The 102,961-nt window shown below is 45.3% G+C and overlaps 2 protein-coding genes, 1 long non-coding RNA gene and 1 other non-coding gene across 8 annotated transcripts in view; 2 read left to right on the top strand and 2 right to left on the bottom strand.

The window, feature by feature from the left end:
- Fam83a (family with sequence similarity 83 member A) overlaps nt 1-5,493 on the bottom strand; it is a 26,433-nt gene extending 20,940 nt beyond the window's left edge. For both annotated transcript variants that reach the window (XM_052747844.1, XM_052747845.1), the window contains exon 1: nt 5,014-5,493. In XM_052747844.1, coding sequence (XP_052603804.1) covers nt 5,014-5,493 — 480 coding nt within the window. The remainder of the gene's footprint in view (nt 1-5,013) is intronic.
- A 22,369-nt stretch (nt 5,494-27,862) lies between these two features.
- Nucleotides 27,863-29,659, top strand: LOC128116230 (uncharacterized). Of its 2 annotated transcripts, none has more exons than XR_008220415.1 (3): nt 27,863-27,969; nt 28,071-28,935; nt 29,264-29,659. It is a non-coding gene; the product is annotated as an uncharacterized LOC128116230 (long non-coding RNA). The 2 variants fall into 2 exon arrangements; XR_008220414.1 differs by having other exon boundaries at nt 29,064-29,659.
- Nucleotides 28,264-28,336, top strand: Trnam-cau (transfer RNA methionine (anticodon CAU)). The gene has a single exon. It is a non-coding gene; the product is annotated as a tRNA-Met (tRNA).
- Nucleotides 29,660-35,199: 5,540 nt separating the features above from the next.
- On the bottom strand, nt 35,200-101,063 carry Tbc1d31 (TBC1 domain family member 31). Of its 3 annotated transcripts, XM_052747838.1 has the most exons (22): nt 99,058-101,063; nt 93,519-93,665; nt 90,713-90,828; nt 86,763-86,941; nt 78,178-78,329; nt 74,751-74,910; nt 72,948-73,148; nt 69,950-70,126; nt 67,481-67,560; nt 67,250-67,396; nt 58,992-59,125; nt 56,961-57,094; nt 56,052-56,231; nt 54,907-55,139; nt 53,730-53,882; nt 50,427-50,562; nt 46,983-47,075; nt 44,519-44,659; nt 43,205-43,399; nt 41,394-41,532; nt 36,902-37,012; nt 35,200-35,544 (listed from the first exon to the last, which is right to left on the bottom strand). In XM_052747838.1, exons 1-22 carry the CDS (start codon nt 99,132-99,134, stop codon nt 35,411-35,413), a joined length of 3,219 nt encoding a protein of 1,072 aa, XP_052603798.1. In that variant the 5' UTR covers nt 99,135-101,063; the 3' UTR covers nt 35,200-35,410. The 3 variants fall into 3 exon arrangements, with proteins under 3 accessions (XP_052603798.1, XP_052603799.1, XP_052603800.1); XM_052747839.1 differs by lacking the exons at nt 72,948-73,148; nt 74,751-74,910; nt 86,763-86,941; ... (1 more) ...; nt 93,519-93,665; nt 99,058-101,063 and having other exon boundaries at nt 78,178-78,290; XM_052747840.1 differs by lacking the exons at nt 72,948-73,148; nt 74,751-74,910; nt 78,178-78,329; ... (2 more) ...; nt 93,519-93,665; nt 99,058-101,063 and having other exon boundaries at nt 67,250-67,409; nt 69,950-70,063.
- Nucleotides 101,064-102,961: the final 1,898 nt, after the last annotated feature.

The raw sequence follows: 102,961 nt of genomic DNA, 5'->3' as shown, positions 1-102,961 counted from the left end.
ATTTCCCTTACCTCCAGCAAAAGGGACTATGGCTCTCCAATTAACGTATGCCTCCTGGTACTTACTGTATATCAAGTCCGCCGCTAGCCTCCAGGCTCCCTCAGTCCCTACTCACATGTACTTGCTATTCATTTAAAAGGCCCCTCACCAGTCTCCTGGCCCTTCTCTCTCCCAAGCTACTCATCCTTCTTAATCCCAGCTTCTCTCACTGTGGACAGCTCCCGATCTTGCTAGTCCCACTACGCTCCCTCTGTTCTCTATGGCCCTGCTAGTCTCCTCTGTCCATGTCCAGTCATGGCCGTGTTCAGTCTACTTTCTCCCTCTGCTCTGGATTCTTCTGGATGCCTCTGGCCGTTCTCCTTCTCGCTTCTATGATAAAATCTCCCCATACCACGGAGGGGTCGTATCATCATATACACAGCCTGAACAAGCCACTCAGTCTTTCTGGACCTCAGTTCTTTACCCACAAAACACAGCTCAATCAAGAAAAGTAGTTACTATGCAAGGTGGGTCTAACAAGCCCAGTAATGAAGATCCCAGCAGTAGCAAGGAGAAAGATGGGTATTTTAACATGAGGCTAAATTAAAGCATCATTCTTCTTTCCTACGTACAGTTGGCAAGGAGGTATAGGTGATGCTAGAAAAGCCTCATGCAAGAATGCTGCTTTAATCCAGGTTAGAAAAGAGGATTAAAACCCATGCCCGCTCATCTATGGCATAAGCCATAGGAACAGGAACAGGTGGGCTGTGTTCCGGTTGGGGCCAACCAGATGGACCACTATGGTGACGAGAGGTGAGCAGAAGAGAGAAGGAAGCCCCCTTGGGTAGCCCCGTGCTGAAGAAGGAAGGTATTTTTGCAAGCAAAGCCTTGCTGCAGGCTGGCTCCAGAAACCTGCAGCTTTGAAGACGTGGAAGGGATGTGAGTCAGATGGGGCAGCGCCTGCTCCTGCAACATGTCGTGTGGACCCCAAATCCTGGCCCTTGGGAGGCCCTCAGGCCAGAAACCCTTCACCTGTGGAAGGGCAGGGGGTGACAGGGGACTGAGATGAGGTGATGGGGTCAGAGCTGGTGCTACAGTTAGGCGCCGGGGACCCTCAGCACCGCCGACCCTCAGCACCGCCCTGGCTTTTCTCTGTCTTCTGTGTCCCAGGCTCTTTTTGTGATCATGCCTTTGACAGATCAGTCACGCAAAGGTTCGCTGAGCATATACTATTAGCCACAAGTTTGTCTCATGGGACTTCCTCAACACCAGTCTCCCAGCTTCCCAGGGAGGAACCAGGGGTGCAGAGAGCTTTTCACAGCCACAGGGCTGGGATGTGGTCAGAGCCTCCCACACCCCATCCCGGAAACCCATGTCCTCATCATTCTGCTCCACACCCGCAAGGATGCGGATTACCCTTTTGTCCGGCTGTCTGTCCTGTGTACATCAGCGACAGCCTGAGGGAAGGAGGGTAAGGAAGGAATATTCTAGAATTAAAAGTAACATTCCAGTTCTGTCTTCCTCTCAGGAATACAACCCTACTTTATCTCTGCCTCAGTTTACCTACTGGCCCTAAACTTACCCAGAGCATCTTCTTGCACTCTTAACAATGATTAATGATCTTCAAGAACTTTTGCTTATGTGTATCACACCTATTGAGATGAGAAACTAAACCTGAAAAAGTTGCTTCGGCTATTTTAAAGTATCAGCCATCAGACCCACTATAAAATACATAAAAGGTTTCAGAAATAACTGTTTTCGAAAGCTGTGGTGAGCAGCATGACCTTGCTCCTCATATGTTGTATGTTTGTGCACGGTGCTGGGGACGAAAGCCAGGACTTCGCATGTGTGTAACAGACCCCAGCCCTGATGCTTTACGTTTCGGCTAACCTATGATTGTAGCTTCTCCTAACCCCTGCCTCAGCCTGCTGGTGTCACTGTGAGTGGAAAATAATCTTTTTTTGGGGGGGGGAGACTAAGTTATAGCTCCATGGGTAGAGTGATTGCTTAGCATGCATGAAGCTCCATGTTCAGTTCCTAGCAGTGCATAGACTGGGTGTGGTGGTGCATGCCTGCAATCCCAGTGCTTGGGAGGTGGAGACAGGACCATCAGAAGCTACATCAGATCTACAGGGGGAAAATTAAATATTTTTTTTTTCATGCGGATAAGTACTTAGAAAGAACAGAGCATCAGAGAACCACGGCCAAGTCCTCAGGGATCCTCAGGGTCTTGTGACCCAACTTGGGAAGTGCTGTTCTCACTCTTCTGCCCAACAAGGCACACCACAGTTGCTGGCCTTGCAGCCTCCATCCCATCCCATCCCGACTCCTTGGGGTCCGACTGTGTAGATGGTAGTATCTCGCCACCTCCAGGACCCGCCCCCCCCCCTCGACACGACCCTTCTGACCTTTGCACCTGACTTCTCTCTACCTGGAATTCTCCCTTCCTTCTCTGCCTGGAAAACTCTTACTCAGCCTTTGACTCTCAGAGGCCACCTCTTCTCAGCACCCTGCCTTAGTCACCGTCTCCGGGTGCTGAGCTTTGCCCCGCCTGCAGCGTGACCCATGGCATGGCATCCTCCAGTCCTCTCTCACAGGGGGAGACAGCTGACAGGGGCTTCCCCAAGGCAGGGAGACCGCAGTTTTGCTTTGCTGCTCTGGGCCGGGTGGAGTGAAGAAATTCGGCTTGAAGGGAGGGAAGGAGGGCGGATCCTGATTCTTAGGGTGGGGGAATTCTCTAGAGTGGACAGTCAGGCTGTGCCTCAGCCTGACTCCATTTCCTCTCAGGGGCTGCAGTTACAAGAGATGGGGAGCTCAAGCCCAACTTCCTTCCCTCTTCTTATCATCTGCTTCTATGATAGCCTATCTATCACCTATCCATCTCTGCCACTGTCTCTGTGGGAATAGACCACCCCTGAGCCTTTGTGCGTGCGTGCATGCGTGTGTGTGTGTGTGTGTGTGTGTGTGGTGTGTGTGTGTATGTGTGTATGTGTGTGTATGTGTGTGCATGTGTGCGTGTATGTGTGTGTGTGCGCGCATGTGTGCGTGTATCTGTCTCTCTCTGTGTCTCTGTGTCTCTCTCTGTGTGTCTCTGTGTCTCTGTGTCTCTCTCTCTGTATTGGAATGTGAGGCACTCATATGAGCTTTGCATGTGTGCGTGTTGTGACCTCAACGTCAGCCCTGCAGGTGTCAGGCAGGCAGTAAAAGTGATTGAAGCCTCAGGACATTTAGGGAACTGTGGCAGAGGGGAACCCAGCCAAAGAGGTCATCGCAACTCATTCCAGAGGATCCAGGTCTTCCTACCTGCTAAGTGGACCTGGAAGTCCACCCTTCTGGATGAACTCTTCTGATGAAAATGTGTCCTAAGATCCATACCATGCTGTGTCATACAAAGAACATGAGTGGGGCTTGGGCCTCAGAGGGCAGATACTCTGCCAGGAGGTGGGGGAGAAGGAAAGCTGGGAGACTCAGAGAACCGGGTTTCACAGCCAGCCTCGGCTTCTCTCCAGGGTGTTGCACTGTCCCTAAAGCTGGTGCTGTGGCCGAGGATTCATTCTCTGCACACAAGTCCCACCCTTAGGAGAGCACCAGCAGTCACCCAAGAAACCAGAGCCAGCACACTCAGCAACAGGCCAAAAGGAATCTCAGCCCAGCATGGCAGCTGAGCCTCCAGAGGTCAAGACACTTGTCCGAGGTGTCACAGGGCAGTCCCAGGCCTCCCAGGCTCCTGACAGCCTGCCTGGGCCCATCTGTCCACTGCTGATGCCACCATGTCACGAAATACAGTTCCTAAGCAGCTCTGCCACACAGCGGCCCCACCCACTGACACCTTCTATTTAGTTTTCTAGAACTCTGCTCCCTCACAACCCCCCAGGCCCCCAGCCTTGGTGGCTTTCCCCAGAACTTTAAGATTTCACACAATGTTGACCCTGGGAGGGGATCCTGGCATGAGCCCAGGATCATAGACACAAATATATGTCAGTGTATGCTTTATGAGACAGAGACCAACACGGGGGAGGGAGAGGGGGGGAGGGAGGGAGGGAGGGAGGGGATGAGAGAGAGAAGGAATATTTTCTAGGTTACTCCTCCCCACACACACCAGTGGTACTAGGGATGATTGAACTCAGGGCCTCCTATTCACTAAACAAGCACTCTACCACAGAGCCACACCCCCAACACCCGATGACAGATTTTCTGCCCTGCAGCTTCAGGAAGGAGGGATGGGCACCCACAACCCCGTGGGAAAGAAGAGGTATCAGAAAGTGAGCCCCTCTACCCAGCCCCCAGCTGACAGGCCTGAGTACCAGAGGGCACTGGGAACTCCTACCCCGGCTGCCACAGTGCCTGAGGTCCTCTCCGCTGGGTCTTTGTTCTGAAGGAATTTTCAGAGTCTGCCTCACTGGCTTATTAAAGCAACAGCACTCTGGCAAAAGGGAACTTTCTTTGCCCCCCCCCCACCCATCACCACACCATTTTATTATTTTATTTTATTTTGGTGCTTAGAGTTGCCTGGTACAGGGGCCACGGGGCCACAGAGAAACCCTGTCTCAAAAAAACACCACAAAGCAAAACAAAAGAAAAAAGCAGGGGTCTCAGGGTCACTTGTGGGCAGCCAGGTCTAAACAGGGGCCGAGAGGACAAGTGTATCCCCTAATGAAGTACCTCCAACCCTTCATTTGGAAATAAAGTGCAGCATGAACCAAATGAGAAGTGGGGAGATTGAGGGGCCAGGCAGAGTGTACAAAGCCCTGAAGCCAGGGGCCAGGGACAGGAGAATCTGCAGGGGACTCAGGGTTGAGCGGCAGACAATGGGACAGGGGCTGGAGAACACGCAAAGAAACGTATTCTTCCCACACAGGGGATTGTGGTGCCAGGGATGGGTGTCCGTGGCCTAGGATCCAGGTTGTAACGGGCATCCAGGGGTCTGTGCTCCAGGGCAAACCTGTGAGAACAGGATGCAGCCCCTCGCTCGCCCTGTTCTACCAGCCCAGCTCCCTGCCTGCAGCCAAGCAGACACCAGCTCTGTGTGGGTACCTGGCTGGCCCGGGAGATGCAGCGTCGGACCAAATCTCTGATGTTGTTGTGCTTGTCCATCTGGAAGTACACAGTGGCGCTGGACTTCTCCTTCAGGTAGGGCTTCTCAGCCAAGGTCCAGTTGTGCAGCAGAGCTGGTTCGCTGCCTTCCGAAGCCGCAGGGAAGTAGGTACCCGACTGTAGAGAGCATGAATCGAGTCCTCTGGACCCTGCCTCGGCCCCTCCTGCAGGATCTGGGGCACTGGGGGGCTCCTTGGCCTGAGCCTGGATGTACTGGGCCTCCACTGAGGACAGGAAGTCTACCTCTCCTTCCTGGCTGAGAGCGTGCCAATAAGCCTCAGGACCCCCATCCAAGAGGGCATCTGTGGCCAGCCGGGCACTCTCATTGTCACTAAAGTCAGCTCTGGCTGGCCGGATCCACTGGTTCTTAACATCTTCCAGACGTTTCCGGATCTTGCCCACATGCCTTGACCGGCTCATGCTGCGTGTCCCTCAGTCGTTGAGGGGGAGGCCAACCCTGGAGCTCTTCCAGACGTAGGGAGAAGGCAGATAATACCAGGGAGGGGCTCCAGGTATTCCTAGGAAGCTATGGGCTTCTCATACTGGCCTGTGGAGTTCTTTCCTCTCCTCTCGACTATTTGGAGAAAAGATTCCCACTGCCCCAACAATGCTTCTCAGGGATCCTCACCTGCAGCCCAGGGATTGGCTTATCTCTGCCGGTCACCACCCTGCCCGCAGGCTAGATCAGTCACCGCCCTGGCACAGTCAACCCTGGGATGTTTCCTCTGCTTCAGCCGCAGGCTGAACAGGCTTTCCCACTTAGTTGCACAACACTGAGGGCCTCGAGCCCCTGGGGTCTTTGTTACAGTGAGGAGGCTCCCCCCTCCCCCAACACCACCAGCCCAAGGGATAGACAGGACCAAGGACGACTGTACTCTGGTCCTCTCTGTGCTCCTTGGCTCAAACTGATGGGTTCATAAGAGGCTAACAAAAAATTCTCCCAAGAACCCCTCCTTTCCACGCTCGCTCCCTCCTTGTCTCTGTCTACTATTTGCCATTGTCTTGTTTTCTCAGTCTACAAAGAGTTTCCAGGTCCGGGGCTCAAGCCGGCCTTTGGGAAGTATGGTTGCTGGTCAGGCTACTATTGCCTAGCCTGGGGACCCATGGGATCCATCTGGGGGCTGGAGGAGGGGCACCACTTGCGAATGAACTCTGTGACCTCTTTGGAAGTAACCTGTGCTTTCTCTCCAGACCAGATCCAGGCCAGCTGCGGGATGGAACATCTGGAAGACTGACTGGCTTGGATTCTACAGGAAATAGGCTGCGATGAGGGCTTGAGCACAGGTGTCTTGGAAGGGGAGCAAATGTCGGGAGGGACATGGGGAGCTGAACAGCAGGGAAGGACACTTGTCTTGGGCAGGCTAACTTGTCGGCCACTGTAGTGGCCAGCTGGGGTTTGAGGACACGACGGAACACATCAGGGGCTCAGTTCTCTCTGTGTGAAGATTGGATCACACCTCAGCTTTCCTACCTGGAGGCTGAGAGCTCTGAGGTGTTTTACCAGCCAGCCCATCATCTAGCAGTGATGGAGGGCCCCTCATGCCGGGGTTTACCACAGCGCCTGGCCTGTCTGAGAGCGCACGCAGGGCAGCCCCGTGGTGACAAAGTGACAGGTGTGTCACAGGAAAATGTAACTGTGGGAGGGTGGCACTGAAGGACTAGAGCCAGGCTCTGGCAATGCCTGCTCAGGACCTGTGCCAGGAAACTGCAACCGTGCGTTTAGTCGAGGAGCCAGAACCTGGGAAGAGTTGATACCTCTGGGGCATTGCCACTCTCAGGGGGAAGACAGACCCAGGCTTCCAGGCTCTGAGAAAAGTGACCCAGGTGGCCTGGTCCAGCAGGACAGTCACATGTTTAAAGTCCGATCCAAAGACAAGAGAAGCGATTTTTAAAAGGGATTTCTTCCCTCTTAGGACAGACAACGAAAGAATCCAGTTCACAGTTTTCAGACAAGTCTCCCTTTGTCTCATCTTCCCTCCTCCCGAAGTCCCTGTCCCCCGCAGGACAAAGCCACTAATCCCTCCTTGGCTTTCTGCCCCTCTCCCTTCCTGCTCCTGGAAGTGGACTGCTTCCTGCTCCCACAGCCTCCTCCCTCTTCCTGGTTCCCTGGGTCCCACTTCTGCCCTCTCCCCCGCCATTATCTGACTCCCTGCCTTACCCAAGTCCAGTCCCCCTTCTAGTGAGACAGACCCAGGGCAGAGGGCATAAGCCCTTGGAATTTGTCATTCATGCCAAGGGGTATTATGTGCACCCCTTCAACTGGAGACTGTCTAAAATGACCCCTTGTGACCTCTTCCACCCTTGACAATCACGGGAATACTTAGGCAAACCCGCTCTCTAATGTTAAGGGCAGGACAAGTGGCTGGGCTTCAGGACACAGAAGAGGAAAACCAAGGACCAGAAAGACTGAGTAGTTGGCCCAAGATTGTGCAGCTAAGAGGTGGCAGAGCCCAGTGAAGAGCTGGCAGAGCCAAGGCACTTGGGATTTCTCTGTGAACCCCACTCTTGGTGTTTCTCCCTTTCTACTTTCAAGCTCTGCAGATTCATCATCCCCAGAGGGCAAGAAGGGCAGAAAGAAGTGTGTTGTTGTAGAATATTAGTTTAAGGTGTGTTCCTTTTGTTTATGTTGTGGAACATTTGTTTAACGATGCGAAGATGTGTTGCATTTGTTTATGTCGTGTTTGTTTAACTCTGTGAAGCTGCGTTACTGTGCTTGTCTAAAACACCTGCTTGGTCTAATAAAGAGCTGAATGGCCAATAGCAAGGCAGGAGAAAGAGCAAGAAAAGGAGGAGAGGGGGACAATAGGGGCCAGACACCCAGACACCCAGCCACGCAGCCAGCCACAGAGTAAGAAAGAAAGTAAGATATACAGAAGTAAGAAAAGGAAAAGGCCCCAGAGGCAAAAGGGTAGACAGGCTAAATCAAGTTAAGAAGAGCTGGCTAGAAACAAACCAAGCTAAGGCTGGGCCTTCATAAGTAGTAATAAGCCTCCATGCCATGATTTACTTGGGATCTGGGTGGTGGGTGCCCCCAAAAGATCAAAGGCAAAAACAACCAACAACAGTATGTGGGTGTCCTCTCATCTGGACTCAACTCTGTGTTAGCTTGATAAACGATTGAGTGCCTCCCTTGAGAGAGATCTTTGTGACCTATAGGCACCATTTTTTTTCCTGTTTTCCCACAAAGCAGCTCTTAAAAAAATGATGAGAAGAATCTTTGAGTGGAACCTAACCTCTTCAGAGGCCCTTCTCCTGTCCCCAGCTCCTGATCTTCACAGATCCCAGAGATTCTAGTGAAATCCATTAGAAGAGTCAGCAGACATGAATGTTGGTACCCATCACTCACCCCCCCCCCCAATCCCTGTACCCTTGGCAGACATCACTAGTTGATCACAGAGCTCTTTCTGATTGAGCTGGGAACTAATTTCCCAGTGTAGTTCATAGGGGACCAGGGAATTCATGGGGAAACATCAAGACAGACTCCTCCCTCCCGGCCACAAAAATATGAGTTAATCTACATGACAACTGGATAACAGGACAGTAGCCAAAAATGTTTTCCGAGAGAAAGAAACTGAGAAACCGAGGCAAGGGGAGATTAAGTTCCTCAAGCCCCAGTAGCAGAGTCCAGACTGTGATTTCTCTCTGAAGCTCTCGTTCCTCCCTGAGACCAGATTCCTGTAATTGCTAGATTGTGTGTGTGTGTGTGTGTGTGTGTGTGTGTGTGTGTGTGTGTGTGTGTGTGTGTGTGTTTGAGACAAGGTCTCACTCTCTAGTCCAGGCTGCCTGGAACTCAGGATGTAGTTCATGCTGGTTTAAACCCCGTAGTGACCCTCCTGTGACAGCTGCCGGAATGCTGAGGTTACAGGCATAATCTTAACCACACCTGGTTTTGTAATTAACAGTTCAAGTGAGAATCCTCCCCTGGGAGCCTGAGAAATTTGTGGTGGCAGTGGGGGCAGGCAGGGCATGTCTTGGCTTCTTGGCAACCCCTACCGGTTAGGGATTAGCACAAAAGTAGGCATTAAGTCTATTGGAACAGTAAATGGTTAAGAGACCCCGATTGAGAAGGTGGCTGGTGTGGATAGGGTCTCCTGGGGTCCAGGGCTTGCTTGTGTACCCGATGGGAAGATCTAGAGGCTGGGGCTGGGCCCTGGGGGAGCAGTACCTTCCCTGCCACTTCTCATCAAGGTCTGCAGCCGTGAGAGAATCATACAGTCTTGTTACCCAGTGACCCGCGATGTGCAATTAAATTGAAAATTAGTTGGCGTATTAATTAGACAGGCAAATCGTTCCCTGTCAACACCAATCAATGCTTTCTGCATAAAATCAGATCAGTGAAGGCATGGCAGGGTGAGGTGTTCTCCAAGCTGTGTCTGCTGGAGGCCAAGGCAGTGGGTGGGGAGGAGAAGTGTCTCAGGGGGTGGGGTGGGTCCTGCCAGGGGCCCCAAACCCCAATGACCCACAGAACCTTCTCCATTTGCTCTTCAGGGAGACCTCCCTCCAGCTTGGTCCCCACTGGCCCCCTCTTTAGCACCTTACAAAATCCCAGAGCCATTTCCAGAATCCCCACTGCAAGGGGAGTGGCTCTTTTGTCTCCTACCTTTGACTTCAGATCCATTGCTTGAGATTTCTGACATGACTAAAGACCACAGAAGCTCCTACTTTTCCTTAGTAAATACCAAGGAGCTTTTTAAGAACTAAGCTATCACTTACATGCACTAATATGCATCTTCGTGAATGTGCCGCTCTGAGTTCTGAGACCCACGGCCACGTAACCACCACCATAACCAAACAACATTCTCATCACCACTAAAACCTCTGGGTGTCCTTCCAACATCAGTGCTGACCCTCCCCTCAGCCCTGGGAAACCACCAATCAGGGATCTGTCCCTAAAACACTTTTCCTTGAATGTCTCATAAATGGAAGCACCCAGGCTTAGACTTCTGAATCTGGCTTCTGGCTTCTCTTTTCTTGCTTAGCAAAATGCACTGTGTCCTGTGCATCAGTAACTAGCTAATTTTTATTGCTGTATAGTATTTCATTGCATAGATATACCATAGTTTGTTAATCCACTTCCTAGTGAAAGGACATTGGGTTATTTGTCTTGAGAAGTGTTTAAGAATAAAGCTGCTGCTGGGTGGTGGTGGTGCACGCCTTTAATCCCAGCACTCGGGAGGCAGAGCCAGGTGGATCTCTGTGAGTTTGAGGCCAGCGGTGGGCTACCAAGTGAGTTCCAGGACAGGAACCAAAGCTACACAGAGAAACCCTGTCTCGAAAAACCAAAAAAAAAAAAAAAAAAAAAGAAAAAAAAGAAAAGAAAAGAAAGAAAGAATAAAGCTGCTATAAATAATCATAAGCAGAATTTCATATAAACGAAGCTTATATAAATCAGGGTAACCTATCTAGGACAATATTTCTAAGTTCCCCGGTAGATATTCTTATAACTTTGTAAGAAACTGCTTGTACTGACTTATAAAGTCTGAACTATTCTGTATGCCCATCAGCAATGAATGAGACTTTGGTTGCACCTTGTGCATCAACTTGTGTGTGTGTGTGTGTATGTGTGTGTGCAGATATTCAAGTCTGTGCACACCTGCTGAGTGTGTGGAGGCCAGAAATTAATGGCAGGATATTTTCCTCAATTTCTTCTCCAACCTTTCTTCAAGGTCTCCTTGAGCTTGGAACTCTGATTCAGCTATCCTGGTTGGCCATCTAGCCCCTGAGATCTGCCCGCCTCGACTCCCCCGGTGCAGGGCCTATAGATGCATGACGCCACAACTGGCTTTTTACATGACTCTGGAGGTCCAAACTTGGGTCCTCAAGCATACACAGAAAACATTTCACCCGGTGAGTCACCTCCCCCTGTTCCAGTGTATACATTTTAAGAATAGCATTTTGTGTTGCTGGTGAGCACAGTTACACAATTTGCAGACACAACAAAATACAAGCATGGATTCCTTTGTCCGCAACAGAAGGAAAGAAAATACCATTGAAGATACTGAGCTGGTGGCCCTTGCCATTCTTCTGTGGTCTTTCTCTTCGCCCCTCATGGGTTGTTTGTTTTGCTTTTTAAATGTGCTCTTTGATGTTTTACTGTGTTCCGTGGCGTGTTTGTGTGTGTGCTGAGCAGAAATAAAGATCTAGTTAGCAGTAGGAATTACAGGCTCAGGGTTGCAAGCATCATCTCAATCATTCCACGAACGCCTGCTGCAGGTGTGGGGATGCCGGGTGTGCTGTGTCTCTGGGAAAGCCAAAGGAGAACAAACGTCCGCTGGGTCCCTGACCTTCTAGTAAGAGGCACTCTGTAAATAGACTTTCTCTCTGACTGTTGAGTTAATGGAAGTTAATGGAAGGCCGCTAAGCCAGAGGAGGCAACTCTGTCAAGGATAGTTGTGCAATTCAGGCACGGCATTACGTTTGAAGGAAAGTCGGGGAGCCGATTTCACTGATTAGAATGAAAAGGAACGGGGCTTGGGCAGCCCAGCCTTGTGAGCTGGCATGTCAAAGCCGCACACCCATTAGCTCTGGGAACCTGGGGCCCGTGGCTCTGTGCGCTAGCACTGCCCATAGTGACAGGAGACACTGCCCTCTGCAACTGCTGTTATATGGGCTGGAACTGGAACAAAACTCCTACCTTGTTCTGGGTCTGAATTTGGAAGGAGCAGGCTCAGCTTTGGGCCGCAGGGCTGCTACACCCACACCCACCACCACCTGTCTCACCTGGCAGTGGGTGTGGAGTGGGAGGGTCCTGCCAGGTGAGCCTGTAACCCTTTCTTCTCTGGCTAGGAGTTCTTACTGTCCTGCCCATCCAGTACATGGAGAATAGATAGGAGTTATGAATCTGCTCCTGGATAATTAGTGGAAAGGGCCATTGGGATAAAAAGTCCCAGGGTGCAACCTTGTACATCTTCAATCACATGAACTTGTAGGCAGGGAAATGAACAGGCCCTGTCTTCCAGGGAAGGCCTGTCTCTGCAGCAGGGAATGTCTCTTGCAGTTAATCCTCAACCCCTCAAGGCTTCCCAGTCCCCACAGAGGCATAGCATGCCCCACCGCCAGCAAAGACGGCAGTGAAGAAACCATGAAGAGCTGGGTGGCAGTGGTGGTATGTGCCTTTAATTCCAGCACCTGAGAGGCAGAGGCAGGCAGATCTCTGTGAGTTCGAGGGCAGCCTGGTCTACAAAGGGAGTTCCAGGACAACCAAGGCTACACAGAGAAACCCTGTCTTGAGAAGAAAACAAACAAACAAACAAACAAAAAACCAACCAACAAACAAAACCAAACAAACAAAAAACAAAACAAAAAAAAAAAGAAAGAAAACATGAAGCCAGGCAGCAGGATGGATCAGCCATATGGTAAAAGGCAATTGCCACAAAGCTGGATGACCTGAGTTCATCGCCTGGATTCTCAAGGTGGAAGAAGTGTGACTTCACACACACACACACACACACACACACACACACACACACACACACACACACAGAGAGAGAGAGAGAGAGAGGAGAGAGAGAGAGAGAGAGAGAGGCAGAGAAAGAGAGACAGAGACAGAGAGAGACAGACACAGAGAGAGACAGACACAGAGAGAGAGACAGACAGACAGAGAGAGAGACAGACAGACAGACAGACAGAGAGAGACAGAGAGAGATAGAGATAGAGACAGACAGAGAGAGAGACAGACAGAGGCAGAGAGACAGAGAGAGAGAGAGAGAGAGAGAGAGAGAGAGAGAGAGAGAGAGAGAGATAGATATAAAAGAACGTAAGAAAGGAAAGGAATCATTGTAGCCAAGCCTAGAGGCCTGAAAGTCAGGGTGAATGTCAAGGTCAGGGAAGGACAGGGACTATGAGAACACAGCACAGAATGACTCCACCTAGCTCAAGGGCAGAAACCTCAGGAGTGGCCAGTGGGGATAAGGGAGGATGTCTGGCTGTGGGGTGAGGTAAGATGAGCCATGGAGGGCAGACCTGAGGTCCATGAGCATGTGGCTCCACCCATGGGTGGTGGAGCCCTGAGGCTTTGGCAGGACATGGTCAAAGTCAATGGAGCATTAGCAATGGCTACTCTAGCCATGTGGAGCCTGTGGAGCGCCTTCGGGGACATCTGGCTGACAGCAGGGGTGAGGCTGCCTCTTCCTCTGTCAGGCTGACGGCTGTTGGACACTGCCGGTAACAGCATGCTGCCTCCCGCCTGGCTGTCCATTCATCAAGCGGAACCCGGGACTGGGAGGACTCTGACCTTCTGATGCCCTGGACACATGGCAGAGGAACTGCTGGCTGTTTCCCACAGCACGTATCCGAGCAGCCTGCCTCCTCACGGCCTTGTCTCCAAGCCTCTGCTCCTATTACTTGCATACATGGCTGTCCCCTTCCCTCGGCCAGAACAATAAGATGAGAGAGACTCATGGGAGCCTACCCAAGGCTAGCCAGGCAGGTTGCAACCCTAGCTGTAAGACACTGACCTTGGGACCTTTATGTATCTTAGAGGACCATAGCACAATTTCAGCCCCTTCCTCCATTCTCAGCTCTCTGTTTAGTCTTAGATTAAACAGAGGTCACTGGGAAAGAGGTGGGAGTCCTAGTGAGCCGAGGGTGGGAGCCAAATCCCCTGTCCTTGCTCCAGCCGAGCAGTTGCTACAGGGAACTGTATGAGGAAAGACCAAGGCTAGGCTAGAGGCGGCTCTTAAGCTAGTCACGATCCCCATCAAATAGCTGGAGACAATGAGCTCTGGGTGGGACAGAGGTACAGAGAGAGGTGAGGGGGTTAAATGTCTCAATGGCTCATACCATCGGAGCTCCTGGTCTCAGCCTTTGAGTAGATGAAAAATCCTCCTGGGGTGAGAGGATAGGAAAGAACCAATTTTTATTTTAATCTGCCCACACGTTCTTCCACTATCCAGCACATCAATATTTCTGGTCCAAGAGCATCCATACTTCTGCTGTGTTTGTTGCTAATGAAAATGAGATCTTCTGGAATTAGAAGACCTTCCTGTGGCACCTAGAGCCACCATCACAAAGGCCCCCAGAGAGGGTAGCATGAACAACTGAAGCTTATTCTCTCACTGAGTTGGAGGCTGAATGGCCCAGATTAGAGTAAAGTATCTTTGGAGCTTGTTTCTTCCTGGGTTCCTCTTATTGGATGTGGACAGATGGCTGTTTTCCTCCTCCTGCATCCTCATTGGGTCCTTCCTCTGTGTATGCCCAGGTCGTCCTGGTCTCTCATAGACACTCCCGGCAATTACAAAGATCAATGTGAGAGCTTCGTGTGCTACCAGGTGTGCTGGCTGTTCTTGGTTGTCAACTTGACTACATCTGGAATTAACAAAAACCCAAGCAGCTGGGTGCACCTGTGGGATTGTTTCCTAATTAAATCATTGGAAGTCAGAAGACACACCTTTAATCCAGATCTTTTGAGGTGGGAAAATACACCTTTCATCTGGGCCCCACATTTTGCTTCTAGCAGCCTATATAAAAGGCATGGAAGGAGGGAGCTTTCACTCTTTTGCCTGCTTGCTCTCAGTTTCACTGCCAAGCCCATTCCTTCACTGGCATTAGAGCCTACTTCTTTGGGATTCCAGCATGTACTGAAGACCAGCTGAGACATTCAGCCTCATAGACTGAACTACTGGATTCTTGGATCTTCCATTGATAGACAGCCTTCATTGGATTAGCTGGACCACAGCCTGTAAGCCACTCTAATAAATCCCCTTTATCCTCTAGAGATCCCTGACTAAGACACCAAGGAAAGAGTCCTAGCTTATTGTTAAGTGGAAATAAGAATAGTACAATCCCAGTTATGCACCTAAACCCCAGGTGTTAATTTCCACTTTTGTGGGAGGACTCTGCTTCCTAGCATTAAGGATGAGGCTGGGCGGAGGGAACTATTCACTCACATATGCATGTGCAGGTTAGGTTACCCTGCTATTCTCATGTCCTTCCTCTTTCTCTTGTCTTGGAACTCTGGCTCCCCCCTCCTCTCTCTCTCTCTCTCTCTCTCTCTCTCTCTCTCTCTCTCTCTCTCTCTCTCTCTCTCTCTCTCTCTCTCTCTGTCTTTCTCTCTCAGGTTGAATGTATTTCCCTGACTCAATGACTTTGAACTTGGTCATGTGATTTGCTTGAACCCAGGACCTCATTCATATTCAGTAGACAGGTAGATGCTCTACCACTGAGTTATATTCCCAGCCTTCATTATACTTTCTATTTTGAGACAGGGCTCACTAAATTACCCAAGATAACCTTTGACTCACTTTGTAAACCAGACAGGCCTTGAATTTGTGACCTTCCTCCTTCAGTCTCCTACATAGCTGAGACTTATAGGTCTGTTCCACCAGGCTCCACTAGGCCAGTGGAATTTTACTGGACAGGCTAAGAGCACAGGCTTTCTTTGCACTTACTTGGCATGATATGGTCTCTTGGGCTCCTGCTACTCTTTAAGAAGAATATGCCCTGTTGTGGGATTATTTGTACACTGTGAAAATACATTGCTATGATTGGTTTAATAAAGAGCTGAATGGCCAATAGCTAGGCAGGAAGTATAGGTGGGACTTTCAGGCAGAAAGAGGAAGTAGGGGGAGATAATCGAGATGCAGAGGAGATGCTATGGAACAAGTCAGATGCACAGAATGAGAGAGAGGTAACAGCCATGTGATAGAATGTAGATTAATAAAAATATGGGCTAATTTAAGTTATAAGAGCTAGTGGGACAAGCCTAAGCTAAGGCTGAGCTTTCATAATTAATAAGAAGTCTCAGGCCGGGTGGTAGTGGCCCATGACTTTAATCCTAGCACTCGGGAGGCAGAGGCAGGCAGATCTCTGTGGGTTCGAGGCCAGCCTGGGCTACAGAGCAAGAGCTAGAACAGGCTCCAAAGCTACACAGAGAAACCCTGTCTCAAAAAAAAAAAGTCTCTATGTCATTATTTGTGAACTGGCGGCCCAAAGAGAAATCCGACTACAGTGCCCTGCAGTCATATCCATCCTTTTGACTTTGGGACACTGTGTTGTCATCTACAAAGTTCACATTTGAGAACTACACAACTAAGTTACAAGGGAAAAAAATGCACAGGCGTCTCATGCTTTAAGTAAGTTTACAAATTTGTGTTGGGCCGCTTGCACAGCGGTCCTTGCCTCGTGAAGCCAGGGGCCATGGGTTGGACACACCTGCTTAGAAAACAACTGGCCCATGGACACAAGACAGGAGAGACCCAACCTCAGCCTGGAGCTGGGTGGCACCACAGACCTGTAAGCAAGAAAAGACAAGCTTGCCTGCTGGTGTTCCGTGACTAAATCAGGCACGGGACACCTACCACCTGTCTCTGCCTACCAAAGACCCAGGTGAATTCATAGAGGTAGAAAGGACATTAGGGACTGAAAAGCGGGAATGGGGAGATATTGCTTAAAGGACAGGGCTTCTGTTTGAGATGATGGAAGTTTTGGAAACACAGGGACTGACCGGGGACATACCTAAGTTGGTAGAGCACCTGCCTGACATACTCAAAGCCCTAGGTTTGATCTGAGGCACCACATAAAATGGGGCACATTGTTACAGGCCTGTAATCCCAGTAGTTGGGGGTGGAGGCAGGGGGATCAGAAATTCAAGGTCATCCTTGGCTACTTAGCAAATTTAAGGCCAGCCTGGGCTACATGACACTTTGCCTCAAAACGAACAAAAACAGCAATGTTGGTTTCACATTGTGAAGGTACTTCATGCTACTGAATTTTACATGTGAAGTGGTTAAGATGGTAAATCTTGTGACGTGGATTTGTGACACATAATATGTAATGTAAGAGATGGGGACATAGCTTCACTCTGCCACCCCTGGCCTGAGAAGTCCCCTTCCTCCTTAGAGATCTGGACTTGGGGAAAATCAGTACTCTTGGTTTCACAGCAAAAGGTAATTTCAGGGAAAGCAGTATAAAGCAGAGTTGGAATTTTTTAAATGATATTTTAACTTAAGGAAAGAGAAGACATACCCACACGAGGGCATGGGCTTCGGAGGGACAGTCACTCCTGGGATTGGCTTTACAATGGCCGTCTATGTGATCCTGGGGCTTTTTTTTTTTTTAATTCTTTTTTTTTTTAAAATTTATTTATTTATTATGTATACAGTGTTCTGCCTGCAGGCCAGAAGAGGGCGCCAGATCTCATTACAGATGGTTGTGAGCCACCATGTGGTTGCTGGGAACTGAACTCAGGACCTCTGGAAGAACAGCCAGTGCTCTTAACCTCTGAGCCAACCCTCCAGCCCCTCCTGTGGCTTTTTAAATGACATTGTTAACGGGGTGAAATTGACATCAAGGTTTAAAACTGTAAGAACTTCCTTTGGTAAACGAAACTATGAGGTATATTTATGAGAGGCATTGTGTAGATTAGGAGTGGAGGGGCTTAAGACTCAAGGTCATAGATCGTTTGGGCAGAAGGAAGCGCATACCTGTCTGACGTCCCGGAGGCATCTTGCACTGTCTCTATGGGAAGTTTTGGTTTTAGCAGTGGCGTCTGAAGACTCCTGGCTCTGTGAGCAGGAAAGGCAGGTCAGATTCCATGCTTTTCACTCTATGTATCCATCCTCTCCTGTCTTTTTATCTCGACTGTGCAACACTCTGAACTGTATACTTTAGGTGAATTGTGTGTGGAAACTGTATCTCAGTGCAACTGTTTTTAGAAAACGGAACATCAAGCTTGCCGAAGTTGGGGTGACTCATTAAGTGGCAGTGTGTGGTCACAGCTGACTCATACAGTTTGTATGTATGTATCTATTTCATAATTAGTACTTTTTTTTTCCGAGACAAGGTTTCTCTGTGTAGCTTTGGAGCCTGTCCTAGAACTGGCTTTGTAGATCAGGCTGGCCTCGAACTCACAGAAATCTGCCTGCCTCTGCCTTCCCAGTGATGGGATTAAAGGCGTGCGCCACCGCCTGGCCTTTTTTTTTTTTTTCTGTTTTTTAAATGCCCCACACCTTTATAATTTTTATTTTATGTGCATTCGTGTTTTGTCTACATGTATTTCAAATCTTGGAATTACAGACAGCTGTGAGCTGCCATGTGGGTGCCGGGAACTGAACCCAGGTCCTCTAGAAGAGTTGTCAGTGCTCTTAACCACTGAGCCATCTCTCCAGTCCCTTATAACTAGTACATTTCATCTGTGTAATACAAAATATACAAAACCAGAATTTACTAATTTTTCACAAACAGGTCTTTCTTCCCTATTCTCCTCGGAGAGGATGCCAGGACATTTCTGGGCTCCTCATTCTATCTGCAATGACTCTTGGCATCTCTTGACGGTGAGCCAGAGCCCAGGACTGGAGGAGCCTGTGGACTGTGTCTCCACTTAGCTCTTCCTCTTCATCTCTGCAGCCACCTTCCAGTGTGTGTTTTTATTATCTCATCGGGATGTTGCCTGTGTTTCTCAGATGGTCTCCCTGTGTGGATCTATCGAGGAATCGTTAACAGCTTTCCATTAAGTTACCCTGCCTAGCCAGCCTTGGGCCCAACTCATCCCAGCACACACAGACACACAGACAGACAGACAGACACACACACACACACACACACACACATACACAGAGAGAGACACACACAGACACACATGCACACATGCACACACAGACACACACACACACACATACACAGAGAGAGAGACACACAGACACACACGCACACAGACACAGTGAAATGGGCTGACAACAGTCTGCTATTCGTCAGATCAAATCTAAATTCCATCAAATGCCACATGGATGGGACACTTGTTGGCTCTCCCAGGGGTAACATTCCTAAAGCTGACCAGCTGGAGACATGCTGGGTAAGGGGTGTCCAATAAGTAAGTGCTCTTTCTGACCTGCGCCCCCCCTCCCCCACTGCAGGATACAACCACCCATGCAGCTGTGAAAATCTCCAAAACTACAAGTAAACAGCATCTGGAAAGCACTGGTGGAGAAAGTGATTCATTATTACAGACTGCAGTTCCAATCTCAACGAGGACCCGTCCGAGCTGGTGGATTGGGGAAAGTACAGCTCCGTTAGTGACTCTGGGGACTAACTGTGTAGTTAGGGTAGAATTTCAGTTTTAGATGGAGACAGAATTCTCTCTGTCCTTTGTGACTTCTTCGTGGGCACAAAGTTTCCCAGCTTGTACATATGTAAATCTGAGAAGCAGGAATAGAGCCGTGCAGACCCCATTCTCCTAGAGCTGGTCAGACAGCCAATTAAATGGGAGTTAGGAAAACACATTTATCTCACAGATATTTGTTTCTGATTCATTTTGTGTTGTTTATTTAATATTCGTTCTTTAAATCTATAAATGTTATTTACAAGTTTTGATGATGCATTTATATATAATGACAATAAAAATGCCACAATGAAACACAACTTTTGTATAATAAATAAAAATGTGTTAACAAAAAATTTTATTGCTGGGCAGTGGTGGTGCAAGCTTTTAATCCCAACACTCTGGAGGCAGAGGCAGGAGGATCCCGGTGAGTTCAAGGCCAGCCTGGTCGACAAAGCAAGTTCCAGGATAGCCAGAGCTGTAACACAGAGAAAACTTGTCTCAAAAAAACAAAATTAAACAAATAAATAAAATTTATTTTTGTTTTTGTTTTCTTTTATTGAAAACATTTTTTTTTCATACAATCTATTCTGATTCTGACCCCCTACTCCTACCCCTTCCAGTTCTTCCCTACCTCCCCTCCCACTCAGATCCACAGCTTTTCTGTCTCCCCTTAGAAAACAAACAGGCATCTAAGGAATAATAATAAAATACAATAAGATAAAACAAGAACAAATTGGAATAGGATAAAATAAACAAACAAGAAAAAGAAAGGCAGAAAAAGCACAAGAAACACATATAGATGTAGAAACCGAAAGCTATAATATAGACACAAAGGACCTGTATGGCAAAAATAAAATAAAAGTAAAAATGCTTGACTTTGTTGGGGTCCAGTCCCAACCCATCAAAGGGTTCTTGGAGGGAGGAGTGAAGAATTGAGAAATAATAGGAAGAAACATAGACAGAGACAGAGACATAGGATAGCTTCGGGAGGGCCCTGGGTCAATACTCCGTCATCCCAAGTTTATTCATGATGGGCTTTTTATACATCAGCAAGAGGAGGGGCAAAAGACACCCCCCCCCCATTCAAGGTCTAGGTATAAAGTACCAATAAGTGTGAAACCTTCAAAACACTTGGTAATCACATCTTTGGCCAAATCATCCTGTTATGCAGCCCTCTCAGAACCCCAGTCAGAAAGCTCAGACTTTCTGACCTTGAGTAAGGCCTTACTAGGGAGCCTCTGTGGGCCCCTACACAACATTGTGAGACAGAGAACTTACAAAGATGCTGTTGAGTTCCTTTCCTATTGACCCAACCACTGCTGAGCATGGGGCCTGACCTTAAGAGTGCTTTGGGCTAGAGAGATGGCTCAGAAGTTAAGAGCATAGGTTGTTCTGTCAGAGGTCCTGAGTTCAGTTCCCAGCAACCACATGGTGGCTCACAACCATCTCTAATGAGATCTGGTGCCCTCTTCTGGCATGTAGACATACATGCAGGTGGAACACTATATAATAAGGAAATAAATTTAAAAAAAAATGCTTAATTTTCACCGGGTGGTGGTGGTGCATGCCTTTAATCCCAGCACTCGGGAGGCAAAGCCAGGTGGATCTCTGTGAGTTTGAGGCCAGCCTGGTCTACAGAGCGAGATCCAAGATAGGCACCAAAACTACACTGAGAAACCCTGTCTCGAAAAACCAAAATAATAATAATAATAATAATAATAATAATAATAATAATAATGCCAGGTGGTGGTGGCGCATGCCTTTAATCCCAGCACTGGGGAGGCAGAGGCAGGCAGATCTCTGTGAGTTCAAGGCCAGCCTGGTCTCCAAAGTGAGTTCCAGGAAAGGCGCAAAGGCTACACAAAGAAACCCTGTCTGGAAAAAAAAAAAAAAAAGATGGGCTGGAGAGATAGCTCAGAGGTTAAGAGCACTGACTGCTCTTCCAGAGGTCCTGAGTTCAATTCTCAGCAACCACATGGTGGCTCACAACCATCTGTAATGAGATCTGATGCCCTCTTCTGGCCTGCAGTCATACATGCTCTATACATAATAAATAAAATAATAATAATAATAATAATAATAATAATAATAATAATAATAATACAGAGTGCTTTGTTCCCCCAGTGAGACTCTCTTGGAGAAAACTAACTCTTCATTTGCAAGGCTGTCAATTGGAGATAGCTTCTAGGTTAGGAATGAGGGTGTGTGTTCATTCGAGCTCTTGGACCGACCCCATCTGGTGCAGACCTGTACAGGTCCTATGCATGCTGCCCAGTCTCTGTGAGTTCATATGTCTATATGCCTTTGATTCCTTGGCGTTTTGATTCCTCTCTGGCTCTTAAGCTCTTTCCATCTCTCCGTCTGCAGGCTTCCCTGAGCCATGATGGGAGGGATTTAATGGAGACATCCCTTTTAGGGCTTAGTGTTCTAACATCTCTCACTCTGCATATTTTCTGGCTGTGGGTCTCTGTATTTGTTCCCATCTGCTGCAGGAAGAGGCCTCTCTGACGATGGCTGAGCAAAGCATAGATCTATGAGTATAGCAAAATAGTGTTAGGAGTCATTTTATTGCTAAATTCCTTTAGCAGAACAGTGGTACTTGATTTTCCCCTATTGTTCCTAGTCCCTAGCCTATCTAGTCTCAGGCTCTGGTCCACACAAGCAGCACTGGTATGGATTGTATCTCATAGAGTGGGACTTAGATCATATATTGGTTGGTTGCTCCTATAAGCCTCATGGTACCATTGCCCTGGCATACCTTGCAGGCAGGTCACCATCGCAGAGTGAAGGTTTGTAGCTTGGTTAGTGTTTGCCTTTCTCCTTGGGTAGCATGCAGACGACCTTCCAGTACCAGTACTATTGTAGTCTGTAGGGGTGAAGACTCTAGGTAGGGCCAGCTTGACTTCTCCATGTTCAATGAAGTGTGCAGGTGTTGTCTTCAGTAACAGGGCTTTACTCTCAATTTGTGGAGAGCCACCAATATCCTTGGAAATAGTCTGGGTTGTTTGCAGGTTCCCATGGGACCCCTTTGGACAACAACTCGATTGGATGCACCCAATCTGGGTACCGCAAACTTCAATTGGTGACAACAGACGTCCAGGTGGGGCTCTGTCTCCTGTGTTATTTGGTGGCTTTCTTTTTATTTTTAATTTTTTTTATTAAGAAATTTTATACTCACCCTACATACTACCCACAGATCCCACCTCCTCCCTCCTCCCACCCCACAGTCTTCCCTCCCAAGCCACCCCACATCCCCAAAATCAAGGTCTCCCATGGGGAGTCAGCAGAGCCCGGCACACCGAGCCAAGGCAGGTCCAAGGCCCTCCCCGCCACTTGGTGGCTTTCATTTAGATCAATATATATATAAAATAGGTTTCCATATGACCCCTCAAATGGTCCTTAGTTTTAGCTGTCCTCCAGTTTTCCCTTGCTCTCCTCTTCTCTGTCTTATCCTCCCATTTCAGCCCCACCTCCCCTGTCCATCCATAGCTAGTCTATTTCTCCAACCTAGGGAGATCCATCCTTCCCCACCTCCCGGTCCCTTATTCTCTACTGACCTCTGTGGTTATATGGTTTGTAGCTTGCTTATTAATGACCTAACAGCTAACATTCACATGTAATGTATGAAAAACAATTCATACTGTATTTGTTTTTCTGGAGCTGAGTACATAACTCAGGGTGAGTTTTTTCCCTAGTTACATCCATTACCTGTAAACCTCATGATTTCCTTATTTTAATGGCTGAGTAATGTTCCGTTGTGTAAATGTACCACATATTCTTTATCCATTCATCCACTGACAGACATCTAGGTTGTTTCCAATTTCTAGTTATTTTGAATAGAACATGGTTGAACATGAATGAACATGGTTGAGCAAATGTCTCTGTAGTAGGATGAAGCATCCTTTGGGTATATACCCAAGAGTGGTATAGTTAAATCTTGATGTAGATCAATTCCCATCTTCCTGAGGAACCGCCACACTGATTTCCACAGTGACTGTTCTAGTCTGCATTCCCACCAGCAATGGATGAGTGTTCTGTTTACACCATGTCCTTGCCAGCATGAGCTGTCATTTGTTCTATTGAATTTGGCCATTCTTACTGGTATATGATGAAATCTCAAAGTAGTTTTGATTTGCATTTCTCTGATAACTAAGGATATTGACATTTGTTTAAGTTCATCTCAATCTTTTGAGTCTCCTCTTCTGAGAATTCTTGCTGGGTGGGGGCAGTGCACACCTTTAATCCCAGCCCTTGGGAGGCAGAGGCAGGCAGAGCTCTGTGAATTAGGGGCTAGCCTGGTCTATATAAGCAAGTTCCAGGACAGCTAAGACTGTTACATAAAGAAACCCTGTCTGGAAAAATAAAAATGAGAGAGAGAGAGAGAGAGAGAGAGAGAGAGAGAGAGAGAGAGAGAGAGAGAGATCCTCTGTGTATTGCTTGCTGTCCTGGAACATACTCTGTAGACCAGGCTGGACTTGAACTCAGAGACGCCTCCTGAGTGCTGGGATTAAAAGTGTTTGTGGCTTTAATTTAAGACTGCCCAGCCTGTACCCCATTTTTAATTGAGTTAACTTTTTTATTATTTAAAACAATTTCTTAAATTTAAATATTCTTTGATGATATTCTTCCCCTCCCTCAAGTTCTTCCACATTCTCTCCCTCTTCTTACCTACGCAACTTCAAGCTCTCTCTCTCTCTCTCTCTCTCTCTCTCTCTCTCTCTCTCTCTCTCTCTCTTTAGTTTTTCGAGACAGGGTTTCTCTGTGTAGCTTTGAAGCTCTTTCTCAAAAAACAGACAAAAACACAGTATAACAACAAAGTCCACCAACACCAATAAAATAAAATAAAACACCACCTAAAAAGAAATAAAAACACACCAAACTTTTTTCTTTTTGAGACAGGGTTTCTCTGTGTAGTTTTGTGCCTGTCCTGGAGCTCCCTCTGTAGACCAGGCTGGCCTCGAACTCACAGAGATCCACCTGCCTCTGCCTCCCAGGTGCTGGGAATAAAGGCGTGCGCCGCCGCCGCCCAGCTCTCAGCTCTCAGCAGCTGTTTTTATGTCTCCCTTTTCATCTCTAATTTTGTTACTTTGGATCTTCTCTCTCCATCTTTTAGGTCATTTGACTAAGGTTTTGTCAATCTTATTGATTTTCTCAAAGAACCAACTCTTTGTTTCATTGATTCTTTGTGTTGTTTTGCTTGTTTCTAGTTTATTTATATCAGCACTGAGTTTAATTACTTCTTACCGTCTACTCCTTTGGGGTATGGTTTCTTCTTTTTGTTCTAGAGATTTAAGGTGTGCTGTTAAATTACTAGTATGAACTTTCCCCCTTTTTTTAATGTAGACACTTAGTGCTAATGAACTTGCCTCTTAGACCCACCTTCATTATGTCTTGTAAGTTTGGGTATGCTATGTTTTCATTTTCATTCAGTTCTAGAAAGTTTTTAATTTCTTTACTTCTGTCTTGACTCATTTTTCATTCAGTAGTGAGTTGTTCAGTTTCCATGAGTTTGTAGGCTTCTGTTGTTGATATCCATCTTTATTCTGTAGTGGTCAGATAGGATGCAGAATATTATTTCAGTTTTCTTGCACCCGTTGAGACTTGCTTTGTGGCCAAAGATGGGGCCAATTCTGGAGAAAGGTCCATGAGCTGCTGAGAAGAAGGTACATTTTTTTGTGTTTGGGTGAATTGTTCTGTAAATATCTGTTAGGTCCATTGGTTTATGATGTCAGTTAGTTCCAGAATTTCTCTGTTTAGTTTTTGTCTGGATGACCTGGATATTGGTGAGAGTGGGGTATTGAAGTCACCTACTACCACTGTGCGAGAGTCAATATGTGATTTTAGGTATATGTTGTGTTTCTTTTGTGAACTAGGGTGCCCTTTTGTTTGGTTATGTCATATATGTTAAGAATTGCAATATCTCCTTGGTGAATTTTTCCTTAGATGAATATGTGTCCTTTCTTATCTGTTCTGATTAGTTTTGGTTTGAACTCTATTTTATCAGATTTACACCCACTTGCTTCTTAGGTCCAGTTGCTTGGAATATCGTTTTCCATCATTTTCCCTGATGTGATGTCTATCCTTGATGTTAAAGTGTTTTTCTTGGATGCAGCAAAAGGATGGATTCTGTTTTTGAATCTGTTCTGGGAGTTTGTGTCTTTTTATTAGAGAACTGATACCATTGATGTTGAGAGTTAGCAATGAGCAATGTGTACTGATTCCCATCGTTTTGCTGCTGTGGTATGGATTTCTCCCTTCTTCTTTTCATTTGCTGGTCTGATATTATTTATTCCTTGTGTTTTCCCAGGTATGGTTGGTCTCTTCAGGTTGAAGTTTTCCTTCTCGTGCCTTCTGTAGGGCTGAATTTGTAGGTTGATACTTAAATTTGGTTTCATTGTGGAATGTCTTTCTTTTTCCACCTGTTGTTACTGAATATTTTTCTGGATATGGTAGTCTGGGCTGGTGGCATCTGTGGTCTCTTAGAGTCTGTAGAACATCTGTCCATGCCCTTCTGGCTTTAGAGTCTCCATTGAGAAGTCAGGTATTCTCAGATGGAGTCAGCACACAGGTGGGAGGTGGGAAAAGCTTGTTTCTGGAATCCCACAAGGTATAGCCTGGAAAGCCTTGTCAGCCTGTGGCTCTTGAGACACGCACGGCTCACTTACTTCCAGCCAAGCTTGGGACCCTGTGGGATGTGGGACACCTTCCACCCTTTATTCTGGACTCAATGCACGCGCGCGCACACACACACACACACACACACACACACACACACACACACACAGCCAGAGGCTCCATCTGGAGCATCCATGTGGAGTGCTGCTGGGCATGCACTCACACACCCAAAGGCTCCCTACAGTCCTTGCTAGTGAGTGGGACCCTGTCTTAGTTACTGCTGTATTGCTGTGAAAAGACATCTTAACCAAGGCAACTTAGAAAAGAAAGCATTTAATTGGAGGCTTGCTTACAGTTCCAGAAGATTAATCCATGACCATCACGGTGAAGGGCATGGCAGCATGCAGGTATGGTGCAGTAGCTGAGAGCTTCCATCTTACCTGCATCATGGAGGCAGAGATTTCGAGATTGGGCTGGGCGCGGACACCTCCTCCAACAACCCCTCACCTCCCAAGTTTTCCTAAACAGTTCACCAATGGAGACCAAGCATTCAAGCATAGGAACCTCTGGGGGCCATTCTCATTCAAACTGCCCTGAATTATACGTTTTCCACCCCTCCATGATTCATTCATTGATTTTAGTATTTTAGGTTTTGTTTTGCGACTTAGTGAGCAAACACTAACACATGAAGGAGCCACCCCACCCCACCCCCCATTTATTTTACAGAGGAGGTCGCCCATACTCAGACCTGTGTTGGCTGTCCTTGCTGGTTGTCCCTTATAGCCTGGACTGATGAATACTTATTCCTGTTGCCTGCTGATGTCTTGACCCTTCGGAGGACACTTGGACTATTTCCAGTTCTCTGCTATTCAACACATCGCGGAACCAAGGTAGACATGGTGTGCTGTCTGCGCGGGTGTTTTTTCTGTCCGGGGACTGCCAGGCCCGTGAGCGGGTCTGTTTGCTGGCATGCAATGCACACCTCCACTTGCCTGGGATCTGGAGTCTGCAGCCAGCAGGGTTTCCTCCAGAAGCCCAACCTGAGCAGAATCCTTCTGCGGGATTCCCAAGGATGGTCTAGTTTGAGGTCTTCCCAGGGCTAGCTGTGGGTGCGAGATTTCCCAGGCCTGGAGGGTTTCCTAGAGTCTGGACAACTCTCCTCCATGCTTGTCCCAGCTTCACTCCCTTAGGTCTGGTGAGCCCCTGACTATCCCCCCCCCACACACACACACACGCGGCATGGGGGCTTCCCCTAAATTGGTGAAATCCCCCTTCTCACCAACTCCAGTGTCTGCAGTCATATGGAATGCCTGCGCCTCCTTAGAGTCAGGTGTCCCCTCGGCATCCCAACCTATGCTTTCTTAGTCTGGGTGCCCTTAACAGAACTGGGCAATGAATGTCCTCAGGCTCCTCCTCTGCGAGGTCCCCTGAAAGCCTCTACGGCTCCCTGGGGCCGGGATGCCTCCGCCCCAGTCCGGTCAGCCAGTCTCTAAAGTGCCTCAGCTCTCACCCTTCAGCTCTGTGAACTCCAGGACAGCCCCTTCCCAGCGCCACGGCCAAGGCTCACTTCCTACTCCCATTTAAATGTTAGCCAAGCACGGCACACCTCCCAACACTTGGAAGGTGGAGGCAGAAACTCAGAAACTCAAGGCTGTCCATAGCCACATAGCCAGTTCCGGGCCAACCTGGGATATAGGAAACCCTGTCTCAAATAATCCCACACACTCAGCCAGCCCACTCACCCAAACACCAACAGAATAGTGGCGAAACTGGCAAATCCCTAGCCTTAGTCTGGCTGGTTTTCTTTTTCTTTTAGTAGTTGTGTGTTGGTGACAACGCCAGTGAGAACAAGAACCCCAGCCGTTTCCCAGCAACAAGTTTTTTTTTTTTTTCATAGAGTGCGTTTAAATGAGCTTTTGTAAAGAGCCATGGGGTGGGGTGGGGTGGGGTGGGGTGGGGTGGGGTGGGGTGGGGTGGGGTGGGGTAGGAGACGCTCAGATGCTAGGTCTGGGGCTTGTACCCTTACCGGAGCTGGACCACCCAGAGCTCCTGGTGACCTCAGGAGAAAGCCTTGTGGAATCTGCACTGGGAGATTGAGGGGTCGGGGGTGGGGATGGGGCGCAGAACAGTGTGCACTGGCACGCGCATGCTTGCAAATTATTACCGTAGGCTCCTTCCGCTCAGCAGCTTCGGGCTAAGAGTGTCCCTGAGAACCCAGCATCCGGAACGAGGCCGGGAACACAGTAGGTGCCTAATGCGTGTTTCCTAAGATCACGAGTGTGTAAACGCTATACAAAAGTGAGTTCGCCACAGCCTCTCTCTCTCCCTTGCTCCCCCTCACCAGGACAACCTTAGCTAGCAACCCATTGTGTTTGGTGATGGACAGAGGGACACGAGCGAAGGTCCGCAGGTCCCTAAGGGGCAGGGACCTCTGGGGTTCTGGAAGAACACAGCTAAATGAAACGCAAGTCTCTGAGCATGCGCGCTGGGCACTTCCAGCGGAGTCTTCAGAATCAGGCCGGAAGCAGCGCCTAGGTGCCTCGTTAGCGCAGTAGGTAGCGCGTCAGTCTCATAATCTGAAGGTCGTGAGTTCGATCCTCACACGGGGCACAATACTTTTGGTGCCCTTTTACCAGGTGACGCGGTAGCAGAACAGAGTGTCTTGCATTGGCCCGCAGTGGCTGCTACGTCCTAGGTGGCCCTGGACCTGCCCCTGTCCTGACCTTGCCCTTATGAACTGGCGATCGCTGGGGACCAGGACAGCCCCGGGTTGGGAGGGTGTACTGCTGAGGGTGTACAGAGATGGGTACTGCGAGCCGTGCGGGGCTCGCACTGCGGAGCCGGGCCGTGGGGACCCGCCCAGGCGCGAGGACTCCAGGGGCCTCGGCCGCTCCTGCAGGCGGCTGCCGGGCCACCTAAAGGTCATACCGCACGTTAGGTGGGGATGGGTCGGGTATAACCCACCCCGCCTTCCAAACTGCAACCCTGCCCTGGATAACTGCGGCAGGGAGGACTCTTCTCGGAGTAACAGCCCTTCTTCCGTGGGTCGTGGGGCAGTGTGGGGAGTCTGTCCTTTTCCGGGGTGTCATTTTTAGTTCAGTGGCCGATCCAGGTACTCGGAAGATAGGCACAGGTTGCTTTCCTGGCTCTCTCCGCTTCCCCCGAAGACCCCCTGGAACGCCACCAGCCCCAACTTTAGTGGTTGGCAGGTAAGTCAGCTCCCTGACAGTTTGGGGTTTCCTTTTCCTTCTTTTCATTCCATAAAGAGTCCTGGGGCGGGGTGGTGGTGGGGCGGGGGGTTTCAGAGAACACTTAGCTAACGAGCACGGGTCTACAGCAGGTCCTTCCTTAGGGAGACTCTGCCTCCCCTTCAGTCAAGAGGTTTGGGGCCTGGGATACGGGAATTAGGGTAAGTGGAAACTGAGCCTCAGGTCCCCTTGTGTGACTCAAGTAGGGCTCTGGGCCATTGGGTCTGGGGTCTTCCTCTTACACGCACCAAGCTACACTTAGAAGCCTGCCCGTCTGCTTCGTTCTTAGAGACACATAGTCAACAGTCAAAGAGCCCTGACTATTACTGGCTTGCTGCACCTTGCTGACTTGGGGGATTGAAAAGCTCATTGGGTCCCTGCTACCACAGACTACAACTATAGGTGGTGGCATTTCTTATTGTCACTGGTGGCCAGCAGAGCCACCACGGAGTTTCTCAGCTTTGCGGATGATTTCGCCATTGGATGCCTTACTGAACGAAAGCCGTCTTTTGGGCTCAGAGCCTGGAGTTGGGTGGTGTGTGGGATCATGTCGTTGAAGATCGTTGTCCACACCGGGGATTTCTAAGATTTTTCCCACTCATGATCCCTTCCCTTTTGGCTTGAGAAATTTTTGCATGACCCTGGGTTTATAAGTATATAAATAAATAAATATGAATAAAATTTACTGAGAAGAAACTACAATTTTATTTTATTTTTTTAAGTTGAAAAATAACTTGATTGTGTTTGGGGGAGTTGAAAGATCATGATAAGAATGCTTTGAATGTCCACCATTTTCCTGGTAGACTGAGGGGGGTATTTTTATTTTAAAACTAGTTTTTAACACCAATTCTATGTATACATATATAATTTAACCATTTATTAAAGAAAGCAAACTGGCATGCCAGTATGATGGAAGCACTTATTGAATTTTATACAGTGAATTAAATCCTGGCTAAGAATTTGATACTGTAATGTGTAGATTATCTTCAGCCTTCTTCAGAGTTGACTGATAGTTTGTTGGGAAGGGGAGCGTGTGCCTGTCACCATGGCACTTGGCAGGTGGGGCCACGAAGATCAGTTCAAGGTCATTCTCAGACACACAGCAAGTTTGAGGCAAGCCTGGGCTGTCAAGTTCTGTCTCAAGAAAGCAGGAACACACCCAAGACACCTCGCAAAGTTGATATTTTGATTTTATAATTATCAGTGTTGAGAACCCTGCTTTGCATAAATATGTAGTACAAAGTGACCAAAGTATGTTCTGGGCCATTTCAGAAATGGTTGGAAATTCTGACTTAATCTCTAGCCAAAATTTGCTTAGTGATTTTTTTTTTTTAAACTCAAACAGTAATTTTGACATTGCTGGGAAGATTCCAACACTCTACCATTGAGCCATATCTGCAGCCATTTTTCAAATCAAATATTTTAACTATGATACAATCTTAAAATACACCAATTTGATGCTTGCACGCTGAGGCGTGACAGTAGGAATATATTAAAAGTTTGTTTCTATAATTAAGCCATTATTTTTCTACAAGAACAAAAAAACTTACCCCGTGCAGTAAAAACCTTGGAAGTTATAATATACAATAATCTTGAACCATAGCCCAGATGTTTTAAGCAGTGGTCATTGACATTTCACAGTCTGACATAATGCACAGTGCAAAGTGCACACGTGTGTTCAGAACGGAGGCTGCAGTGATGCTGTGTGATGTCGCAATATGGATCAGCACCAGCATCATCATGCACTTGATACAGTGATGTTGTGTGATGTCGCAATATGGATCAGCGCCAGCATCATCATGCACTTGATACAGTTATGCTGTGTGATGTCACAATATGGATAAGCACCAGAATCATCATGCACTTGATATTGGACTCATTTTTGGTTGCTAATGTTCAGAAACTTCTTCCTGTTGTCGAAGTTTCATGACCCCCCACATTCAGTGACAGGATTCCATATAAGGTCATGACCTACAGTTTAAGGAGTAGGCTCTATATCAAGCCGGACAAATGTTGGCATCTCAGTTTTACCAAATAGAAGCCAATATTGAGTCTACGTTGTCAACCAACCAAGAAAGCTTGAGCAGCGCTGATGTGGTGTTCCTGCCGACTCTGCTCTGCAGCGGTGCCCTGGAGTCCTCTTTGTTCTGTGAAGCTGCCATCTAGCTGTGTGGTTCTGCTTACTCTCGCTTCTGTCTCAGCAAAGTGTGTGTGTGTGTGTGTGTGTGTGTGTGTGTGTGTCAGAGACACAGACAGAGATGGATGGACGGATGGACGGAGATTCAGGGGCATCCTGGAGGAGAGTGTACCTGCCTCCTGACTGATGAGTACTTCTCTGCAGGCCCAACCCAGCATGGACAGGTTCCAGGTCTCAGCTACCAGGTGCACTTAGCATAACCACCAGCCTTGGTTTGTCTGTGCATGAAGTTTGTTTCCCATGGTCCTCTGGTATGGTCATCCCACCCTGAATCTTTTTTTTTTTTAACATAAATCTTTATTGATTCTTTGGGATTTTCACACCACACACCCCAATCCCACTCACGTCCCAGTCCCTCCATATCTGCCTGTCACCCCTGCAGCACACTCCCCCTAATAATTAAAAACAAAACCAACCAATCAACCAACCTACCTTGCTCCTCCATCTTTCCAGCACCTCTTCCTTCATCCTAGTGGCATTGGGAGCTGCAGTGTGTCACACAGTATACACCCTTTTGTCCCATCAGCCCCACCTGTAAAATGTCCATTACAATGAGTCATTGGTCTGGTTCAAGGTCTCTGGTACAACATCATCACTGGACCCTCCCCGAAACTCCTCCCAGATACCCTGCTGTTGCCCCAGGTCATGGAGATCCTGTGGGTATCATTCCACAGGACCAGCCCCTTTACACACGCTAGCAGGTCACAGATGGGGTAGATGTTAGGGTGGGCCAACCTAAGGCCCAGGATGTGGGTCTGCCCACCCGAATCTTTGTGCATGCTCAGCTGTCAGGTTGGGACAGTGTGGGTCCCCGACACTGTGACACTGCTGCCTGGGGATAGAGACTAGCTCAGGTAGAAAGGTGACCCTTGTAAGTCTGTCCTTCTGGTATACTCTTCTTGGGCCTTTGGTACCCTTCAGTGTAGATGTAACCATCTTGTTAAATAAGAAACACAGAGCCAATGCAGAGATGAAAGCCCAAGAGGTCAGAGTAATAGCTAAGCACTAAAAACCTTACCCTTCACTGCCGCTGCTGTCCTCCTCAGCAAGTGCGCTACTTCCTGTGTATCTGTCTTTATATAGACTTTCCGTTCTGCCTTCTCATTGGTTGTAAGCCCAATCACATGACCTCCTCGTCACTGCCCATCTATACAGACCTCAGGGTCTTCTATGGTTGGTATTGAGATTAAAGGCGTGTTTCTCCATGCTGGCTGTATCCTTGCACCCACAGAAATCTGCCTAGCTCTGCCTCCCAAGAGCTGGGATTAAAGGTGTGTACCACCACGGCCCAGCTTCTGCTATGGCTTGCTATTAGCTCTGACCCCCAGGCAACTTTATTTATGAATATACAAATAAAATCACATTTCAGTACAAATAAAATATCACCATACTTCAGTGTTCTCTTCTCATCTATACTTGTTTCCCTCTGAGTTTATGATGTCTTTTGGTACACTTGCCCTGCTTAGTTGTGTGAACTGGACCCAGATCGGTACAATGAGATCAAGGGTCAAATTCAGCATCTCTGCTAAGTGCACCCATGTTCATAAATCAAACCATGCACAGTCCTTGTCCATGTCAACTGCTGCTGCAGTCACTGTGGAAAGGCCTTTACCAAAATGCTCAAATCTTGTTCAGTACCTGAGAGAAGTCCTATGAATGAATGAATGAATGAATGGAAATAGACAGGGAAAGGCCTCTGGTTCAGTAGAAACTGATTCAACACCTATCAGTTCACACCACAGGGGCTGCCTGGCAAAGCTCAGCTGGTAAAGTCCCAACGTGAGGATCTGAGTTCAATCCCCAAAACCCACATTAAAAAAAAAAAGTCTGGGCATGGCTTGTACAGTTGTACTTCCAGATGGAGAGGTGGAGGCAGGGGGATCTCTGGGTCACTGGCTAGCCAGCCTAGCGTATTTGCTAAGTTACAGGCTCGTTGAGAGGCCCTGTCTCAGAAAACAAGGTGGATGGAACCTGGGAAACGATGCTCAGTGCTGTCCTCTGGTCTGTATGTGCACACACACACACACACACACACACACACACACACACACACACACATACACACATGTACATGTATGTATGCATAGCCCTGTGTTGTCCTCTGGTCTCCATGTGCACACACGCATGTACATATGTACATGTATGTATGCATAGTCTTGTGCAGTCCTCTGGTCTCCATGTGCACACATGCATGTACATATGTACATGTATGTATGCATAGCCCTGTGCTATCCTCTGTCTCCACATGCACACACACATATATATATATATATATGTACAGCCCCCCAATCATGTTGGAGTGTAGCCAGATGTGGACTTGGCTGAAGCCCAATATTATACAGTTTGTGCCAAAGAGAAGTCTTACAAACAGCAATTATGCAGAAGTCATTCAGACACTCAAGAATGCACCTTAGAAATTCTTTAGATGCAATCAGAATGTGAAACATTTTGGTCAAGTTCAATGTCTATTCAATTGCAGAGAATTTACATTATTTTTTTTTAAAGTTCAAAAAATGTTAAGAAAACAAAGAAAAACTCTGGGTAAGACTCTGGACATGGTGTTAAGAAGCAGGAAGAGATCACTGGAAATGTCTTTTATATATTTAATTAAACATGATAACCTTTGAAATGCCAACTCAGAGCCTGTGGCTACTCTGCCAGGGTCTGAAGGCTGCTAAAGCCTCAAGATTACTGCAGGATTCAGAAAACACGAGAATGCATAAAAACTGTCATGCCCAAACTACTCTGGCCAGAGTAGTCCTAAATGCCTTTTGCTACAAGGATGGAAACATTAAAACATGAGGTGTTACAATTCTATGTCCAAGGACACACACACAAAGATAAGTTGACTAGGTCTGAATTCTAGTCCAAAAGGACCTAAAAGGGATGGTCCGGCAGTTACAACCCTTAATCTTGCAAAGGACCAGGGTTTGGTTCCCAGCACTTACGTGATGGCTCATAACCACCTGTGACCCCTGTTCCAGGGACTTGACGCCTTCTGAGCTCTTGGCTCCTGCAGGTATGTAGTGCACACAAACTCACACAGGCGCGCACACACACACACAGCTGGCTGTGGCAGGCAGACCCACGGCATTTTAGAACTTGAGTGCTTTTGGGTCAGCAGGCTCCTTCACTAAAGCATCTGTCACGTTCTACATTCTGTTTCTGTGGCAGACCACCACCACATGCCTCTACTGTAAGCACGGAAAAGGTGCAGGCTTAGGGAGTGCTCCTGGGAAACCACTGTTTGCACAAAGACAGGGTAGTATTTGTGGACAAAGGAGATCATTTTCCAGATGCATTTGGTTTGCAGTAAGGTCACTCCTAGTGACCCCGGAAAACCGAATCACAGCAGTGCACCACACAGTTAATCTATGTCTAGCACTGTTTACTGTAAGATTACTCTTAGTGACCCCAGAAAACGTAATCACAGCCGAGCACCACACAGTTACTCTATGTGTATGTAGCACTGCATCAGGAACTTTAGATACTTGTTGACCAATTCTCACAGGTCCTTTGGGGATGAAAGGGCGGCCTGGGAGGCCGCTGCAGCGGTGGCAGTGCAGTTCTGCCTACCGCCAGCAGAGGGCAGGAGAAGCTGGAGGAGCTGAGCCAGAGACAGTGCTGTGATGGGTGGGGTCACAGAGAGGCCCCACAGGCCTCACAGTCCGGAAGTGCAAAGCAGGAGGCAGCCAGTCAGCCAATCCCACAACTGCAGGGTTCTAGCCCGATCCTGTTTGCTGCTGGAGCAAACCCCATTTTCTTGTTAGTTTGAAATTACATGTATTCTTTTACTTATGATGGGCACATGAGTGTGTGGACAACTTGGTTCTCTCCTTCCACCCAGGGTGGCCAGGGGTTTGAACTCGGGCCATCAGGCTTGGGGCATGCGCCGGAACTCACTCTGCAGCCTCCCTGACCATGGAGCCCTGCTCTTTATTTAGTCTTTATCTTTAAAATAAACCCATCTCATCAGCTAAAGGCTCTGAAGTCTGCACTGGCTTTGTAAACAAAGAAGACAACCTGTCTTTAACAGTTTCTAAACACCTTTATTGTGAAGTATTCCAGAGGCCCTTTACAAGCCCAAAGCATTATAATTCAATAGAAAACATAATTTTATAGACATATTTCTCTATACAAAAGGCTAACCTTTATAAAAGTTTAGAATAAATAATTGAAAAATCAGTGCCATTGATTTACAAAAGGTATCTCTCTGATTGTTTCATGGTGAAATGCCTTCTATGTTACCAAAAGATGAGGGGACTGACACCGGTTCCGAGCTTGGGCTGTGAGTCTCTGGCGAAGATTTCGCACTTTCTTGAGAAGATCATGCTCCATGTGGTTCCATTCTGTTGTTTTCCTACTTGAAAAAACTTGAATACGAAATTTACAGTTATTATCAGCTGAGTTTTCTGATATACTAATATAGTACTTACAGTCAGTGGAATTACGTCATAAAAATCAATAACACAACCAATATCCTAAAAACATTTCTGGAACAAAAAGCCAGCCATAATACCCAGCTCTATGTGGCTTCGTTTCCCAGCTTTTCTGTTGTTGAACTGAATGAATGTCAGCAGAGAACTCAGAGCTTTTGGCTACTGAGCAGACATCATATATATAAATTAGGTACAAAGCTTGGCTGGGAAGCTGAGGTCTTCAGGACAGCACACATCCTGCCATGTTTGATGCTCAAGACTCCAAGTCATGAGCTGAAACGCACACCACAGCAACCTTCCCAAATACGGGCTGTTCCAGCAGTAGCTACGGCAGGGGAATCGGACCGAGACTAATGGAACACCCTGCCTAAAACAGTGCTCCATCCTGACAGAGGGGCTGCGATCAACGGAATCAGAATCGAGGGAGCACCCCTTATATATTTAAATAGCTTTTTCAGTTTCTGAAAATGATTTTCATCCCCCAAAGGAAGGCAGCTTTCATTTCGCTGCCAAATAACCCGAGCTCAGCCGGTTCCTCCCAGCTACTCTGAAGTACAGGTTATTCGGCCCAAGTCTAAACTCCAGCAGGGCTCTGTGTGTGGTCCCGGCCGGCCGCTCTGCAGGCTGGAATGCCAGGCCTGCTCCAGCTGCCTGGGGAAGACAGTGAACCTCGTCCACAAAAACATTCAAGTCCGAGAAAAAGAAAAGGTTTAATCCTGGGGTGTCAGGGTAGAGACCAGTTGTGAACCTCTTACATTACAGTGGCCTCCCACAGGATCCTTGGCTTACTTCTTACTCTGGTACAGAACTTCTGGATCCTCACAACAGGACTCAGCAAAAGTACTTCATGGGTACTGGAATTTCATGACTTGTCATTAGCAATAGTTCTGATAAAGCTCGTCTTCTAAGAGAGCTAAAAAGGCCTCAAAAAATCAAACTTTGCCTTCACCTATACAACAGCTTTATTGGAAAGCCAGTTAAAAGTCTACTAGACCAGGGGTGGGGCTGGGGGTGTGGGTGTAGGTGGGGCTGGGGCGCTGGATCCAGGTTCCTCATCCAGTCAGTGTCGCCCTGGCTGTTCTGGGGCAGCAGTACTGGGTCTAAGACTTGGAGTCACATGATCTCTGTCCGGGCTGCTCCCCATCCTGTCTTCCCAGCAGAGCTGTCCCGCTCTGGGCTTCCTGTGGTCAGTGCCCCCGACACATCCCATGCTCTACCTGCTCCTTCAGCCTCCACTCTGCTTAAACGCTGTGGAATGTAACATGACTGTCTTCCTTATTTACCAACTTACTCTGTGTGGAGGAGTCCACTTCAGAAATGTCATCTAATTGTGAGGTTTGGGGCAAACAGCTTGAGGCCATGTGTTCCCTTTGCAACCAGGGCACTTCCGCTTCCGATTCCGCTAGAAAGGGGAGGAGAGGAAAAATATGTGTGAGAGTGAGCAGAGACCCTTTCCTAAGACAGACAGTGCTTGGCAAACTCACTCGAAGGAGTGGCCCCCACCCCCTTTCTTCCTGGGAAGAACACGGCTGCCGGTCAGCACACAGCGGGAACGCGGTTTCAGACGTGGAGAGCGGCACCGAAGCCCTGCTAATGGCTTTTAGGAACAGCTGCAACTAAAACAAAAGGCAACGAACCGCTAAGAAATGGGCATCAGGGGCTAAAAGCGCGGCTTGGCGGTAGAGCACTGTCCCAGCACGCACAGGCTCCAGATTTCCTTCCTGGTAAGAGATGTCAAGGTGGTGATCCCGAATACTAATAAAGAGATTATGGACTGTGTCAGCAAATGGTCCCCGAGAACGGCTGTGAGCATCAGGGACAGCAAACCTGATCAGAGCAGTGAGCGCAGCAGTAAACTCCAGGACAGTGCTGGTCATTAACGGCTCTCCTCACACAGGGCTGACGGAGGCTCAGCAGGTCAAGGCACTTGCTGCCAAACCTCACTACCAGAGTCAATCCCCAGGACAATGCAGTGGAAGGAGAGAACCCTCATGCCCATACACACGCACCCAGTACAAAACATCAACAAACCACACTCGCCTTTCAGCTTTTCACTTCTGCCCTAAGCCCCATTGCCCCACATCTGATAGCAAGGCCTTAGAATCTGTCTCACCTACGTCATCACCACCATCATCTGTTCTAACTCCCATCCAAGGTCTAGGCTTACAAGAACAGGGGTCTCACCAACTCACTGTGATGCCCACCTCATACCTGATCTAGGGAGAGTTAAGTGAAGTGTTTGACCTCAGGGAGTTATTAAGACAAAGCAACTGCCAGGTTACTACGTTGAACTGGTGTGGTGGAATGGGATACAAAGGCCACTATCAAAATACGGCTGTCTTGTAACAGAGGCAGCTAGTATCTGCATTGCTCCAAGGAAGAACTTCTAGAAAGAAATCACTGGAAAAGCTATACATAAGGGAAGAAAGGGGGGCCATGCAACAAGCTGGCCAGCTTCCAAACGTCCCAGTGTAGGTGATGCCACCACTGCCATGCAGCAGAGCACCACAGGCCAGGCTCTGGCTCCTCTCACTCACCCCTCCAGAGCTGAGATCTGCCTGCCCCAGAAGCCCATGCTGCCCACTGCTGTCTAGTTCGCCATCTCTAGAAGCTGTTCAGGGATGCTTTCCTGCTCAAACACGTACTGGCGTTCCTCTGCCTGCAGCAGAATCTCCAGCACTGGCTCAGCCGACTCACCTGTGAAGCTGAGTTAGCCATGCCACTTCAGCCCTACTCTGCTCAGTCAGCTACTGCACTAGTCACCGAGCCATAGCATCCCCACCAATGCGGTTCTTTCTGCACATGAGCCAGAGCATCCCCACCAATGCGGTTCTGCACATGAGCCAGATGTGGTTCCATATATGTGGATTTAAAACAATCTGCAGTGTATTAAAAGATGCTCATCATAGGAAACCTGAACATTCAAGGAATAAAAATAAAGTGCCTACACTTTCTGGGTTGCAGTCTGCTGTCTTTCTTCCTTCAAAGCAGGCTCTTTTCGGCTCCAGTGGTGGTTCATTTTTTTTCACGTGTGTGTGCATGGGTATGTGGATGTGCAGGCACGTGTGTTCGTGTGTATATGAGGACAGGACACTGATGTCAGGTGTCTTCCTTCATCGCTCTCCATTTTCTATCACTCTCCACACTGAGACAGTCTCTCACTGCAAACAGAAGTTGCCCAATGCATGTAGTCAGCAGTTTGCTCCGGGGTCCTCTGGCTCTGGCTCCCTGGGATTGCAGGCAGTCTGCCATGCCCTCCTAACACTCGCCTGGATGCTGAGGAATCTGAATTCCAGTCTTCATGGTGGCTCAGTAAACGCTCACTCACTAAGTCATCTCCCCAGCCCCTGACTCTTCACTTTCAAGAATTAATATTCATTTAATGAGTTGGTATCACCAGGTCTCTTGTTTCTCCTAACTCTGAGCACTGGCCTGGAACTCACTGCAGGGGAACCTGTCCTGGTGCCTCCCCAGGTTGTACCATGTAGCTAGCCGAGTAGCCTGGTGACAGGCCAGGGCCCCACTTCCCAGCCTAGCACAAGACACCCTTCCATCTGTGGCTGTGTCCATCCCCCAGTGCATCTGTCCTGTAGTTGAGACTCCTGAAGTTGGCCACATGTTTTCCTGGCCCAAGATATGTACAGCCATCCATGGGCATGGACTATCTGCTGTAGCTACCTTAATAAGACCACCAGGGTAGGCTGAGTTACGCTCCTCACAGTTTATGAGGAATAATGGGTGATAAATCCACAAAAATTCTTAGAGAAAATGTTGTCAGTATATATTTATGTGCATGTTTATCAAACAGGCCCAGAAATGACAGGTGGTTGGAAAAACAGTGTAATATAATGCTAGAACTGTAATAAAATTCAAGATTCCCAGACTATAATCTTCTCATTTTACCAACAGGAAACTGGAGACTAGAAAACCGAAGGCACACAGCTCAGTGGCTGTGGCTCTACTCATCCCCATGAACTCAGGCCAGGGTCCGAGGGCCCTGTCCTGCACTGGGTCCCCTGCACGCTCATCTGCCCCATGTCACCTTCTTTCTTCTAAGCCCTCCCTGTTCTTCCTCAACACCGAGTACTTTGAAACCTGGTCCCAGGGCCCTACCTGGCCACAGTATTTCTCAGTGTCGTTTTATTGTTCACTATCACTTTGTAGTGGGTGCAGCGTGTGCACACGTGCCGAGTGTGTGGGGTCAGCACACAACCTTCAGGAGCTGCTCCTCTCCTACCGTCGGTTCGGAGGATTAAACTCAGCTCATCAGGCTTGTGTGGAAAAATGAGATTCTTGTTGACCCCCAATGTCTTCTATTTTTGAGGAACTGTCTTATTAATATATACTTATATCTCATATACTCCCGTTTATTTGAGACAGAGTCTCATGTAGTGCAGGCTGGCCTTGAACTTCTGACCCTTCTGCCTCTACCTCCCAGGTGCTGGGATTATACTAATGTACCACCCCACTTGGCCAGTTCATCTTTTTAAAGTGAATAGTCTGGTATAATAAATGTATTCACATTATAATCATCACCACCCCCCCTATTTGAGAACCCTTTCATCGCCCCCCCCCCCCCCCCCCCCCCCCCCCCCCCCGCCCATGTCCTTTAGCAATCACTCTGCACCACTTTCTGGCCCCCTCTCGTCTCCTCCTAGCTGTAGAGACTGCCATCCTGACTGTTTCTATGGATGTGCTCTCACAGTGGGCATGCAGCCTTTCATGTCTGGCTTCTTTAACCAGACACAAGGTTTCCAAGGTCAACCATTCGGAATCACGAACATTCCTTCTGATAGCAGAATAAGATTTCACTGTATGGATATATTTGTTCTCTCTCCCCTAAAATCCACTACGTAGCTCAGACAGACCTGAAACTCACGACAGCCTCATCTTCCTCAGTGCTTGGGTTACAGGCACACATGGAGCACCAAGCTTGAACACAAGCACTGACTGCGTACTGTAAGCAGGCAAACTGTACACCAGCAGAACTATGTACCAGTGAAGCTGCTGTTTCCAAAGGGATAATCTTCCACTTACCGACGGCAGAAAATGCAGTGAAAGGAAACCCCTATCTGCACTCTACTTTAGACCGTTCCGTTAGAATTCTCACCTAAAATTACATTTATTCTGTGCATGTGTGTATACACGTGTGCTGCAGTCACGTGTGGAGGTCAGAGGTCAACAGTGGGAGTGAGCTCTCCTCTTCTATCATGTGGATTCTGGGAACCCAACTCAGGCTGTCAAGCACGGCACCAGGGGTCTTGCCCGCTGAGTCACCTCAGCAGCCCAATAGAGTTTTGGTTTTTCAGTTGACACAGTTGCAAGCTTATCCTAAAGCCTGAGAGTTAGGCACACGTCCTTCCTAAAATTAGAAATAGTTCTTTGGGAACAAACCAGGTTCCAGAAGATGAGGAGCACACCGAAGAGCACAGAGCTCTGGAGCAAACAGTTCTCCAGGGCAGCTGACTTTCCTTCCTTCTTTGTTTAGTTTATCAGGCCCTGGGCTGGAACTGAACTCAGGGCTTCTTGGACGTGAGGCAAGCCTCTACTGCCAAGTTCTGTCCCGTGCTCAAGGCTGTTTTCTTGACAGGCACTCTGTTTTTTATCAGTTCTATCCCCCAGTCTATCCTCCCTTGTACCCCTCCTCCTAAAAAGGGTACTTACTACCACCTTTCGGCCGAGCATGATTTGAATGACAGTAACGAAACAGACCTGCAGAATGTATTCCTGGAAGCAGACCATGTTAAGGAGACCGTAACGGTGCAGATCCCACGCACACTCACCTTCACTCAGTGGCTCTCCACCGTGTTCCAAAGCTGCACTCGTCTCCTGCCTTAAAAACCACTTTCTGGAGGCATCTGAAAGGGCAGCGGCTTTCTTTTCTGATCGTAAATGAAATTCCTTTCCTTCAGCTTCCTTCCACTGCACACAACAAGGCAAAAAGACCATTAGGAACCGGAAACAGAATGAGCCCCTTCGGTTCCTCTACCTCTCTCCTTCATAGTTGAGAAACACACAGGACCTGTGTGGTACTGTGGGACTCGGGGTGTCTGGGGTGGCCTGTGGCTATGGAAGAACCCCGAGAGCAGAGGCAGGTCTTGCTGGCAGTGAAGCAGCAACTCCTTTTCACAGGTTCCAGGCCTTATCAGACTCAGCTAGCTTCCCACCAACGGGAATTAGATTCCTTTAATGTGAATGCTATGCCTAAGTTACAAAGACTACAAAATTCAGAGAATTAATTATTTGCTCAGCTCTGGAACACACTGATCATAAAAGTCTAGTGACTTCTACTAGCTCCAGCTCTTTCCCCTAAAAAATGAGAAAATTCATCTTAAAATGAGTTCAGAGGATGACCAAACAGTGAATTTAAAACATCCCCAAATGCTACAGCCTTTACATGGAAACACACATACAATTTTTGTGATTAAAATACCAATTCATTAAATATAAACTTTAAAGAACCTCAAATTCTGAGGCCAGAAAGGCAGCAGAGATCATTTCCCCTTGCTGGTCAGGGCAGAGTCTGCCTGCTTTCCCAAGACCACACTACAGTAAAGCTAACTTTAAACCCAGGATGCCGGACACAAAGGACTGAGCAGCAGATGCCCTCACAAGGACTCCCAGTCTCCTCTCCAACATAGTATCTGACCCCAAGTGAATCACACCAAGTTTTACAGTCTGCTGAGACGGTGTTAGCAATCTTCACCTCGAGGAGACAGGGCTCCCACCACAATGTTCCTATGGCCAACAACCTCAGGATTTTGGGTACTGCCCCCCACCCCATCCTTCCTACCTGTCCTTGAAAGAAAGGGCTCTAAGACAGCTTCTCTTCCTCACTGGAGGGAGGTGGGAAGGGAACCTGGGACAGGGCAGTGAGGGGCTAGCTTTCAGAAAAAGATATCACAGGGCATCAGCAGGACAGGGAGGCACAGATGCTAGCTACTTATATCGCTACCCAAAGCCTGAGCCAAAGGATCAGGCCAGCAGGATCCTCAGAAAGGCCACTTTCCTAAGGTCCCAGAGTGGCTGGCAGGGTCAGCCAAAGGATGCGCAGCTGTGACACAAACTCTTCAACACCTGGCGGCTGTGACTCCGCATCATTGTGAATGAGGGACAAAGAATGAAAGCCCTACAGTAAGGGGCAGAGCAGGAAGATCAGAGTCTGAGACAGCGGAGCTGCGGAACGGACTTCAGGCTGCCCACCTCCTCCTGAAAAAGAAAGTACTTCCGTCTTCTTCATAGATACACTGCTCTGGGTTCTGCTACTCCTGGCTAGTGTCTACCATTTAAATTCATTTTACATTTCAAGTGTAAGAGTTAGGTAAATTAAGGCAGTAATACTATCAAATCGGCGAGAACAAACCCAGGAGTGGGTGAGCTGAGACAACAACATGAACCAGAAAGACATCGGATTACTTACACGTAGCATCAGTATCAGATGCTGTTCCTGAATAAAGTAACAAGACACAGCCCATTATATCTTGATCATTTAACAGGTTAGGGGAATAACTCAGTGGTAGAGGGCCCAGTCCTCAGCCAGCAAGGCAAGAGATGAGCTGACCAGGCTAACCAGACGTTCCCAGGTTCCCCTCACCTTCTTCGCCTCCTCCCGCATCATTGCATTTAAGAGCTCTCTTTCTCTCCGTCTGTTCTTCCGGAGGAGGGTGGCGACCTCTTGGTAGCCCTCGCTGCGCAGCAGATCGTCACATTTCTGTTTATGTAAAGCCTCGATCTGCCAGTCAGCATTCAGGCAGGCTTGCTCAGCTTTTGCCAAATTGTCCTCAATTACCTAAGAAAAAGTAAATTTCAGAAACAAGGTGAAATCATATAAATATGGACGTCCACTCACTGGATCCCAGAGTCTGCTAGGTTGTGTGATGTGGTACAGTTATCATCAGGGTGTTTAAACAAACTGACTTCCCAGGCCCTACCATAAACCAATTAAATCCACCACCAGGCCAGCTTAGGGAGTTTAAAAGCTCTCTTTTAGAGCAGACATGGATGGGTGGGGAGTGGGATTGTGAGTTCAAGGCCAGCTCAAGGTTAGGTAGTAAGACCCTCTCTCAAAGCAACCCTAAACTCCTAAAGTGACTGCTTTTCCAGTCAACATTGAGAACTTCAAGGTCAGGGAAAAGGGAAGATTCAGCAACTTCTATTTTAACATGCTGAAAAGCAGCGAGAAAAGTCCCTTTTCAGATGTACAAACACCTGTAAGAGAAAGAGAACAGTCCGGTTCTTCAGAGGAAGCAGCCGAGAGACTGGGGCAGAAGGCCCCTCCTAGCTTCCCCATTCCTGATTTGTTTTCAAATATGGCCAGCCTGGGCACACACACTTACCATTATGTTAAAGGGACCTCAGAGAAAGTTCTTTCTGAACATCTCAAGTCCTATCTCAATCCACTTAAGCTAGCATTTCTGAAAGGGCACTTCGTAAAAAAGCTATAAGATAATTGGAATTTTTTTTTTCTTAAGGCTTCACCAATATACTGTATCCTCAACTCTGGCACAAGCCCCTCATTTTACACCAGTGTCTCCCATCCTGACTTGACCATCCCATGTTACTGAATAAGAGTTACGAATTTCCCACAGAGGATGCTTTGGAAAGTCTGGCTTGTACACCAGGCGGAGCCCTGAGGTTCTGTGACCTTGTGCTCTCAGGGACAATTCTTGAGAAGACAGCAGGACTGAATAATGTGTAAGTGATTAGTTTTCCTATGCTTTCTTCCAGGTCTTAACGGTCTCTCAAAGGGCATGTCAGACGCATGTGGCCAATGCAGTCAACAACCCAGAAACACAAAGCCTGGAGCCTCTAAGGGCCGAGGTAGACAAAATCAACAGCTGGACTACTGTGACTTCAAACCTTCCAAATGTGTGCTCTCCGCTGTGGCCCAGGTTCGGGAGGCTCTCACCTTCTGAGTCCTTCTGCTCCCCATCTGGCTGGTCTCTAGCAGCTTCTGGAACATGTGGTCTTCCAGAGCCACTTTCTGCCTGTGGGCAGCTGCATCTTTTTGGATTTCTTTTGCAATAGTGTCTTGACTTCTAGTAAGATCCTGGGGAACACAAAGGGACTTTGCTTTGTTCAGGCCTCAAGGACAACTGTCATGGTGTCATTATCAAAGTAATAAGGAAACAGGGGTGACGTTGCTGCCAACTACAGGGACCCTGGAAAACTTCTCCATGAATGCACCGAGAACGGCGAGCATGCTCAGAATCAACTTCTGAATTCTGGATGTTAACAGGTGTGAGGCATGCTGGGGAACATGGCTCAGGACGAAGGGATCCATTCCCACCCCACCCACAGCTCCCATCAGCCTGTGAAACACAGCAACCTTGGCAAGTCCTATGCTCTCACTCTGGTTATCACTGTAGTTTCACACAATCAGAAAGTGAAACTCAAGCTGGGATTGCAAGCTGCCTAGCTGAGTGCTGAAGGTGCACACGATAGATGCCCTGGGCTCCTCAGCAGAGACCAGAAACATTTGTTTCACACAGTGTATCATTACCCAGCTATAGAAAGGACTAAAGCACTGACTTATGCTACAACATGACCTTGAAAACACTGTGCTAAGTGAAAGGAGCCAACCACAGAAGACACTGCACATAAGCTGCATTTAAATGAAATATCCAGACAGACAAATCCACAGAGATGGACAACAGACCAGAAGTTGCCGGGGTGGGGAAATGGGAAATGATGCTCACGGTACCAGGGCTGGGGCATGTGGGAAGCACACAACCTTCATGACGAGTAAGCTCAAAAGGCAGACAGCAAACGGCTTACTGACCACTGCGAGTGACAGCAGTGTTTTCTTGCAGTATTGGGATTAAACACAGGGCCTGTGTGCTCTATCAAGTATTCTACCACTGAATATAGCCCCAGGAGTTATGTCTTCTTCTTTTAAGGTTTACTGTAAAGTGTGTGTGTGTGTGTGTGTGTGTGTGTGTATGTGAAGCACAGGTGACCTCAGAAGTCCTGGAATTGGAGTTATTGGTAGTTGCGAGCCACCTGACATGGATGCTGGGAACTAAACCTGCTTCTCTGCAAGCGCAGTACATGCTCTAACCACTGAACTTACTCAATGTTAAAACTGTAAGATGAAATTCCAGTCCCCAGGAATTCTTTCTTAAAAAACAAAATCATTTAACGTGTATGAGTGTTCTGTTTGCATGGATGTATGTGTACCATGTGTGTGCAATGCCCATGGAGGCCAGAAGAGGGGGTTTGAGGCCTGGAGCTGGAGTCAGAGATGTTGGTGAGCCGCATTGTGGGAGCTCTTAACTGCTGTGCTGTTGATCAAGCCCCAGGAGTATTTCTGGAGTCAGAGATCTTTCTTTTATTTTTTTATAATGATCTACAAGCAGCTTAATTACCTTCACGATTACCTAAAAATAAAAATATTTTTCAATTACATACAGAAAAGGTACACGTACAAAGATGTTAACTGCTAAAAACTGTAAACCACTTAAGTTTAAGATTTATTATTTTTATTTTACATGTATGGGTATTTTGTCTGTATGGATTTAAGTGCATCACATGTGTGCACATAATGCCTGTAGAGGCCAGAAGAGGGCACTGGATTACCCTACCCTTCACCCTAGAAGTAGAGTTACAGATGTTTTTTAGCTACCATGTATATGTGCTGGGAATTGAACCTGGGCCCTCTGGAAGAACAGCCAGGGATCTTACCCACTGAAATGTCTCTCCAGCCCGAACACTTAAGTTTAAATAATGTATGGCTCAACAGCAGCTACCACAGACAGTAACTATGAAGATCCACAGCCATTCAGAAAGAGAACTGCATCATACTGTTTTAACACCAAATGAATAAGAAAAAGTTTTTCTCAAAAACTTGCATTCACAGCTTAAAAACTGAAATATATACCCTAACTATATGTTTGCTGATTTAATTCTAGACAATTTAAATTTGAAGTATTTCACATTTCTTGCTTCCTGTTTCTACAAAAGGTTCGGGGGATCATCTCCCTTATCTAAATGCTCATCAGGCAGCAGTTCAGACTAGGGAGGGTCCTGGATTCTGAGCACCCTACATTGTATAGGGTGGAAAAGCTTAGACTCAGGTCTTCAGATGGGGTGACTTCAGTCACTGCTACACAAACGCCTGCTGGAGAGCTTGGCAAACAGGAAGCAATCCTGAGGCCAAAGCTGGGGTCCAGCTGGTACCGCAGACCTGTGACCGCAGTGCTGGAGAGCTGGGAATCCAAGCATCACGTGACTGCATTCCGACATTTGCTAACTTACAGTCCTGGATGACATGACACTCTGCTTCAAGAGTAAACAAGATGGACAACCTACACCACAAATGAGCAGTCTACAGGGCTGAAGGACAGCGGTTCCTCCCAGACACTGGCTTCTACCTGCTCATAAAGTCGCTTTTGTGACTCCAGCTCCAGCTGTCTCATTTCCAGGTCTTTGGCTGTGGCAGTGATTTCTTGATCTCTCATTTGTATCTGTGGACAAATCACAAATTGTCAAGGCCCCAAAGAACTCACAGCACAGTTTTTAATGATGTAGTAATCCTGTAATCTGGGTAGGCCATTAACAGCACTCACTCCCAAAACAAGCACCAGGAACTGGGATAAAGTAGAGTAACTGGCGATACAGCAGTACTCATGGGATCCAAGGCTAATCTGGGTTACGCTTATGTTTTTAAAAAGCATGCACAACTGCCATATGCCCACGGAGACAGACTGACTAGCAGGTGGCAGCTCTTCCCTGTTACAGAAAAGGAAGTAACTGCAAGTTAGAGTGGAGAGAAACAATGTTTAATCTTATTAAAATAATGTATTTCGTTTAAAAACTTAAGCTTCTAAACTTTTTTATAAATTTGATTTGACAACTCATAAGTCCAGGTTTCCTGTGACCTGTGACTGTTCTGTGCTCTGCGTGGACCACCAGGAGCTCACTGTCTCCAAGTTTGGTTACTTGGGGCTTGCAGTTCTGTAAGACAGAGGTTGGGTAAGAGACTCTCTACAGCATCTTCAAAGTATTTGGCTGCCTACAGACCCAGTTATGTTTAAATGTGAGAATAGAGTAAATGATGTGTATTTGGAAAACAAAACAGCAAAACTATGACCAACCAACTATCCAGCTATCAATTCCCACCCATTCATTCAGCAAACATTTAAGGACTGTATCACTAGCTTGGTCACTATCAAATATCTATCGACTAAAACGCATGCTGTTAAATACTCAGAAGAGAAGAAGCAGTAAAAATGAAGACACCGTGGAATGTAGAGTCACACGTTCAAGGGGTAAAATAAACACTGCGCAACTGACCTGAAGGAAGTTATGGGGTAAGCACTAGCTAAGGTGAGGCCTGAGCAGGAAGCCAGAGTCCTGGCAGTACGGAGAGGGGAAGGGGAGGCTGGGCACAGCACCGCACTCTGTGGAGGAGGGTCCAGTCATTCGATTATGAGTTGTCAGAGACACAAAGAGATCACATGAGTTATGCAAAAAGATCACATGAGTTTGTGAGTAGATGGCCACAGTTATGTCCACGCCCCGCTGGAGCTGGGGCAGAGTCAGAGCACAGCACTGAACAGGCAGCCAGAGGGTATGCAGGGCCTCTCCGCTGCTGCTTAGAAGAACCAGGATGCCTCGCTGTATGTCAAGAGGATTTGGGATAAAGACATCAGAGTTCTGAGATTGGACCACTTTTGGGAAAGAACATACACTTTTTATTAAGAGTACAAGGCTATTAATTTGATTCACTGATGAGGCAATTTAAAAAACTGCAGATTGTAAAAGCCAATTAAAATTAATTAGCCTTAAACAAAACAAGAAGTATTAAATTAAATGTTTTACAAGACTTAAAAATTTAGTATTTTATTGAAACTAGGTTTTAAGTTTCCAAAACTAATGCATAAATTTAATATAATAATAATAAGAAGAATTTCAATCGGATGGGAGAGAAGATTCAGAAAGAACAACTTCTCTGTTTGGAATGTAAATACTTGAGAACACTGAGTCAAATAAAGAAGAACAGTGAGCGAGGATTAGGCCCAGGTTAAAAAGCCACAGTCGCTGTCACCCAGCGTGGTGCTGGACAGGGACAAACAAGGGAGTCCATGCACTAATAACCCTCACCCAGCAAGTGGCTTCGCTAACACTCAACAAACGGCGTTGGGATCCTGGCATGCCTTCTACGAAGAGGTAAGCCTGGTCCCTAACTCACTCTTTACAGTCAGTCTTCAGATACACTCGGAGCTGGCAAAAAAAGCCTCAGATGGAAAATATTTCAGGCTTGAGGGTCACAGGGTTTCTGACACCACCACCACCTTGCCAATAATTTTAAAATTAAGATACTATTCAAAATAAAAACAAGCTGGGCAGTGGTGGCACACACCTTTAATCCCAGCACTCAGGAGGCAGAGGCAGGTGAATCTCTGTGAGTTCAAGGCCAGCCTGGCCCACAAAATGAGTTCCAGGATAGGCTCCAAAAGCTACACATTGTAGCTAAAGTTTTCCTGCCGGGCCCATGGTCAGAGCAAATCTCTCTCACCTGCCAATCCCACAGCCGCTCAGACCCGACCAAGTAAACACAGAGACTTATATTGCTTACAAACTGTATGGCCGTGGCAGGCTTCTTGCTAACTGTTCTTACAGCTTAAATTAATCCATTTCTGTTAATCTATACCTTGCCACGTGGCTCGTGGCTTACCGGCATCTTCACATGCTGTTTGTCATCGTGGCGGCTGGCAGTGTCTCTCTGACTCAGCCTTCCACTTCCCAGCTTTATTCTCCTCCTTGTCCCGCCTATACTTCCTGCCTAGCCAATGGCCAATCAGTGTTTTATTTATTGACCAATCAGCAACACATTTGCCATACAGAACATCCCACAGCAACACATAGAAACCCTGTCTTGAAAAACCAAAAGAAACCAAAAAACAAAAACCAACCAAACAAACAAACAAACAAATGACACTATTAACATTTTTAAGAAGCAAAGGGTAAAAGACAGCTGAACATATTTACAACAGACAAGGGTTAATATCCCAACCATACACTGCATGGCAGTCAACAACTATGTGACTGTTGGGCAAAAACAAACCGCAAAGGCAAATGAATGCAGGCTGCCACCTATCTGGGTAGAAATGTCAGTTAATCTGGAGACATTTCGTCTTCAGAGACTAACCTGGGTTTTGTTTTTAAAAGAAAAGGGTTAATTACACAGTCTTTCCTTGTCTCTACAGGTTCAAGAGTAACTATGTATTTTCTTATGTTATATAAATTTTTATTTGCTTTCCATTTTGCACCGTGTTTAAAAAACTGACTGTTCACTGTCTTTCCATAGTGTTTTGAGGGGTCAGTTTCTCTTTCCTGTGGCTACACAGCAGCTCACTGGTGAATACGCCATGGGTAAGATACACACTTAAAATACTCATACCCTAGACATCTCAGCTCTAGAAATGAGGAAGCACAGAGGGGCCCCCTCTCTAACTCCAGATGTTCTGTACTGGAAATTCTTTTTATATTGGTCACATGTGCATTTTTATAGTAGAGAAGAATATTTCCCCCAGCTCACAACTGATAGCTGACATACTTTCGCTTCTGGAGAAACAGTCATTAAATTGACTAACTTCCCCCAGTTCACAACTGATACCTGACATACTTTTACTTCTGGAGAAAGTCATTAAACTGACTGATTTCTTGGTATAAGAATAGCTGAATGGTACAGTAAATAACACTGACGGGGTTGTTGTAGTGTTCGTCATGGACACTAGCATCATTACTTAATTGGAAGGTGTTCGTTACATGAGGATAAACAGAGATCTTGATTAAGATTAAAGCTGACAGACCTTTCTCTCAATTTCATCCTCCAGCCTGCGCAGCTCCATTTCACGCTGATCTTGCTGAAGCTTCAGAAAACGCCTCCTAGCAGCATCCTGTAAGCATATTTCCTTCATCTTCAGCTCTCTTTTCACAGCAGCTAGCCTGAAAAACAAACCATATCAAAGTACTTTCCAACACACCTTTGATTTTTTTTTTTTTCTTCACTGAGTTGCTTGAGCTGTTTGGATACATTTTGTCCACTGCAACACAACTGTGTTTGCAATAAACAAAGTCAGTACTCGAGAGGGTCATGGTCAGTGCAACTGGCCATCCTTATCCTTTCTGGTTCACCTTCCAACAGTCTACCTGTGAGCTCCTTTCCCAGTGCCCTGATGGAATCCTGGGGCCTCCTGCATGCAAGGCAAGTGCTCTGGCAGCAAGCTGCAGCCCAGCGCTATCACATCATTTCAGTACAGTGATACTCTTCAGCTGAAGAGGATGACCGCAAAACCACGACAATGGCACCAAGCAGGGTACCCACATCCTTTACGGTGTTAGTGGAGGCCATCAGCTCTATAATTGATTTTCACTGCTCATAGAAATAGGAATCAGCTGGTCATAGAAATAGGAATCAGCCGGGTGGTGGTGGTGCACGCCTTTAATCCCAGCACTCAGGAGGCAGAGGCAGGCGGATCTCTGTGAGTTCGAAGCCAGCCTGGGCTACCAAGTGAGTTCCAGGAAAGGCGCAAAGCTACACAGAGAAACCCTGCCAAAAAACCAAAAAAAAAAAAAAAAAAAAAAAAAAAAGAAATAAGAATCAATAAACATGGAGAGAAGTCAGTTCCTCAAGCTGAGTGTGGAGGCACACCTGTTTCCCTAGCACCAGGGAAGCTTGGGCAAGAGATGTCTCCCTTTGCCAAAGTTTAAATGTTATAACTTTATTTATCTTATGTATAAAGTGTTTGCCACATGCATGTCTGGAGCCCGTAGAAGTCATAAAGACGCACTGGACCCCTAGGAACTAAAGTTACAGAAGGTTGTGGATGTCTTGTGGGTGCTGGGAACCAAACCCAGGTCCTCTACAAGAGCAGCAAATACTCAGAACCACGGAGTCATCTCTCCAGCCTCTTGTCAAAGATCTTGGGTGTTTGTTTGCTTTGAGACAAGGTCTCATTGTGTAACCCTGGCTGTCCCTGAACTCAAGAGTTCCACACGCTTCTGCCTCCTAAGTGGTGGTATTAAAGACACACACTACCACACCTGGCATTGCCGAAGTTCTAAATGCATAAGGAGATAACTATTTATGTTTCAATTTGTTGGATCATATAGCTATGTTTAAGCATAATTTAAAAAATTACATTGTTTTGGGCAGTGGTGGCACATGCCTTTAATCCTAGCACTTAGGAGGTAGATCTCAGCGAGTTCGAGGCCAGCCTGGTCTACCCCCGTCTCAAAAAACCAAAAGAAAAAAGAGAAAGCCAGTGGTGGAGGTTCATGCCTTGGCAGGTGGATCTCTATAAGTTCGAGGCCAGCCTGGTTTACAGAATGAGTTCCAGGACAGCCATGGCTGTTACATAGAGAAACCCTGTCTTGAAAAACAAACAAAAAGAAAAAAAAATTACCAACAAGAGTGATTTTCCAACACTATTTATTACAAAGCATTTCTACTTACCATAGAATTTTTTTTTTTTTTTTTTTTTTTTAAAAGAGACAGGTCTCACTCTGTAGCCCAGTCTGGTCTGGAACCCCACTATGAAGCCTAGACTAGATTCAAACCTCCTAGGGTGTTGGGATGACAGGAATGAATCATGCCTGGCTTAGAATGAATATTGCTAAACAATGTTTTTCAAAATACATTAGAGCTTACATTACTTCTGAAAATTCATGTGGGGCAGGGGGAGCAGATTCAACATTGCTTTAGTATTAATTTTACTACATGTAAGTTTAGGAGGCATATACACTTTTTATTACCTTATGTATTTGCGTAATGGAAATTAGGCTGGGTAACTTAACATACAGTGTTCTACGTAAGAAAGGGGAGGAAACAACCTGTCTGACTCCTGTCCGAGGTTTGCCACAGCAGTGGACTGCACCCGTGTCCCCGCCGGGTCAGGAGGACTGCTGCACCCGCGTCCCTGCCGGGTCGGGTGGATTGCATCTGTGTCCCTGCTGGGTCATGTGGACTGCACCCGTGTCCCCGCCGGGTCAGGAGGACTGCACCCGTGTCCCTGCTGGGTCACATGGACTGCACCCGTGTCCCCGCCGGGTCAGGAGGACTGCACCCGTGTCCCCGCCGGGTCAGGAGGACTGCACCCGTGTCCCCGCCGGGTCAGGAGGACTGCACCCGTGTCCCCGCCGGGTCAGGAGGACTGCACCCGTGTCCCCGCCGGGTCAGGAGGACTGCACCCGTGTCCCCGCCGGGTCAGGAGGACTGCACCCGTGTCCCCGCCGGGTCAGGAGGACTGCACCCGTGTCCCCGCCGGGTCAGGAGGACTGCTGCACCCGTGTCTCTGCCGGGTCAGGAGGACTGCACCCGTGTCCCTGCCGGGTCAGGAGGACTGCACCCGCGTCCCCGCCGGGTCAGGAGGACTGCACCCGCGTCCCCGCCGGGTCAGGAGGACTGCTGCACCCGCGTCCCCGCCGGGTCAGGAGGACTGCACCCGTGTCCCTGCCGGGTCAGGAGGACTGCACCCGTGTCCCTGCCGGGTCAGGAGGACTGCTGCACCCGCGTCCCCGCCGGGTCAGGAGGACTGCTGCACCCGCGTCCCCGCCGGGTCAGGAGGACTGCACCCGTGTCCCTGCCGGGTCAGGAGGACTGCACCCGTGTCCCTGCCGGGTCAGGAGGACTGCACCCGTGTCCCCGCCGGGTCAGGAGGACTGCACCCGTGTCCCCGCCGGGTCAGGAGGACTGCACCCGTGTCCCCGCCGGGTCAGGAGGACTGCTGCACCCGTGTCCCTGCCGGGTCAGGAGGACTGCACCCGTGTCCCTGCCGGGTCAGGAGGACTGCACCCGTGTCCCCGCCGGGTCAGGAGGACTGCACCCGTGTCCCTGCCGGGTCAGGAGGACTGCACCCGTGTCCCCGCCGGGTCAGGAGGACTGCTGCACCCGTGTCCCTGCCGGGTCAGGAGGACTGCACCCGTGTCCCTGCCGGGTCAGGAGGACTGCTGCACCCGTGTCCCTGCCGGGTCAGGAGGACTGCACCCGTGTCCCCGCCGGGTCAGGAGGACTGCACCCGCGTCCCCGCCGGGTCAGGAGGACTGCACCCGCGTCCCCGCCGGGTCAGGAGGACTGCTGCACCCGTGTCCCCGCCGGGTCAGGAGGACTGCACCTGTGTCTCTGCCGGGCCATTTTCTCTTCCTCCTGCAGAAGCATCTCTCTTCTTGTCTCCTCTGCTCTCCGGAGCAGCTCTTGCTTCTGGTACCAAGCCGCATCCTCAGCTCTCTGCTCATCCACTTCAGCTTGCATATTTTCAACTGTCTGCCTGAAGTCGACAATATTTACTATTATAAAAATGCAGACAAGAAGTGAAGCAATTTAATTCAAAATAACCAAGATACACAATGTAGAACCTGCTGAGAGTACAATGTGTGGTTTTGTTTTCAGATACAGGAGAAAGTAGGCATCTTTAAAGACACCTCTAGCCTTCACATTTGGATTTATACACACACTTTAGAATTCAAAGTTGATTTCTCATTAAAAACTTTTACTTGGGGCTGGAGAAAAGGCTCAGAGGTTAAGATCATGTGCTGTTCTTGCACAGGACCAGGTTCGATTCCTAGCACCTGCTGTGTGGACTATGTACACTGTTAATAAAATGTTGATTGGCTGATAGCCAGGCCAAAAGTATAGGCAGGGCAATCTGACTGAGGATGCTGGGGGAAAGAAGGACAGTTGGAGAGATGCCAGCCAGCCTTCCGGGGAACAAGACGCTCCAGAGCACAGGTAAAGCCATGAGCCACATGGCAAAACATGGATTAATAGAAATGGGTTAATTCAACTGTAAGAGCCAGTTAGTAATAAGCCTGAGCTATTGGCCAAGCATTTACAATTAATATAAGTCTCTGTGTGGTAATTTGGAAGCAGCTCCCAGGATGGGAAAACTCTGCCTACAAGTACCCCTATCTGGTAGCTCATAACCACTTGTAACTCCAGGAACTCTGGAACTCTCTGTTTTCAATGGGCACCTTCACACACACTGTGCCCACAAGCCCATGCAAGGACACATACATATACATAAACAAAAATAACCTAAAGAAAAATAAAACCTGCCGGGCGGTGGTGGTGCACGCCTTTAATCCCAGCACTCGGGAGGCAGAGCCAGGCGGATCTCTGTGAGTTCGAGGCCAGCCTGGACTACCAAGTGAGTTCCAGGAAAGGCGCAAAGCTACACAGAGAAACCCTGTCTCGAAAAACCAAAAAAAAAAAAAAAAAAAAAAAAAAGAAAAATAAAACCTTTCTTATTTATAATGTCTCATTTATCTCAAGAATAATTATTACATGATTACCTCTCTCTCAAGAAATCCAGCTCGTCATTCCTGATCCTTTCTCGTTCCCGCGTCTGATAGTCCACAATAAACTTCGGGTATTGATTAAATATGGGATATTGCCCTTTTGTCAATGCAACAAAAGCATCCAGCATGCTCCTTGGATGAATATCAGCAGGTGTAGTCTCCATGAGATGATAAACTTCTCTAATCACAACATTTATGTCCAGGTTATTCCGATGGTGAAAAAAATACTGTAAGAAAACTCGATGTTTAAATCACAGTTTACTCAGCAAAGCACGCCATTACTCAGAAGAAATAAAAATAAGGATAGCATCAGATGCAGAAACACACATTCAAGGGGCAGGAGACACAGGGCAACTGACCCCAAGGAAGGTGTAGGGGAAACACTAGCTATGGTGAGGCCTGAGCTTTGAAGCCGGGGGAGGGAAGGAGAGGCTCTGGGGGGTCCGGTCACAGAGCGCTTTTGCTTTTTTGTTACTGTGTAATAGCTCAGACTAGCCCGAGAATTGGATACAAAGCCCAAACTGGCCTCAAACTTGTGATCCTCCTGCCTGAGCCTTCCTGTTGCTGACATCACAGGTCACACAGCTGTAATTCCAGCATTTGAGAGCCAAAGGCAGAAGGACTGCCATGAGTTCCGGGCTGGCCTGTGTTACAGAGCAGTTTGAAACTAGCCTGGGCTACATAACAAGGCCTTGTTTCAAAAATCCAAAACTGGCTGAGCACAAAGAAACCTCAAGTACTATTCTACACACATTTCCAGACTACCACAGACCAGAGGGGCTGACAATGAGATCATTCAAAGAACAAACAACAACCAAGTGTTCAATGCTCTTACCAAGGAAAAACAACCTGGTCATAACAACCTGCTTGTCAATAATCTACACAGGGTCAGGGGTGTGATCCAACTCTTTATCTATTCTATTTCTACCACCTAGCACCAATGTCTGACCAGTAGGCTCTCAGTCAAGAAATGTACTTCTCAGTGTAAACAGCTGACAAGTGAGAGCTTCTTGTTTGGGGTTTGTTGTCGACTTGGTGGGTGATGGGATGGAACCCGAGGCCTCTCATGTGCTAGGCAAGCACTCCACCACAGACTATACTTCCAGCCTTGAGGATCTCCTCCATGCATGGGTACTTACCTCAAAATCATCTTTAAGAGTAGAGTTGAGCAAAGGCGCTCTAGAGCAGGTATTGTAGGCCACCACGGTCATGAGGAGGAAGGAAGGGTGATTGGAGAAGACGTTGTCAAATAATCGGAGCCACTCCTCTCTTGTCAGCACTTCTGAGAACACAGTTTCGAGGAGAGGCCAGGCATACAGCTGAAGCAAACAGAAAGGATGTATTCCGTATTGACAATCTAAGAGTCAAAACGTCACCGGCAACTGAAGCTGTGCGGTAAATACATTCAGTGCATAAGTATGAAAAGAACTGTGGTAATTCGGACAATGCTTCTGCTTTGCCCCAGGCTAGAGACCAAACCAGGGCCTCGAGTACACAAGGCCTCAAGTACACAAGTGCTCCACCACTCAACTGCACCCTCAGCTCCTATTTGGACTCTCTTCCTAGACCTTCAGGAAGGTAACTTAAAGAAGAACGGCAAATTGATAAAAATACAGACTGTGCCAGGAGGTGGTGGCACACGCCTTTAATCCCAGCACTCGGGAGGCAGAGGCAGGTGGATCTCTGTGGGTTCGAGGCCAGCCTGGGCTACAGAGTAAGTTCCAGAAAAGGTGCCAAAACTACACATAGAAACCCTGTCTCAAAAAACAAAACAAAAACAAACAAACAAACAAAAAATACAGACTGTGTGTCAGGACAGCTTAGTAGGCACAGCTGTTTGCTATCATGCTGGGTGACCTAAGTGTAAGTCTTGCACACACGCCCACAAATGTATATACATACACACACAATAAATTAATTTAATTTAAAAATTATAAATTAGAATATACCTTTCATTATTCACTGGGAGAAATACTGTTTTATCCATACAGAGTCAATCTTAGCTCTCAAAATAAATGATGGCATGCTAAAGCCCTTCTATTTCTTACCTGGGAAGTCACATCTCGATCTATAAAGTGCTGTAGCAGTTCCTTGTCATGAAATGCCAAAACATTTTCTATCATGCTAAGAATATTGATGGGAGGGTTAGGAAAGTACTCAAACCAATGTTGACACCAATTGACTACAAAGGAAAAAAAAATCAGAAAATTTTTCTTTAAATATTCTTATGTATTATAAAAGGATTTTTTCTTGAGACAGTCTCACTATATTTGTGTGTGTATGTATGTATATATTCATATTCCCAGGCTAGTCTCAAACTTCTAATCCTCCTATCTCAGCCAATCTAATGTAGGGATTACAGGCAACCACACTGGGACTTTTTTTTTATCTCTAGTCCTGTGGGTGGGACACAGGAGCCTTACACATGCTAGGCAACACTATCACTAAGCTGTACCCTCAGCCTATTTACGCATTTAGTTAGTTAGTTAGTTACAGGTTCTAAGGCAGGCCTTGAACTTATGGTCCACCTGTCTCTGCCTCTGGATTAGCCGGGATCACAGGCCCGTTAACACCAGCCCCAGTGAATCCATTTTTTTTTCTCTTCAATAGGTTCATGAATAAAGAAGAGATAGTATCTTTTTAGTTTCTAGATCATGAGGATTCAAAACTCCATGGTGTTAATAAAGTAATTCAGGCATAAAGACAATCTGCCAATTTCTTCAGGGCAGTCACTGAAAATGTGTCAATAAAAACATGTGTATACACACACACTCTTCCAAACCATTCCTAAGCCAACATGTTGGATCTTCTGGTTCCTGCTGACTCCTGTATTTTCAGTCTTTGATTAACAAAGGGATTTTCTTAGAAAAGGCCATGTGTTTTGGTTTACCCTTATTGTCAACCTGATAAAACTTAAACACATCTAGGAGACAAACTTCTGGGCACGTCTGTGAGGACATTTCCAGAGAGGTTTAAATGAGGTGAGAAGGGCCACCATCAATATGGTGGCTCCATTCCACAGACAGGGAAAGCACGTGACGCATCGGTACTACAGGGAGCTCCTGCTGTATGCCTGAGGATGCAGTGTGACGCGCTGCCATGGTTCTCCTCCCATGATGCACCAGAAGCCACTTTCCTTAAGCGACTTTCCTCAGGTCTTTGTCACAGCAACAAAAAAAGCTGTATTCCTTGATGTTATGACCTCTCATCTCAGGTCAGCAGCAGCAGTTCCATCAGAGTATTATACAGTTTACAAAGGTTTTCTAATTCTAGAACTCTGTTATTTCACTTATTATCATACATTTAAATTTGAGCTAATAATTAATCCAGAAGTAAAATCTCGACAAGATTTCAACTTCTTTAAATTGCTGCTGTTAGAATGACCAGGAGCAGACTGGTCTAACCCAGCCTCAGAACTTGGGGGTCACCTGTAGAAAGGGGGTACTCATACCTATTGCACAGGGTGGCTAGGAAGGTAAACTGAGCAAAACATAGTGAGACAGCGAGAACAATTTGGCACACGAATTGCTCGCTATCATGAGCCTCAGATGGTGGGGATGAGGGCAGCAGCCAGCGCCTGGGCACTACCCAGCAGGCACTGTGTGCCAAGGGCTCCACCCTTCAGCAATTCTGTGAAAAGCAACCGGTCCCAACTAAGTGTGAAACTGGCTTCTTTCTAACCGAAACCACCTACAACAATACTGTCTAAAAATTCCTACTCTCTACATATACATGATTGGTGTGTCTACTTTTTGCTCTAAACTTGACTGTTTCATACTTCTTGACTCAAAAATGAAGAGATCTAGAGATGGCTCAGGGGTTAAGAGCACTGACTGCTCTTCCAGAGGTCCTGAGTTCAATTCCCAGCAACCACATGGTGGCTCACAACTATCTGTAATGACATCTGGTACCCTCATCTGGCCTGCAGGGATACATACAGGCAGAACACTGTATATGTAATAAATAAATCTTTAAAAAAAAAAAATGAAGAGATCTAGATTCCCTGCATGTGGCAAAGGTACCAAGACACCAGGAAGACACGTGAGACTCCATTCTTGGTTTGATTCTGAAGTACTTACTTATGAGAGTAGCAACAACTTCAAAACAGATGAGCTGATTGTTCTGGAACAATTTCACAAATGGAAAAGCCAAGAGTGGAAGATATGGAGTGTCACTGAAGATCGCAGACCAGTGAGCTAATGCAGAGAGGGTTCTGGAAATAAATAAATAAATAAATAAATAAACAAATAAATAAATAAATAAATAAATAAATAAATAAATAAATAAATAAAATAAAATAAAATAAAATAAAATGGAAATAAAGACCAGAAAGGGACAGCGTTATCACAGTGTGTCTTAGTAACTAATTCAGATTTGGTGGAGACTTTCTTTCCCCATCATACAGTTCCCCTCTTTAGAATCACTGGGCACGGGTAGCACACACCTTTGATCTCAGCAATGGAGAGGCAGAGGCAGACAGATCTCCGGGAACTAGAAGCCAGCCTGGTCTACATTGTGAGGTCCAAGCCAGCCAGAGATACATAGTGAGACCCCATCTCAAAACAAAACAAACAAAAAAACCCAACCCCAATCTGCCCTCACACCAACAAAAGAACTCAACCCCACACAATGGTGGTATTACATAAATACTGTTCTGTGTCTTGAAGTTTTCAGTTATTACTTGAAACGTTAATATCAGGATCTGGAGTGTAAATACCCTCATGGTGTTTTCTTGGTGTCTATGAGAGCTTTGTGCTGAGGAATCTCATTTATTTAAATAAGATTCCTATCATTGGGCCTTGGGGTCTTTCTGCTTTCATAAACAATGCCGCACTGAGTACCATTATATGTGCATCTTTCTTCAAGTGGGAAAACAGACTTGGATAAACACTAAGATATGCACAGCTGTAATTTCAATAGCCAATGACACATAATCCTCAACGGAATGTCTATTTATGTTGCCGCTGACATTGTGAAGGGATGTCTATTTTCTCAAGGCTCTTCAAAGTGTTATCAACATTTTGTGATGGTTATTCCTGGTTGCCAACTTGACTATATCTGGAAATAACTAAAACTGGGCTGGGTACACCTGTGAGGGATTTTTTTTTTTAATTAAATAATTTGAAATGGGAAGACCCATTTTTAATCTGGATCTTCTGAGGTGGGAAGACCCACCTTTAATCTGGGACCCACCTTCTGGTAATAGCTTATCTAAAGGAGAAGGAAGAAGGAAGCTTGCTCTGTCTGCTTGCCTTGACTCCTGCTGGCAAGTCCATTCTTTCAGAGGCATTAGAGCCTACTTTTTCAAGATTCTGGAGGACACCAAAGGCCAGCTAAGATATTCACCCTCATGGACTGAACAACTGTTGGATTCTTGGACTTCAATTGGTAGACAGCCATTGTTGGACTAGATGGACCACAGACTGTCAGCCATTCTTACAAATCCCCTTTCTGAATATATGTATGTATGTGTATGTATGTGTATGTATATATGTATGTATGTATGTACGTATGTATGTATTCATTCATTCTATCAGTTCTGCTCCTCTAGAGAACCCTGACTCATACACATTTCTGTCAAAGTTCTTTTTTATCTCATTTTATTTTTAAAATTTTATTGTATTATTATGGGTAATTTGAGACGGTTTCTCTGAGTAGCCCTGGCTGTCCTGGAACTTGGAGATCTGCCTCCCTAGTGCTAGGATTAAAGCACCACCACCACCAGGGTCACCAAGTTGTCCTCTGACCCCACATATGTGCCATGGCAAATGCACACACAAAATCGGGCACAGCAATCTATACTAAAGGAGGGCAATGAGAGACTCTTAAAGGAAAACAAAAAGACAAAATAGCATAGATCCTATTTCTGTTAACTGTGTGTGTAGTGGGAACACACACCTGCAATCACGCTCTACTTGGGAGGCCAAGGCAGGAAGATCGCCAGTTCTAGGCCAGCCTGAGCTACTTAGGGAGACTTAGGGGAAAAAAATCCAATCCAATCAAAATACCCAGTATGCCTGTGTCTGCATTATATACCTATGGAAGCCAGCCCAAAACGAGCAGCTGCTTCCAGTGCGAGCCGACTTCGGGCGGAAAAGCACAGACTTCCCTAAGACCTCTGCACCGCCGCCGCCGCAGCTATCCAATTACACATTGATTTTATTGTATGTGTCTCTGTCTGTCTGTGTCTGTGGAGGCAGAAGCAGCAGTCACACACATCCCCGGGGGTAAAGTTAGAAGAGGTTGTGAGCACCTGACATAGGCGCTAGGAACCAGACTCTGGTCCTCTGGAAGGGCGGGAAGCTCTCGTACCCAAGAACTACATTCATTTTAAAAGATTACAATAGAGAATTTGAAGGTACTTGAAATGTTCAAAATACGAAGGTAGGAAGCAGTCATCTGTCATGCACATGGATTTACCCTACCTCCACCACTTTACCACAGTAGCTTAGCAAATCTTTAACACGTCATTTTATTCGTTAATAGTTAAGTATACATCTTTAAAAAAAATAGAGGGGGGCGGGCAGTGCTGGTAAAATGGCTTAGCAGGTAAGTGAGCTGGAATGTAAGCCTGGCAAGCTGAGTTCAGTTCCCGGGACCTGCACAGGAGTAGGAAAGAATTCTCACAAACTGACCCCTCACCTCCACAAGTGTGCACATGGCATGCTCACATACACACACCAAAAAAAAAAAAAAAAAAAAAGAAATAATAGAAATATATGTAATTTTAAAAATTTTTAGTTAATTTAGTTAAAACAAGCATTCACTTATATAGTCACATCGTTATAGTACTTAAAAAAGAAACATGGTTTGTTTCTTCAGTACAATCCATAACCAGACAGGTCTCACCTTTCTGCACTTGTCTAATCAAGCTGAAAACAATTCTCTTTCATTAAATTATAATTTTGAATTAAAGTTATAAAATAAACTATAAAAATAAAATAAATATTTTAGCCAGTGGTGGTGGCGCACGCCTTTAATCCCAGTACTTGGGAGGCAGAGCCAGGCGGATCTCTGTGAGTTCGAGGTCAGCCTGGTCTACAGAGCTTGACCCAGGACAGGCTCCAAAGCTACACAGAGAAACCCTGTCTTGAAAAAAAACAAAAATAAATAAATAAATAAATTTTTATTTTATGTATATGAGTACCTTGCCTGCCTGGGACCCTCAAAGACTAGAAGAAATGGTCTGGTGGAGTAATATAGCGGTGAGCTGCCACGTGGGGTCTCTGAAAAGCAGCCAGTATTCTTAACCTTTGAGCCATCTCTAGCACCCGATTTTGAATTTCTAAATTAAAATTTAGAAAAATAAATCAGATGTGATGGCTCCTAACTTGTAAACTCAGCCTGTGGGGTCTAAAGCAGGAGGATCGAGACTCTAAGGCTGGCTTGACACGGTAAGTTCCAGGCCACACTGAGCTAGATAGTGAGATTCTGTCTCAAAGAAAAGACATTAGAAAAACAGAAACTGAAAAACAAAAGGAAGGAAAAAATGAGGATAATTTAAAGTATGTATACAGAATTATAATTAAAATAGTAACTTTAATTGTAAATGGATTAGTAGACACAGACTTGCTTTATGCATCCAACTGACCACATTTTATGGAAACTCTTGCCACCTTAGGTAGAGTTTAGGAAACTGGACCTCAGGAAGTGCCCATCCACACATTATGCAGGCAGAAATACAACAAGAGTGTTTCCTTCTCCGAGCAGAATCATCAGACGAAAGTCAGCATCTCGGGTGCTTTTATCTATTGACAAAACCAATTCCTGATTTCCCTCAGGGATGGGATCAACAGAAGGATACGTGGTCTGTTCATCCTCCGAACAGAGGCAAATCAGTATTTCAGAGGAATGTGTGAAAATGATCTTTTCCAAAGGAACACATTCCCATTGGTTTACATTTCCTCCTGCATCTACAAAGACAAGGCTTCCTACCAAAGCACTTGCTGTGTTTGACTCTGCATACTTGAACCAAGAATCACAGGCAAGGCACACGGGTATTCTGACAATTATAATGTCATTTATACCTGGAGAGATGGCTCAGTCATTAAAGGCTAGGTTCACAACCAAAAATATAATGTCATTTTATGCAGACTTACCATGCACAGCAGGAAAGAAAATTAAATGTAGGGGCCAAATGAGTAAAATAAGTGTCAAAGTCAGCTGATTATTTTATCGAATTCAAAACTTAAGGTACATCAAATTTTTTGTTGTTGTTGTTTTTTGTTTGTTTGTTTAGTTTTTTGGTTTTTTTGAGACAGGGTTTCTCTGTGTAGCTTGGTGCCTGTCCTGGATCTCACTCTGTAGCCCAGGCTGGCCTCAAACTCACAGAGATCCACCTGGCTCTGCCTCCCGAGTGCTGGGATTAGAGGCGTGCTGCACCGCCGCCGCCGCCGCCGCCGCCACCACCACCACCACCACCTGGCAAATTTTTAAAAATCTGTATAGGCGAAGCTAAATGACTAAGCACCCCTTAAGAGCAAAGACTGGGAACAACCCAGACATTCCTTAGCAGGGACAGGTCAGTGAATCACCGTGCACTGGGCACGGGCAGCTACAGAAGCAGATGCAGAATGCCTCTGCACTGCTCAAACGCCCTCACCCAAAGCAGGGTCTAGACGTGTGTGATAGTCAATCCACAGTCAATCAACAGCCGCATAAGGAAAAGCACAAACACACATGTGATTATGGAATGTTTACTGACAGGATTACTAATGAGCAAACAGGGTGGAGGGAACAGAAGCCAGACTGACTTGAATAAACCTTATTTTGTATGAGAGTATAAAACAAAATAAAGTTTAAATGAAACAAAAACTTCAGGGCCTCACTGACTCTGAAGTCAAACTCCAGTGAAGAAGAAACAGAACCAAATCAAAAAACACTGAAAATAAATGTAACAAATTAATCTAACTATGTAGTGAATTTGTGGCATTACCATAGTAATGGTTAAGTAATTCTAAAATAATAATTTTATTATACATGCTTGTGGGCTATAGTTTAAGGAGGAAAAAAAAAACCCTAGAAAGCACTTCAACTATTTTCAATAATCCTAATATGAACCAGGCATGGTGATACATACCTGGAGAACCTGAGGCAGGAGGATTGTCATGAGTTAAGGCAAGCTGGCTTACATTCCAAGTATGGGGCCAGCTAGAGCTATATAGTAAGACCCCACCTCAAACACAAAATAACAAAAACATCAATCACCTACCCAAAACAATAATGTAAGATACAGCTGTCCTATCCCCACACATACGGTTTTTAACACACATACAGTACAGAGTTCAGAAGTCGGTGTACATGTAGAAAAAGCAGGCTATAGGTGTGCCTCAGTGGTACAGTGCTTACTGACCATGCAAAAGGCCTGAGGTTTGATGCCAGTGATATACACACACACATGCACATCAATGTTATTATGAATCAAGATTTTTTTTTACTCTAAAAGATTCAAACACAAAATCAAAGAAGTTATGCAAAAAAAAGGTTTTAATCCTAAATTTGATAGAAAAATATCACTATAAACTCTTTCCTCACCCAGTCCACCAGAAAGGCCTATGTTTAAATCTAAGTTTAGAATGTATAAACTTATTATTTGGGGCATTCTAAGATAATTAACTTACTGTTTTGAAAACTGGTAAAATTTTTTTTTTTTTTTTTGGTTTTTCGAGACAGGGTTTCTCTGTGTAGCTTTGCGCCTTTCCTGGAACTCGCTTTGGAGACCAGGCTGGCCTCGAACTCACAGAGATCCGCCTGGCTCTGCCTCCCAAGTGCTGGGATTAAAGGCGTGCGCCACCACCGCCCGGCTGAAAACTGGTAAAAATTTTAAGTTGATGATGGGAACCTTGTCTTTCTTTGCATGCGTGCATGCGTGTGTGCGTGCGTGTGTGTGTGCGTGTGTGTGTGTGTGTGTGTTTTCATGTGGGGAGAGGTACATGTGTATGTGGGAGCCCATGTGTCCGTGTGAGGCAATCAGCGGACAATCGTGGCTGTTGTCCTCAGGCATCCTTCACCTTTGGTTTGAGACAGGGCCTCTTCTTGGCCTGAACTTCACCGACTGAGCTGAACTAACTAGTTGGCCATCGAGCTTCCAGGGATCTGCCGTCTCCGCCTCCATCATCCCACCCCTGGGACTGCAAATATGCACACTGCCCCAGACTTTTATGTGGGTTCTGGGGATTGAACTCAGATCCTTTGGCCTGCAAGGCAAGTGCTTTATGAACTGAGTCATTTCCCAACCCTTGGAAAGTGTTCTTTATGGAAACTGTCCACGTACTAAAGAGAAGGAATGACAGAAGTAGACTGTCCGTGTTTTGCTAATCTCTGGGCTGCAATAGACCTAGATGATGGTCAGTAATAACCAGTGTCGCCTTCAAGAGAGAAACAACCAGTGACCAAAACCTCCTAACGGAAGTACACAAAACCACCTATAACGTCACGCAGCACACCACCAGGTGGAGAGACGAATACCTGGCTCCGATCAGGGCTGTGCATGCGTGATCAGTTTAGAGTACATCGTGGATAAAGAGAAATAGAGCAAACAACTGTAAGGGAATAAACCAGCAAACCCAGACCGTGGTGGAGTATGCAGGGTGAGTCCTGGTTCCTCCACAAATACATTGCAGGGAAACAATCTGTAGACCAAAAGAGGCTCAGGGGTCGTGGCCCAGGCCCAGAACCCCAGCTCTCATGAGGCAGAGGCAGGAGGGCTAAAGTTCCAGGACAGCCTGGGCTACACAGACACTGTTCCAAAAAAGCCAAAACAAATAATAAAATTATAAAAAGAAAAGAGACTTTGAGGGGCAGTGTCAATCAAATACTATGTGTGTAACTTGCTGGAATCCAGATTTTATGACCAAGCTTACCATAAAGTTTCCCAAGTCTATCAGTAGTGGGGATGCTGACTGGGTATGTGGGCTACAAGAGTGAGCTTTCTTGTCGGTGTGATAATGGCAGTACAAACACACACAGGCTGGAGGAAAGGAGTCTCCAGCTTTAAAGGCGCACGTGTAAACATTTAGCATGGTATGTGCATGCATGTCTAGGGAGGCAGCAGAGAAGCTGCTGTGGAGAGGGTGGAGCAACAAGCTGGTCCACAAGCCGGCCAACTGCTGAAGCCAGCAAGGGCACAAGGCTGCTCTTCACCGTGTCCCACATTTACGTAAGCTTGCAGTTTTTCATCCTAAAAACTCTGCAAAAAGGCCCTGGATTCTAGAGACGAGGAGCAGTTCCAGCTCTCACAAGTGACCAGATCACATTATCCAACCTCTCTATGCCTTGGTTTCTCTACCTGTGATATAAATTAAGTACGTATTTACCTAACAATGAAGACATTAGTGCTCAGCCTTGTGATGTGACATGCTGTCACCTACAAAGTTCACACTTGAGAACTGTGCGATCCAGTTACTGAAAAAGAAAATCTTACAATATTTTAAGTAGGTCTGCAGCTCTGTGTTGTTACCTTCATAGCCATGCTCAGCTTCATGCAGCGTGTGGGTTGCAGCTGGACACACTTGCAATACCTGCACTTGGACATACGGGGTTTACGACTAGCATTTACCAAGTGTCTACTATGAACTAGACACTGTTCTAAGTGACACTGTCTTCAAATACCCCAATAATCTCACAATGTTGGGGTGATCAGCTCCAACCCCATTTCCTGTCAAAAAATTAAGGATGGGGGAGGAAAGACATATCCTTTATTAAATGATGGAATAAAGAGTCAAGGCCAGGTGGTGGTACACGCCTTTAATCCTAGCACTTGGGAGGCAGTGGCAAGCGATCTCTGAGTTCGAGGCTAGCCTGGTCTACAGAATGAGTTCCAGGACAGCAAGGACTACACAGAGAAGCCCTGTCTTGAAAAACCAAACGAAAAAGCAGATGGAATAGAGTCAAAACTGGGTCTTTGTCTTAAAGCCCAAGCTCTTCCCACTGATTTCTTTGCTCCTTTGGATTACCCGAGAGAGTATGATTTCCAAGAACATAACACAATCTCACATCCATACATGATACGTGTATCTTTTGTTTTTAAAACAGTCCTACAAGCTGGCAGTGGTGGCACACGCCTTTAATCCCAGCACTCAGGAGGCAGAGGCAGGCAGATCTCTGTGAGTTCAAGGCCAGCCTGGTCTACAGAACGAGATCCAGGACAAGCACCAAAAACTACATAGAGAACCCCTGTCTCGAAAAACCAAAAATAAATAAATAACTAAATGAAACAGCCCTACAAACCAGACAAGGAGAGTCAACCCTGACCAAGCAATCCTCCATGAGAAGGGGGTTTGGAAACACTCAGCCCTTGGTTCCCATCCCCCACACTGCTGCGGTGTGTTAAGCATACCTCTGCAATATTCTCAGTAGTTTTCTACTTTTGATGGGGTACTTCTTCTGAAGGTTCAGATAAGCCACATGAGTTCCCTTATCCATCAAGCTACTAAATGCTGTATGGTTTTCAGGCAGTTGTAGTAGAGAGCGCCAAATAAACATTCTGAAATAAAAATCTGATTTGAAATAAAGAAAAAAACCTTGTTTTGAGTGAAACTGATTTAGAATGAGAGAATTTGAGGTTTACCTGTACTTTGTTGGATATTCCCCATAGCCTTTTAATAAGATCTGCAAACGTTTTTTATTTACTCCTTCAGAAAATTCATTCTATAAAAAGATTGTATCATAAGTGACCATCATGCAACTGAAAACATGGTAATCTAGTTCACAGTGACTTCCAAACTTTAGAACACAGCACACAAGACAGGCACAGTGGCCCATGCTGGCAATCTCAGGACTCAGAGAACAGGCTGGAGGATCAGGAGTTTGAAGCCAGCCTGGACTACAGGGGAGATCCTGTCTCCAACAACAGGACACAACTGAACACAATATACAGTGAGACACATTCATGTCGCTGACCCTGCCACACACGCTTCCTCTCTCCTACCCTCAAGTGCAGCCATGAACACAGCTTATGAATCCACCCATGTCACCCTCCTAACAGCACCGAGCACGAAGACTCCAACACAGCACAATGGGAGCTGACCGTCACTAAGTCGGAATCGGTTTTATACATTCTTTCCTATCCCTAAGTTTTATCATTTAAATGCTTATAGAAAAAATTATTAAAGTTAATGCGAAAAATACCAAGTGTTGCTGAGGCTATGGAATAACTAGAACTCTCTTTACTGTGCTAGGAATATGAATTACTTCAACAGTTTAGGAAAAACTGATAGTATTTACTAAACAAACCTATGGTACATCAGAGGTTAAGGTGTGAGGCAGAGCACATACTTAGTTCATATGTGTAATGCAGAGTTCATACTTAGCACATATGTGTAATTCGGAGTTCATACTTAGTACATATGTGCAATGTGGAGTTCATACTTAGTACATATGTGTAATGTGGAGTTCATACTTAGTACATATGTGTAATGCGGAGTTCATACTTAGTACATATGTGTAATGTGGAGTTCATACTTAGTACATATGTGTAATGCAGAGTTCATACTTAGTACATATGTGTAATGTGGAGTTCATTCTTAGTACATATGTATAATGCGGAGTTCATACTTAGCACATATGTGTAATGTGGAGTTCATACTTAGCACATATGTGTAATTCGGAGTTCATACTTAGTACATATGTGTAATGTGGAGTTCAATCTCCAATATTTACTCTTCCCAGCAAAGAGAGCATTATCACTGAGGCAAAGGGCAGTGTCTCGAAGGGAGTGGTAACATTCCATTCTTTGATGTGGGTGCTGGCAGCATGGGTGTATTAGGTTTGTGAAAATTCACTGTGTACTTCACACGTGTATTTTATTGTCAACAAATACGTTCCCTGAAGATAAAGTTAAACGTTTCTATTAATACTTATATTTTCTTTCTATTTCAAAGCAGAAAGAAACAAAAAAAGAAGGAAAACCATTTGGAAAACAGCACGGGGCAATGAGATGGCTGGTGTTTTGGCAAAGGTGCTTGCTGCATGAGCTTGGCGCCCGAGTTCGACCCTTGGAACTCACAGTGGAAGGAGAGAACTGACTTGAAAGTCGTCCTCTGATCTCAACAAGTACACACACACACACACACACACACACACACACGCACACACGCACACACGCACACACACACACACGCACACACACACACACACGCACATACACACACGCACACACACACACACACACACACACACGCACACGCACACGCACACACGCACGCACACTCATACTCATGCATGCACACATTAACTTCATTTTAAAACACAAAACTTCTTGAGCTCTTTCTCTCCAGGCGACCCTACTATCGCTGCCTCCGAGGAGCACAAGGGCAAACTCCAGCGGGAGCAGTGGGAAGCACGCTTCCTGTCTGCCCTGTAACCCTCTACAGCAGCTGTCTAACAGAAATACAGCACGGGTCACAAACGGGACTTACAACCTTAATAAAGGTAAAGAGAAACAGGGAAAAATCAGTTTCAGAATATAATTTATTTAACCCAACATAACCAAAATATCACTTTAACACAATCAATATAAAATCAATTTATAAAAAATCAATTCATAAGACAGTTTATATTCTAGGCTTTCCTACTTTCTTACCACATGTGTTTTACACTTAAAGCATCTTTTTAAAATATTTATTTATTATGGGTAGCATGTACACATGTGAATGTGTGTATATGTGTGTGTGTGTGTATGTGTACGAGTGTGCATGCGCATTCCACAACACAGATGAAAATCAAAGAATAATTGTCAGAGCTGGCTTTCTCTACTCTGTGGATTCCAAGGACGGAACTGTGCTGTCAGGGTTTGCTGTGTTTTGTTTGGAGACAATGTCTCACTATGTGACCCAGGTTGATCCCAGAGTCACAATCCTGCCTCTACCTCATGCATGCTGGGATTATAGGTGTGTGCCCCATGATGGGCTACTACAGCATATCTTGATTCAGATTACCACACCTCAAATAGCATCAGCCACACGCCAGCCCAGAAATCACAAGATGAGCCTACAGCAGGGTCACAGCAAGCTGGAGTTTAATTATAATGCACTCTTACCTCTTTGTTTTCTAAATTACCCGTCAGGTCGTGCTTGAGGATTCTAGTTGGAATTTTGCTCTCTTTAGATCTTGCTGGTCGCCCCACTCTTCCTGACATTATTTTCGTCTTAAGATTACTGGATCGCGGTGTATTGTTAGGCAAATCTTCAATCACTTTAACCAAGGGAGGAGGTGGCTAAAAGAGGAGAGAAATGGCTCCATGTACTGATGTACCTATATCTATCTTCCACAGTATTCTTAGAAAGTAAGCCTCTTAATATAGGATTCATCAACTTTACTTGAATAGCATGCTTTACTTTGTATACAGCATATGTCTGTCAAATTCCTTTACAGAACAAATAAATATACATGAATAACAGCAATAAGTAGAATTTATTCCCAAAAGGTGCCTCAAAATGGTATGATGGCAAACCACTTTCCACTTGCACGATGAAGTCAGCACATGACGGTGACACAGAGAAGGCAGGGCTAGACAGATGTCCTGGAGAACGCTGAGGACAGCGCCTAACGGGCACGGGGCTCAAGTACAAATCAATCCTGGGGGAGCATGCGTCCTCTGAACCATGTGAGGTCGAGGACTGTGTTCTGCACAGCAAGGGCTGTCGGTCCCTTACCATGTCAACTGCTTAAGAGGGCAACTCAGGCGACAGAACCCAAGAGCTCATCTTTAGGGGGCCATCAAATGGGAAAATCTAACAATCAACTTACTTGAACTGAAATGACTCACTAGGACATTTTCTTCATAAATGGCACTCCTTTTGAAATCAAATGAACTTCCTTATTCAAAGGAAATGTGCAAATAAGGTCACCTGGGCTGAGTTCTAAAGACAAGGTACAGTGCCCACTTCTGTGATTTAATGTTTCATCTTGAGATGGATCAAAACAGTTTGACCAAATTATGGTCATCTTTTAATATTGCTGAGCGGCTCATTCTTTAATTTCAGTCCATTCTAAGTTTTTATTAAAGCCTCTATTCTGAAATTATTTCCCCTGCTAGGGCCTCATCCTTGGATTCAAGCACAATCTGCCCCAGGCCAGAGCCGCAGATGTGACTGGACTTACTTGGCTCCTCTCTGCAATGAATACATAAGAATTCACTGACTTTATCAGAACAATATCAGAGATTCTCTAATGACAGGAAATGAGGTAAAACTCAGAAGGAAGGGGCACAGGTGAGTCCAAGTTTGTACAGGAAAGGCAGCTACACATTCACACAACAGCCACAGACACCAGACGAGGTGCCCTAAATGTAAAAGACGATTGGACTTGGAGCTGGCTTTCTTTCGCTGCGCTCTCAGGGTGCTAGGCACACAGCAGCCCAAGAGGGTGACGCACTCGGAACAGCTCTGCTCAGTCTTCTCCCACCTCCTTGAGTCAGCAGAAGAAAATCAAATGAAAAGACTAAAGACACTCAGCAAGAGCACTTCATATACTGGTGATTTAAAAAATAACATATACTAAATGTTCCAACATACAAAAAGCACAGAGCTATGGCAGCTATAATGGAATATTTTATATAATATAGATTATATATAAGAACACGAGATTATAATCCCATATGATAGAAAATACATACTCACAAATACACACATACATGAACACATATATTAGCTGAGTCCTGTCATTTCAAGTATATAATTATATAGAATTATCTCAAGTACTGAATTAGTAGAAACAGAACCACGGATTCCAGGAAAAAGTTAGGGAGCCTCATCCACATTTCATAAACTGACTTGTAAAGCATAACCTTGCTTTGTATGTGTTCCTGTCTAAAGATACCTTACTTGAAATACATTATTGACTTCCAAGCTCATAGCACTATAATTCGTGCCTAAATGAGTTTAGGATATACCATTCCTCAAGTTATGACACAGCCTTCTTGTGCTTAAGAAACCCAGGCTGTGCTTCAGCATTACTCTTGGGGGCCAGTATAAATGGTAAAATCACAACAAAAAGACCCAAACTGTAAAGTGTAAAACCTAGGATTTTATACAGACGTTGAAAGATCCTTTGGTTGTAGGAGGAGAGCTAAAACAATACAAGCCTTGCCCTATTCCACCTTAGCTGGGACAAGGGTGGTAATGAGTGGAAAGAATGCAACAGGACGGGAGCTACTAAGTAGTAGTAAGAGATGATAAGGAGGGATGGAGGGATGGCTCAGAGGTTAAGAGCACTGGCTGCTCTTCCAGAGGACCTGGGTTCGATTCCCAGCATGTATGGCAGCTCACAACTGTCTGTAACTCCAGGTGTTGGACACCATCACACAGACATACATGCATAGGCAAAACACCAATGTACACACACATAAAAATTTTTTAAATCATTTTAAAAAATGATGATGAAAACATTATTTTAGAAAAACGTCATGTAGAAGAAGATGGATTGATGGGAAGGGGAGCCACTGAAGACTGATTTTAGGAAATTTGTTTAAATTACTGTAACTTGGAATTAGTTAATAAAGACCAAGATAGAGAACAGGTAGCAAAAACAGACAATAGAAGATAGATAATAACAGACAGACGATAAGATAATGGACAGATGATAGACAGATAATAAGATGCTTAGACAGATAAGATGCTAGACAGACCCTAGCAGAGATGATGGATAGATACATGATAGGTAACTGATAGGTGACAGATAAGAGAGGTGACAGATGACAGGTGGACAGAGACATATCTCAAATTTAAGAAGTGCTAGGAGGGAGCAGCAACTGGATTAGAAGAGAACAGAAAGGGCCACAGCACTCCAAAGACTCCGGGATTAAAGACCTCTTCTGGAAAAGAGATCAAGGGCGGCAGTGATGGGGTGAGCACCAAGCTGAGAAGGAGCCTGGTGAGAAATCAGAGCTGGAGATGTAACTCTTCGGGAGCCAGGGAAGATATCCAGAAAAACAGATGTGTCCCAGAGAAGTTAGAAAACGGCACGGAAGGAACATTTCACTCTTGGTGATACAATACTGCAGTGCAGGGAGCAGATTCAGTTACTGGATGACATACCTTATTTATTTCTTGTGTTAAAGCCTGAACTGAATAGACGTTCAGACTTCCATTTTCCATAATAGATGCTATGTACCGACCGTGTGGGCTAATTACTGATGAGCTAATTCCTTCTTCGACGCTCCCAATTTCAAAGAGAAGTTTACAAGTCTGTATGTTGACAAATCGAATGATCCCATCTTGACTGAGCACACCAAGAACCTGAGCAGACAGAAACGATGGGGCTATAACACCTGAAAGCCGAACGCTTAAAAGTTCATATACATAGAGAGACTACGTACGTGTGTACTACATATGTGTGTACACTTACACGCATGTCATGTCAATACATTTTAAAAGTAATGTGTTCATTTTATATAATTTCTAAGAGGGCAGTTCCACTTCCAGTGAGCCGTTACACATTTTAAAATCACTAATGATGGCTCATGTGGATGTGTGTGACTCTGGCCACAGGATATGGAACACACCCTGAGAAACTATGGAAGGCTTTGGCTTCTCCAGGCAGGCCGCCTCCACTGAGACACAGGGGTCAGCTGCTGACCCTCACCCCCACACTGGCTGTCAGAGTGAGGAAAGGGGCGCATGTGCTCTTGGTGAAGGCTCCCCACTCTCTTCCAGTCTTCAGCTGCTCTAACTGCTATTTGGAGAACGGACTGAGATTATGGATTCTATACTAGATTATGGTAGAGGAGTAGGTGGGAAGCTAGTCTTCGCAGGGGAAATCATTTAAAGTCATATAACTTGAAAACGTTACACCTGTGGGCTACGGCCAACGGCTGTAAGCTACAACCGCACACGATTCTTTGACACTCCAGTGTCATGTTGCTGTACGGCGTCAACAGGAAAAGCGTGCTCTGTGACTGGCTGGCGGGCAGGGTACAGCCCTCCACATGCGCAGCAGCAGATGCAGGCTGTCTTGACGGCAACTTGGAAAGACCCTGTCCTAATTACAGATGTCTTTGGAAACTACTTCAACTCTGAGATTTTTATCCTACAATAGGATATGGAAAATGACATTTGCAAAAACTTAGTTATCCAGTGAGGCATCATTTCTAATGAAAAGGACTAAGAATAAGTGCCCAACAACGGAGGGATAGTTTAAAGAAAATATAAGAAATATTATGAAGCCATGAAAGAAAGATATTTCGTACTAATATAGAATGATTTCCAAATTCAGAAAAAGGTATACGGCTGTGTGGAGAGAGAAAACATGTTCTAGATAACAATAGTAGTTACAGGGAAGGAGAGCGTAACTAGACAAAGAGGAGACAGGATGGGGCTTACACCCCCGATCCTTCCCTGTAAGGTTTACAATTCCAACCATATGAACGAATCAACAATTTAGAACTCTTAAGTAAAACAGATAAGATACCCGTGAACATATTGCATGTGTGTATAACTACATGAAACACATATGAATTTAACTTTGAAATTCATGACTGTGACTGTCAATTTAAAATAAAGTTAAACAATTATTTATCAGTAATATTAAATAAAGAACACAAGATTTTGAATTCTTTTTTAAAGTCTAGATTCTTCACACACAAAAAAAACACTTAACATTTTAGGATCGTGTCAGTCATGCTGTAAGTTACGTAAGAGCTGACGGAGATGAAGCTGGGATGCGGTTGGGGTGGGGGCATGAATGGGGAGGTGGAGGGAGGTAGTGTGGGTGGACATGGCTAACACACAATATATAGATGGGGAACCTTTCAAAGAATAAGGACTATAAAAAAAGAGAAGTGCTTGAACAACAGGGCCAACATGGGTCTGAGAGCGGGCGCTGGCATTTCTGTTACTAACCTGATTGGAACCAGCATCAAAGCTATCGGGAAGGAATTCCAGATGGCGAACAGCTCGGACCTTAGTAGGCATCTGGACGATTCTGAAGAGCTGTGTGGCCTCCAAGCACCACAAATGCAGGTGGTTGGATTTGCCTCCAGCAGCCAAGATCCGGCCATCTCTACATTTAAAAAGCAGAACCGAAACAGTGAGGGGACACGGGCAGTGAGCTGCTTAGGAAGCAGTACCCCACAGAGTTTCCTGTCAGGAAACTACCGTCATGCTGACCACCGGCACCTCTGGCCACACACAACTACCAAACGCTGGGGACGTGGTTATGTTACCGAGGATCAGAAGGCTACATGTGGCCAGTGGACCATACAGGGTGGCTCAGGCTTACCGAAGAGTCAGAACTTTTACCTGTTGCCTTGAAGTATCAGCTTAGTTTGTTGTTGATTTGTTGAATGAGTTATTAAGGGCTGAGGAACATTTACATTTTAAATACATTTTTTAAAAGATTTATTTGTTAGCCAGGTGGTGATAGCACACGCCTTAAACCCATCACCTGGGAGGCAGAGGAAAGCAGATCTCTGTGAGTTCGAGGCCAGCCTGGTCTACAAAGTGAGTTCCAGGACAGCCCTTTAAAGCTACACAGAGAAACTGTGTCTCAAGAAACCATTTGTATGAATGTTTTGCCTGCATACATGATATGTGCACCACGTATCTGCCTGGTGCCCTTGGAGGCCAGAAGAGGGCTCTGGTTCCCCTGGAACTGGAGTTATGGGTGGATGTGAATCACCATGTAGGTGCTGGGAACCTGTGTTCTCTGCAGGAAGAAGGCAAACAAAGAAATGAACTTGACGCCAGCTAGAGGGAAACTCTGTACAGCTTCAGTAGAGGCCACAGAAGCTGGGAAGAAGACTTGCTCACTGAATGACATGAAGAGATCAACCAATGCAGGAAGATCTGGAGAAATTCTCCATGTGCCAGTAAAAGTGCAGAGGAAGGAATGCAATTCTTATATAGGAGAGTAAGAAACCACTCAAGTATGAGGAGAGCAGAGGGAAGGGAGAAGAAGAGAGGGAGGCCTGTGGCAGGTGACATCCTGGGTAACAAGGCAGGAGGGTGGATTTTACTGAGGGCAGCGGAAAGTCCAAAAGGGAATGAATAAGAAAAGTGATGGGACCCAGTGTAATGGTGAGCCAACTCCACTCTAGGAGTTTGGCAGAGACACATTTAGGAAGTAGGAATAAAGACAGAGACCAACCGGTATATTACTGTCTCTGAAAGAGGCTAGGGTGGCTTGGATTAGGGTAAGAATTCTATGCCAGTGAACAAAAACCATGAATAATTCAATACACAGTTTGGTAGAGTTGGTGAGATTTCCTAAGGCCTAAGAAGTGGGGAAATTCGATAAACTATCTCCTAGTCATCCACTGGGATGGTTTATAAAGAATGACCAGTCATTCTTTATAACCATCATTTCTGACCACATTAAACTCACTCTTTAGAGAAATAGCTGAGTGTAGGCTTGGAACAATCTGGAACACTTAGACACACCAGAGAGCCCAGCAGCTCTGGCAGTACCACAGATGACTGAGGAGGCAGTATCAAAAGGATTTAAAACAAATTTGAAGAGGGTCCCGCTGGTCAGAAATGAGAGAACCGGGCATCACTAAAACTCTTAACTAGCATGGCTTGAAACTTCCCAATAACAGTAAATCCATGAGTTTCAAAAGATTAATGATCGAAAAAAAAGAGTTCAATGGCCATTTGGAAGATGCCACTAAACTAATGCATTACTTTGAAAACTGTTTTTTTTAAAAAAAAAAAGAGAGAGAGAGAGACGCACTAGGGAGGCTGAGACAGGAGGATTGAGTTTAAGGAATGCCTATGCTACAAAGTAAGATCCTGTCTCAAAAACAAATACAAACAAGCAAAACCCAAAATAACAAAAAAACAACAGAGGAAAACAGGGGTGGGGACCAATTTGCCCTTCCACTATTTTCCATAAGCTATGTCAAAGTACAAACGGCAGCAACACGAGGACATTTGCTTTTACAGTTTCTAATTTGTAAGTGAACAGCACCAGAAGCAGACGAGAAGGACTAATAGGAAAGGAACTAGTTAGTGAGGGGGCGTTACAGAACTAGAGCTATTAGTAAGCCAAGAGTGAAAGAGCGAGATCATCTAATAAACTGAGGAAGGGCAACAGAATTGCACAGCATTACTGTTCTAGTACCTCAGCCACGCTGGGGGAGTTGTGATTACAATTTCCACCCAAGTCCCCGGAGACAGTGGCCTAAGCTGCTCCCGATGAAAGCGCACACGCCGCCATGTCTTCCTCCCTTTACCTAGGTCAGGCCTCGTTTTCAGGAAATACAGGGGTAAGCAGTGTGCCGGGGACACAGACAACAAAGATCACACTGAGCAGCACATGGACACAGAGCAAGATCAGATTTATAGAAACAATTGCTCTCACACCTTCTCCCCACCGTGTGTGTGTGTGTGTGTGTGTGTGTGTGTGTGTGTGTGTGTGTGTGTAGATATAGGTGCATGTGGAGGCTGAAAGATACTCTCTCTCTGAAACAGGCTCTCCATAGCCTGGAACTCACCACAACATCTAGGCTGGCTGGCCAGTGAACCCTACAGACCTGCTTGTCAGTAACTTCCCAGTGGTGTGATTACAAGAATATGCTACCACATCTAGCTTTAAAAAACAACAACAACAAAAACCCATGGGTTTTAAGGACTGAATTCAAATCTCCAAGTCCTTGCAAATATTTACTGATTGAGCAATTTACCCAGCCCTCTACAAGAAAACTACAAGGAAAAAACTTGAGCTGCACCAACCAAACAAGATGTGGAAAGCTTGCTGTGCCCCTAATTGGAGCCCAGCTGTCATCAGCACCAGCTATTAGGCAAAGCACAGACATCAGAGCAATGCCTACATGACAATCTTAAGGAACGCTTGTTAATTTGTAAAAATCTGATACTAATAGTATGGTATGTTCCCCAAAGGTAGAAATACACATGGAAATATTTGCCAACGAAATGATACAGTAAGCTTTGCTCCTGAATAATACAACAGAGAAAAGGACAGAGACAGAAACAGGACCAGAATCACAGCTGGTGAGTCCTCAGCAGTTCATACATTCCTCAATTTTCATATATACTTCAAAGTATGCACAGCAGCCAGTCAGTAGTGGTGCACACATTTAATCCCAGTACTCGAGAGGCAGGGGTAAGCCAGTGTGGTCTATAGAGCTAGTTCTAGGACAACTAGAGCTACAGAGAAACCTGTCTTGAAAAACCAAAGTTTGTATAATAAAGTAAAGCAAAAAGTCTGTAGATCACATCTAATTCTGGAGGAATTTTTTTCCTCAAGATTCTGAATGAAAATTTAGAATTTTTTAATAGAAGCTAAATTCTTAAAAATGTCCATTACCTGGTCACAGCAAACACTTTGTATAGGATGCTAGAGCCTTCAGGTGGAGCTGGCAATTGGTACTTGCAAAACAGAGTATCACACTCCCAGGCAAAGATGGAGTTGTCTTTAAAACAGCTGAGGATTGTGTTACTGAATGGGAGAAAGAAAACCTAGAGACAGAGAAGAACACCTTTCACTTTGGGTCCACACAGTCCTCTTAAATTTAAAACTATACACAGTCATTTTCTCTCTACTTATACTAGAGAAAATACATTTTAATATATGATAGCATAATACCAGTATTCATAAGCTATAATTAACAAAAATAAATGACAAACCCTTTCAGCTAAAACATTGACAATGATGAAATACACAAAATTCTAAATAACAATTAAAAATTTTTTCAGCTTATATTTAAAAATTCTGATGAAAATTAGATACCTCTGAATCAAATGTTTTACAGCTAGTAAACCTATTTATATACATACACAAATTACACATGTATTTACGACGATACAGTCGCCTGCCTATTGTCCCACAGATGTACCGAAGATGAAGTTTACGTTACCTAGCAGCATGTTGTAAAGCTGTAGCACAATTCACTACTCAAATGTGTGACGATGGCAGGGTTAACAGACCTGCAGTGCTGGATGTATTCAGTGGGAAGCAGGATGTACAGGACCTAACATGATAATAATAAGTGATGCTTCCAGTTCACACATCTACACTGCCTTTACTCACTACTTTAGATCATAATCCTCCCACTTTCTTAAGTGTGCTGTTTCACACTGGCGACAGCTTCAGACATTCATGCTCACGTTTCATGACTACATCAAGAGTCCTCACAGAGTGACCGACCTGCACCATCTAGACTGTGTAAGTATGTTCCCATGTTCACACAACAATACTGTTCAACAATGCATCTCTCAAAACAACCACATCGTTCAGGGATTATGATCCTATATTCAGATGAACACTATTAAAAACATTAACCATGCTAAAGAACACTACATGTCAGTGGAAGCCTAGGGGAGGCTCTGTCACAGTCTGCTGCTAGACAAGATAATGCAACACGCCTCAAAAGCCTTAGAAGCATCCCTCCTGGACCAGCCAACTAATTTATAAGAGTAAGTCCTCTGGGAATAACTGAAAAAGTGAAGATAAATGTAAATATTATGTATACAAGTAAAATGAAAGTCTATCTACAACCACATTTTATTAGAGATGTAATTTACTTAATGGACAACTGAGGGTGGAATCCATTGATAGCAGAGCTGAAAAGGGCATCTTTTATCTATTTCCCACTGTTCTGTTACATAAGCTTTAACCAGTCTCTTTTTGAATACAAAAGTTTTGCTAGGGCTAGGGGTGTGGTTGTGGCTCAACAGTAGAGTGATTGTCTAGCATGAAGGAGGCCCCTGATTCCATCCCTAGCACCCCAGAACAAAATGCAAAACACTGAAATTGATCACTGACAGCTCAATATAACTCTCTGAATTTATCTGCATAAAACGCATATATGTGTGTGTGTATACACACATATATACATGTATATGGAATAAAGCACTATGAAATGTAACAGTCAAGGTCATTGTCAATAAGACACACAAAAGCCTAACTAAAGTACATAAGATGCCAACAGAGCCCGATGGGAAGGGCCAGATCCTCACTTGTGCTCAGCTCACACTGCCACAGGCCATCCCTGGACCTTCTGATACAGACTCACTATGTGAGAAGATTTATAACACGGTCTTAGAGAATCTGCAATGAATATATTACAATCCATAATGAACACATTAAGACACTTTCAAAACCGGTATCAAAAAGTGACTTCAGAAAATTCGTATTTTAATTAGCAGTCATTTTTTTTTTTTTGTAGAAAAGTAATAAAGTTTATTCCTACTGGGAGAAGCAAAGGCTTAAAAGTTAATGAGCATCAACTGCTATTTTAGGTGAATAGCTGTGATAAGATTATTGCCGGCATGATTATTCATTACCAGATTTGTGATTTTAATTGCTAGATTTTAATGATTATAAAATTGTTCCTAATGAAACATGTCATTATTATTTAGATAATGTCATCTCCTGACAACATTAAGTGCTTAGAAAAAAACTTCAAGAACTTAAGGAAATGCACAGGAGGGGACAGCTGAGCTCCAGGGGCTGGACTTGCTTCCTCGTGGAATATGAAAACTCCAGCCTTCTGTGTTTGCCATCTTCTGTTGCCATGACAAAAGACTGTTGGCTAGGTAATTTGTAAGGAAACCAATGCAGTTAGCTCACAGTTCTGGAGGCTGAGAGCGCATTGCTGCTCCTGCTGGGCTCTGGTGAGTCTCTGGCTGCATCACCACACAGCATCACAGTGGCAGTGTCTGCAGACGGAGGAATCGTGGAGACCCGTAGGAAGCCAGAGGCTTTCTCTCAAATTCTGTCACCTTCCTTTCTGCCTTCCCTTCTTTCTCTTGGGGTTCCTAAGAATACTGAATCCTCTCAGGTGGTGGTTCTCAACCTCCTGATGCTGCGACCCCTTAATACAGTTCCTCATGTTGTGGTGACCCCCAACCATAAAATTATTTTCATTGCTACTTCATAATCATAATTTTGCTACTGTTATGAATCGTAATGTAAATATCTGGTATGCAGTGTATCTGATATGTGACCCCTGTGAAAGGGTCATTCAACTCCCAAAGTGGTTGTGGCCCACAGGCTGAGATGCACCACTCTAAGGGTAGACTATCTTAAAGGTTCTGCTGGGCACCAACACGACCACATCTGGACACATTTCCAGCACACATCTTTGGGAGACAAGCACACTCAATCCAGCATTTGCTGGTCAGTTTGAGGAGGTGTATGAAGGCTTATCAAAAATTAAGAAATTCTGGCCTTCTCTGTGGTAGAAGTCTTGCCTACCATGTGCAACACTCTGTGTTTGATCCCTAGCACCGAGAAACTAAAAGACAGACCCGAAGCCAAAGATGGCAGCACATTGCCGTAATCCCAGCATGCCAAGGCTGAGGCAGGATAGCAGTTAAGAACAGCCTAGGCTAAATAGTGAGACCTTATTTCAAAACCAAAACCAAAACCAGAACAACACAACAACCCAGGACAGTAATAGTAACAAAATGGAAGCCAGGTGTAATATTTTTTTTTTTTTTTGGTTTTTCGAGACAGGGTTTCTCTGTGTAGCTTTGCGCCTCTCCTGGAACTCACTTGGTAGCCCAGGCTGGCCTCTAACTCACAGAGATCCGCCTGCCTCTGCCTCCCGAGTGCTGGGATTAAAGGCATGCGCCACCACTGCCCGGCAATATTTTACAGAAATTATTAAGGAGTGTTCACTGTATAGAGACTGACATATAAGAACCTTCGTTATGAACCATTTTCTGACAGATGTCATAAAGGGTTTTCCCATATATATTGAACAAAAGTAATCATGGATACAAGGATATATTCCCAACTCCTAACTGAAGAACTGAATGTAACTCAGCATCACAAGAACCCTGAGTTACTAATCTGAAGAGGTGTAACTAGTTTACCTCTGTAATTTAAGCGGAACCTTCATTGACATTGATGACACAGACTCTCAAAGAAACTTTGGGCCTTTCCCTATGCCGTAAATGTCATAATGGCACCTTCAATCAATCTAAAAGCGTGTCCCACTATGTGTTTCTGTGACAGGTTCCAATTAAATCACAGTACAGTACTATGGACTGCTTTGCGGTAGTCGGGTTTGGAGTCAGAGCGCAACCATTTTATAAGCTATGTGACACTGGACGAGTTACTTAATGACTCTGAATTTCAGTTCGTCCTTTTGGAGAGCAGCATGCTGTTTAGGATCTTTTTTTGTTTTGTTTTTTTGTTTTTCAAGACAGGGTTTCTCTGTGTAGCTTTGCGCCTTTCCTAGAACTCACTTGGTAGCTCACAGAGATCCGCCTGCCTCTGCCTCCCAAGTGCTGGGATTAAAGGCGTGCGCCACCACCGCCCGGCAGTTTAGGATTATTTAAGATGAAAAATAGCTAATAAGTCGGTCCTGGCGGAGCTTGCTTGCATAATCTCAGCACTCGGGAGCCTAGGGCAAGAAGGTCAAGAGCTGGAGGCCAGCTGGACCCCACTTTCAGCTCTACACTCAGCTGCACAGCCAGATTCTGTCGTAGAAAGGAAGGAAGGAGGGAAGGGAGTTAGCTGCATGCTAGGCATTCAGCAACTGGCATCTCTTACTGCCCGTTTCTGTTCTTTGTTTAAGATGAGGTTCTCACGAAGTTGCCTGGGCTGGCTTTGAATTCAAAATTCCCCAGAGGGTAAAGGCCCTTGCCACCAAGTCTGGTGACCTGAGTTCAATTCCCAGGACCCACGTGGTGGAAGAAAAAACTGACTCCTGGAAATTGTTCTCTGACCTCCACGTGTACGTCATGGAAAGCTTGTGCATGTGCGTGCACATGCAATAAATACATGGATGCAAAATCTATTTTAAAAATACTGCATTATATTTAAAAAGTCATCCTGCTTCAGCCTCTGGAGCATTTGAGATGAGGGTGTGCACCACTGTGCCTGGCGGGCTTTTAATTGCTGCTATACTACACACAAAATGCAGTGGAAAGAAGTTTGGGGTGGCAGTCCTTCAAAAGCACCTCAAGAGGCTGGCTGGAGGCACAGCTCCTCCCTCAGCAGGGAGGGCACTGGCCTAACACATGGTCCTAGGTTTACCGCCACCCCACCCCACCCCAGGAAATAGCCCACAACACCAAGAACGACAAAGAACGCTGGACTCAAAGGTCCACGGTCACTTTTCTGGACGTCTTAGGAACACAGATGTTTCAGACTTAGCGTTATTACCACCTTAAGAAGGTGCTGCAAGACGACACCTGCCACAACAGGATGTGGTCTGGCCGGCAGCGCATCCTCGGATACATTCATGCTCTGGACTGTGCCACTTCAGTTCAGATCGGGCTGCCAGTTAACTAAGGTCAGATCATCTTTTGATATAAACTGAATTGAACACCTCTAATTTTCAAAATTATTAGTAAAGAATTGTGCACCTACAGCTCAAAAGAAAAATACGTTACTATCTAGATTTAAAGAATACATCTAGAGCCAGGCGGTGGTGGTGCATACCTTTAATCCCAGCACTTGGGAGGCAGAGCCCGGCGGATCTCTTTGAGTTCAAGGCCAGCCTGGTCTTTAGAGCGAGATCTAAGACAGGCACCAAAACTACACAGAGAAACTGTCTCGAAACCCCCCCCCCCCCCAAATTCATCTAGAGAGAAGCTCAGAGTGTAGCATAGTTGGCGGAGGGCTTGCCTACCATGCATGAAGCCCTGGGTTCAAGCTCTAGCACCGAATAAACTGAGCATGGTGGCATCCCTGTGATCCTAGCACACTGGAGGCAGAGGCAGGAAAATCAAGTTCAAGGCCATCATTAGCTATAGTGAGTTCAAGGCCAGCATGGGCTATGTTAACTTGCCCCAAACACATACATACATACATACATACATACATACATACATACATACATACATAGCAGTTTTACTAAGCACTGTGTAAAGTACTGCATATATATCACCTTAAACAATGAAGTCAAGTCTGAGGTAGGCACAGCTACTATTCTGATCTTACACTGGCTAAAATACCACGTGGAGAAGATTACCAGGAATCTACCGAAGCCTTGAGACTAAGTTCCTGCTTTTAAGAAATATCAGAGAACAGGATACAAGTTAAACAGTGATGGGACGGGAGGACCCATGCAGGCTATGAGGCCTCTCCCGAGGCGACTGATCTTTAAAAAAACTGGTGTCACAGACAAGCAAAATGGGACACTGTTTAGATGAAAAGTGCCATTATGAGATTAACATCATAGTGAAAGGATCATCAATGTAAATAAAGGTCCCGTTTAAATTACAAAATCAAAACCTGGAATAAAAATATCCTGTCAGTTAAAATTCGATCAGAATTAAAGTTTTATTTTGAAGACTGGGTTACATTTAGCTTCCATTTCCAACACTGTACACCAGGAACAGAAACTATTTGGCCATCTCCAAATTTTGCATAGCCCAGGAGTGAAGAATATTTTTATTATTTATTCTTTTTTTTTTATTTTTATATTTTAATGGCTGGCCTGTAACTGGCTACACAGATCAGGTTGGCCTTAACTTAAGGCAATCCTGGGGCCTCCTGAGTGCTTAGACTACAGGCCTAGGCTGCACAGCAGGCTATTTTACATGTTTAAACAGTTTCATTTTAAAGGGCTATATAATCTTGGTTTCGTACTATATTTATCTTTGTGCATGAGTGTTTTTGTGTGTGCACACATGTGACTGCACACACAGGGTGGTAAGAGGACAGTTTGCAGGAGTCATTTCTCTCTGTCCATCCCGTGGGTCCCAGGGATCCGATCCAGGTTGTCAAGCCCGGTGGTAAGTGCCCTTCTTGCCCAGCCATTCTGTTTGCCCAACTATCTCTTTTGTAAAGAAACAGTTTGCTGGTAACTTCTAGACTACGGGGTTCCATTATTTTGCGATATATTTACATGCATGCATCACGGTACACACGTACACACTGTTTCTCTCTCTAACTGGATTCTCATACCACTAAAATCTGGAGACGTTTTTCACTAAACGTCTGCGTGACCAGTGTTCACACTGGCATCCATGCTAAGAGCACAAGGCTCCTGTCACTGTTCCACAGCCATCTCCACTGAGGGCTCAACTCCCACTCCTCTCTCCGCTGTGGGAGTTAAATTCCATTTAAGTGCTAAAGCAATTAAAGAAGAAAAGACCTACTAAGACATTTGGTTCATGTCCCTAATGAATATGCTGCCTACAACTTCCATCTTCTTTTTAATTATTAAAAGCACGCTAAAGAACTCTGGGATTTCCATGGAGACCGTGTGATCAATTTTTGGTTGACATGCACTATTGGCTGCTCATGTTAATAACGAAGAGAATAAAGGCAACACCACATTACAACACAGCCTAAATAACGCAATTAATCTCACAGGAGACACAGATACTACTAAAAATAGTATTTAGCTAATCAGAGAAAAAAATACTGAACATGGAAAGCAAAATAAATGACTCTTTTAAAAGGTAGTATATTTACATATAGAGTACTAATTAGTGATTAAAAGGGACTAGTGATTAAAAATACACAAAAATACATAAAAAAGAAATGATTACCAAATAGTTCAATTTATATGAGTTTTATAATAGAAAAACCAAACCGTAGTAAAAAAATATCAGAAATACCCGTGAAAGGCTATGACGATAAGCAGTGACGGGAAAGATCCAGTGCCCCCTGCAGAGTGGCTTCCCACATACTATGTAATTATGAACTGAGAAACGAACATGAGGAACGTAATAAAATAAGAAGAATTCAATGCGTGGGATTGTTGGCTATACCCAAATGGACTTTCAAGTTAGTATGTGTGCATGCAATACTGCATCCAGGTTTGTTTGGAGCACGCCACCCTCCTCTGCCCACCCTTCAGTTCACGGGTTGGCAGTCACTCTGGTGATTAAACGTTAGAGACAGTGACTTCACGGACCTTGACTGGCCGACTGCCTTGCTTTATTTTGGCTTTATTTATCTGGACACCTAAGAGGATGTATGTTATATGTTATATTTGGTCAGCTTACTCCTAAAAAATTTGGCTTCACTCTGCAGGGATTTTACTCTCATGTTAAATTTTTTTTCCTCTAAATTTAAGAAGGAGTGGCCACTGCTACCAGCAAAAGTCACAAGACAGCTAAAACTTATTGTTTGGTTAAGATGTGATAGTTCTGAACCCAAATATTAGTGGGAATAACCTGGATTAATTAAATGAACACAATGCTGTCTGAACAGCTTTGGTTATTCCCACTGTGTGAGCTGCCATCATGGAAGAGTCAACTCAATATACACTCACCTTTAATAACTTTTACATGGAAAAAAAAAAGAATCCTCAATAAAAAAAAAACATCTCCTTTGTGGAAAAAAAAAAAAGAAAAGAAAGGAAGAAAGGATATGATAAAATTTTATCAGGCAACAGTAAAGATCATCCCACACAGGTCACAAGTGTACACATCTGTCACACTCACCAAATGATGTGTAGGCATTTCATGTGTAAATATTCTATCAACAAATAATTCAACCATGATTGATTAAATGCAGGCTTAAGTACTTAAGTACAATGATGTTTGCATTTAAATAAATTTACTTTAAAATAACAATCAATGACCAGAGGGAGAGATGATCAATCATATACTAACATGTAACAAACTGCACAGTACAGTAACATGTTAATGAAGGACTCTAGATGACAAGTATCCGTGTTCAATATGAAGTTCTTATAAATCTGCTGTATGTTTAAGGTTGTTGATAGCAAAATTGGAAAAGGGTTCACAACTAAAACATCTTAAAATCTGTCACTTCCCACAGTGGCAGTTTCACGGCTATAATAATTTAAAAGAAGAATTTCGGTGTTCTGAGTTAATCCCGACTATCTAGTCTGCCTGCGCTCTCCTGTGAGATCACAGCTACTGAAGACACACAGAATCATCCGACTCCGTCCCCCTGAATCCCGAGACCAAGCAAACAGCGGGAAAAGCACAGAACAGGACACCACTGCTAACCTTCTGTATCCCCACAGACTGGCGGATGTTCAGCTTTCTTTTCCTCTGGAAAGTATCCAAGTCCCAGAGCTGAGCTGTGTCCGAGGAAGTAGTGATGGCGTATCTTCCGGACGCGTGCACAGAGATCGAACACACTGATGATTCATGTCCTCTCATCCAGCTAACCAGCTCCTTGGTGACTGAGGTAACAGTGAGATTGTTACGTGTAAAGTATCACTCACTGATAAACAAAACGCTATTCATAAACACTATTTGTGGGCTAACCCAACTAATGGACAGGGACACAAAGGCACCTCCTTTAACACTGGCAACGATGGGAGCCTGTGGGTAACGTTTACCACAGGGATGTCAGTAACATACAATCACAGATACTCCCTAGGAGACCTACTCAGGGCGAAGAGTAGTCTCAGTGAGGACTAGAGCTTGGGTACCGTCCCATGGCAACAGCTTGATGTTGCAGTATGGCATATCTGCGTCTCTGTTTTACAAATAGTTTGAGGCTATAGTCTATAGACGGGAAGAGGGGAAGTGACTAGACAGGGCTGTAACAATCCAGACAAGAAACGGGAGCTTACACTAAGAAATTGGCAAAGGAAAAAAGGAGCACATTCAAAAGCTATCATGCTAGAGAGATACCACCGACGCACTGAGCTATGGGCTCCAGTGGTTCCAGCTCAGCTATCAGCAGCTGCTGATGCTGTGACATCATGTGATAGTGCACAAAGAAGAACAGAGTTAGCACGGTGAGGAAAGGGCAAATTTGATTTAAATAACTAAGTGTGCCAAGCATAGTAACACACACTTGGGAGGTTGAGGCAGGGGTTGACTGTAAGTTTCAAGTCAGCTTGGACAGCATAGTGAATATGAGGCCATTTCTGACAACACAGAGAGATCCTATTTCAGAAGAAAGAAATCAAGCCACACAGATAATCAAAACTGAAATGAATTTGGGCCAGGCGTGCTGGCTCAGCACATAGCAGTCTAAAGTGGAGGAGCTGAGTCTGAAGCCTGGGCTCCACAGCGAATTCCACATCAGCTGGGACTACACAGCAGAACTGTTTCAATACATAAATAAATACTACTAAAAGGTTTGACTTTGAGGTAGTCGTGTGTCTGTGTGTCTGTCTGTGTGTGCAGAGAAAACAGTTTGGTAAAGCAAATAGCATTGCCACTGAGGAACTAAATCTGAGTTTTATTTTATCCTCACACTTGTGTGAATGTTTCTAAATTGTCAATATTGTATCACTTTTGTGATCCAGATTCTTCCTCCCAGAAAGAGTGGAAGTGAGGAGAGAAAGAGAGCAAGATAGAAATCTTGAAAACACTAAGATACAAAGTAGGTCAGAACTGAAGACAGAGCAACGAGTTCCTTGGGGAAACAGCAGTTTCCCAACACCAGCCTAATGCCCGTGACTGCTCTCGTTCCTTCCTCTTGTTCTGCAGTGAAATGTGAAAAGGGGGGAAACACTGTGAGCTTTTCATAAGCTACATTTAAACCACCACTTTTCAATTCAGTACTGTCCCTCTCAGCCTAGGCTGGAAAAATTTCCCCTTTTTTATGAAGTGCAACTTTCTTTCTGCTATTGAGTAGAAAATTCAAAGCTGGCCAACGAAGCTGTAGTTCTTGGTCTAGAGGTGGAGCCTGTGAGATCTGTCCCTTTCAGGCTACCATGGCTAGTGTGTCCCTGCTCAGGCTTCTTTAGGCAGCCATGGTGAGGTATCATGGGTGCAGCAGCTTCCCCGGCATTTCTAGGAGACTTGGTCTCCTATCTGACTTCCTGGTCAATCCCAAGGTTGGTTTGTTTGACTGGTTGGTTTTTAGAGACAAGGTTTCTCTGTGCAACAACCCTGGCTGCGCTGGAACTCACTTTGTAGACCAGGCTGGCCTTGAACAGATCTGTCTGCCTCTGCCTCCCGAGTGCTGGGATTTTTTAAAATATGGATTATGGGACTTGAACTCAGGTCCTCATACTTACAAAACAGGCACTATACTACGTGAGCTCTCTTTCCAGCTTCAAGCCCAAGTTTTGGGGTTTTTGTTTTGTTTTGTTTTGGTTTGGTTTTCGAGGCAGGGTTTTCTCTGTGTTGTTTTGGTGCCTGTCCTGGATCTTGCTCTGTAGACCAGGCTGGCCTCGAACTCACAGAGATCCTCCTGGCTCTGCCTCCCAAGTACTGGGATTCAAGGCGTGCACCACCGCTGCCCGGCTCAATCCCAAATTTTAAGTGCTACTGAGAAGCTGGACAGCAGGTTGAAGACCAAAACAATCAGGGGGCTTTATGACCTTGGCGACTCGGGTCTTGTTATCGTGGGATAGGAGGCACAGGAGTCATCATTTATTAATGGATGCTGTGAGGAAGCAGGATTTGCCACAGACAGACAGAAAAAGGTGACTAGGAAGCTGGGAACTGGAGATAGCATCTAAGGAACATACTGGGGTGTGGGGTTTAATGAGAGAGACTAGGCTATAAAAAGATGGAGTTAAGACAGAAGAAAATGGTGCCTTGCAAAGAAGCTAACTGTAGCACAAAGATTTAATTTCTTAATGAATTTTTGTCAAGCCGGGCGGTGGTGGCGCACGCCTTTGATCCCAGCACTTGGGAGGCAGAGGCAGGTGGATCTCTGTGAGTTCGAGACCAGCCTGGTCTCCAAAGCGAGTTCCAGGAAAGACGCAAAGCTACACAGAGAAACTCTGTCTCGAAAAACCAAAAAAAGAATTTTTGTCCTAGCATTGCTGACTGGATTTCTAGACACTACTAAAAAAGACAGTTATTTCTGCTTATTTGCATGTGGAGTACAGCATAGACATTCCAAGCTTGAATTCTGGTTGCTTTGCTTTATATTAACCTAGGACGGTAAGTTATCTCGCTGTCTCAGTTTCCCAGTCTGCAAAATGACAACAATATCCATCTCAGTTAGTTATTAGGATGAAAATAAATCAGAACATATAAATTCAGAACATAGTCCTTAGAGAAGACTTCATTGTCACTATTATTAAGACTAATGATATTTATATCTTTTTAAATATTATATACCATCAATTATTTAGTAACAAAAAATACAATTAAAATTTTTTCTTTTCACTTCTGACTGGTTTGAAGAATAAGGGGTTTAATCTATAATACTCCAGAATGCCAACTTAAAAAACATAATTAATGTGATATGAAATATATGGGATTTTGTTTGTTTGTAATTTTTGTGGGGGATAACTGTATAGTAAGGAATTTGGCCTCGAAAGACAGGTCTTGTTTTTGTCCAAACTCACGGGAAGTAATCTTGGAACTTCTGGAGTTTCCCACATGATAGGAATATCTTTATTATAATATTCAGTCGCCTCTTAGCTACAGATAAATGGCTTCTGTTAAGGACTCAGAGTTGGGGCCGGTCTTACCAGAAAGACCAGCAACATTAACAGACTGAGTATCAGGAAGGCAGGAGGATTGGAAACGGGATTCATCCACACAGGCCTGGTGATAATGGGGTGAGAGATGTTACCGTCAGATTGCCCTCACATCTACACATAGGCAACAATTCAATTAATTATGTCTGTGTGATGGAGCCTCAGTTAATACTCTTGACACCAAAGTCAGGTCATGTAGATGCTGAGAGGGAGCTCATCACAGCAGACAATGGAAGTGTTCTTTAGAAGCCTCCCAGATCCTATCCTATGCATCTCTCCCACTGGCTGGCTCTAATGTGTAGCCTATACTAAGACAATGTTTTCTTAAGTTCTGCTGAGTTTTCTAGAAGGTTATTGAAACTGAAGGTGGTTAGGAACACCGACTCTGGAAGCAGCTAACCTGAAGCAGGAATGGTCCTTGGACCCCAGGCTCGTGGCAACCTGAAGCGAGAGCAGTCTTAAACGGACTGCTCCTGAGACTACCCAGACGGTAAGGGCCTCTCAGTGTGCTAGTCTATATTTCACTCCACTTCAAAGGACAGGACTTCTTACCTGTATCAAAACATTTAATGGAATAGTCAGCTAATGCCACAAGGAACTCTGACTTCCTACGAAGATTAAAGGCCAGGGCTGTGCAAGCTTGTGCTGTTCGCTGAACAAGAGTAAACCTATTAAGAAATAAATAGCTGCATTAGTATCAGAAATTCTACCAGTGATCACAAACTTTACAATGGTGGAGTCCTGAGAGGAGAAAAATGAGACCTAGAAGATGGTGGGCCAAAAATAGACAGGAAGGTCTAAGAGACGCACTGTGAATAATGAAGGCATTCCTATCATGTGTAAATGCCACGGTTAGCTACCTCTCAGGGACTGTACTAAGGAGACTGGGTTCTACTTTTGCAGACAGGAGGCATTGCTACGTTTCTGTTAATTGAGCACAGTGGAATTACAACTGTCTTTTGGTTAGATGTTTGTGGAAGCAATGGCAATTAACAGACAGGGGCTGAGGAGAAAGGTGATTGTCTGTAAGCTCCCAGAGAAAACATCAGCCAGAGACACCAGCACACAGTGGAAAGGACACATGGGAGAGACCATGCCAAGCCAAGAGAGACCTGGCATGCGTTACACATGGGGGAAGAGAAGGACCCGGGGTTTGCAAGTGTAACAGGAAGACAAGAACAGGAATCCTAAGTGTCTGATGTGACTAAGTGAAATAATACACTGTGAGTTCTTAAGAGAGAGCTTGGCACATAATTAGAACTTCATTTACAAAACATTAAGCTTCCGAGCTTAGGAAAAAAGGGTAGGAGCTTGAGGATAGGGAATCTTAAATCTTATCCTAAAGATGTTGAGTTCAAGGCTCCTGTACAAGATTTAGAGCCATGCTGTCCAAAAAAACACTACACAAATACTACACAGGCCGAGGTGGGTGAGGAAGACTGGATGGGACCGCTGGGTTCACTGCTATTTTTAGTAAAGAGCAGAAATGATGGTTAGCAGATTTCTAACCGACTGCAGATAAACCTGTGGCTTCTCCTGAACGATCATTGAGTAAGTCACCAAGACCATGTTTCCTACATGTCCAGCACCCAGTCTTCAAAGTCCATCCACATCCTGCCAGCTGACTCACAGCACGCTTGACAGAGGGATGGGTGCAGACTCACACCTCCGCCATGCTCTTCCCTCTCTCTCCATCTGCAAGCTCTACTGCCTTTCCCAACCTTCGAGACTGTGGCTTCTCAACAGCTAAAGGCCAGTTTTGTTAGTAAACACCCCACTGGCTGCATCCAGGTTCTGTCTTTGGCAGGAACCACACAGAACTGTGCATTTACTCTATCTAGTCACACAGATTTTTACTGGTCCTATTAACTTTAATCATTTGATTTATAAAGTATGTGCCAGGTCTTTTCATTTTAACCATTATTCTGTTTCTCCTATTATTAACAATTTTGTGGTGAGGCTGGGGATATCTAGTGGCAGAGTGCTTACCTGTATAAAGCCCCAAGGTCACACCCCAGTACCGGAAGATAAAATAAATAATAAAAAAAAGAATTTGGTGGGGAGAAAGATTTTCGACTGTGCCATATTCCAGTCCGAAGTAAACAGCTGCTTGCAGCAGGAATATGTGGATTTTGATTGACATCAGAGGGTATGACACATTACTTTCACTATTTACTTTAATGCTCGAATCATCTCCACATGGGCACTCCTTCAGCTGGTTTCTGTGTCCTGGCATATCCTTACTGCTGTCTGGATAATTTTTCTATCTATGAAATATTAACAGGCTCATCCTCTACTACACCCATCGCTATTCTGAAACTGGCCATTTCTGCAAGGATCTCTGGTTTCTTTTATTAAGGGATAGCTCTTGGAATCTAAGAACTGGCCATGAGGTACATTCAGTGCTCCTGACATGTTCTGGCCCCGAGAGGACAACCCTGGGGAAGATATACATGTGTACTGTGCTCACACTCCCACAGACGTCTGTGTTTATTTCTATCTCTGCTCAGATATTCAAACCCAGAGTCATGTGACAAATCCGACTCTAATCTAAAGCCAAAGGGTTCATTTTACTTTCTTCTTTTCTTTCCATTGAGCCCTCTTCCGGTAGGAAGCCAGGTTCTTATCTTCCCAGTGTTGTCTTATTTATCAAGACTGTCTGAGCTAACTCCGCATCACTGACACTTGCCCTGTGCAGACATCCTCCCACCTTCCCACCTTGCCTCGTGGCATGGAGACTCAGAGATCAAGCCTACCTAACTGCTTCTGAACTAAACGGAAGAGGAAGGAGGATGGTGATAATCCTTTGTGGTTCTTGGAAATCAAGTTTCTAAACTGCCTAATGAAGTACCAGAACTTAACAATACATTTGCAGTCATGGAAAATTTAAGTAAAAGAAAAAGCAAGCAGAGCGGGCAAGATACCTCAGTGGGTAAAGGTGCTTGCCGTAAAGCCTATCGACCCAATTTCAGTCCCTGGGACCCACACGGTGGAAGGTGCGAATCAACTTGTGAATGTGATCCTTTGACCTGTACATGCAAGCTGTGACATGATGTGCATGCATACACATACAGACACACATACGATAAAGAAAACGCAATGTAATTTCTTTTTAATGAAAGGGGAAAAAAAAACAAGCAGTCAGGATGGTGGCTACCAGCAATGAGGAGGCCAACCCAGGCTATAAAGAGACCCTGTAAACCAGTCCTTTATCCTTTCTTCCCTCCCTTCTTCATCAGCACTGAAAGCAGCTTTCCGAGAACTCAGCAGCACTTTGTAAATCAGCAGGAGGTAACGGACTAGTCAACAGTCAGTAACTTCCTGAATGGTAAGGGCCATACCCAAAGCATCTGCTTACCTGTTTCCATGCAAGTCAAAAGTATAGATGTTTCCCTGGTGGTCCCCAGCAATAAAGGAGTCGCCTGAGCCATCAAAAGCCACATTCAAAAACCGCAAAGCTTTCGGATGGTATTCGGAAGTGCTGTGAACAATGTTCACTATAATTCTGCCAAGACACAACAATCTAAATGTTACATTCTATGTCACATACCAGCTTTTACACATTGGGTTTTACTGACAGTGTTCTGCCTGCTTACTCTTCCTGGTGCTCTTCCTTCTCTTCCCTAGACGCCATCTTATAAAAACTCCTAAATAGTTCGGAAAGCCATTCATTATGAGAGAAGCTAGCATTCATTTATTCATTAATTATTCTACAGCTTACTTGTCAGAACTGAGGAAGCCAGACACTAGGACAAACTGATAGACAAGATTCCTACCCTGCTGTCACTTACAGATACCCGGGAGCAGCACATGCTATGACGAACAGGCAACAGGGTATAAGAGTCCGTTTCCGTAATATAGAATGCTCCCAGATGAGTTAAATGTATCTCCTCCTCTAACAGACCTGCACAGTACCCCAGCAGGGATGTGCTGTGAGGACTACTTGCTCATCACTGCATTCCTGCACCTGACCTATGACACACAACACACTCTCATCACATCTGTGGAGTGCTTTAAGTTGCTCTTTCAAACCCCCATGAATCACACTTCTCAAACGGTAAGAAATGGAGTTTATTCTTCAATATTACCCTATAGAAACATGCAGCATGAATAAAGCTACATGAAAGTTCAAGCATCTTAACCTTAGTCTTTAAAGCACTCATACATAAATACAAACACAAGCACGCAATTAAAATAAAAATGCGAAAGGAAAGGTGTACACATGGGAAAAAGTATAAACACGTATAAATACTGCTAGCTGTGTGCAGAGAACAGGAACATGGGTGACTTTCTCCCACTCTACTTTTCTACATTTGATACGTACTTGTTAATAATCATATACTTCTTTCATGGGCAAACTTTGTAAGGAATGTACAGCAGTATTTGTTTAAATTTACTATTTTTTGAGGACTCTTGTGCCATATATCTGCTGAGAAACTGTTTATAAAACTTATAGCACTAGGCCAGTGCAGTGGGATGGCTCAGCAGGCAGAGATGCTTGCCACCACCAAGCCTGGTGACCTGAGTTTGATCCCCTAGGTCCACATGATGAAAGGAGAGAAGTGACATCCACAGTTGTCCTCCGACCTCCACATATATGCCAACACACACACACACACACACACACTATCAGAAAAAAGCTTGCAGCCCAAAATGACTCTTCAATATAGAGAATTGCAGACTGATACACGCCTATAATCCCAGGACTCAGGAGGCAGGAGCAGGAGGACGTGAACCTGACTTGGGTCACACAGTGAGATCAGATCTCAAGAACAAACGGAAAAAAGAAGAGAGCATGCATAATCATTCTGGTCTTCAAGAACGGTACAATCCCATTCTGTTTAAAATTGTGTGTGTGTGTGTGTGTGTGCGCGCGCGTGCGCGAGTGTGTACATGCCTCAGATGTGGAGGTCACGGGACAACTTACAGGAATCGGTGCTCTCCTACCACATGGGCCCCCGGGATTAAGCTCGAGAGGCCCAGCTTGGCAGCAGCCTCCCTTACCTTCTGAGTCTTCCGGCCAGCACCCCTTCTTTATTTCAACAACAGTATTTAATAGTGGAAATTTTATCTTTTGAGTACGAATCATTTAAAAATTATTTGTTTTCTGCGTATGGGTCTTTTGGCTGAATGTATGTCTGTGCACCCTGCCCACGCCTGCTGCCTGCAGATGCCAGGAGAGGGTGCTAGATTCCCCTGGGACTGCAGTTACGGATGGTTGTGAGGTACCAAGTGGGTGCTGGGAATTAAACCTGGATCCTCTGCAAGAGCAGCCGACGCACTTAAGCCCTGAGCCATCCCTCCAACCCCTTGTATAAGAGTTTTAATATTCCAATATTTAATATTCCAATTAAGATCTCATTTTAAAAAAACTTTACGGAAGTGTGCTAAATTGATATGTGGATTAAACATTTTCTCCAAGGACTGAAGATGTATGTAGCTCATTGGTACAGCACTTGCCTAATATGTACAAGGCCCTAGGTTGAATACTCAGCAGTGAAAAAAAATTATTTTTCCTCATGTTTATCTAAATATACAGCTTTTTAGATTGATTAGGGACAAAAAAAAAACCCTCATTTTTATGTAGTTCGATGGTGTTAAACATACAAAAATTAGCGGTGGTGGGACACACCTTTAATCCCAGCACTCAGGAGGCAGAAGCAGGCAGATCTCTGAGTTTGAGGCTAGCCTGGTCTACAGAGCGAGATCCAGGACAGCCAGGGCTACACAGAGAAGCCCTGTCTCAAAAAACCAAACAAACAAAAAACCAAAACAAGAATAACAAAGAATTAATCCAATCATGGTGATACACATACATTTGAATATCTGCAATCCCAGCACTTGGGATGTGGAGGCAAAAGATCACAAGATCGAGGTCATTGTCAGCTAAAATGGTGAGTTTGAGGCCAAAAGAGCTACAGCAGACCCTGTGCCAAAACAAATAAGGACATAATAAAACAAAAATTATCCTGAAACAACATCAGCATATCTTTGGGGCTGATGGTTCAGTCAGTAAAGTGCCCCTGCAGAGGCATGGGGACCTGAGTTTGGATCCTCAGCACTCACGGAAAAGCCTGCTTGGCGGCTCACATCCATCACCCAGCGATGGGGAACTGGGGACAGACAGCTCCCCTGAGTTCACTGGCCAGCCAGTCTAGCTAAAGCGATGAGCACCAAGTTCAGTGAGAGGCTATGACTCAAAATCTAAGGTGGGGAGCAATTAAGGACACCTGATGCTGATCTCTGGCCTTCACAGGCACACCTGCACACACATACACGAACACAGACACAAATAAACTCAGACCCAACAAATAACTTCTCCCTCTCAGCCTTTTTTTTTCTGTAACATTACAATTTGATGACAAAAATCAAACGATGATTGTTCACAATATTAAAAATAGCCAGGCATGGTGGTAAGGACCTTTAATCTTAGCACTTTGGAGGCCCAAGCCAGAAGAATCACAAGTTCCTACTCAGGCTGGGATAGAAAAATGAGACCTTGTTTCAAAACACCAAAGCCAGGCTGTCGTGATGGCTCAGCCAGTAAAGGTACTTGCGGCCAAGTCTAAGGACCCAAGTTCAATCTCCAGGACCCTCATTCATGGTGGGAGGCGAGAACCTCCCCAAGGTTGTCTTCTGACTTCCACGTGTATACTGCGGCATGCACATACAATTAATCAACCAATCAGTCAACCAATCAAAAAAATGTGATAAAACAAACAAAACCAATCAAACAACAAAAATAAGATTATGACAGAGTAGAATTTGGCCAGGTCACCAAGGGCAGTATTCAGGTTAACAAACTGTGTTGCTAAGTGTGACTATCCCTGCTTACTGACTGATTATCTGCTCCAAGGATCCACCTGGTAAACTTGCACTTACTTCAACAAATCTTCTGGCTCATCTTTGTCTCTCTCAACCCACAGTAATATTTTTTTTTAATTTAAAAAATGTAATTATTGCCAGGTGGTTTTGGAGCACACCTTTAATCCCAGCACTCAGGAGGCAGAGGCAAGCAGATCTCTATGAATTCAAAACCAGGCTGGCCTACAGAGCGAGTTCCAGGACAGCAAAGGCTACATAGAGAAACCCTGTCTTGAACCCTCCTCCCCAAAAGGTAATTATTGGTGTGTAGTGTATGTGTATGCCATACAGCACATGTGGAGGATGAGGACAACTTTGTGGAGTATGGGTACCCCAGTTAGTTTTAATTGTCAATGTGACACAAGCCTAGGGTCATCTGAGAACAAAGCCTCAGCTGAGGAAGGGTTTAGATTAGACTGGCCTGTGGCATGACTGCAGGGGATTGACTTGATTGGGTGGCACCATTCCCTGGGCAGGTAGTCCTCAGCTGCATGTTTTACAAACTAGCTGAGCATGACCCAGCCAGCCAGCCAGCAAGCAGTGTTCCTTCGAAGTTTCTTTTTCAAGTTCCCGCCCGGACTTCATTCAATAATGGACTGTGACCTGGAAATGTAAGCCGAATAAATCCTTTCCTGTCCTAATTTAGTTGCTTTTGGTCAGAGTGTTTTATCACAGCAACAGACAGGAAACTGGAATACATCTTTATCTACCTAACCATCTCCCTGCATAGCATGGGTTTAAATCAGTGGTTCTCAGCCTTCCTAATGTTGCAACCTTTTAACACAGTTCCTCAGGTTGTGGTGACCCCCAACCATAAAACTATTTTCATTGCTACTTCACAACTGTAAATTTGCTACTGTTATGAATCGTAACGTAAATATCTGCTGTATTTTCCAATGGTCTTAGGTGACTCTTGTGAAAGGGTCGTTTGCCCACAGGTTGAGAACCACTGGTTTAAATGAACAAAAAAGAAAGCTTTGTTTTTGTGGAAGCACATAATAAAGAACTTGTTCTTTTTTTTTATCTTACATATCTTATCTAGATACTCTGTAACGGCAGGAAATAGTAGGTTAGCTATAATTCTCAGACCTTTTAGAGAAGCCAGAGGTAGAGAGTGCTACTTACACAAACTCCATATTTGGAAATGAAAACTTTAGAATCTCCACTATTGACAAACGTTTTTATTCAACAGGTTGGTGGGTCAACAGCATTGATAAAGGGTGGCCAGCCACCAGAAACCAAAGTGGCTGGCTGGTTAAGTAAGTGGCTGGCCCAACACTTTTAATTGTGTTTTCAGCCTACAAAGACACTTATTTTGATTTCTGGGGAAGCAACTAAAAGATAAACAGAAAAGTCTTTAGAGTAACCAACCTCGAGACATGTACCCAAAGTGATGAAGTACGTGCAAGCCCAGGGAATCAGAAACACCAAGATCACTTAGACATGCACCATGTGAACCAAAACAAATGTACTACCGGCCGCTGACGTCACACAGGAGGCCGGGTCTCAAACCCGGCCAACTCAACAGAATGGAAAGAAGCGTTAGAAGGCCCCGCATCGTTGACAGCCCCAGCGATATACACTCCTCGGTGCAAACTGCAGAACTTAGTTCTCAACATTACAGATGTGTGCAATGACTTAAGGATGGCGAGCTGCGGCTTTTGGAGAGGTGGATATGCAATTGCTGTCTTTGCTCTCTCCACCTCCTGGATGGAGTCTTTTCCCAGATGGAACAGTCATTAACAAATCAAAGCAGGCGGAGTTCTGGCACTCAGCAGAACTGCAAATTCTTTTGCATAAATCGTAGAGCCTTCCTCCTGCCTCCCGCTCCCTGGGACCCGGGACCAGAACCTGGGACGCATCTGCAGCCGACGACTTCCGGAGCTACTTGCTCCTCCTGAGGTCCCAACCCAGGGAATGCAGCGCATGGCCAGAGGCAGGACTCCCGGGGCCGGCACCCCACCACCACGTTACCCCTCTCAGCCTCCCGCAGACCCGCCCCCTCGCCGGTCTCCGCAGCCCCGCGGCCTCACCCGTCGTGAGTGGCCGGCGACGGCTTGCGGTGCCATATCTTGCCGCTCTCCTTGTTGCCCAGGTCAGTGCTCTGCATGTCGAAACCCCACTCCGGACCACTGCTGGCCCGGTGGGTAACCGTCCCGAGAGCTTCCCGGCAGTCCCCGCGCGCCCAACCCGGGAAATTCGAGCGGCCGCCGCTGGGTCTCCGCCCCCGAGGACCGTACCAATCCCACGGCGGACGCCCTTTCTAGTTACAACCAATCAGAACGCCGATCCGTCCACATCCGCCCAGGTGGTCCCTCCACTCAGGACAATGGAATCGGCCAACGACTTCTCCCCTGGACTCCACCCCTTTTCTGAGGCTTCTTCCAATCCTGCGACCCAAAGGCTTCTGGGAGTCGTAGTTTTCTGAAGACGAAGCTTTGGCACCAGCTCTTGGACGGCTTCTAGGCTCAAATAGACATCGAAAGTGTTTTTCTCCTGAGAGCGCCCTGCCTCCTGCATTCCCTTCGAAGTTGCGTTGGAGAATAAGAGATTTATAGAAACAACTAATAGAGAAGCAAAAAGCAAAATGCGTCGAGAGTTACAGAGTTCCTTTCCTAGAACTTCGAGGCTCCGCAGAACCTCCTAGACAAACACTCCGTTCTTTTTGCCAGTCATCATGGTTTAATTTCATAAATTTGCAAGAGACTCCCACATTATGGTTTCCAGTCCGCCAGTCGCAATCTAGAAAAGCAAAAACGTCAAGAACCAGCTGCATTGGCATCGGAAATCTTTTTTTTTCTTCAAAATTCACATAGTGTTTATCTAGTGCTTACTACTATGTGTGGCTTTCCTGTGGCTTAACATCACTTAATTCGCAGAGAAACTTAACAATTTAAATAATACTCTTAGCAACACGTCAGTGCTGTTTGAAGTTGAGAATTAATTCCAGATCAAATTTGCCACGTTTGGTGCATAAAACAACAGAAATATATTCTCTCAGCATTCAGTGAATATAGTCTGCCAACAAAGATTTTCTTCTTCGTCTGGGATACCCACCTGTTTGTTACAAATCTCTCTGTATTTTCTCATATGTGAAAATAAATGGAAAAATCACAATAAAGTAAAAATCAAACGAGGTTTTAAAAATAGAAATAAAAACACCTTTCAGGAAACAGGACTTGAGCTAACCTCACCGACCTTACTGAGCCTACTGTCTGGGGAAATGACTTTTGGTTCATGGTCACTTTTTAGCGATAGTCATCTGATGAGCATATTGCTCCTGAGACTTAAGGTGTCTATCCAGACACCATCAGGCTTTGCTGGAGAGTTACTAGGTGTGTGTTTATATTTCCTTCTTATTGCTAATAGTCGCATAGTGCCTTCACACAGCTCCTGCTCTTCCTCATCTTCAATAGAAACTTCTTACAACTGCTTTCTGCCTTGCACTAAATCAGCACTTCTGACTCATTCATGCTCCTGGTTTTCCTATCTCGTTTGGAACACTCATGCAAGACTATTTGAATCTGTATCTCCTGAAATGAAGTTCCTAAGTCTCTAACAAGGTTCTCTTGAAGTCTCAGAGCTTGAATTGATTGTCATTTACTAGGACACTTATAAGTGGATTTAAGTTTCACAAGAATAATCCAGAATGATATTCTTATATAAAAATCCTTAATCACATCTTCGAAGAAGTGTGTGTGTGTGTGTGTGTGTGTGTGTGTGTGTGTACATGCACATGTGTGTTTACCAGGCTTCATGCATACTAAGAAATTGGCATATGGACATATATGAGGGGGAGAGGTGAAGCATTCCATCTACTATAGGTAAGTACTATTATTATTATCCCTATTTTCTAGACAAGGAAATTGAAGTAGGGGGAAAGCCAAAATAGAATTCTAATCCCTCTGTTCCTGATCCCCAAGATTTTCAACAACAGAAAAGCAACAACAAAAGAAGTATTTAGCCAAGCATGGTGACACATACCTATAATCCTAGCACTTGGGAGGCTGAGGCAGGGTGATTTTAAACGGGGAGTCATCCATCCTGAGCCACAGAGTTATTCTTTTTTTTTTTTTTCCCGAGACAGTGTTTCTCTGTGTAACAGCCCTGGCTGTCTTGGAACTCACTCACTTTGTAGACCAGACTGGCCTCAAACTCACAGAGATCTGCCTGCCTCTGTCTCTGGAATGCTGGGATTAAAGGTGTGTACCACCACCGCCTGGCTCACAGAGTGATTCTTTAGCTCAGAAAAAAAAAATCATGTGGATCATCAGTCAATAACAGATACACACATATGCACAGCATATATGTAGCTTCATTTACATATTTAAAGTATATAATTGTGTAAGTTTTTACATGAGTACCCATTGTGAAACCACTACCAAATCAAGATGATGAACGTATCTATCATCTTAAAATTTCCCTCTAGCCGGGCGGTGGTGGCGCACGCCTTTGATCCCAGCAATCGGGAGGCAGAGGCAGGTGGATCTCTGTGAGTTCGAGGCCAGCCTGAGCTACCAAGTGAGTTCCAGGAAAGGCGCAAAGCTACACAGAGAAACCATGTCTTGAAAAACAAAAAAAAAAAAAAAAAAAAAAAAAAAATTCCCTCTATATTAGCAGGGCAGTGGTGGTGCATGCCTTTAATTCCAGCACACAGGAGGCAGAGGCAGGTAGATCTCTATGAGTTTGAGGACAGCCTGATCTACAGAGCAAGTTCCAGAACAGCCAGATCTACACAAAGAAACCCTGTAAAAATTCCTCCTATATCTTCTTTGTAATCTTTTACTCTCTCCTTGGTGTACAGCAACTGCTGATTTATCTGTTCCTTACATTAATTACTTTCTAGAAACTTATATACATGAAGTCTTATTTATCACACACCCCCCATTTTCCTCCTCCAACTGGGTTCTTTCATATACCATGAGTATGAAAGTCTTATTAAGAGATCCATTTGTTGGGCTCAGAGATTAAGAGCTCTGGCTGCTCGTCCAGGGGTCCTGAGTTCAATTCCCAGCAACCACATGGTAGCTCACAACCATCTGTAATAAAATCTGGTGCCCTCTTCTGACCTGCAGGGGTACATGGAGATAGAACACTGTATACATAATAGATTGTTTAAAAAAAGAAAAGAGAGAGATCCATATGTTTTGTTGGGATATTAGTTGGTCATCATTTTCATTGCTAAGTGGTGTTTCATTGTATCCATATAACGTGTTTACCCATTGGTGAACACTGCCGTGTTTCCAGTTTTTACTTATTCCATGTAAAGCTGTTGTGAACGTTCCTTTTGTTTCTCTGGGGGGTGCTCCTGAAAGTGAAGCATCGCCTCATGTGGCAGGCATCAGTTTTGCTTTCAGGAAAACAGGAAGATGTGTTCGGCATACTTGTGCCATTCCCTTTGCTGCCCTCAGCCCAGGAGTTCAGGTGCTCGACATTTGTAATGAATCTGTCATTGTGGCCACTGTGGGAATATCCCGGTACCCACAGCGATTTTAATTCCTTCTTCTGAAAATGCAAATGAGGTTCAGCATCTTTTCATGTGATTACTTGTGTTCTACGTGTATTCTTGCTAAGTACCTGTTCAAATCCTTTATGTGTTTTTAATTGGATCGTTTGAATTTCTATTATTGCACTTTGGGAGTTATTCATATATCCTAAATACAAGCTTTTTGTTGTACATATATATGCTTTGCAAATATTTTTCCAGTCTGTGGCTTATTTTTCCAGGTTTTCTTAAACCAGTGTCTGCCAAACAGTAGAAGATATTAATGAAGATCAACATATCATATTTTCAATTTGGAGGGGATTTTGGGAATCATATTTAAGAAACCCTTTACCTATGGGTCTGGGGTGATGGCTCAGTTGGTAATATGCTTGCTGTGCTGAGTTCAAAGCCCCCAGACTATACACAAAAAGGTTGGACATGGTGGTGCACAC

Source organism: Peromyscus californicus, unplaced genomic scaffold (assembly GCF_007827085.1).
Source record: "Peromyscus californicus insignis strain IS unplaced genomic scaffold, ASM782708v3 Scaffold_20__1_contigs__length_68692818, whole genome shotgun sequence".
NCBI classification, from domain to species: Eukaryota; Metazoa; Chordata; class Mammalia; order Rodentia; family Cricetidae; genus Peromyscus; species Peromyscus californicus.
This window is presented reverse-complemented; position numbering and strand designations above follow the sequence as displayed.

Coding starts and splice junctions, on each gene's coding strand:
- Tbc1d31 (XM_052747838.1), bottom strand. CDS start 99,134: ATGCAGAGCACTGACCTGGGCAACAAGGAGAGCGGCAAGATATGGCAC. Junction 93,666..99,057: donor TCGCCGGCCACTCACGACGG/GTGAGGCCGCGG, acceptor GTGTCTTGGCAG/AATTATAGTGAACATTGTTC. Junction 56,232..56,960: donor ATCGAGATGTGACTTCCCAG/GTAAGAAATAGA, acceptor TGTTTGCTTCAG/CTGTATGCCTGGCCTCTCCT.